Raw genomic sequence first — 140,642 nt, 5'->3', positions numbered from 1 at the left:
CTCTGTCAGTACAATATTTACCAAAGATTGCTGTTGTTCACAAGACTTACAGCTTTGCCCAGGAGCCTCAAACATCTGCATGTAAAGACTTTAAACGGCCCGAGGAATTTCATTTATATTTTAAAACTAGTAAGTCGGTTGGCTGGAAAACAGTTTTATAGAACAAAACCAGCTGTTTGATATGTATGACGGAAATACAGAAATATTTCTTAAGGAAGTTCTTCAGTATTTATGCAGGCAAGTATACCTACCTATGGCTCTTTATAAAACAGTTGTTTATACACTTCTGTGCACTTGCAAAACAGTTAAACATGGATATGATGTGTAAGAAACTGGGCACATCTCATTCAAAATTGATGGTGTAGTTGGGGAGCTAATTATAGTAAAATTGTTTTTTACTTTATGTGTGACGTGTCCACAGTGAGTGATGATTTATAATGGACTGTGGTTGAGGAAGGGTTGGGTTACTACCCGGTCAAGTCACCATATAATTTTCATAATCTGTGTGCCTGTCTTTTTGTTCCCATGCAGCACAATGTTTGCTGAAAAACAATACAATGCACTGAAGGATGTGCAGAAGCATCTATGCTACTGTAGTCATGTGGACTGAGGGCGGTTATGGGAGAGACATTTATACTTTCATGGGTTATGTTGCTGTATTTTTTATTGAATGAGAAATTACATGTGAGGATAAGTGGATGAGCGAGTACACAGTTTAAACAATAGATAGAGCGAAGAGAGAAATAACCTCAGCTCATTCACAGAAAAGTTGTCTGATTCAGCTCAACAGAGCCAGCATTGTTTACAAGAAGGTTCAGTCATCTATAGCCTGAATGTGAACAGAGACTGTAGTTCAAATTTCTGGCCTTTAGCCACAAAACTGCACCGTACCAGATAGACTGACAGGCTATGGTATCTTGATTTTGAAAGCATTAGATCCAAGAAAAATAGCTATGACTGGTGAAGTGGGATGTTTCTATTATACTCAAAGAAGTCATATATTACCATATAAATGGGAATGTGTCTGCCTGGTGCTAGACGTCTCTTTTGCCAACTGATGATGAGGATGCAGCATCTGGATGGAGATCAGCAATGAAGGAAGAAACCTCCTGATATTAGAAATGACCCTGAAGGTCAGGCAGTCGATATGAAGCAGAAACCCGTCCATAATAGAGGAGAAGACGCAGCAAGCTGCCAGTTTGGCTGGTGCTGCAGAATGAATAAGAGATAATCAAGATGGTAAACTCCCAGGTCAAAGAGCACTCAAGAGAGTATTATGGGGAAACTAGCTTTCCCTGGTGGATTCTGTGGTTAAGACAAAAAAACAAACAAAAAAAAAAAAAACACAATAGAAATTTCAGTGAGACGAATGCAGCTGGTCAAAGCTTGAAGGCTTAGCAGATGTTTATCGCTGCTTCACGTTCACCTGTTTTGTCTGAGACCATTTGCACTAACCCTCTCATGTATCTGAGAGATGAGACTTTTCACACCTATGTCAGAGCAGACTTATAGTGCCAACTTTGAGGAACCACTGATGCATTTTAAAAATGCAACTGTCATCACACACATCAGCTGCTAAAATCAGCAATGTTTCAGCCAACTTAGGTGTGAAGACTTTCCTAAACAAACATTCAGCTAATGGTAAAGCAGCTGGTTTGTTTTTAGAATCCTCATTAGCATGAGCTTTATCTGTAGCTATTATAAGTGTCCGTATACTTAAAGGAAACCAATTATGCTCATTTTTAAACCTCATATTTTCATTCCTGGACTCTGTATGCTCCTTATTTATCTTAGCAGCCCCTCAATCCACCCAGAGTAACCAGCGGTTACCATTTGAGGGCTCCGAGTCCACCCACTGTCAGAAATAAACTGTTCTAGCTGCTCCGTTTTTAAGGTCAAACACCCTTCTTCTGCTTGGCTGCACTTTTTAAACAAAAGAAATAAACACAGTGGGTGGGGCTTCCTCTGCTCACCTGGTTCTATTAAATTCAATATAATTTTATTTATACAGCACCAAATCACAACAACAGTCACCTCAAGGCGCTTTATATTGTAAGGTAGACCCTACAATGATACATACAGAGAAAAACCCAACAATCATATGAACCCCTATTAGCAAGCCCTTTGGCGACAGTGGGAAGGAAAAACTCCCTTTTAACAGGAAGAAACCTCCGGCAGAACCAGGCTCAGGGAGGGGCGGCCATCTGCTGCGACCAGTTGGGGTGAGAAAAGGAAGGCAGGATAAAAGATGACTCAATGACATCACACAGAGGGCAGAAAAAGCTGGTCAGAGCAGTGTGACGGTGGAACTGCTGGCTCACATGAATTATCCGTCTTTGAAATTCTGGCCCCCTCTAATATTAACATCCACCACTGCATAATAAAGCCTTTTAAATTCATCGATTATGCCATGCCCTCGAGTTTAATGCCAATTACCTTCAATAAGAGTCAGCCCTTTATTTCAACTACGGCCTACATTTTCACATGAAAGCACTAGCTCGCTCTGTTAGCACAGAATCTGAATAGAAGCAGATCCCTCTGCAGTTTTCAGCACAGAGAGAGAGGGGAGGGGAGACCTCTGTGTGTAAACATGTTTGTGTATATGCTGCTGTATGTTGAGGAGAGGGGGAGATGGCAGCTTGCCACAGTGAACTCTCTGACCAGCCCCCCTCCCCTCCAGCTCCCTCAGCAGCTCTGAGGCCAGCTTCGGGATGAGAGCCATGCGCAGCGAGGCTCAGGCACAGCTCAGCCCAGCCAACTGGAACGCAGTCGCTATGTAGATTTCTGGGATCTTTCACAGTGTGTCAGATTACAGCGAGCCTCGTCCTGCGCTGCCTGGCTGGAGCATCCTCTGCTCACGCTGCCATGCCAAGGCCTTTTTGGGATCCACGTTTAAGTGTCAGCAAACACACATTCACAAATTATAAGAGGATGCCAATTAGACACAAGACACACGTAGACTACAAAGTGGAAGCTTTTAACTACTTCCCCTTGCAACCAAATGGATCCCCGAAGGTGTCGCCGAGCACACGTAAGGGTTTACCGACGAAGAGAAACAAAGAAATCTGGGACACCGCATGGATCTAAATATTTCTAGTTAATCTGCTGCCTTCATGGACAAAGGCGAGGCATGCCAGGACTGTGTGGAGGCTGGGGAACCCAACAGTGTGAGACTGCTGCCATCCAAAGGATAGCTGCTGTATTACAAACCAGTCGATTCAGTAATTGTTACCAAAAATAAAAAAATAAATAAAAAAAAAATTAATGATTTCCTTAATTAGAGAAAGTGCTTCAGTAATTTGAACTTCCACAAACATGTTTGTAAGCTTTTAAAAAAAAAAAAAAAAAAAAAAAAAAAAAAAAAAAGACTTCATCATCTGTATGATTAAATATTCCTGACCCCATGTGGAAACAGCAGGAAATGTAGCACCATTACAATAAAGGGCAACAACAACGGATTCAGAATTTCACAAATAAAGATTTGAAAGAATTTTATTATTGAAACAAAGATCATCTCAGTCCCAGTCCCTTATGGTTTTCAAAAAGCGTGCTTTGGGTTTTAGCGCCAACATTTCATGACTGTCCTCCAAAGCCCTCTTTGCTTATACAGCAGCATGTATATACTGAAGGGAAAAGGAAAAGGGGGAAAAAAAAAAATCAAAACCTATACAAACAGATCATTTTGGCACAATCAACTCGTACATGGTAATCCTGTGCTGGCATATTATTACCAGTTTGCTCTCCATTGGATCAAAATATCTTTCACTGATAAACTCATTCACGATGGATTTTGACCAGAGAGGGAAATACAGTAATCATGTCTGAATCTTTGTAGAAAACAAGGTACAGTAAGAGTGACTGAAAGTCTTTGTTAAAAGGTGTAACGCTCGGTGTTGCAGAGTGTTGATACCAGTAACAAAACATTCCTCCTCACAGACTTCCGAGTCCCAGATCCAGCCTCGGTCTGAACCCGGCAGCATTTCTAAGTTCTGAACTTCATGTAGTGTTTGCATTAGGAGCAAGATGAAAATCTGAAACCTGACAAGTCCAGTGCGAAGCTCTGACCCCTCACAGGGAAACACTGAAGAACTTCCTACTGGATGGTAAATCAGACAAAATTAATGAGAACTGGAAGCGGGGAATTCTGTGATGTTGGCAAAGTTCCTTTGCCAACATTTGGTAGAGCGTTTTGTGTCATCCCACTCAGTAAGCACTTTGGTATACATGCTGGTCAGAGTCACGTCTACTCGATTACATGATAATACAGTCGGACTAGGCCTCAGCGTGGATTTTAATATCCTTGGGCAGTTTTTTTTCTTCAAGTAAAGATACAAAGACTGTTCATTGTAACTCATTCATAAAGCATGCACTCGGATGGACAAAGAAGTGTGTCGATTGGACAAAACCCCAAGGTAACAGCAAGATCAGAAGAAAAAGTGCAGATTCTCCATATTCACGTAAAAAGATCGATATAAGAAACGCACTTGCTGACGGCGCTCAACGTTTCTCGGGCATCTCGACTCGATGCTGACCCGGGAAACTGATTTTTTGGGTCGCTCCCTGTAAATACTTGACATCACACTTGGAAAAAGGCAAAAAGTGGTTCTCCTCTGAGCAGGAGGTCCACCGGGCTCCACTCGGAAGATGAACAAAAATGGCTTCATCTTAACAGTCGTCTCAGATGGACTAGCATGCGGGAAGATTAGCAGACAAAAACAAAAGTAAACGTGATCTGAACACAACTGAAAGTGATAATGGTGCACAAGCCGAAACTTCCAAAACTTCCCGGAGATGAAAAGAAAAAGGGTTTAGGTCTGCATCCCGTCTGCTTCAGCTTACAATTCAAGGATCTTCCGTAGTGCGAAGAAGGGTAACACTGACACCGAGCTCCTCAGAAAACTCGGACACATTCTGTTGCTACAAAAGCCGTAATAAACGGGAAAGACGATTCATTAACAGCAGAGAATAGTTTCTCACTGACGCAATAACTGAACCACAACTTAGGACCACTGCAGGAACAGAGCTCGGGAGTTCGTCCTGAAGGACCGCAAACCCGAGCCCCCCCTCCTTTAATACGCGTGCATATGATTTTAGAAACGAAAAGCTGAACGCACAAACCCGCGTGTGACCGTGCGCACCGGTTTCAAATGAACAGTAATATCTGCATCTCTTTAAAAGAGATAAATAAAGAGAATAAAGTTATCCCAAAAGACTGACAGACGGGCAAGGCAGCTTCTGGATAAAATACAGGCAGACATTCAAAATGTGAGAACAGAAGCTTTAAAGTACTGATACAGAGGAGTGTAAAACAGACTCCTCCCCCATTTTAATATCCAAAATAAATACAAAGAAATAGAGGTTCGACATCTCAACCATTCATTTTTCACTAAGTGGGGAAAACTTTTTCATCATTCGTTTAATTTTTTCTCAACTCAAAAACAAATTCATTGCATTTGGCATTCAATCTGCAGCTTTCATCTCCGTGTCCCTCCTGTTCCCAAAGCAGGAAAAAGAATTTGGAAATCTCCCAAGAACGTGGCAAAGTTTCCATGTTTGACACTTTCACATCTCTGAACTATAAGCAGGGTGTGTAGAAAAACAGACCTGCACAGAGCCACATTTTCTGGATGCACACCAGGCTTCGCCTCATCTCCACAAAAGAAAAAACAAAAGAAAAACAGAGCGTGTCCCGCTTGGTTCCCACTAGAGCCTTTGGCCCCGATGAGAGGAATACTCCCTTCATGGCAATTTTTTTCTTCTTCTTTTCTCCCCACACAAGCAGAATCTGGAGCTTTCCACCATCTGCTCGGCTTCCAGAGATAACAGGGAACACAGTCTAATAACCACTTTTAAAGTTGCTGTTGATCGTACTCCGCAATGAGTTTCTTAATGTGCGCCAGTTTGTTGTGTAGATATTCACAGCGGTTCTTCTCTTGGCTGTAGTTTGGATTAGTCTGCGATGGAAAAAGCACAGCGTCAGAATCTGATAAACCGCTCACACACTTCATCATCAGCGTCAGTCAGAGCTACAACCTACCTTTTTTATTTTACGATACTCTTGAAGTATTTGATTGTGAACCGTCTGTTCAAAGAAGGAAAGAGTTTAAGTCATTTGTCTTCACATTAAAGGTAAAAGCGTTGTGTTTATTATACGGTTACTCGTGGTGCCGTGGAATCTTTCGCGTCTCTCTCGGGGTATTTACCTTGTACTTGTCTGTGCCGTGTTGGAGCTGTTTCAGCTCATTATCAAGCACCGTGAACTGCCGGGTGATGCCCTCTATTCGAGCATGTAGTCCCCGGTACTCGCTGTACTCGGCGTTGAAATCATTTTTATACCTTTGACGCTGCTCCGGAGAGCTGATCACTGTATATTTCCTAAGGAGAAGAATACAGAAAAAAATATTACTGAACAAGAAGAGCCCAAACTACCAAGGACACTCCCTGTCTGGGCAGCATTTACTTTGGATTTTCTTTGTTTTTTTAAAATGTACTTTTACATTGTCTGCAGTAAAAAACAGATGACACAACTCACAGCACAGTTGTAAGAGTCAGAGTTTCTCAGTTACAAGGCTTTTGTCAGTTTTCCACAAATAAATCATCGAGCTGACCTCGAAGACCTCAGTGGATGCGAGCCAAATTTGAGTGCATTGTTAACATGACCCCAACGTTTTATAAGAATTCTTTCAAAACTGTGTTTACAGACAGAAGGACACACAAACTTTACCAGAACCCAGAAATATAACCAACAAAAATAAGTTGTGAGGAGTGAGAAGAATCAATATCGGCTTTTAAGTCTGACGCTGCGGGAAAAGTGCAACTTAAACCGTAACCCAAAATATGTGTCATCACGTCTGCGTTCATGTTTGAGTTGTGGCTGTGAGGAGGAGGAGTATAATTTTTGTGTCTCAGCCACAGCTATGGAGCTTGGTGGCAAAAGGACGAAAAAGTAATGAGCGCTTTCTGAACACCAGCACGCACCCGTCTCCTTTACGTCACGTCTCACCACCAATGGGACGGTGAACTATCTCCTCTCCTCATGTGTGACTCACGGTGGAGGCTGTCTCATTTATTCTGATGAGTTTAACAAGAAGAAATTTGTCAAAACTTGAATACTCACAATAAATAGTCTGCCACTTCAGGTGAAGATGAAGGAATACTGGTACTGTTACACATCCCATTAAGATCTGAAACGAGAACACACATTTGAATAATCTCAATGTGTCATCTGTGCAGGTCTCTAATGCAAAAGCAGAGAAACGTCAGTATGACTGTTATTTGTATTTAACTATCATCTTTTCTGCCAGTGAAATTAACAGGCGTGCATTTGAGGCACAAACTCGAACAGCAGGGGTCTCAGTTTGTTCGATAAGAATAAGACTCGTCACATGATGCATCACCTACTCACAGTGATGACTAACTGGAGAGCATCCAAATATCAAGTATCACTTTTATTCAGAAATCCACATCTAACGCAGTAAAATACTGTGTGTGTGTGTGTGTGTGTGTGTGTGTTGTTCTCACCTGTGCTTCTGTGTGGAATACTGTTGCTTTTGAGGTTTCCTAGGCTCGTCTCACAGGCTCTATTAGGCTCCGACACACACTTGTCACGACTTTTCCTCTCGTTTTCCTGCTCCTTCTCCCTCACCTTCTCTTTATCTTTGCTCTTCTCTTTGTCTTTATGCTTTTTGGACTTCTTTTTAGACTTGGTGTTTAAGGAGGAAGAGCTCTTGTCCTGCGGGGCCTCCAGGATCGTGTGTCTGGGGGAAGATGTTGGAGGGAGCGAAGGCGGCTGACTGAACCTCTCGGGCACCGCAGATTCCTGAGAGTCACAGTCGCGTCCATTGTTGCTGGAGTCATTGCTGACGTCCGACAATGCTTCAAAAGGACGGGGGATGTCGAGCATGGGCAGCTGCTGGGAGCTGGACGGCGTGCCGCCATCTGGCGCTGAACCCACCACTCCCGACGGCGTGCTGCCTGCATCGCCTCTGCCATTGGAAGAGCTGATCTTGCCATTAACCGGGGGTGTTGCAGCCTTGCTAGCGAGGTGCGATATCCTTGGCTTTTTGTTGGCGAGTGGGTCGATGAAGTCGGCAGCGGGCCGTTTCTGGCGAAAACAAAACAGTTTTAGTTTCATACCTTAAAACAGCGTTTGATATGAAATAGTGTTCCAGGTGAAATCAGGCAGGGGAGAGACTAATGAGAGCAGAAAGCAACATAATGAAAACGACAAGACTACAGAGTATTCGAGGAAGAGCACTCTTAGCAGCAAAGACACAATGAGGACTGTGCTTCCTTTTCACAACAGCAGAGATTAGATTACAGACAGCCCTGTTTGACCCAGTCCACTCTGAAGACTTTGGGAGTGGCAGACTCGATGACTTTGTTTGCTCTCCTGACTTGGTGGTGTGAAACAAAGGCAAAGAGCCAGTGAAGAGCTCAGCTTGAACCTCCCAAGCTCTTCTAATCTTCTCCACACAAAGCACCTTTGACACCTGAGATCAAAAGTCTCCTGAGATGACAGCCGGAATGAAAAGACTTCTTTATGATTAGCCATGATGGAGGAGGCTAGACTTTAAGTTTCATGTTCATCAGTGTGGATATGCCTTCCCATTGTTCTGTAGCACTCCCTGATTCAGACCAGACCCAGCTCAGGTTTATGCTGCATTACCTGCTGTGATTCTGTCTTTTTACCAATGCAGCTAAAAATGGAGCCCGGAGGCCTGTGTGTGTGTATTCATATCTTTGTGGGGACCAAAAATTGTAAGTTGACTATGCTTGTGGGGGACTAACAACCCGTTATAGGGACAAAATGCTCGTCCCAACGAGTCTGAAGGCAATTTTCAGACTCAAAATGTGGCTTTAGTGTCAGGGTTACAATTCGGTTATGGGCAGGGTTAGGGTATTAGGGTAAGCGGCTAGGGAAAGCATTATGTCAACGAGATGTCCTCACTAAGATATGGAAACGTGTGTATGTGCGTGTGTTTACAGAGGGAGTGAGCGGAAAGGAAGGGGCAAACAGTAGGTGTCTGAGGCAAGAACAGCTGAGTGGAAGGAGCTATTAATAAAGCAGAGCCTCTTCTCCTCCCTCTGCTTAATGGAAGTGTAAATAATGGTAAATTTAGACGTCTGTACAGACCTAACAGGACAGGCAGTATGAAAATATCAAAAAATTGTTTAGGCAGTAAGGCAGGAAAACACAATTTCACGCAGATATAGTATACCCAAGAAGATATTTTGTATAATAACAAAAGTTAAGTATTCATGGAAACGTGTATATTTATTTAAAGATTCTAGGGGAGCTTCTAATATCCCTTAATGCGTAATTCTGACCAGCAGCAACCACTTAAGAAAACATTTACTCCAAAAGGCACTTTGGAAATTCACAGAGGAGGATACTAAGAGGAAACATTTATACTTTTGCAGACAGCCAGATGATTTAGAAAAACCCTCCTTGGGAAATACCAGACACCACCAGACTACTACAACAACAGTCCGGGGGTCAGGCTGCAGTGTTTGGTAAACTGGTGGAAATGGAAAGAAACGCTCCAGTACACACATTAGGTGGAAATAATCTTACCCCTATTCCTCCTGCCTTTCTACAAGGTTGCTGGAAACATACAAAAGGCTTAAGCATGCTTGGGTTACACATTACGCTTTGTATTTACACTGAATTTTTTTCCTGCCTGGTCTGTATCTCAAACAGGGGTTTTCTATTCTTACATGTAGCTTCCTCCGTCTTAACCAGCCCTTTATCGTGGTCTGATCACAGGAAGAGACTTGTTATTAAATGTTCAGTCAGTAACGAGGAGGAGGCGGCAGAGGGAAACAGCAGATGAGGCTTTAGGAAAATGTGTGGAAGTGAGAGACGGGTTAAAGGAAGAGGAGGCTCACTTGAGATGGAGAGCAGCTGGCCAGCTCTTTCGGTGGGCTCTCTGGTGGAGGTGCAGAGCTGTTCTGGGCTTGTTTCCTAAGAGAGTTCATGCACACAGACAGAGACAGAGCCAAGAAAATTTAATACAGTTTATGCATACCTGCAGTGCATTAAAACTCTTATCTATCCAACTATCCTGGTGAGTTAAAGCAACATATGCACTGGCAGCAATGAGGGGCTTAAAGTGCAGGAAAGTGATCTCTTTCAACCTCAGCGTTTGACCAGACACTTCCACACCACTAACACGCTTCTCAGGTCTGAAGCAATCATGGGCTCATAAAGTGTCTTTGAAATGACTTAAACCCTTACAGCTTAAAATCCCCTTTTCTAAGCATACACGGCAAAAAACAGAAAAAGAAATCTAGCTGAAATTGATTCTGTGACAAGCAAATTGTATGTACAAGGACTTCAAAGACCTGAGACAGTCCCACTGAGACGCTCACAGGGTAGCTATGACAACTGAGTGAAGGAGGAGGTACTTGAGAGCAGCATTTAATTATCTACAGAGAAGGCAAAGTTTCAATAATAAAATCTGTGCACATTTTTAACATTTAATGCTTTTAAATCTCTCAGTCACTGCAGTGTGTTTATTTAACGGCTGAACGGTTTTGGCAGCAGCTCGTGCACGATGAGCGAGAGAGTGCCACGACACTCTGAAGTGACAAAGAAAGTGGTGCCGCTGCTCACTTGGGGATGGACGCTTGTTGTGCCGGGTTACATTTATAAAGAGGTTACTTTTGCATGCTCCGACAATAACAGAACGTCGATTTAAAGGCAAACGAGCAATATTTACACGCCGATCGTAACTGCCTCCATTACCCACGAATCATTGCACGGCCAGGTATGAACAAGGATAAACGGTGCATGCTACGTGCAACAACGTACACTTTCTGAGAAGCATAACTACACGTTAGATTGAAGCATCCCACGGCTACTGCGATTGGCCCGTCGATTCTCCCTGTGCATTTCCAGCTATGTTTAACGTTGAAGTACGATATCAGTGACAGGGCAACAATCAATGCCTCAGTAATCATCACTGTCAATATACAGAGGGGAAAAAAGTCACAGGATTTGTTCCTATCGACTGGCACCGCACGTGTAACAGCAGGACACGACAACAATGTTGACCACTTAGGTAGGATACATCACAGGCTCTACAAGGTATTCCCCACAGATATATGAATCAGTCCTTAAAGTTGCTTTTTTGAAGCGGAACCTCAGTCCGCTGACCTGAGCAGAGTTCCAACGCTGGCTTAAACACTAGCAGTAAAAACAGAATTCACTGGACAAACACCACATGTGGCCATAAAAATAAAGACGCATGCAGAGATGCTCTTGCCACAGCTGAGGACTTTATCAGTAGGGGGCAGTTAGGTACACAAAGTCTCGTCAGTGCCGCACCCTTGTAAAAATCAAGCCGTGTGTGCGTGTGAGTGAGAGAGAGTGAGTGTGCAGCTGACACTCAAAGGCAGGCAGGAGTGAGAGCAGTGAGACAGCGGGCTGAACCTTGGACAGGTGCCACTTCACACATAGATCAGCATGGGCTGGAACACTTGCATCATGTGTGCCCCACTCATGTTGCTGTGCGACTCCTGCGTGACTGACTGCATTAGCTCCAAACACTGGAGGAGCCACGGAGGGGGAGGTGGTATTTAGGTGGGAGGCTGTTTGCTAGTCAGCTGATAAACTCCCCCAAAAAGAGCTCAAAGTACAGTAAAGACACAAATGGGCAGCAAGCATGTACGGATGTTAAAAAGAAAATACAAGAGCACACACACGAAATACTGACTAGACTTTCCGACAAAAAACTGAGAACTGCTGCAGTGCATGAGACTGCGTGTTGCATTATGAACACTCAGTGTTAATATCCTGGCTGCCTTCAGGTGTGGGCACAGTTAAGGTTACTGTGGATAATTGGAGCTATTCTGGAGTCCACTACATAAACACAAACTGAGGACTGAATGTTGCTGGTCTATATATAGCCGGTCGGACGCTCGCTCCCTCGCTGGCTTGCTTTTCCTCGGCGTTCCAGACCATGAGAAACCAGATTTTTCCACCGGGACGGAAGCCAGCAGCTCACGCTGTTAACAAATACAACTCTAAGAGGAAATTCAGTGGAATGCAGAAATCTTCCTGGGGCACAGAGAAAGTCGAGCACATTGATACCTCCCAAAAAAAAAAAAAAAAATCCTTAAAGAAAATAATTTCAATCCAAAAATATCCTTATACATGCAACGATCACGTCTCATAAACGACACAAGGAAAATATTAAAGAAAAATAAGCATGCATAGATATTAAACATTACTTCTATGCGCCGTAAGACTTTAAACTCATAACCATCACGCTGGCGCTTAACTCCCGCCAGAAATACAAACAAGGTGCTTTTCAAGATTTTTAAGCCACAACACGTGAGATGAAAGTTAAATCTACTGATCTACCAGAAATGCTGCTGTACAAATGAACACTGCTACAGTATCAGAGCCTTCTAACTGCTGGCATGCTATCCCACTGAACACACATATTCATTGTAACTGCTGACATACCTGAACAGAATTCTCTTGAGAAGCTGCTGGTCTCCTTCTGTGTAGCCTGGCCAGTCCTTCTGAATTTCCTTATACAAAAAGTCCTTTAATGTGAAAGTGTTTTCTCTCCCATTCAGGTTTGCAACCTATGAAAGGAGCAGAAATCTCAGGTGAGCCCAGCTACTATCAAAGTATCAGGAAATCTACATGATGGCCAAGAGTGTGTGTGGGACCTGTTGCAGGTGGCTATCCAGGGAGTCTTTGTCTAATGGCGAGAGACCATCCTTCTGCAACCTCAGGATCAGCTCGGGCTTCTTGTAAGGCTTGAGAGCCAGCAGGTGGACGAGGCGCTCTCGGAGCGGCCTGTGCTGAGTTGCGCTCTTCTTCAGCGTACTGCTCGAGATGATGACGGGTCGAGACGTCCTCCGTAAGGGGGCGACATCTGAGAGTCCAGGTGCCGGTTTCCGGATCTGAACCTTCTTACCTGAGAAGAGTTAAAACGCACAGACTGATGTTACACATTTTAACGGATCTTTCAAAGAGCAGTCTTAGGAAAACCGTCTGCAGTTTATTTACGAGTTACGACGAGACGCTCGTCTTATGATGATTTTAATTATAAGGGGTGTTTATTTATCACAAATAAACACAGTGTTAGAAAAATGAGTCATCAGGTTGCTTTTTGGTTGGCAGCCAGTGTATTTTATTTTCTTAAGAACAAAAACTGCAATTTCATCACAGCATCTTTGGACACAGTGGCTGTTAAAGGCTGGGAAAGCTTGCAGATGACTCATAGGTGACGCATTGTGAAATGATCTTAAGTTCAAGTCTGTGTGGCAACACTAAACTTCCAGCAAAAAGCAGTGATCGCCATCTCCCAGTGACACCTTGCTTTCGGATCACCTGGTGAGACCAACAGCCCGTTTGCTTCCTAGCACGCGGACCGAGCGTGCTTGACTCAGAGCCTCATGGTGAACAGGCTCACACTAGATTTCTTTTTTTTGTAGGCAGTGAGGCAGAGCCGCTGCGGCTTTCTGCTTCGACTGACACTCAGGGCACTGCGGTGCGGGTCTGATACCAAAACAGAGATTCAGGAAGTGGACGTGTTATGTGTGGATGTGCCTGGGGGCATTTCCTCCTCTGTGTGTTTTTAAATTACATTCAAGGAGAAATGGATCAGTGCGTATGAGCCTTTACAGCAAGCACGCATGCTGTTACCGTGAAAGTACACTGCCGTTCAGACACAGGTCACTTTCTGTTAACGCTTCATTCAGATGACCACAGCGAGGAAGCTCAAACACTGGTACAGTGAGAACCCATTCACCAGCAGAGCACGGGCCAAGTGTGGGTGTTTGCAGGGAAATATCGCTTCACACGAACCAAAAGCTCAACACTGGTAGTCTTACTAGTCTGTGTGAGTAGGAGACTCTGAAAATGACAGACCAACAGTTGGTATTCATGTGTCATAGTATCGCGTTTTCTCACCTACGTATCGTCCCCCAGGCTTGATGACGATGGCACTCCTGCTGCGAGTCTCCTCCTCAACCTGGGCCATGCTTTCCTTGGCCTTCTGGTAGGAGTCGTCTGTGGCACATACTGTAATCTTGTCCTGGATCCCACCCAAACAATCCAGCTGAATGCTCCCTTCACTGCCAAAACAAAAAGGAGGTGGTGAGAGAGGAAGACGGAGAATGGACAGAAGTTTGAACTGGAAAAAATCCCATTAGAATCCCTTTTATTGGAGATGGGGAATAAGACACTTGTGATACATTTAAACGAGTCCTACTTTAAAGTATTGCAACAGTGTATTTATAACATTAAGTATTAAAGACTATTTTCACTACTCCACCCCTTCACCGTGCATTCCTGCCCACATGAGAGCCATTAAACCCCCCGGAGGGCACAACTATTATTTTTTCAATTTCCAGCCAACTGTGGGTTCCCACAGTACGACTCACTGCGGCATCAAATCCTATTCTTTCACAGACTTTCCGGCTCCCTTTGATTAGGATTTGGCAGAAAATGAGATGGTGCTAGCACAGTTGATGGAAGCTGAGCTCTGTCATTTGGGTTTTAGACTGCAACTGGAGGTTGACGAGGATCAAGTCGGAGATTCGAATTAACTCCAGCTGACCCACTTTTTAAAAATACTTTGAGAACAATGGGGTCAGAAACTTGACAAGTACAAGATCCTTGTAGTTCCTCATTCTGTTCCTCCATTTCCTTCCTCATCGACGCACACATCTGCCGGCATTAATTTGATTCAGTCACAGTTTGCGGACGTTATGTGTCGAGTCTTTCCCACCTCTACTTGCTGGGATGGGCCCGACCACCCATGATTGAAGTTTAACTGTACTGGAACACCAGATAGCTTAAGTTCTTACCTCAACATTATTTTGCAAGAATATTTTGTTTAATAACTCAATTTTGGGTTAACTCGACAGAACAATGTCGTCACTCAGCTCGCGGCACCTTTTCATATTTAACTGGAAAAAGATGAAGAACAATTGAACCATTTACCAAAGTTCATAAAAGTCACAGCGTCCCGGAGCCGAAGCCCCGATTGTCTTCATCTATGCTGCCTGTAAGGTGGTGAATTGAGAGACCTGATGATTGGCCTCAGGTCCCGAGTTCAACAGTATTTCCAAGCAACAGTCTGCCTGAAAATACTCATTAGATAATTGAAGTCCAAAGACTGCTGACTATTTACACATGGTTTAAATATGTTGACAGAACATGACATTACATCTTGTGTTTTTATGGAGTGTTCCTAGTGCCAGTCCCAAGCCCGGATATGTGGGAGGGCTGTGTCAGGAAGGGCATCAAATCAAACATGCGGATTCATCTGCTGTTGGAGGACTGACTCCTTGGGTAATACACGAGTGACCGTAGGCACCTTCGTGTATTTACATAAGAGAAATTAATAAGAAAGCACTGCTGGTGTTTGCGCTCTTCACCTGGTGATGTACTGCTGGATGCAGTCGAAGCTGCCCTGCGGGTTATCTCTGCCCACATTCGACAGGTAGAAAGTAAAAGTTTGGAGTTCGCTTGAATTTTCTGAGCGTGGTATTGAAATTTTCTGTTGAAGACAAAAACAAAACAAACGATACATTAACTCAGCATGAAAGTAAAAAATGGATTTCACAAAGGTCTGATGCATATTACAAACACGTTTAACATTCTTTCCAGACACTTTTCCTGTATGTTGTTTGCATTGCTGTAAACAGGATGTCACTGTGGTACATAATATTTAAGAAAAAAAAAAAAAAGCTTATAAAGCTCCAGGGGTTTTCTGCTCATTTAAAAACCACGCAAAATGCATGTAAATCTACCACCTTGTGTTTCTACGGCATTCATTCACAACTACAGAGTGTTTTAATTGTTGTCCAAATGCACCACTAAAATATGTTAGCAGAACAACTATGGTAGGTATTTCTGCAGTCTGTGGCTTTGGATGTAGTTGCAGTGCGCACATACTACTCTGCCCCCACAAAAAACCCTCCTCCAGCACTACAGGTGTTGGTTATAAAAGACTGAGGTGAACGTAGAATTAACCACCGTCATCTGGCTAATAAGCCTCTTATCATAAAGCAAAGCTTCTGGATACTTTGGTTAAGTAGAGGAAATAGTTTTAGAAGAGAGCCGAGATTCAGATGTTGCGTTTTTCCTTTAAAGTAGATAGAGCAAAACTACAATAGTGCCCAGTGTGAATATAGCTGACATTTTAATGCAGTGGAAAGACACAGGCTGGTAATCATCTTAAAGGGCAATGTGTAGAGTGAGCGGAGAAAGCACGGGGCGACACCCAAACCTTGGCTGACACACTTCTGATTCACCTCAAAATGATTTTATTATGCTGTGAATTCAACAGTGAATTGATTCGTCGCGTAAAGAAACTTCTTCACTAAAGGAGCGCGAGCGGAGGCAGAGGTTTGTGTTTTAAGCACATCTGACCAAATTCAAGTGGTGTCACCGCCAAGGACTGTGCATCACACTGAGCCAGTGCGACAAAAGGCTGACGTTACATATTTGGTGGTTTTGGACACCTAGCAGAGGTCCTCTTGATTGGTGAGCAGGTTACTGCTGGTGACCCAGCCTCGATCCGAGGCTCTGCCTGTGACTCACAGGCTCCTTAATCAGTGCTGGAAGTCACATGCAGGCGGCTAAACCGTTTTACCAAAGACAGAAAGTGTGGAGGCTGCAGGTGACACAATCACCTGTATTTTCCTACCTCTAAAAACTGTTCCATAACTCTGAAAACAGCTTTGTTAACAAAAGGGAAAATGATCATTTACAAATTATAGCACACTTTTTTTGTTAGTTATCTGCATTAGCCCAGTTAATTAGCAGCAGTAACACTGACCACCCTACTACACTGTACAGCCTGTATTTACAAAGAGAGAGCAGGGACAAGATCAGGTGTAAGAGGAGGGAAACTCAGAAGTTCCTTTCTTATGGAACAAAGTATGACTCAAGTGCACAACAAGATTTATAAAGAGTGAAGTACACCGCCTGCGCTCAGAAAACATCACAACTGTAAGAAAAACACCCATAAAACCAGCCACACCTATCAGCACCATCTGGTGATTGTGCTCACATCCACGTTTGTCCCGTTTAGGAAATCTGGCCCTATATGTACTCAATGTTCTTGGTCCATTTTGTAATGAGCCCCGACCCCATCGCTCGTCTTTACAGATCAACCGGCAGTGTTGCCATTGCAACAGAGACAAATGGACGCAGCCCCATTATGACTCCAGCACCCACATACTTACTTGTACTTGCAATAAAACTCTGGCCTACAGCAAACAGGAAAAATACAGACTATGCAGATAAAAGCAGCTTACTCTAAGATCAGTAAGGGCATTTCTATTGAGCGTTTCATGCTCGAAAATGCTTGCTAGCTTTGATGGCAACACATCTCCAGGCTTTCAGCACATTATAAAACCCGTTACGGCAGTTTAAGAACACGAAATGCACGTGGGAAGAAGATCAACAATGATACAGTATGTCATGGTGTTGAAAGACACCTACATATCCAGTTTAAACATACTGTACGTGTGTCACGTTTAGTTGAAAGAGCAGCAGATCGATGTGTTGACTGTGAATCCAGATCTAATTAAGAGGCACCGGAGCTGACTGAGAGGCAGGGCACAGGGGAGTGACTCAGTGACTCAGTGACTCACGCTGGAGAGGATGAAAGAGTGAGAAGAGGCTCCTCCACACCAAATGGCTCAGGCTCCACGCTAACAAACTGTCGAAACCAGCACGTGGACGTAGGGCTGCTCGATTATGGCAAAAATGGTAATCACGATTATTTTCACTGAAACTGAGATCTCGATTATTTGACGATATTTATTTAACCCTTTAAGACCTACTATAGAACCAAGTCCGTCAGAGCTTATATTATTTTTTTACATGTTGTAGTGCCATTTGTGGGAGCATTTCAAGTTGCTATACAACTGTTATAGCCCATATTTTAATAATATGTATGCATTAAGTCCATAGTAACTACATTAATTGCAAAAAAGTGCAATAAACTACAAAAAAAATTGAAAATAGTTTTTGTTTTTTTACATATATTTCTACTTGGAGAAATTTAAGAGGTTTATCCCTCAAAACTTTAAATACAAAAAAAGTTGCAAAAAATAGTTTACAACAACAGGAAATTTATTTTGAGTGTCTTCATAGTTTTATTTTGGAGATAAAGCAATTTTTATATACTGCAGGAAAAACAAAAAAAACAATCCTATGATGCAAATTTGCAAAGAAAACAGCAGGTGCATCAAAATAAACTATTTCCAGCACTGCAATTCGAGTTCTAAGCATCCCAGCAACTATTCAGAAAAGTCAAACATGACCAGTATAGGCTTTTAAGGCCTACAAGTAAAAAAAACCTACATTTTCCGCGAAAATGACGTCACTTCCAGTTTCGGGGAGGAAATGGCGGACATGCGATAGTTAGCGGTGACGTCTGTTTCAATGTGCGAAGTGTTATGAACAGCTGATCGGATCGGCAAAGCGTGTTTCTGGAATATTATGTTTTTGTTCCTGCAAGCGCTTTTTATGCAATTTTTGAAAAGCTTTATGTGGAAGGAAACCCTGACCGAGGACAAGCTGATGGCATAAGATGCAAGTACAACTCCTCTGGTTTCATATGCAAAAAAATAATAATTATTGCGCTAGCTTACACGGTACAGGTTCTACAGGGATTTAAAAATAGTTACACAAAACGGAGCGTGCTGCTCTGACCGGCTTTAAAGGGTTAACAATAACAATGTATTGAATAATGACTTTAAAAAATTATATAAAATAGTGTGCAACACCACTGAAGTTTTTTTTTTTTTTTTAACTCTCTTTTCAACCAACAGCAGTCACTCTCCTCTCCAAATAACTTCTGCTTAGCTTTCCGAGCTTCCCTCGGGTCCTCTTAATTAGCGGTCTCCAACCTTTTTTGCGCCACGGACCGGTTTATGCCCGACAATATTTTCACGGACCGGCCTTTAAGGTGTCGCGGATAAATGAGGGAGGGGCTAATAATCGGCTCAGTCATTTTTAATGATCGTTGAAAGCCCAGATCGTAATCGTGATTAAAATTCAATTAATTGAGCAGCCCTACGTGGACACATGAACGAGCACCGCTTCTAAAGAAAGTTATCACTGTTGAGATCAAAACCTGACAAGAAACGCCTCCCACCAAGACCGAGTCTTTGGTAAATCAGATGCACAGGTGACAAAGTGTCTTTGATCACACTGAGCAGGCACGACTAGATATGGATGATTTTTTTTTTTTTAATTTCTTTTTTTTTTTTTTTTTTTAAATATATGCATTAAGTAGAGCCAACATTTTAATAATACATTAAATAAGTTATGAACTTTTAACACTCGAACTGAAAAATGTGACTGCAGATCCGGTTTGGTCAGAGTACCCAGAGCTCCGGTCTGCATCAAGACTAAGAGGCTAACTGGGTTAAGTTTTATTTGCATGGTTAAAACCTTCCAATTATTAAAGCTTTGAGAGCTTTAGCACAAATCAAAGGAATACAAACAAAGAAACATTTTAAAGAGATTACCCATCACCGCCTTGTGGGACCGTCTGATGTTCAACACACAACCAAATTAAGTGCAGTTCTTCGCAGTGTTAAAAAGGATCTGAAAAATTAAATTTAAAAAAAAAAAAAAAAAAAAAAAAAAAAAAAAAAAAAGAAGTTTTACAGAGACAGGGATGCAGCAAATTCACCAGTCCCTTTCATTTTTAATCAAGCCAAAACCCCACAAACTTGATATCCACACCTCTTATCAAGGTGAGAAGAGAAGAAAGTCTGTCAGTGTCAAATCTTTGGCTTAGAAAGTATTAATCTATTTATTTTTCTTAAATTGGAGACACCAAGATTAAATGGATGACACTATTGACTTGTTCAGCTTCAAGCCAGCCAGAGAGCTGTCCAAATCCTCTCCAATTGAGCCGACTATGCTTGACTAGAAATCATGGTGCACGGTGGCCGATATCAGGAGCAGAGCAAGAAAGTCATGAAAAACAGTGAATCATGAGGAGAGACACGATGGATCTGGGGGAGGATAAGAAAACAATAATACCCCCGCCCCTGGATCTAATAATTGACCCTCCAAGTCCCTTGTTAGAGGGACAGCAATCAAACCCTGAATGGAAATGTGAAGGGCGAATTCTGCAAATCCACAGTCAGCCCTTACCCTGGGCACACCCACGAAAGCAATACAACAATGAAATCTGGAAACATGAGCCAGTCCTGCTGCTGATACATGTGCTGATAGTTTACAGTGTGAGGTAGCAGGCTTATCTGTATCCGTTCGACTAAGATATGCATAATGATAATTTTTCCTTGCACTCTGCATCCATAACACAAACAGGCATGGTATTTTTTTACACGTGCTGCGGGGGGAGGAGCCAGAAACGCCGCTCATCGAGCAGTTAATGAATCCGTTATGAGAATTTCTGAGTATGTGGGAGAAGCACAACCTGCAGCAAAACATGTTTTAAAAATAATCTGGGGGCAAAGCTACTGAATGTTTCAGCATTTTCAGATTTAACTGTCCTTCCCTGGCTCTAGAAGATCCTGTGGAGGGGCAACTTTGGACATGAGCAATATTAAGCGATGTGTAGTCTTTTATCTATCTTTGCAGCAGTCTGTAATTTCTGCGCATTTTTAAAATAGACAAAATCAAACAAGAACAAGTGATTAAAATTTTTTTAAGCTCAATCTTGATGACTTTGCTTTGTGGGATGATCAGTGTGCAGGAAAACCTCTGGTACTGTACATCCACCACCTCTTCTGAAGAATTCATAAAAAAGGATGTGTGTGTCACTTTTACCAAAACTGCATTTTAGGACAGAATATTTCTGCAGCCAGAATGAAATATGAGGGAGAGACGTCTCATCATCCAGATCAAAGTTTTCCATGTTTTATGCAGCCAGCGTTTGTGTTTTTTGGCCATTTAAAATATGAAACCTGTCTGGAAAATATGTCTCCCATTTCGTTTCTAGCCTTTTGGATTTTCCCCCACTTTTCTAAAAAGTATGTGTGCAAACTCTGTCAGAGCTGAACCAGATGAATGAATCTGAGTGAATGAATATTGGATCTCTTGACAGCCAGGCCATCTGTTCTGTAATTCAGTCACTTTCACACTTGTGACTTGCATTCTCATCTTAACACCAACAGATTTTTTCCCTGAGCAAGCCTGCTGCATCATAACTGCAGCCTGAAACGACCGGCAACAGACAGCAGGACCTTCTACAGAACATGTGACCAAATGTGTGTTAAGTTAAAGACAGGTGGGTAGGTAACGCCTACCATGACGCTTCTTATAAAAACTGCAGCGTCACATTGAATAATCAGCCTGTAAACTGGAGATAAAGCCATCTTTCCACAGCAGACGTGTTCATACACATAAAATAAATGAGCATTAAATGAAAGAGCGCCTGGCTCCATGGTTCTGCAGTGCACCAAAATACTGACAGCAGGCAGGAAAGCTTGCTACAACTCTAAATACAAGGCTATTGTGCATAATGTTATAGCAAGAACATTAGTTCTAAATTTTAAAAACAATGCAACCTGAAATACTAAATACTTGGCTATACTTGAGCTACAGCAGTGGTCCCATCTGCTGCTTTACAGGCTACATACATAAATGATGAATGGGGAGCTTCTGCAGACTCCGGTCTGTTTGTGTACATCAGGAAACAACTCGTGGATACAGTCAAGAAAAACGTCTTGCCCTGAAAATATTTTTAACATATTTAGAGCATTAAACTTCCATAAGGAGACACATATTGGCAGATGTTTTGTTAGCAAGCAGGTTAATATTAAAAAAAAAAAAAAAGTGTGCTGTTAGAAAGTATACCAGCCACCAATCTATTTAACTTTGTCCATCAGTAGAAATTTAAGTTCTGTAATTCAGTGATGATCGTCTGTTTTATTTTAACCATTTTTCATGTTAAAGTTCAAACATTCATTGTGCCTGCTGAGACCTGCTGATATGGGAACTGTAAAGCTTATGAGGAGGCTGCCTGAGGTTACAACGGAAACAGTAAGACACATTTTAACCACATTTCTCAATACGGTGCCAACCTGTGCCGGAGCTTTTTATATCACGTTCAGTGACCGAAGATAACCTGGTGTCAAAGCCTTTATATAAGCCAACAGCCTGGGGTGCAGACGAGGCAGTGCCAATGAGAGCAAGTGTGTAGGAGGGCAGGATTAAGACAGATGTATGAAGCATCATTATGGATAAAGATGCTAGAAATCTCTGGTTTTGTGGGTATTGTGACCACGCTGGCAGAACAGAAACACCACTTGGGACACAAATGCACTGCTAATAAAACATCTGGGCATGGCAGACACTAAGGTTTCCAAAGTAGAAGAGCAAATAGACAGTATGCATGTCAGACGGGGCAGGCTGACACACGTCAAGCGGGCATGTTGCCTTTAATGGAAGAAGCTGCTTGTGCAGAGTTCATCATTGTCGGACAGTTAGCTGCTGATACAAGGAGCGCTGGCACCACGGTGACATTTTTATATCATGGAAAGGCACAATTAAATTATAGGATTTGAAGGAAAACGTCAGTGCGTTCTGCTTACTTTGTTTACTCCACTGTCCGCTACTCGTTTTGCATTAAGAAAGAAAACTGGGCACTTTGCATGGCACTGCTTGCTGTACCATGCAAACTACACCAATACTCATGCAAAATATTATCAGGATGTCCTAAAAACTCCCTGAAAAGCCTTCAGTTAATCCAAAATGCTGCAGCAAGAGTAGCGACAGGGACTAGAAAGAGAGAGCATACTTCTCCTATATTGGCTTCCATTCATTGGCTCCCTGTTAAATCCAGAATTTAAAATCCTGCTCCTCACATACAAGGTCTTAAATAATCAGGCCCCATCTTATCTTAATGACCTTATAGTACCATATCACCCCATTAGAGCACTTCGCTCTCGCACTGCAGGCTTGTTGTTTCTAGAGTATTTAAAAGTAGAATGGGAAACCAAGCCTTCTGTTTTCAAGTCGTTCTTCTGTGGAACCAGCTTCCAGTTTGGATTCAGGAGACAGACACTAGCTCTACTTTTAAGATTAGGCTTCAAACTTTCCTTTTTGCTACAGCATAGTTAGGGTTGGATCAGGTGAGCCTGAATCTTCCCTTAGTTATGCTGCAATGGGTGTAGGCTGCTGGGGGATTCCAAATTCATTGAGTGATTCTTCTTCAGTCACCTCTCTCACTCACTATGTGTTAGTAGACCTCTCTGCAGTGAATCATACTTTTTATTCATCTCTGTCTCTCTTCCACAGCATGTCTTTTATCCTGTCTTCCTTCTCTCACCTCATCCAGTTGCAGCAGATGGCTGCCCCTCCCTGAGCCTGGTTCTACCAGAGGTTTCTTCCTGTTAAAAAGGAGTTTTTCCTTCCCACTGTTGCCAAGTGCTTGCTCATAATGGGTGACCTGATTGTTGGGGTCTCTGTGTTACTGTAGAGTCTTTACCTTACAACATAAAGCACCTTGAGGCGACTGTTGTTGTGATTTGGTGCTGTGTAAATAAAACTGAATTGAACTATTAAGTAGTTCAATCTGACCATTTTTCAGTTTGGACAAATAAATCTAACAATCTAATAAAATCAAATCAGAAAAGCCTCAACTCTGGTTAAAATAAATACAATTAATTTTTCAAATTTCAAATAAACAAAATTAGATGTGATCACTTTAATAAGTGCACTTTAAACTTTAACTCAGTTACAGTTTGTACTAGAGACAAAATTCAAAAGAGATTTGGAAAGTGGAGATGATCAATCTTAACAGGACATTCGGGGTCCTGTATGATACTTAGATGATAAAACTATCAAACATCATTCGTTAGAATTCCCACTGTGGACAAACACATGACTGACAAAGAGTACACATGAAACACAAGCCTTCCTTTATCTTGCTTTCATAATATGTCTGAATATAGGTATGAAGACAGAGGCAGAGGACATGACGCTGCAAGAGGTTTCTTTTTCTCCCCTACTAATCAGTTTTGTCAGATCACGTTATTTGGAAGGAGAAGCAATAGAAAACAAATTTACGTGACTAACATCACGACAGGGCCAAACGGCTGCCTCAAGTTCTGTGGCAACAGTGCTTTAAGGTCGAGCAGCGCTTACACAGCACATGACACAATGGCAAGGAGTGCATCATTACATTTAACATCTTTTTAACATCTCACACTCACACACAGTGTCATGCTTACAAAGAAACAGCAAACTTGTTGGGTGCGTCACCATTGAAATTATCTTGAAAATCTGAATTGCGTTATACAATCACCTGCCATTCTGTTAAGTACACCTCACCGTCTTCAGAACGAGGTCCTCTGCCATCGATAAAGCATTTATCACCCAGAGAACTGCCTATTACTGAACCTCTCCGTGCCTAAATGAATCAAATTGCTGCCACGTGGCTGATACCCGCATTAACAAGCAGATGGATAGGTGTACCTAACAAAATGACTGATAAATGTGTAATAAAGACATCTTTTGAAAGTGAAAGTGGCAAATACCTGCGATAATTCAACAAGGTCAACTGTAATAAAACTGAGGTGATGATGTAGGTATAGTAGCGTGTTTACGGAGCGGAATACATTCTTACCCCTTGGTTTCCATTAAATCTTATCAATGGCGATGATGACAGGACCTGTGAAAAGAAACAAAAAGATTAATTAACGTCAGCCAAGTTACCACAAACACCTTTTGTTTTTTAATTAACTGCTCATGTATGGATATTAAAACTGTTCAGTGAGGGCAAAAATGTGATTTTGAAACCGTCAGCAGTAGATTAAATGGTAACAAAGTAAAGCCATCATCATTTCCGTCCTTTGTCTTTAGAAAAGATACCAGACACTTTGCTAGCTCCTGTACCTGACCCGGGTGAAATCTGTTTATTCCAGTGTAAATGAACTGTGATAGATGGGGAAGACTGAAAAATCCGCCCAGCGTTGGAGAAGCAGAAGCAGTCACGGGTGTAAATGAGGAAGAACAAGAACAGTAAAAAAAAAACGCTGCCTGCAATCATGTGGTCACCTTATGGCTCAAGTAGACAAAACAGAAGAGAACTTTTAAAAAGGCATGCTATGTGCCGCAGACCACAAACACGTATGGATTAGTTTTTATGCTGAAGAGTTGATGGTCACATCAATGGTACTGAAAGCAGTAACGCACGAACACCAGAAATAAACCAGAACAGACCATTTCACACTTTCTAACAAAAAAGACATGAGCGAGACAACCCATTTAATATCACAAAATTAAAGTGACAAAATTGTGACCTCCCACAAGCAGCAATAAGTTTGTAAACACGGGAAAAGCAGCACAGAACAGAGTTTCCAGAATTATTTCAAGGGAAACTGCATTTCCTCACGAGTCCATTTCTTATAAATTTTAATTCTTTCAGTTTAACGATTCTCAAAAAAGTGGAAAAAAAACCAAACAAACATTCCCGGACTTGGGGGATTTAAAAAATAAAAATTAATAATAATACTACTACATGTGCATTCTTAAAACAAATCTGGTGCTGACGCTAAGACAAAGCAGGGAGCGGCACAGAAAGCCAAACTTAATCAATCAGCAGTTTGCTTCAACCTAAACTGAACCTTTGACAGTGCCGGTAGCTCCAGATGAAGCCTTTTTGGGGCGTCAGCCTCACAATTACAGGTACTGTGGGTACTGTAAGTACCGTTAAACATTTAAACAGCACTTTGGCTTTTCTGATGCTGCTTTAGTGGATTAAATGTGATCAAGTGAGAGTACTAAAAAGTTCAAGAGAGGGTAAGCCTATTAAAGACACAACATGCTTTGTATTCTTGCCTGATCCTGACCCAGAGATCTAGCACTTGCATATAAAGATAGCAGAGTTGCTATTCTGTGTGGCTTCACTTAAATTTCATTTTATTTTTTAATTTCAGGCCTTAATAGTATGGACCACATTTCTAGCATAACGGCCGGTGCAGAACGACTGCACGTCTCTACCCATTATAAGCCTACTGGGAGGAACTCTTGAAGCTTTCTGAACTGAGTGGTTTCTGGCATATTTCTTATGGACAAAGTTGATTGGCTATGCCTCAGACGCTAGTGAGGATGGTCTCTGCCTATCCAACTACCTTTGGAAAAGCCCACAAACTATTCTGATGGTCATCAAACCACATTTTGATATATACCATGGTGACGAACTCATCATGAAGGGTACTGAAAGAGTTCAAATACAAAAAAAACCGGTCTGTATAAAATTGTGGGAAATTTTTTTCCCACCTTAGTAAAAGCTCTCCAATGATTTTATGGTGTTTATGTGTTTATGATGTCACTAGTTTAAAGGTCTTCGTTAATACTGTAAAAATGTTCATTTTGTGGATTTTTTGGTCCTATTTAGAGCTAAACAGCAGACAGATACGTTTTAGCGTATGGTTAACTCTTCTTTGACAAGCCTCTACAGCGAGACCACACAGCTCCATCCTTTACACATCAGATCTAGTTTTAAACTACGACGATTGCGAAATAATCAGCTCGACATTTGAAAATCACCAGTGTGACGTTACTTCAGCTACGAAGATCCTTTATGTGCTACCTGGCTTATATGCCTTTAATGTTAGGCTTGTGACACGCCCATGCATACTCTGACATGTGCCTGAAAAGGTTTACATTACTCCTGCAACGCTCGCTGTCCAATCACAGCACACACACCTGTGCAACGTCCTTAATTCCTTCCAAGAAATGCTGGACCTTTGGAGCAGGTTTAGACAAATGCTACAACCATTAAATTAGTTAATGCACCTTATTAGCTTAACTGTTTTTACACATAAAAATTGGTTGAAAGAACTATTTAAAAATTAATTAATAAATTAATTAAAGGGCATAATCAACTGCAACATTAAACTGTACTGAACCATCCTGAATGACTTAATCGTTCAAATAAAGCCGGGACTTTCTCCATTCATTTCTGTAATCCACTGTAATCCAGATGTCAAACACTATACTCAACTCCCAAGCAACATTTTCAACAGCATAAAGGTCCGCCTCCTCTGAGGAAAAAAAAGCAAAGAAAAAAAAAGCTGCAGTTCAATGGAAACAATTGTGAATTCTGGCAAAGGAATTTTCTCCATTTTATGAAGGAAATCTAGACAAGTTGTGCAAATCCTGCCCAAACTCTTCTGCCAGAACTTTGGAGGCTTCAGCTGGTTTTGCTAACTCTCCTGGTGTGTGCGTTTCTAGCTTGTTTACACACACACACACACACACACACACACACACACACACACACACACACACACACACACACACCTATCCCTGCTAAAACGATCATCAAGTCTGCTGTAAAGCTGATTTATAATTATTGCTTAATAGCTCAGCTGGGAGTGCTGGACTCAAAGAAACTGTTCTGATGATCCAAAATAGAAGTGTGTTAAATACCTTTTGCCACACCCTTTAATTTCCCTTCCCTTAACCGCAGCCTGTAAGATTCAACGGCGTCTGAAAAACAGCCTGGGCACACATTAAGTTGTGATGTGTGGCACCTTCCTGACAGACAGCCATCTGCCATGTTCAGTTCTGCCAAAGAGTTCTTCCTGTTAAAAGGAAGTTTTTCCTTCCCACTGTTGCCAAGTGCTTGCTCATAATGGGTCACCTGATTGTTGGGGTCTCTGCATTACTGTAGGGTCTTTACCTTACAACATAAAGCACCTTGAGGTGACTGTTGTTGTGATTTGATGCTATTTAACTGAACTGTACTGAATGCGGAAAAAGAATGCAGTCTTTCCAGAACTGGTTTCTGGTAACAGCTTTAAAAGCCTAGCTTAACCTCGCTGTGTGTTCACTGTTTACTAATTAAACATAATGCACTGTGAAAAAAAGAAAAAAAGAAAAAGAAAGACTGCTACTTGAAGCAGCAGTGTCTCAGAGACTCTAGTTCTATTATTTGAAGTTAAAGACTTTGTTGCGGAACAAAGGGAATGAAGCGAAGTAATCCTGGCAAAGCAACTCTGCTTAAACTCAAAAGAAATTGCAGGGCAGCAGAAAGGAGATGGAGGAAAAATAAAAATAATATCAACCATCAAATATTTTCCGAGCAACTTAAAATGTACAATAATACATTAAGGAAGTCAAGAAATTCATACTTCGCCAAAATAATCAGTATTAACAAAAATAATCCCAAGGTCCTCTTTTCCACCATAGATCATTTATTTAACCCTGATTTTAAAAGCTCCAAAAGAACCCCCACAGACTCGCTCTGTGAGCAGTTTGCAGACCACTTCAGGGGAAAGATCAGCGCCATCAGATCTGATATTTTATCTAATCGCGATATGATTGTAAACACATCTGAGGGCTCGATTGTACCTGAGGAGACACTGGACAGCTTTGTCCTGGTTAATGCTGAGAACTTTCAGAAGGTTTTCTCCACAGTGAGACCCACCACATGTCTTTTAGATCCAATTCCTTCTTCACGCTTTAAAACACTTTATGGATTTTTTGAGGCTGAGCTTTTATACATGATGAATTGCTCTCTTCAGTTGGGTGTCTTCCCTGCTGCCTTTAAAACGGCGTGTGTGAGGCCCCTTCTGAAGAAGAGCAATTTGGATTGTAATGATTTTAATAACTACAGACCTGTATCCAACTTACCATTTTTAAGTAAAGTCTTAGAAAAACTTGTTTTTACTCAGATTACTGATTTCCTCAATGACAGACAGATCCTGAAGATATTCCAGTCTGGATTTAGGGTGAACCACAGCACAGAGACGGCTCTCCTAAAGGTTTTAAATGATCTTAGATGTAACTGGGACGCCCAAAAGCTCTCAGTCCTGGTGCTACTGGATCTAAGCGCAGCCTTTGATACAGTAGACCACGCTATTCTTTTAAACAGACTAAAACACATGGTGGGCCTCTCTGGTGCTGTACACAACTGGTTCACTTCCTATCTCTCTGACAGATCTTTTATGGTGAGTATGGATACATGCTCCTCTAAGATCCATAAAATGACATGTGGTGTTCCTCAAGGGTCGGTTCTAGGCCCTGTACTTTTTAATTTGTATATGTTGCCTCTCGGCAGTGTCATCAGGAGGCATGGAGTGAACTTCCACAGTTACGCTGATGACACGCAGCTGTACATCTCCGTGTCTCCTGATGACACCAGACCAATGGATGCCCTTTTTAACTGTATCTTGGATATAAGATCTTGGATGGCAGAAAACTTTTTACAGCTTAACCAGGACAAAACTGAAGTTTTAATTGTCGGTCCTGAGGCTCAGAGAGAGAAACTCTTGTCTAAATTAGAGGCATTTTCACTATGTCCTTCGCTACAAGTGAAAAACCTGGGTGTTATTTTTGACTCTGAGCTTGGTTTTATCCCACATGTTAAACATGTAACCAAAATTGGATTTTATCATCTAAAAAATATAGCCAGAGTCCGCCCTATTCTCTCTCGGGCCAACACGGAGATGCTGATGCATGCTTTTATTACCAGTCGCATTGATTACTGTAATGCCCTGCTCTCTGGTCTTCCTAAGAAGAATATTTCAACTTTACAACTGTTGCAAAACTCGGCAGCTCGTGTGCTGACGAAGACCAGAGGGCGGGCCCACATTACACCGGTTTTAGAATCGCTGCACTGGCTCCCCGTGTGTTTCAGGATCGATTTTAAAGTTCTTTTATTGGTTTTTAAATGTCTTAATGGTCTTGGGCCTTCTTATCTCTCAGATCTGCTTTTACCATACGAACCCTCGCGGACCCTGAGGTCCTCTGGTACTGGCCTTTTGATAGTCCCTAAAGTCAGGACACATACTCACGGAGAGGCAGCTTTTCAGTGGTATGGTCCTCGTCTGTGGAACAGCCTGCCGGAGGAGCTCAGGGCCGCAGAGAACGTACATGTTTTTAAGAACAGGCTTGATTTTATTCTTATTCATTTTTTAATCTTCTTACTCTATTTATATTTATATTGTATCCTGTTCTTATTTATTTTATCATTTTACCCTGTATACATCGTATTGCGTCATATCTCCAGTGTTTCCTCGGAGGGCGCTCTCTGCACCGGGGCTGTTATTGACCGTGGCTGCTGGGTCTCTGGGGTCCTCTCAGCCTGGTTGGGGGGCTCCTTTGCCTCCCTCCGGCTGTGTGCCCAGCCCGGCTCCCGGTGCAGACGGCTCTCTGTTATGTTTCCTCACTTGGCTCATGCGAGCCCAGCCCAATTTTTACTCTTTAAGTGTGCGCGTGTGTGTATGTGTGTGTGGGTGGGGGTGGGGGGATATATGTGTATTGAGAGTGTGGGGAGTGAGTTGGAGGGTGGGGTGGGCTGCTTTTAACTATGTAAAGCACTTTGTGCTACATTTTTTCTGTATGAAAAGTGCTTTATAAATAAAGATTGATTGATTATACTGTACTAAACTCGTAATATTAGAAACCAAAAGAAAGGAAGAAGAGAGGGGGGAAAAAAAGAAAATAAAAAAGCACAGCCTATCCGGGGACACCACACCTTTCATGGAGCCAGGCTCCCCGGTCTCCCCCCTGCAATGTTTAACGCAGCACCAGTTTTAGCACCCTATGCCCTCCCCCTCCCAGCAATGCTAACATACTGCTACCCTCAGCCTGTTCGTTTGAATGGGCTGCTGACATGTCACTATTCTCTGGGACCTGAGCCCAGAACGTTCCACAGAGCTAACCTTGGGGACACAGTACAGCTCCTGGCCTCAGACTGAGCATGCGGATGTCCCCACACAGTGCCTACTAGCAAGGAAATGAGGACCAGCAGGGACTTGGTGCCAAAGAGCTAATGAAGAAACTAAAAATCTAAAAATCTGTCAAAATGAAAGCTTAGCTTCTGAGTGCTTATTTTCCCCCTATAGTATTAAAAAAAAAAAAAAAAAAGCTAATGATGATTTAAAACTTGATTTTCAAAAAGAATGTAGAACGAGTCCTTTTCAACTGTAACGTACGATTGATGGCCAGCTTTGAAGCGACATCCACATCCACAACACAAACACAATACATCGCTAACGGAGTGCTACTTCACATTACCGCCGCTTCTGTTTTGGACGTGCAGAGAAGCAGAACACGGACTAACTTTTGCCTGTCTTCACACCTCATCAGTCACTGCAGAAAAGTGTTCAAATCTAACCACATGTGCTCATTTCTAAAGAAAGAGGAGGGGGAGGAGGTCAAACGCTTTTTATGTTATAACCTCAACTGGGGCACACCTGATTTTAGTACAGCTCCGTTTTGCACTGCATCAGAGTATTACTCAGTCAGAATGGAGTCTCTCATACATTATGCAATGTTTACATCCAACAGTTAGGGAGTATCAGACACTATGTGAAAAACAATTCATGAAAAACATCTTTTCAAATCTGATTTCCAAACATTAGATCAAGTAATTGCAAATTAAGAGTTGGGGTAAAGAAGGCTTAGCTCCTTTTATTGACGCCACAGCTTTTGACTGCATTAGACATCCTCAGAAGTTATCCAATTTGTCAATGATCAGTTCAGATATTTATTCAGTGAGAAGTCCTCAGCATGCTTATAATTTGCAATTGTCCTCCTTAAAAGGAAAAACAACAGTAAACCCTGACCTGAGCTTTTAAGATCTTGTTAGTGAGATTTTGGTATTTCCTAATCAAACCTTGCTCAGAGTTACCAAACATTTCATTAAACACATCATTAGCCTGCTTGGCCACAATCTTTTTAAAAGCTTAATAACAAAAATCTAAAGGGGTTCCTGACTATTAATGTGACAGGGTCAAAAACTAGATGGCACACAGGAAATTACCACTCAGATTAACGCAGAAACTATGTGAATTTGATTAGTTACACAAGTGCAACTCTCCAACAATGCAGACTGCAGGGGAAGTAAAGGCATGTCTTTGTTTGGTTGTGAATGTGCACAGGAATAGCCAGGACTAAATCCCCATGGGTAGGACTGCAGTCAGGTGTTTAGTTGCATCACTGTCACACTTTTAAGGTGCTCCACCTGTCTAGGATTTCAGAGGTGGAAAGAGCACTATGTGCCATGTACTCTGCAGGGGTAAACTGGTACTGGGTGTTCCTAGTCATAATACGAAGTGTGCGTGCATTTCTGCAGTGCTTCTTTTGTGTGTCTAAACCCTGAAAATAGACGTGGCAGCACAATAGCACACACGTATAATTGGGCTAACTCTGTGTTCCATTTACTGTAAGATCTTCACCTCTAGAAGGAAACCCTTTGAAGGGTTTTAAGTTTTCCATCTTTTGATTCAGAGCTTCTTTTGATCGCGTGCTTGAATTGAAGCATTACTTTAGCCCTGCAACAAAGAAATGGTGCACACATAATCTGCACATGGCATCTGACAGGTTTTTTTTTTTTTTTTTTTTTTTAAACATACGCTTATGGCACAACAATTTAAAAACAAAACAAAACACAAGACTACGCCTTGTGTCACCCTAAGCTTTTATTCTCTGTTTAATTACTACATGCATGTAAAACTTGAGTATAAAAACAGAAAGCAGTCTCATTACAAAGAGAGACATTTCTCTGAAAACTGAAGTGAGCAAAACAAACTAAACTCATTTAAGATCTTAATAGAAGTTCTTCAAATAGTCTTCTTCTTCTAAGGCCTTGACAAAAGTGATGTGAAAGTGGAGACTCAGCAGGCATTCAGAGGCTCCAGAAGAGCAAAAACAAGCAAATGGGCAAAACAGTAAGTTTACCAATTATGCAGAAAATGTTTCATTTGTCATTATAAACCTTTTACACACTTAAGACCATTAAGCTGGGCTGAATTCCCTGGACTGATAACTAAGATTTGATTTTTTTTATTTATTTTTTATTTTTTTAAATAAACAGGATCATTAGTAGTAGCTGGACTTTTTAATTAGTGCAACAATATGAACACTCAGGTTGTGCTGAAGACTGGTCGCCGCATCTCACACCATGTTGATACAGCCAGCAACAAACCACATGTTAGATTTTTTTAAATACTGAGATTACTAGTGTAGCAATAAGAGAGCTTCCTGCAGTAAGTTAATGAAATCTTATGATAATAGTGTTGCAAATTGAACACTATGAAATATGGAACCAACGGTGATTATAGTACCAGTGTGCAGGGAGTTCAGAGAACAGGTCTACAAAAATTAAAATGGTAAAAACGTGGTAATTCTCACGTTTAAGGTCATCGCCTCTGGCATTTCCTGACAGTTTTCCAGCCTGGGTGATATTTTTAGATCCCTGGAAATCCCTTTATGACCACTTGGGCTGTGACCTCTATTTCACCACGAACTTCAACTTCTCTTTCACACTGACCTGAATTTGTACAATGGATCATTACTGGTGATGAGAGGCGGGCTTCCAGCTTTGTTTGAGAAGTTTTACAATTTCCAAGCAGGAATCCAGGGATTAATGCAGATGCGCAGTTTTGAGGGGATCTCATAGAACTCCAAACAGACAGCTATACAAATCACCATGGTTCCGCAATACTTCACTTAGAAAATGCACAGCTGTACACTCACTGGACACTTTATTTGGTATACCTTGCAAATACTAGCTTGTACCGTGTTTTACGTTGAGACAGGCCTTTGTGGCAGAGATTCAACCATACTCAGACCAGCCCATCTGGCACCAGCAACCATGTTCACAGTCACTTAAATCACATTTCCACCCATTTGGATCCAATCAATTAATCCTTTATTTGTCAAAATTGCCCGTACACGTTGCGTGTTACGCGTAGGACTCAGGTAGTATTATGCTTAACACGTAGTACACCCAGTTTGAACTTCAGCACACTATCTTGACCACATCTGTGTGCAGTACATTCAATACATGTTTTTAATAATGCTGCATCATTGGTGAAGAGTAAAAACAGCTGGACAACCCTCCGTACAGCTTTGTGACAACTTAACCACTGCCATGCAAACCACATTTGCACTGTTCTTCGTTTCCTGGCTTTTAAAAGTAATCTGTCCGTGATCTTACAGTAATATATTGAGTTTGGGAAGTAGCAATGATGGTGGGAGGTAGCTCAGAGCTACTTATTTAAATTAAAAAAAAAAAAAAAAAAAAAAAGTGTAAGAAATGAATGTACCTCATTTGTGCAACCGACCTGTGAACTGTGCAGTAGGGGTGCAACGATACACAAAATTCACGGTTCGGTTCAATATTTTGGTGTCACGGTTCGATATTTTTTCGATACAAAAAAAAAAAATGTTTATGCCTTTTTAATTTGTCATTTATTAAAATTATAAATATATATTTTAACTCAAAAGTACAGTTTCTAAATTTAATGTTGCTGAAACAACAAAATAAAATAAAAAAATAAATCTGACTGAGAAATCACTCATCTTTAGAAAAGAGTTTATTACAGAGAAATGGCTCTTTCCAAAATAAAAGCTATACTATACGCTTCTTCTGGGCTATATACTCAGCAGCATATTAAACATATTAGGTCCCCATAAGGAGAATCATGTGCTTGTTGTTTTTGTCTGCTTCCACTTGTCTTTTGCACTAGGATGATGTCGGCGTAAATGTGCAGTGATATTCGTTGTGTTCCCACTAGTGCTGTCAGCGTTAATCTCGTTAAAATTACATTAACGCCATAACGTGGCAAATCTCCTTTAACGAGTTACCGCGGATTGCCCCGTGCGTGGGGCTGGACGGCGTCAACATGTTAACAAGCTAAGTGCGCTAACGCACTAGTTCCCACCAATTGAGCATTGCGTGGCACATCCGACATACTGTTTTACTTTTGTCCATGACGTGCTTACCATCAGGGTCATGCTTCACATGAAAACCAAGATCGTTCCAAACGCCAGATCTGAATTAGGGTGGGGGAGGTTCAGTTTCAGGTAGCGTTGAGGCAGCTTAGCTTCTGTCTTGCTAGCTTGCGCTCCGCTCAGTGGATCTGCACTCGACAGTGCAGCCTAGGCAGAGTAGTCGAACGCAGATCCACTGAGCGCTCAACACAGACAGCATCGTCAGAAGAAAAGTTGATAAAATAAATAAAAAAATTTGTATTGTTCAATACATATGCGTACCGAACCGAAAGCACTGTATCGAACGGTTCAATATCGATACGAGTATTGTTGCACCCCTACTGTGAAGCCTGTTAATTCTAATCTGTGTGACCTGATCTTTGAGCTAGCACATGCAAAGTGTAATCACTGTCCAGTGTATGTAGTTGAGCTACATTGACACCCTACAGATGGAAAAATTCAGTTTTCTTACTCCAACAGCATCGGAGGTCCAACACGAGAATAATTATTGTATGTGTTCCAACCTGCTTTCTGAGGTAGAAACACACACAAGGATAGACGTGAACATAAAAGAGGAATCTCCTTTCAAACTCAGTCTTTTCAAATGTGGAAAAGCCTGCATTGAATTGGCAGATATTTCTTCAAGGTCCAGCCTAATTCAGGTTTTCTGAATTGATGAAGCAGTCTTTCATGTATTACATCTGGGCATTTATTCTTTATTACTACAACCCACTGAGCGAAGTAACACCTTTAAAAACGAAGGTTATGTGTGAATAAAACTCAAATGTGCATATAATTTGTTCTGGCGCCACAGTCACACTACTCATTTGTGCCTATTTTAAGCATTTATGATGCTCCACGTATGATTAAAAATTAAAAGACCAAACCATGACCCATGCACTGACTGAGCTCTTGGAAAGGACATACCAGGTCATGGAGACATTGTCACTTGTGGTAACCTTGCCACAGGGCACAGGAACACCATGACATTTAGAGTCGTATTTGGCCTTAGTGGTTATGGTCATCTCTTGCAGTGTCCCATGCTCTGCTGAAACTGAGGAGTAAGCATTCCTTAAATAACCGTAGCGCTGGCATTAGCCAACTGGATTCATGCAACAAAATCCCCACCCAGGTTCTGTTACCTCCCCTACCGTTCCCATAAGGTCTGAGACGGGGTTAGGTGGCCAAGCCCCCAGCTTACTTACAACTTCCTTAGATACAAGTGCTTTAATTCAGAATTTGTCACCGTTAAAACTTATGCTCACAGATGAAAAACAACAGAAAGGGTGTCAATTTTTCACCCATGATGGAGAAACTCAAAAGTTCTTTATCTAGAGAAGAAATTTAAGCTCTGGACAACAATTTGAGCAATTCAACAACTTTCTATCCTGACAATTCCGAAGGCAAAACATGCTTTCGGTTACACGTATCAGACAAATGCCACTTTAGGTTATGAAGAACTAGACTTAACGGAGCGCACTCACATCTCATACAACTCTTTATAAAGTTCAGGACTTCAAGCGAATAAAATGTGGAATATACTGCACATAAATCCAGACCATAGATCATCACGGGACTGATGCCAGCACTGATGTTTGTCCTCATGAATACAAAATTCATTCTTTTCCTCTCACTACAACACAAATAACTTGTCAATACCACTGGGACTAGCTACCCCTCACCAGTATTCCTGGTTTAAGTTATTATCATGCCAAATGTTTGTAAAATCTATCATTACCGAACGAAGCTTGGTTCCCTGTGCAGATACTGTGTGAAAGTCTTCAAGTCATTACACCTCATGACAGTGGTGTAAAAGTGAATTAGAAGTGAGTTTGTCTTTAAGACAAAGGTCAATTAGGCATTTCTATTGTCAAAACAGAGGTGTGAGTTGGGTCTGTGTGCATGAGAGAGCACGCACCTGTATGGGGGCTTCTGGACAAAAGGCTGTCTCTTTGATGGATGGACATGTTAAGTTTTAGATCTTTTGAGATAGGAAAAAAACCTAAAACCCCCAAGTACTATTTCAGCACACTAGTCAAGCTGTTTTTTCCTAGTACTGTGCTATAAAAGTCATGCAGACATAATTCAAAACTTATCTGTACTCTCCATAACCTTCAGCTCAGTGATGCCGGGTAGCCTTACTCATTTCCTTGCTTATGTCACAGCTAGTAGGAAGAAAAAAAAAAGCGAGTGAGTCTCTGCTGGCAGTCCCGTAGCAGAAGCTCCAGTTCACCATGTCCTCAGACGTACCAAGAAAAACCCCCAGCTGACAGTCACGTCTCATTCAGCCAGCAGTGCAACAAGACATGCTTTATTAGACTAATACAGCATCTAAATGAACTGAATCAGCTTTCCGTCTGGTCCCGTGTTTTGTATTTTGTTAGCTTACAGAGGAATGTGATCAATAAGCCTTTAAAAATTTCTTGCTCTCCCACAAAGCAAAGCGTGTAGTGACTTCACTATGACACAATTAAGAGTTCACCTCTCTTCCTCTACCAGCTCACCCCAGCAGTTGGGTGCCAGCCAATGTTAGAACAATCAGGAACTCTAAGGGGGGAAAAAGCAACAATGAAGGCAATTTAGGCTCAGGTTTGAGGCAGTGGCATGAGTGATAGGGATGTTTCTGAGAAACAACAGCAGAGATGGACCATACGGACCAAAGGGAGCGTAAACTGCACATAGCTTCAGTCTCAGATGATCCTGTTGATTTCTTTTTATTCAAATGAAGGCAGAGTTCTTATATTTATGACCTAATGAAAACTGATAACAGCCAACCACAGGCAAATAAGAATCCCCAAACTGACGTCAGTCCAACAACTCTCACCACAATTTATGGCATGTGAATGTAGGAAGACAGGGTCTTCAGTTGAGAAGAGCACCGCTCCTGAGCCCCAGTGTTAGCCTTTGTTTGGATTTCATTCCAGTGCTTTTAAATATGTAAAGCTCTCATTTGTGTAATTAACACAGCAGACACCAACATTACTAACATTATAAGACTGATTATCTTCTTTAGAGGACACACGTGCACACCTATGCAGGACTGTTCTGTGTCACATGGGTGGTTTAATAATCTCTCATCATCTGTCCAATGAACCTGTTGAAGTCATAAAAACAGTGCTTAACTGCCTCTGCAGTCCTGTGCTTATTGGCATATAGCAATCCCAAAACTAAGCAAGAGCTCAGAACCTGCCGACCTCAGAGATGCCGCTCAACACAAAAAGTTTGAATGCGAATCGTGAACCGTTGAGCCCGCCAAGAGTCAACATCCCCACAATGAGGCAGCAAAGTTTCTATCACCTTACTACTCCAAAACCATTCACTTCTCTATATCGTCCACACATCTGATTAGTCAGTAGCACAGTCATTCAAACTGTGAGTAAGGGTTAAGTCAAATAACAGGGAAAGAGGTCAGGATAATCTCACAATGAGCTATACGAGTTTAGCAACACGTCTGCACGTCAGTTCAAGGGCCACTTTCAGGAGAACATCTTCTGGATTGTGAAACAAGTTTTCAATTCCTCTGACATCCATGTTATCAAAGGAAACTTCCAGCTGACCAATTTCCTGTGTACTCTGAGTCGTTTAATGCAAATTTGAGCCTTTGCAGATTGAATGAGCACTGGGCAGCAGTTATCCTCAAAGCTCTGCCAGTTCAGTGTTTGGAGCCCATTTCGGGAGGTAGCAACGACCAGCTGCCTCCTAAGGGAATTTCTAGTCCCACAGTTAAGACAGTGTTACCAAATCAGTAAGCAATGGCACTCTGTGACCTCCCACAGCTCATAGAAAACTGCCATAACGTTCATCTGGCCAACGAACGTACTAGAAGGGCAGCGGTTCTCCCCACTGGTGGGTTATAGAGTCATGTTATTGGGAAAAATACATGTGGAAAATTTATCTTGGTTGTCAAACAGAAGAGTTTGACATCCACCGTGGAACAGGCACAGGACACAGACGGAGCTGTGAGGAGAGCATTTTCTTAGATTAATGGTTTAATTTACTCTGACCGATAAAAAGTTAAAAATCAAATAAATTGCCAGATATTTTCTGGCAGGTTCACCCATCGATAACCATAATAATCAGTTAATTTAGCCTTTCTGCCAAATAAATACCAAGTGTTCCACAGTTTTAACAATTTGCTTGACTAATCTAACATATTCATATCTGCAATGAACTCTCACCTTAAAGTTTTGTTTTTCTAACCTGCACCCCTGGGAAATATCAGGAAGGCATGATTAAACGCTAAAGCTTAAGATCTGCGAGATAATAATAAGTTTCTGCCTCCTTCACGAGACTGGAGGCAGATGCCAGATGATGAAAGTTTTCATGGGAAGCAGTCAGGCTGGTAACAGCAGTGGACAATCGGTATGGCACGTTTTCAGCGGGTAACGTAAGAAAGCTCACATGGCATGTGTTTTGATAAAATTGTGGCCAAATGCACTGCTAACAGATCTCTAAATCACAACACCAAAGTCCTAAATGATCATCATTTCCTAATATAACCATCACAGATACCTTCTAATGCTCATTCCTTCCATGTGCCTTGTATTTGATTAGGCAGACCTCTTCCTACAACTAGTGGCCACCCAGTTACCTGTCACAGTTTACTGTTGTGGATTGTCAGCTGCAGTCCTGCTATACACAGCCACTGAAGCTGGAGATAAGGCCCTTTCCTCCTGGCCTGTCAGCTTTTCCCTGTCAAATATTTATAGAAGCTGAAACGTTAGATGGCCACCATCAGACTTAAAGCTGTGGACACAAGAAGCCGAGTAAGAGCAAAAAGCAACCCAGAAACCCACGAGCTGAATCTAGTGTCCAGTAACTTCAGACAATGTCTAAAGCTGTAAACTGAACATGATGAGCATTTACTAGATGTGAGGAGGGGGGTTGGGTAAAAAAAAAAATGCCCATGTTTCGCATGAATACCGAGTGCTTTTTCAAAGTATTCACTGCCGAGCCAAGGCTTTGAGAGAGGTAACAGCTTAAAGTGAGCGGACAGGGCTCAGATAACCGACGGCACCAGACACCCTCATGTGTGGGCAGTTTGATGGCTAGTTTAGCTAGCAAGGTTTGCCCCCACCACCACCCCACTTCCCCCCCCCCAAAAAAAACAAAACAGGAGAGAAATGACAGGGGTACCAAACTTTCTGGAAACATCTGTACACGTGCCATAAATGACTAATTTTCACTGATAATTCTTCTATGTTATAAAAGACGTATTTAAGCAAGACAAGTGGCCGATACCAAGTTTACACAGAGAGGCTGAAACAACGCGATGAAGTAAGCGGGCTGCGGGTCCAGTGGCACCGGGCTGGAGTGAGGGGTGTCTGGGTGTAGCTACAAAAACACGGAAAACCCACCGAGCACCCGGCCACAGCCGGGGCTCGCTAAACTACACGCTCATCAAACCGAACCGGCCGTGGACCTCAGCGTGAAGGCAGGCGGAGCGGGGACCGACCTCCCTCCGCCTGTCACAGCCGCCAGTACGGACTTCGGGAGCCGACCGGGACGGCACGGAACCGAAAAGGCGCCGCTTACCCTGCTGCTCTGGTAGGCTTCGAACGCCTTCAGCGCGCTGTCAGTGAGTTTGACGTGAAACACGGAGACATTGCTGCCGTTGCTCACTCTTCCACAGGACAGTCCGTAACACTGCTCCTCCTTCAGCGCCGCCATCTTGCTCTCGCTCCCACCACCACGCGCACGGACGCGCTCTGCCGTAAACCGAGAAGTCCCGGTGCTTTTCAATGAATATGCAGCAACGAGCCGGGGAGCGAGGAAGCCCCGTGGGCAAAGCCCGAGTGTCTGCTCAGAAATAATAACGACGACGATGATATTGATGATGATGATGATGACACTTTACAGCGTCACACCTGTGTTGCTTTTATAAGTTTGGTAACTGAGCGATGTTAAATTGTTTCAATATTTTGAACACTTAAAACTAATTGATATTTTAGATGACTTTGATTTTTTTTTCCTGGATATTTTGTAATTATGTCATTTTATTAACGACTGAAAAATATACACTGACTATATGAGCCAGCACTGCCCAGCAGAAACGCGTAGGTAGAGGGAAACGATAGGTCATCAGATTACGTCAGCGAAACGTCAATGTCTGAAGGCAAGAACACACACACCATGATGGTTTGGGTATAGTCACAACACCCGAGAATGTCCGCTTGTAAACCAATAAAACATGGACAGTGACTCTATCTCTGATTTAATTCATTTAACTGTCTCTGTGATGTTTTGGCTTCATGCTGAGAACGAGCACTCCAGATGTGTTGATCGAGAAGGAGCTTCACCATGTCTTGGAGAGGAGATGAGTGTCCTCATGCAGTGTGATCCTGCATGAGGAAGTCAGGAGTGACTGTATGTGAGAGAGGTGCAGGACATGTACAAGGAGCAGGTGGAGGTATGTACCGGAGAGAAGCGGAATAAAAGTCAAGAACAAGAGAGAATACCTGTGTGTGATTGGGAGGCGGATCAGCACAAGAGAGGTATAGAAGTGAGTGTAAGCAGGGTGATTTTGGTTTATAAGCTGGTAGAGAGCTGCTGTGATGAAAGAAGTACAGGAAATAAGTCCAACAGAGGGACAGCTCAGAGTCAGAGAGATGAGGTGGTTTGCACATGTGCAAAGGAAGGAGAGTGGATATCCTGGACAGAGGATGATAAAGATGTAGCTGCCAGGCAGGAGGAAAAGATCAGCCCAGAGGAGGATCATGGATGTAGGGAAGGAGAACATGCAGAGGGCTGGTGTGACGAAGTAAGATGCTTGGATAGGAGGAGATGCTAAGGGGAACCTCAGAATGGAGCTGCCCAACTATGACTGACTTAGAAAAGCAGAAGAAAACAGGCAGATGATCTGGAGCATGTTCTCCACGTTCTCTATTAAAAGACATGGATGCAGCAGAGCAGCTGCGGTCCTTTTATGAATCAGTGCAACAGTCGATATCTGTGAAACACAACTGCAGAAAGTGACACAAAGGAAACCGTAGTCTCATGACCGACATGTTTTATTGGGATCAATACAAAATTAACAAATGCATGGAATGGCATAATTACTTTAATCAGCAAGTGTTACGAGTCGATGCGGCTACCAGCTACTCTGATGAAAGCACAGATTTACTGGAGTCGCATTTACTCTAGGTAGGAAAGCAGTAAAATAAATTAACACCAAATGGAACTTAATTTAAGGCAAACTACACAAAAAAATTACAAAGGTGGAAAAAAACAAACCCACGCACGCACTCAACATGGCCTTCAGAGAATCATCCTTCAACATTTGGTCTTAATTGTGATACTGAGGTATAATTTACTGAAAATGAAAAATAAACTCCACTTTCACCCATCTGCTGAGAAATTACCTGTACCGTACTCTGCTGTCACTTTAAAGGGAAAAACTGCATCTCAATTAGGGGAAAATATATATTATATACATCTACATTTCTCTTTTTCTGGCGGTTGAATGATGGTACACATGACAGAGCATGAATAAATCTCCTGGTTTTAAAATGTAATCCCGCAGTCATGTGCTAAATAATGTATGCTGCCTCTGATTGTTGCTTTCCCTCTGCTTTCGGAGAGGTGTCTGCGTTACCTGCGACTCTTCGTGAGGCGTTTCTCACTCGCAGGCTCCTTCGTAGTTCCTAATGACGTGGGCACAATTTTAAGACCATCTCTCTGCACCCCCACAAACTTCAGCGTACACCCACCAACTTAAACATATCCAAAGACTGCAGTACTGCTCTACAGGTGTTTCAATAATAGTGTGTATGTGTGTAGAATCAGTACAAAGGGTCACAGAGGTAGTGCACATTAGAAACGTGTGTGTGTGCGCCATTAGAAAGTGAAATTGTGTCTCTTGCATAATAAATATTACTTCAAATGCACAATCTGACACTGAACTATAGCAACAAATGGTAACATTTCACAGCAGCTGATTTCTTTTTTCTTAAATCTATTTTTACACTTTTCGCTTCAGCGTTCCGATAATCGCTTTGAACTACCAGACTGGAAAAACGATGGCAGCAAAAGAAAAGATTCAAAACGACAGATATTATTAAACCTACACATTTACAAGGTTGGAATTACATCTCCCATATTACATCATTACCGATGACGTCGAATTTGTCACAAAGTTCTCAAACATAGCAGAGAGGAGAGAGTGACGGCGAAGAGGCAACTGACCGACTGACATTTCCACCTCCTTTGACCAAAGGTCAGAAGGCACTGCCAGATGTGCTTTTGTGTTTCGGCTGGCCCGCTGCGTGGGACTGGTCAGGCCGTCGCTACAGGTTCGCATCAATTTCTAGCAGCTATGACAACAGATAAGGCTACGCCGCCGATGGCTACTGCAGTGGCGCCAAAAAGCCACTTCCAGCTGAGACCCTGGGGAAACAGAAGTAGAGTGCATGTTAAGCAAGTCGAATGATTTGTTGACTCACTGAAAAGCTCAAACAAACAAAACTCCACATCCTGTTTTATTGGTAATACTGATTAAGTCTGAACCACAGGTTTAACTCCGTGTTTTAGCGACAGTCTCACCCATGAAGACTTGGCGCGTGGTTTCTGCGTGCTGCTGTTATCAGAGTGGTTACCGAGCATCTTCTTATACATGGCCTGCTCTGCTCCCCGCTGCTCCGAGTGCTTCTTCACCAGCTTGGAGAGCTCAGCGTGGATCGTCTGCACACAACAGGCGAGACAATTAGACGATTCAAAGCTGCTCTTCAGTCTAGCACACCTGCTGACGTGCAGGACACGCAGCTGGAGTGCCGATTTCTGCGTCCCACGTACGTCAGGACGACGATAAGCAGAAAACACAGCTTTGCAAGAGAAATACGACCAATATTTTTCAGTACTGATGAAATACTTAACATAATCGAATCCTGGTGAAACATGAAATTTGATTTGTGTATGCATGTTTTTGTCTTCCAAGAAATCATTTTGCCCACATGGTGACAATTATTCCAGGATATGAGTCTAGTTATTGTTCCAGGATGGTCTGCTACATGAGTCACTTGCTAGTGACTAAGCAAACTAGCTTTTTCAGACACAAAAACTTTTTCTGCTTAGTAAAACAACCTGATCAAAGATTGAGTTTACAGTAATGTTCACTTAACCGTGTATTCTGTCTGTGGAAATGTTTCAACACAAAGGATTTGTCAGTTTCCACCTAAGACGCCGCAATGGCACCATCAACCGCTCACCAAAGACACAAAACTGACAGATGACTAACTTGTCCCTGAGAGAAATGATAAGGGTAAACTAAACATCCTGTTCTAGGAGCACATGTGTCCAAACGCTGTGCTGAGACGTTCGAAGGCCGTCTAAATTGGACCAGTCATATCCACATGTCATTTCAAAAAAAGTAAATAGACAGGAAAATCATCTCTCACGCATCCGAGTTTGAGATGGGGGTGTGAATGGCTGACACCAGTGAAGAAGAAAAAAGCAGACAGTGTGTCTATTAGAGAAGAGGACGACAGTGCGTCATCCTGTCACTTCATACGCCTGCGCCTGTCCAAGACCGCCTCATTTATTATAACGAGAGTGCCGCGGTATTGTTGACGCTTCTTGCTGTTAGAACACGGGTTATTTAAGGAGTCTTTTCAGTTTTTGTGGCATATTTTAGCATTAAAAAGGGAAATATAGCACCAAATTAGAAACATGGTGACACACAATGATGACTCTTATGAAATCTGAATTCTCCCCCCCCAGTTTGATTCAGTTTCTTAATCTACTTTGTTTTTAAATGTAGCTTTGGTACGTTTCATTTTAATACCTCTGGTTTATTCCATTTGCTACACCTCTGTACTTGTTTCAGATTTGCAGATATCAGACATTTAGCTGCATTTCTCCAACTACTCTCAAAGGCCCATTAACTTAGCAATTCACCCGAGCCACAGAAACACTCCATTATACTTGCACTGTGTGTGTTGGCTGAAAAGAGGTTTGCAGGCCATGTGCTGTTTGACAGATTTGTGTAGGACTGAAGTGGGGAGTTCTGGGCACGAGCACCAAGTTGCTGCAGCTTACAGCTGATCCAAGAAGCCCACACGTTTAGACGAGTTTCGTCAAACGGCCTCGCGTTGCCAAAGAACCACGTATACCCGGCTGTATAAGCAGAACAGAAACACTTTATGTGCTGGATGTGAGTAGAACCTATTCAGATCAACAATCTGGAGACGGACCCCTTAAATTGATCAATTGGCTCTAAAAATAGAGATACTTTACCCTATAGCCCCATCTGCTGGCCATAGGAACACAGTTATTTGTCAACACCACAACATGTAGCCATGTTGATTAGCACTGTTGCTCCAGGTACTCTGGATTCCCCTCACAGTCCAAAGTAACTGGTGATGCTGAACTGCCCATAGGTGTGAATGTGGGTGTGAACGCTCGTCTGTCTCCGTGTTAGGCCTGCGACAGACTGGCCACCTGTCTACCCCGCCTCTTTCCCTTCATGTAGCTGAGATAGCGCTCACCCAACCGCCCGCAGGACCCTGATAAAGATAAGAGAAAGAATGGATGGCCAAAAATACCTTGTTGCTTGGTTCCAGTTTAAGTGCCTTCCTTAAAGTCTGGATGGCGTCTGTGAATTCACCTTGCAAGGCCAGCACCTAAAGCAAAGACAGGTACCCGTGAATAAGAGAACCAACGAGTTTACTGACAGAAGGAAACCGAAAGCACGAGAGCTACGCGCACCTTGCCCATGCGGAAAAGTGCCTTTATGTTGTCTGGCTGGTGTTCGAGTGCTGACACGCAGGACTTGAGCGCTGCATCGTAGTGGTCCAGTTTCAGCTGAGAAGCAGCCATGTTGTTTAGACACTTCACTTTCACATCCAAAAGCCCCTCTTCCTCCTCGGGGGTGATGTCAACTACAGCAGGAACAAAAGAAGAAGTTAAAAAAAAAAAAAAAAAAAAAGAACAGTGCAAGTTATTATTCAAATGGTGCGTCATTACATTAGAGGAACACTGGTTAAGCTGATAATGTCTTTTCACTACAACAGCCAAATCCAAATTTACAGGAATGCATCGTCAACGTGAGCATCGGCAGATCTCACCTTTAGAACTAGACTCCGTTATCTGCAGGGCAATGCTATACGAATTGACAGCAAAGGCGTAGTCTCCGCGCTGATAATGGGCATTGCCCCGCTCTCTCTTTTGGCTGGCCAGGGCAATCTTCTCCGCAGGGGGTAGCAGCTCCAGGTCTGGAGCATCAGTAGCTTCCAGCAGTTTCACTTCTAGGGACAGCTCAGCATTTGCAGGAACTGCAGGTTCAAGACTACAAAGGGAAAGACAAACAATCAGAGGCAGGGTTTAAGAGAGTAAAAGTCAACAATCACTGGATTACACAGGAAACAGGACCTGTCACATGTCCCTGCATAGAACGAAAAACCGTTTTTGTCCAGTAAAAAGTAGGTTTAGCTTTTTAAAATGTAGTGCTTGGATGCGTTTTTTTTTTTTAAATCAACATTTAAGTCTGCATTAGAGATTAGCTTAACCTGTGCACAGAGCCGTCCAGGTTTGCTTCAGCGTTTGGAGATGTATTTCTTTAGGCGTCCTGATGATGGATCACTTACATTTCTAAAAAGATGCTTAAAAAATAAAATAAAAAATCTCCACAGAACAGCAGCCTCTGGCAGCAATATTAAAACTGCTGAATGAAGGGTAGTTTGGTCCGAGGAAAGAAACCACTGCACTTTTCTACATAATGAAAAGAGAAAAATCCTGCAGTGCAGAGGAGCACTATGGCTTTCCTTCAATTTTCAGCTCATATGAAAGTTAGGAACTTCATTATGATCACAATATAGCACTGCATCAAAGACGCACATAATCAAATGAAGAAAAAAAACAAAAAACTAAAAAAAAAAACTAAAAATCTTCTGAAATAAAAACATGGACTTCTTTACGAACTGAAGACCAGCAGTGACGGGTACAGCATCACTCTTCTCACTCGCTCCCTCTCTTTTTTATTAACACACACAAGTGTGGAAGAGCATTTTCATTCATCGAGTACTTTTTACATTGTGATATTACTATGTTTTCTTATATAAAAGTATTCTGCAGCTATTGAAAACATTACATTAAAGTTTACAAGCAGTAATTAGATACATCCACAGTCAGACGATTAACCACTGCTGCGTTCGCGAGTCTAAAAATACTCTCAGGTTTAATGAATGCGCAGCATCAATAAAGCGTTTCTTTGAGATGCCACCAGCTACCGGGCAGACAACAACGCCTCTCTGTGTCTCTCTCGAGATGGGCGATATAAACAAAAATCAGAAAGATGAGAGCTGCACAAACCAGTGTGACTCTGCAGCTCTGTGGGGAATGACGGGGTGTGCAGTGCCATGAAAAAAGTATTTCCCCCTTCCCAATGTATTATTTATTTGCATATCTGTCACATTTCAATGCTTCAGATTAAATTAATTGGGGGGGGGGGTATCCAAACCTACCTGCCCTGTGTGAAAAAGTAACTGCTCCCCTTGTGAAATGATAAATGAACTGTGGCCTGATCACTGTCAGAGCTGCTGAATCACTTCAATAGAAGCTGTCTGACAAAGTGACGCAGGCTAAAAGATCTAAAGAAACAGCTGAGAAACAAAGTCACTGACATCCATCAGTCTGGAAAAGATTACAGAGACATTTCTGAGGCTCTGGGACTCCAGTGAACCACAGTGAGATCCATTTTCCGCACATGGAGAAACTGGGAACGGTGCTGAACCTTCACAGGAGTGACCAGCCTACCAAAATACACCCAGGAGGTCACAGAAGAACCAGAACAACAAGGCCAGAGGTCATGACTCAACCATAAGAAAGAGACTGGGCAAAAATGGCCTTCATGGGAGAGTCCAAGGAGAACACCACTGCTGACCAAGAAGATCACAAAGGCTCGTCTCACATCTGCCAACAAACAGCGGGATGATCCCAGAGACTCCTGGGAAAATCTTCTGACTGATGAGACAGAAGCTGAACTTTCTGGAAGGTTTGAGTCCTGTTACATCTGCATCAGACTAACAGCGTTTCATAAAGAGAACATCCCAGCAGCAGGTGGACACAGTGGTGGTAGTGTGATGGTCTGGGGGGCTCTGCTGCTCCAGGACGTCTCGCTGTAACTGAGGAAACCATGAATTCTGCTCCATACCAGAAGGAGGATGTCCGCAAATCACTTCATGTCCCGAAGCTTAAGCGAAATCAAGCAGCAGAGCAATGATCCAAACAGCAGCAAGTCCACCTCTGATTGGCTCAGAAAGACTAAATGAATGTTTTGGAGTGTCCAGGTCAAAGTCTGGACTTAAATCAGACTGTACTGCTTCAGCGGGACCTTAAACAGCCGTTCATGCTGGAAAACCCTCCAATGTGTCTGAATTAAAGCATTTCTGCAAAGAAGAGTGGGCTAAAGTTCCTCTACAGTGACGTGAAAGACTCACTGAAGGCATCACAAATGCCTGGTGGTGGAACAGCCAGTTATCAGGTTTAGGGGGTAATTACTTTTTGATTTTTGTTGTTTGATTGTTGGGTTTTCCCTGTTCCTGTTACAATATTAAATCACTATGAGATTATTATTGTTATGCATTATTGTAGAAGGATTCCTCTGTTTTAATTGGTTAATTTAAAGCTCTTTATAAACCATTTTGTAACCTCTAACTAGAACCACACCAATAGATCGGCTAATATTAGCTATGTGCCGATACGGCCTTATCGGCCACGATAACCCTCACTTAACTCTAAAAACTGTTGTGAGAAACGGTGGTACAAGCCAAGACCTGTGCTCTCCAAAGTGTGATCAGAAAGTCACTAAAGCTTCATTAGATAAGTGGACAAGACAGAGAACTGAAACCCACTTTTAAATGAATTAGCATTGTGAGAAGGCCATTATTAAACTTTGATACAAAAAGTTTAAAAATAACAACATGCAAAAACAGCCTCAAACACTTCCTTACCTTCCTCTGGCACCATATGCATATTTGGCATCAGTCTGGATGAGCGCCTCCTCCCCCAGCGCCATGAGCTGGACTGTCAGATCCAGTGCCTGAAAAGGAGAAAAGCTCTCTTGAGAAAATTAAGGAATCACACATGAAGTGTGCAAATTCCACACACAAACCTCTGCAAAGGGCATTAATAAACTAATCTAACAGGTCTTTACCTGGATTACATCACCATCTCCCAAAGTGAAAGCGAAATCAGGCTTCTCCTCTACTAAAGTCCCGTCCACCAGGCTCGTTTTAAGACGGATTTTCACATTCTGTCCTTTCTGTGGTCGACTGTCTCGCCCTTCGCCTTCCTTCAGGACTTTTTTCTTCAACTGCCCATTACCTGGAATTAGACACGGTCACATGTATTACAACACTGACCACTGTCCATATCAGGCTCAATGCCCATCACTAATCAAGGAAAGTGCAGCACAGCCTACACTGCTGTGGAGCACATCATGGGTCCTACATACCCAAAACATCCAGCCATTCATCGACTTGACCTGTAGGGTCGGGGTCAGCGTTTGCATTTTCTGAATTTGTGGGTTTCACCTTCCCTTCCCCGGCATCTTCCAGAGGAGGCGGCTCGTCGTCGTCAATGTCTTCCTCATCTAAAACCTCGAAGTCTTCTCCGCTGTCCAACAGCGACGTTTTGCTGTTCTTCTTTGCTGATTGCGCATTATCGTGGCTATCCGACTCCATAATCTCCTCTCTGTCAGTCATTAGCAGACCCCTCTGGTAAAAAAAAAAAAAAAAAAAAAGACGGGAGACAACGTCAAAAATGATCCTTTGCCTAACTCTTAATGTGTGTGCCCTCCCAAAACACGGATTCCAATTCAGATTAAAGCCCAAAAACAGTGTTTAAAGATCCCCTGTCAGTCACACACCACTGAGCTTGTTACAGGCTAACAGCACTAAAATAAAACCTGCTTTCGCTCTGAATCGATCGGGATTATTGATCGATTTTAGCGTGACGTGATGCGATTTCACCTCAACATTACATGTTAACTGTTGTTCTACAGCAAGAAAGCCAACCACACGTTTCCAGAAGTTTCTAACAAGTTGCCCTGCTGTCATGTGTTCCCACACGGATGGCAGGCTGCTGCTAGCACACGTTAGCCGAGGATGTACAGCTAGCTAGCTGCTAGTTGTCAGCATTAAATTAGCATTTTTTTTTACTGTCTCTGAGTGTTTATCACTGCTTATACCGATCCCCGATGGAGTGAGTCAGAGTTAGGGATTTTATAATAAAAAGCCTGTATCAAAATAACCGGACACTTACCCTGAAATTGTCTGTGAAGAGCCGTGTTTTGGTTCTGAGCAGTCTCCTTTAGCTCGCAGTGCTGAAGTTAGGTTGCTGTTGGGGAACATGAAGCCAGTGAGACCTGGATGTGTCGCTGCATACCAATATCAACCTGACTTCGCCACGATCTGCTTCCTGTTAACCTTGAGACCCTGCACGTTTATTGGATGTTTCATGCTTATTCATAATTTACCTCAGAGGCAGCGATGTACGCCTGCAGCTGCTATTTGTAATGATAAAATGACTTATTTTTGCTAGTTTAAAACACAGATGAACACACTGAAAGCTAAGAACACTCAAAATGTATTAAATTAAAAACAAAACAGTTTGTATCAGTGATTTAAGGGGTGAATTTACACATGAAGACTTTGTGTGCAGCTCTCTAATGTTTTGATTTATTCTGAATAAGGATTTTAAAACTGTGATTTACATATTCACAATGGCTAGACATGCGTTTCATCCAAACACAAATAAACAATGCTGATGTAAAGTTTTCCAGGAAAAAGATGTTTCCAGTGGAAATATGTTTTTACTGATTAACATCATCACAACCAAGCAAAAGTCTTGAGTCACCCCTCGGGCTTGGTTAATGGGAAATAACTGCAGCACCTTATTCAAACATGTAGAAAACATAGATGGAAATACAGTACAGAAGAGGCTTTAAAGAATTTGGTATGACCACCTATATTCTTCAACACAGCCTGGATTCTCTTGAATGAATCATCTGTAGTCAATGTCAAAAGAAAAACGTAGAAAATTCTTCAGAAAGCCCGCAGGACTATTGCTCAAGCGCAATTTCAAAATATGATAAAAGCCCAGCTCGTTGGAAGCAAAATATGAAGAAACGAGGGATGACTCAAGAGCGATTGCCCGAGACTATATGGAAGATGAGTTAAATGAGCGCTAAGAGGGAGAGAGAGTCAAACAACAAGGAAAAATCAAATGACATTTATTATTGATGCATTGTTTCTTTTTTGATAAGCAAATTATCTGTTTTTCTTTCAGTCTAAAGAAACTTTACAATATAAAGAAACATACAAAGAACATCTTTATTACCTACACAAGACGCCTAAGTCCCTAAGACAAGATTCTGAACTATCCTACCATGAAATACAAAGCAAACCCAAGAGACAGACTGCTTCATATTGAATACTGCCGTGTCATCAGAAAGGACCGTGAACGGTACAGGAGAATCGTTAAACGCCCTTACCCCAATTCCCCACCCCTCCCCGTCTCAATACAACCCCTCCGCCCGACCAGCAAATCTTCCTAATGGTACAGTATTATACATCACAATAGAAGTACAGAGATGGCCGACGATCGATATACACAGAGGACTGAGAGAGGATCAGTGAGAGAGCTTCAAACTATACAACGCTATTACAGGAGCGAATAGCAAAGGACACAGTTTTCCCCATAAGTATTACATTTTGATCTTCTTAATTTAAAATGAGGTTTCCTTAAGTATTTTTTCCTTTTTAAAAGTTTCTTAAATTGATAAAAATCCTTCATATTAAAAACTGCAATATGAGGTCACATGTTTTTTTTTGTGAGAAGATGCCCTTTTTTGTCATTTTTCTGGAAAAACTATTCACACGATTTTTCAAAACCAAAACAGAGGAGTGGAGGGCAGAGCGAGGACGCGGCGGCTCTTTGCTCCTCTCTGTCCCGTCCTCCCCGCCACGCACGCCTTTAGCGTATGGTCTGCATTAAGCGTGTCAATGTATTCTATACATTTAGCCATGTTTACTGTATTCTAGAAATTTAGCCACATGAGCCAAATAGTCAGTGCATCCTTTCACTATGAAAAACATGGACAGATCTATTTATAATTTACTTTCAGCTGTATTCATTGGTAGTGACTGACATATCAAAACATGTCAATGATATCAAAATGCATTATACAGTATTTACAAAAAGGGAAATCAAAGGGTGAGGGGTGTGGAAGGAGGGGGGAGGGGTGCGGGAGGCGTGTGTCACTACATAGGAGGAACACTGGACTGAGTGATTTCCAGGCCACCGACGGCCAGACCCTGGAGATGTCCCTGTTTAACGCTGTGTACAAACTGTTCACATTGATATCAGGAAATTGAGAAGTACATCACCACCACCCATAGAGGCAACGCTGGTTGCTCAGTTGTCGTTGGTTTGAAAACAGCTGCGAAGCAACTGAAAGAAACAGTTCACCCTCTGAACCGGTGACCGCGAGCGTTCATCAGAAACAAATTAAATAGCGTACTGTGTGACATTGACGTTTCTGTGTGCAGATTCTATGGGCTTTATTTTTTTTAATCAATTTCATACATTTGAAATTAAAAACAAAATGGAAACTTATTGATTGCAAGTAATCCTCTTCTTTAGATGGTTTACGATCAACTCCCATCATCAGCGCTCCCACGGGTCCATTATCCCGCACATGTGGGACTCACTGATGGGAACTCCACAGAGGCAGGTATTTAACGCACAGTTAAGAAGGTGGACCCAGCAGGATTTGTGATTTCAACCCAAACGAGTGTCTCCCACATTTGCTTCCAGCCCAAAAGGAGTTGCTGGATGGACCAGAATGAATCCTGGGAGGAGAAAAGGGGCCACTTGGAGTCCATAAAAACAGTGAAATCAAACAAAGCAAGAGGATGAAGGGTAGGGAAACACGTTCCAGGAGTCACAGACGACTTGTAAATAACAAATAATTAAAACAAAAGATAGAAAAGAAAACACAGTACAAGCTAAATATGTTACATTTACAGAAAAGACCCAATCCGTAGAGGAGACGAGTGGATTCACAAAATTTCTGAATTAAAAATGGCAGCTGACAATCACGTCAGGGTGTCATCGGAGCCATTTTCTACCAGCAAAAGAGCAGGAAGCTAGGAGAAGGGTTACTTTTTAAGACAGTACAGTTAGACGTGTGATCGTCAGGTGCATCTACAGACACACTGTACCTGAAAACACAACTCTGTTACCCAGATACTCTTCCCGTGAAGTTTGGGGAACACATTTAGGAGACAAACATTAAAGGAGGTTTGTGACGCGAGGCTGACGGCGGCAGAAACGAGACAAACAACAAATCAAATCACGTAAACAGAAAATCATTGTGCATTTTTCGAGCGTGTGCTTATTCTGTCACCGTCGCTGCTGCTGCTGAGAGAAAATGTGCCCTTTACAGGAAATCATAACTACATTAGTCAAACGATATCAATTATGAAAATTAGAACAATAATATCAGCAACAACAAAAAATACAAACACTGAATGAAAACCGTTCTCGCCCCAAAATGACATCATCAGTTCATCTTTTTTAACCAATCCTGTCACAGGAGCAGAGCTTTTGAAATGAGGGCTCTCGGCCCCGGGTCGGAGGACTGCTGCGCGCCCTCGTCAGTTTTAATCAGCTTGATGTGAGAACAGGGTGACGGCGGGGCGGAGCTGAATGCGAAGGGGCGTCTCGTTTGGGCCTGGATGTCACCCACTAGGGCAGGTTTCGGATGCGAGAAAGACACGCTAGGGGCAGGTTCGCGGTCTCACGGCGCTCGGACCCTCGACGGGGCGAAGACGAGATCCTTCCTGCTACTCGGAGGCCTTTTCATGTTCTTACACCCAGTTTGGAGGTGTTGGTGGGATGGGGGGCCTTGAGGCGAATCCTGCTTTCCAGGGGAATCCCCAGGGGCTGTGTGGCACAGCACACCATCCACGAATAGGAGGAAGAGGAGGAGGGTAATGCAAGACGCATCAGGGTGGACGGGAAAGGGAGGTTGAGATAAAGGGAGATGAAAAAGTAAAATAAAATAAAAGATTAAAAAAAAAAAATCACACACTCATCGTCATGTTGGGTGAATACTGTAAAGAGAGAGAAAAAGAGAGCAAGAGAGAAAAGATAAGCTAATACTATATTTAACTTGTTCCACTATCCAGTTTAATATAAAAGCAGTTCAGCTACTTAAACTAAATGCCATGTCAAATCCACCAGCCTTCAGCAGCAAACAGTACACAAAGCTCCTTTTAGTTTATTCTGTATGTCAGTAAACTCAGCAAGCAGAGCGAAGCCCAGCCCAGAGAGAAAATGTGAGGGAATTTCAGATCACAGTGACGGTACAGTCTGACATTAATCACGCTACGGCAATCGCTCCATGCACCAGAGAAGGCATGATGTGTGTTATTGTCCATGCTTGTGTGTGTGCATGCTGTGTTTCTGCGAGAGAGTCGGACAAAGCTGGGAACATGGGGCGTGACACGAAGGACTGTGCAGGGGGCAGATTTCCAAACCGTGGAGACTTTTGTGTGCAAAACAACACGGTGTTAATTTAGCTCTTATCATCGTAAAGCAAGGCAGCACTACAAGGTTTCCTGACAGCTAACTCATAAGTTCACAGGAGACTGTGATTAACATGCACGGATCAGTAAAAATACAATAAAACTAATAAAACTAACAAACACCAGCAGCAGGATATGGATCATCTGTGGCATCTGAACACAGATTTGAACTGAGCAATGAGGAAATGAAAGGTTTTCATTGCTCTGTCTCTTAATGTTAACAAAAATAAGCCAAATAAGTCCAGTCTAAGCTACGTCTAAGCTTGTAGTAACACTGAGGCCCTCCATATTTAAAAATCACAGCTCTCAGCTCAGCCACATATCTGCACTGAGGTGAGATTTCACGCTGACAGAAGATTTTTGTGCCGTTACACTCTCCACCCTGAGTTTTCATAGTAAAACATCTTCAAAGCTCTCAGTCTGTTAACATAAGAATGTTCTGGAGCAAAAGGAGTAGTTTCACGTGACTGTCATGTCTTAATTTTGAAAAACGTCTCACTTCAGTCTGGTGGTAAATGAGTCCTGCCTGAGACGGCAGGGGACTTGCCAGCTTTCTAAAATGGATCACTTCAGACCTCCATCTATATTTGTCTTTAGAAAACCATCCCCCAGGTTGCCGTGGACAATTGGCAGCTACGATCATCTAACGTGGAGGGCGTGAGTGAGTCTCATGCCGGCGGGAATCTGTGTCAAACACTTTGAGGGTTTTTTTTTTTTTTTTACTCACACTTTCACTTTGGAATGGGTTTAAAAAGTTGCCTGCCATCTCGCCGTCATCCCGCGGAGTGCCGGGAGGATTGTTCATGCCTGCCATATTGTTGGGAGAATTCTACAAACGTGGACGAAACGCACCAATGAGAATAAAGAACTCATACAGACGGACAAAGAGAGATACGCAGGCATGGACAGTCTTACCTTTGGCAACCCATCCATGTCACCAGAGCCTGCATTAGAAAAGGAAAAAGAAAAACAGTGTCAGTGCAGGATATCCAGAGCTAGCAGAAATTGCTTGCACTTAAACAACTAATGGCTTTTAATTAAGCTATTTGTTACACATACAGATGAGCACTAACTCAGCTGGCTTCACCAATCATGTCTCATACATCAACAGGATCAATGGGCCTAACTCACTGCCCCACTAATCAATTTTCCCTTTGCTCAATACTGAGACAACACTTCCTTGATCTGCCATTAGAGGGCAGAGTCCACCTTCTAAAAGCTTTTGAGTGTCATAAGATTCAGTGTATGGGCTCATAGCTTACTGTACCGCATCTTTAGGTACGCACCTAGTGATCCATTCATATGATGCTGATCCATAGCACCCATTCCACCCATGGGCCCATCGGGACCTGGTCCCATTGGGAACTAAAACAAAAAACAGACACGTCGGTTATTTTTATTTCTATAGTCCAATATAATAGATCAAAAATTACCATCAGAGGGTTTTAAGACAAAACAGCTACAGCTAAATAAGGTACTGTCTCTCAGTATTTTTGCAGCTTGGGGAACACGACATGTTAGCTGACTGGTTTATAAAAAGGAAAATAAATAAATATATGAAAACTGAGCCAAACGTCGATACGTACATTAGGTCTATTACCACCAGGGCCGATGGGGTTCATCATTGTGTAGATGTTTTCGCTTGAATTTGTTGAATCTACGAACAGAAGAGCAGGTGGATGTTTAGGCTCTCTGTGCTTCACTCCTCCCAGACTGGGAAGCACTTACAGGTAAACTGCCTCTTTTTATATGCAAAATCCATGAAAAATTATTGAAAGAAGTTTTGGTCCTTGAGGTAAAGAATGGGGAAAACTGAAGACACATAGGCAGCAACAATTTTACCATTGGTGTAATAGTTTCTGCTACAGTACAGGACAAAGACCACCACCGAAGAAGAAATTGAAAAAACATCAGTTCCTCTTTCTGCCAGTCAATGCACTCGCTGCTCTCTGCAACGCACAGTCAAAGAAACCCATCTTATTCCTGTAACAAGAAGATTAGTTGTTATACGGACACCCTGGTAACTTGGCATCAACCAGTACACGCTGTGTCGCTCCTCGCGTGCGAGTCGGTCTGTTCTTAAAAGATTCAGAAGAGTGAGGTGACCTTGATCTGACATTGCAGGTAGAAATTTGTGAGCAGATAACTGAGAAAAGCACGAGAAAGATGAATGACGAGCTGAAAGACGAGGAGCAGAGATGGACAGAGCGCATGCACGGCACATGGGGTAGAGAAATCTTGCCCATTAGCGTTCCTGAATGCGGCTTTTGTTGTCGTGACTGGAGGAAGGGGGCTAATTCCAGAGTGAGGTGAGCACTTTTGTGTGTGTGTGACTGCAGTGGAATATGTTTTCCTTCTCAGTGTAGGTGCGAACAGGACTGCAAAGGGCTGCCGTGCAACATATCACAATAGCGGCGTGCATATAACACAAAAAGAAGCTTTTCACAGGCCATCAGAAACAGAACATCTACAGGACAACCGCCCGCAGCGTTTTGTTTGCAGTCAATCCTCCACAGAGACACCTTATTGATGGGTCAGACCTGAAAGGGATTAGTCAGTTGATTGTATGCCTCTGCTTCCACTCGAGTATTTTTCACTCTATGCCTTAAGTTAAAAAAAAAAAAAAGTGTGACAAAGGATTTTTCATGAACATCACATTTGAGAGTTCCAACAAAAGCACATTCAGTGCAATATATATTTTCTTCCATTTTTCAGTGTTTTACACTTAAAACTCCTCCTAAAGGCTCAATTCTTCACGTATTTAGAGCCCGATCTGTCTCCCAAAGAGAAATGTGTATCTGACGGAGAACACGTTTGATGTTTCTTAGACAAACCCTCCTTCAGTGAGCACTGGATCAAAGCAGAAACCAGAAGGGAAACTGAAATGTATAACTCACCTCCAGGGCTAGGCATGATGGGAGTTCCTGGTGGGCCGCCTCCCCCCGGAGGACCCTGAGGGGTGAGAGCAAGCGAGGGAGAGAAATGAGCACCGAGTGCATCTAGATGGCAGCGCGCCTGTTAGATATCACAGCGTGACAGGTAATTTATGGCCCGTGGTCGAACACGAGTTCGTGACGGGACACTTACCACATAGTTGCCTGGAGATGAAGATGAATAAGCTATCTGTGGGGAGGAGAGACCCGGGGTGAAACACAACATGAAGCACAGTTATTGTAAATGCACTCGGTCACGTGGACGTGAAGATGTGAGAGGGTGTGACTCACTGAGTTGGTGTTGGGGTTCGGCCACGGACCTCTTCCGCCAGGACCCCTGAAATGCAGAGAGGTACGAGGATAAAGGGGAGGTTTTATTATTTGTTATGTACGTGGACTCTAGAGATTATTGCAAAAGTAGAGTTCATCAGCTGACGTGCAGAAATGATCTAGAAACCTGCCTGTTCTGCTTTCTGGGAACTTTATTGAGGGACTTTTTTATTGGCGTGACGGTCAGTCACAGGACAAGCATTGAGACTCTGAAACAGAAGACGACTTGTTGTTTTTTTAGTGCCACGTTTACTCTTTGGGGTTGAAAGTTCATTGACTGTTTCTGTGCAGCCACACTAACGTGGATCACACCTTCCTGGAGAATTATCATCTCCAATCTGCCTTTTGTCGAAAGAAACTCTATGAAAGAAAAGGTGTCTGAGCTACATGTTTCTGCTCCACAAAATAATTCCACTTTTGCAAAGTTTCTATTTGGCATCGGTAAATACCACAGCACAGAGACTGTTCTTTCGAAGGTCACCAGCGATCTCCCAGTGGCTTCTGAGCAGGCATGTGCTCTTTATCTGGCACCGCTGGACTCGAGCGCAGCATTGGACACAATTGATCACAGTACTTTTTACAAACTCTGGTGCCTTGTGGGTGTCTGGCTCAGCTTTATAATGATTTTCACATTATCTCTCAAACAGGCTGCACCTATCAATAACTACTATGTCTCTTTATCCACACTCATAAAGCACGGTGTGGCTCGGGGCTCATTTGTAGCTGCAGTATGATTCTACATACGTCCCCCGTGTCACAGCATTCATGGTTACTGGATTTCTTTCCGTATTTTTACTGATGACACTCTGTTGTACTTCCCTCTTAGGCCCAGTGACTTTGAAGTGCAGAGCTCCTGCAGGACGTCTTAAAACTCACGTGCATGCGCATTATGAGGAAAATGCCCTGTAACCCTATACAGCACTATTTTATTTAATTCTTCTCATTTGAAATTTCTTTGCCGTATGCGTCGGTGCCTAGCCTGAGACCTATTGTGTCAGGGTCAGAGTAAAGCCAGGATACAAGGCCTCTGATGTCGGTGACATCTTTTAAGTCTGTGTTTATCGGAGAGCTTATCCTGACTTTCTACTTTTACCTTAAACCAGTGTAAGTCTTTATATCTCTTTTCAGTGTAAGTCTTTTTTCTGCCTGATGGTTCTGTGGGATGTTTCTTCTTCCCTCATCTGTCACCAAGCTGGTTTGAGAGGAAATTGGGGGGTTCTAATATATTAGTACTATTTTTGCCTGTTATTTAGATGATGTAAACATTATCATATAGAAGTATATACAGAATTTACAGCCATAAAAAGAAAAACAGTCTACTAACATGTTCATGCCGGGCATCCCTGGCCCCATGGAGTTTGGAGGAGGCCTCATCCCTCCGCCATAGTTCTGCACAAAGAGATGAACACACAGTCAGCACAGAGCCTCGCACCTGCTCTGTGTAAAGGTTTGAATCTTAATGAAGGTCAGCGACGATCATGTCTCCCACTAACTAGTGTTTAATTATGTGGATGTATGAGCTGTGTGTGGGCTGCGCGTGAAAGAGGACAGCTGTGTGTGGAAGAGCCTGCGCACTCTGCACATGTTGTGAGTCTCTGTATACAGTAAGTGTCTCTATGTGTGCGCGCCCTCCCGCGTGTTTGCGTGTATGTTTTCATCGCTGCCCAGTGGGCTGCTTTGGCTGGCGCTACACGTGTGTCTTTGGACACGTGTGTGTGTGTGTGTGTGTGTGTATGACTGAGTGAGTGAGTAGGGGGGCAGGCCAGAGAGCAGCTCCACTCAGAGGAAGAGTTTTGTTCAGCAGACGATTACACTTGTCGAGCAGATGCCACACCAGCTGCTGGTACGCTCACTGCCAAAGTCACCGAGCCAGGGTGGCACAGAGAGGGGACGAAGGGCACGGGGAGAGAGTGTGCGTGTGTGTGTGTGCGCGCGGTGGCTGGGTGCAGAATGAAGCAGCTGTCTTATAATGGTAATTCAAAAGGACGCTGCTGTTTAAGCATCTTATGTATTAGAAAAAACAACATTAACACAAATTAAAGTGATAAAAGGAAACCGACAGCACCGTCTTTGGCACCACTTTTAAAAAAATATGTGTTGGTGGTGGCTTGCTCATAGCACTCTAAGCATTCAGTCTCTGTCTCTCTAGGTGGGAGTCAGCAAGTAGGATTTAACATGTAGAACTGGCGTTAGCAGTGGGTGGGCTCTGGTCGCAGCCAAGATCGGCGTCAGAGCGCTTCTGACATTTAAAGGCAAAGTTAAGAGATTGGCGGAACCAAAATTCCTGCTCAGCAAAGGAGAAGGATTATCTGCATGCTGTTTATAGATTGCTGCTTTGACATTATAGCTGTTTTTTATGGAAGCCCCTAATGAAGGGCAACCAAACACAGAGTTTGCTCATAAACTAAAGACCAGGCACCAAACCTGGCTGTGTGGCAGCTGCTGAGTGGGAGTGCAGTGGGCTGGTGGAGCTGAAGGACACTATCCACTGTCGTGACTTGCTTTAGTAACGGGGCCCTTTGTGTTTCACTCTATATGACTAATTTGGTCGTTTGTGTAAAAGAACACTGGTGGTTTACCTGTGGGCCCATGCCTCCCATGCCTCGGGGGGGATTCATTCTCATTGGACCGCCCATGTTTGGATGTCCTGTGATAAAACAGAATGTTGGCATGGCAGCACCACTTGGATCAATAACAAATCAATACAGGAGGAAGAAAGAAGATTCTCATTTAGAAGCCAATATAAAGTTTCTCTTCAAAACAGCACACTATGGCTGTCAGTACCTTGAGGTCGGGTGGGGTCCAGGCTGTTTGGAAGGAGAGGCTGTGACCCGGGGATGCTCCCGGGAGGCTGATTTGGCATACGGAGGGAAGGCCTTGGGCCACCTGGGTACCGTGGAGACATGAATGGCTGCAGAAAGGACAAGCGAAGAAAAAAACAACAACTTTATTCCAGGTGATGGCAAACATAAGGCCTGGGGGCCAGAAGTGGTCAGTCAAAAACTCATATTCGGCCCGCCGGACAGCTTTGGAAAATGTGAAAGATGCCATACGTTTTGGAATTTTAACTGTATTTTCAGATATTTTGCAGCTTTTCCTTCTCCATGGCCACTCATACTAAACCAAAGTAAATAAACAATGAAATGGCAGTTTTTTTGCTTTCTACTATACAAATTCAGGATTCAGGATCTGGCCCAATTCAGAACAAAATGGGCTCTACGTGGCCCACAATATGAAATAATAATGATCAGAAGCCAAAACACTAACACACATGTACATTTCTTGACTGAGAGTCCTTCAAATATGTTTGTGCTAATGACAACACAAAGCTACGGTTATGCCCCAAAACACAAAGAAGCCACAGTGCAGTTAGTGCAGAATGTGGCTTCACTTTAATGAAATCAGCATCGAAAGAAAAGCAATTTAAAGGGACTGGCACGATTAGATATTAACATAATGTATCAAGTAAATAAAACAAACAAGGTAATCATAAGGATATTATGACAATATTTATTTATAGCAGGGCTTGTAAAACGACTGCAGCGGGAGTCATTAAACACACGACGGAAATTAAATTGAGATAAAACGATAGAAAGTGCTGCACATATTAAAAATACACAAAACATCACAGTACACATGTCTCAGCATGCCACCGTCATTACCAGCTTAGCGAACATCAGATTCTGCTTTTAAAACACTGCATCCATAAATCACAGTGTACGCTGCCTTTTGGTGCTTCTGATTGAGAACTAATAAACACAGATCTCTATAAAAAATTTAACTGATGTTATGATAATAATATCATTTCAACCAGCTTCTATTAGTCTCTCAAAATGTGTACAAATGTGCTCTCCGGAAGCAAGAATACTTCCATGTAAAATAGATTAGTCATATGTTTCCCCTCAGGTGAGAGCCAAACTGTTCTTGACAAGTGACACTTTGAAATGACATAAGGCACAAGATGATTAGCAAACCTGACTCTCTATAGCTGACCTTCTCATGTTTGAGGCTTTATCTTTGGATGTCAACAGGGGGAGCTATTGCGCTGAAGAACAATGTGCATGCTGTATTTTTGTTCTGTTTCCAAGTAAGGAGGGGCTTGTTGTTAAGTTTTGGAAAGTAAGACCTCAGGTGATAAATGCCATTAGGATAAAGGTAAAGGGGAAGTTAGGAAGATGGGGAAAAAAACACATGCAGGATAGAGATCTGGACCAGAAGAACAATACAAGGACAATAATGTTGCAGCGGGTGGGGGGGCATTAACATCACACGGCTGGATGAAAGCAGTAGTTCTATACCCCGTCTCTGTTTCTGTGCCATTCGGTGGTGGACATTTTACTACCGACCTCGCATACGCAGGCAGTCTAGCTACAAAGATTCTGCCTGGATTGCGTGATTCATACCAGAAACCTAAGACACGTTCACTATGTTTCAGCAGAGAGGGGACAAGACAAGGCTGGCCGGGACATGCATTACAGAGCCGGCGCACAACTAGTGAATAATGTAAAACACCAGAGACAGATGGTTTTCAGAATTACCTTTGAGAATACGTTGCTACAACTACAAATATCCACGCCCGGTGGACCACATTTCGATGTTAGACGATAAGAATTAATTCAAAAGTCAGTCCAACTATAAAAGTCAGTCCAACTATTTTAGTATCAAGAGGAAACGTGCAGATTTGAATGCTGATTGGGTAAGACTTGGGTGTTTTGGTCACGGAGCATGAGCCGCATGATGTTTGTATCATCATCTTATCACAGAGATAAGCACACACAACACAAATACAGCATGAGACTGCATTTAAATTATAATTATGTACTACATGTTTTGTGTGTCGCCGGGTGTGTGCGGTTGGAGCAAGTGGAAGATGAGTTATATAATAACAATTAGTCCTCGAAGTGAGAACCGACTCACTACCGTTTTCATTTGTACCCTCGTCACCTAAGTCGGCTTTCTCTTCGGCTCCTCTTCTCTCCTCCTTTGACCGTGTTGTGGTGGGTTTGTGCATGAAGAGCTGCACAATGTCAGGCTGTGCTGCAATATTAATGGTCTATTGATGGACTACGGGATGGTGAGTGCTGGGCTGAGGAAGAGAGGAGGCCCTCCAGATGCACCTCCGCTCTTTACAGCTGGGCCAACACAGCTAAATTATTCATCCAATCCACCATTGTGGATGCTGCCCGTCCTGCCTGTTAGCACAAGGGACCTGTGTGCGGTTTGTACACTTTTCACTGTTATTTGAGCGAGTGAGCGAGTGGAATCAAGGGTAGGCTCAAGAAGGAACCTACAAGCAAAGTGACAGACTGGATAAATGTTTGGTTCTTACCTGTCCATGAGGTCCCATCATGGGATTAGTGGGGTTATGTGGAGGAGGCTGCGTGTGAGGTGAAGGTTGAGATCCTGGGGGACCCTGGTGAAGAACAGATTTAAAGTTGTTTAAAAAACGAGCTTCAAGAATGTAATGAATGCAAATCTTTCTGGGGAAACATTATTAGCGCAATCAACCTTCAATAAATCACTTTTAATGTGAGTACTGCAGTTATAGGTTTGGTTTAGTTTTGCTTGGCCAGATTTTAGGAAATCTATCAGCGGCACTCCATCAGGGCAAGCAAGGCAAGCAGTGCTTGAACAGTGAAATCTAAAAGCAGAGATCAATCAAATCCTGAAACCAATCTCTCTTATTTTAAACAACTTTCTGTCTACAGCTTCTCATCTGTTTGCATCCATCTATCTACTTATCCAGGTTCAGGTCAGGAGTCTAAGCAGAGAAACTCACACTTCTGTCACTCTGGCTAACTCTTCCAGCTCATCTGAGGGGACACAGAGGCGTTCGCAGTCCATACGACACATAGACAATCTGCTGCTGACTCTGCTTTCACTGCTCTGAGATCAGTTTCAATCTGCCTGTTTGTTTAGCAACTAAACAAACCCTCTGTGATTTATCATCAGATTTATCATTTTCTCTTACTAACCACCGATACCAACAAGTGTAATTTAGAGGGGTTAGAGTGCAATGTGAAGAAGTTTAACAGGTAAGGCAGATTAGAATCTCTGAGAAATCATTTGTTTATACAGTTTATATAAAAAAAACAATCAACAATGGAGGCAATCACTAAGTGGTGATTACTCATGGCCCTCATTGCTCAAGCGTTTTAATTTAATATACTAAATGCAATATACTTAGCATATAGTATTTACAACATTTAAAATTCACCCAACCTTAAACACCTACAGCAATAACATTCACATCCATCATATGGATGTTATATTAACATCCATATAACATGTTCGGGAATGTTTTTCTGCACACTAAGTACTTTTACTTTTGATACTTTATTTACCATTGCCAATAATAGAGTTTGGTAATTGCTGACATTTTTTTAATAATATTTCTTCTTGCTTTCAATAAAGGAAAATTCCTTAGGAATTCGCGGGAACTCAGCGAATCCCAAAAAGTTTGATGACACTACAGACGTAAGTACAATATTTTAGAATACTTCAGGGTAGGTACAGCACGCAGAGAGGTGAAGATGTCTGGGAAGAGTGCTGCAAGATGCACAGGGCTGTCAGCATGTATATAAGAATAAAGATGGACAGGAGAAAAACTCGAAAAGGCTTTAATGTGGTCCAGTGGAAGAACATTTGTGTTTCTTCTTGAGTTTCTGGTCGCTGGTTGTCTCCCCGCTTGCCTTGCTGTAAAAGTCACTGCACACCACTGCGTTAAATATAACTGGAGCTTTAGTATTTTGGGGGGTGTGCTTGTATATTAAAAGGCTCTAATTTCAATAAACTCTCCTGAGTCTAAAAAATGATCAACTACACAAGCACAATTTATCACTCTACTTCAATGAGATAAGCGTGTTTTATGTAGCTGATGCTAATGCTGAAGTACAGGGAAATACTTTATTTCCCGGTATGTAACATTCAGTTCAAACAGCTCTCCTGGACATTATTACGGGAAATCAGAAACACATCAGTATGGAAAATAAGTAAGGAAAATAAGTATGGCATAATATCTGAAAAACACGATACTGACAGGAGACAAAGTAGTAAATGATCTGAAAGAGATGACCAAAGTTCTACTGGGACTCTAATTCTGCCTCACTTCACTTCATTGTGCACAAAGCAATCCTTTGTTAACATGCTGCTCGTATACAATGGCAAAGGCCCCTTTATCTCTTTCATCAGAGGTCAAAATGAGAAAATTAAAAATTAAAATTCACTGTAAATATGTAGAATGTCTTCACAACCATCATATTTAATCTGTTACACCAACAAAGAATGCTTCTAATAAGATCTGTCACTGACATTTTCAAAGGGCTGCATTGACTTCCATGCACAGGAATTGTTAATTGCCAGGATGGGGTCAGATCAATTCACGAAGTGGCCTGTAATCAGCATTCAATTACAGCACTGCTGCCAAAGGATAATTCAGGGTATTTTCAAACGTGGTATTATTTTTCTAAATTCTGCCGTGATGACACTTGATCCGGTTTGCCAGAGTTAAAACCGTCCAAAACAGAATCAAGGGCCAAAGCAAGCTTAATTCTGGAGCTCACTTCCACTCTCCAAAGAAGTGCCAAATATTTAAACCCAATCAAACATCATTATGGCAATGAAATAGAAGAATAAATCCCCCTCTGAAAATAACTGAAATTATTCTGTCATTTAAATCAACATTGAACTGAAGACTCAATCACTGCTATGTGAATTACAGTTTCAGTTTATATTATTAGAGAAAATGAGCTGAAACCACTCATAAGTTAATCTCTCACAGCAAACACCTCTACGTTAAAGTAACGCCGTATCACGGGACTAACGTCAACTCTGACCTCCGCGTCTCGTACTACAGCAGCATCATCTGACTCTGGCAGCAGTCACACCGCTAGAAACCTGTTACTAGCATCAATGTGGAGAAACGGGACCACCCACCGCCAGACCAGACTTATCTGCTAGTCTGCCAGAGCTTCTGTCAAGCACTTGGCTATCAAATAACATTACAGGTGTGTGTGTGTGTGTGTGTGTGTGTGTGTGTGTGTGTGTGTGTGTGTGAGCATGTGTGCAAGATGAGTGGCGGTGAGTGCAAATATAAGATCTCCCTCTTTCTTCACAGGTGATAGCAGGATCTTGTCTCAGGTGCTAAGTGTGTGCTGGCTTTGATATACCTGCAGGTACAGTATGAGCACTGAAAGCGGGCTGCAGGTACAGTATGAGCACTGAAAGCGGGCTGCCGGGGGGAGGAGGGGGGGTTTACTTTAACAGGTGTGTCTTTAACATCATTTTAAAGGTAAAGGATTATGGGAGTGCCCTTGACACTCGCTGGTTGACAGTATTAGTGCAGTTTACTCAAATAGACACCAACACAGTTATTGGCTACACCACTGTACACTAGATTACACTTCTCCTAATAAAAGGGCCAATTTTAAATATTAAATGTATAAAAATCTAAAATAAACATAACTTTATGCAAATATTCTGCACGCTTGCCTAAAGTGGACCTATTATACTAATATATTTTATAACTACAGTACAGTGGTTGTTAGCGCTTATAGCAAAAAGATTTGAATCCACTGGCAGGGTGGGGCTTTCCTGTTGACATGCTTAGACTATTCCAGCTTCCTCCCATGGTCCAAAGACACACACAATACACTAATTGGTTATTCTAAATTGTAGGTATGAATGTGAGCGTGCTTCAGATTGCTCTAAGTGCTCAGTTTCAGACTGTTCTTTTCTACTCCTGGCTTTGTGTGATGTCCCTGAGCAGGGATATCACAGCTCTGGCTGTATGCACAGAAGCTCCTCCCAGTGCTGTTCAAATAGTTTTGCTTGCAAGAGGCAGCCAATCAGAAAGACATAGAATTTGTAGAATAAGTTTGGCATACATACGTTTGCACGACATTGTGATACTACTGCTCTCTCGCGAATAGCTGCAATTTTTAATTTTAATTATCAGAGCAAAATCATCAATCATCATATCTGCTGATGATGTTTCAGTTGACTGACTTTCAGCTAAACACACACAGCTGTTAGACAAGCGTGCCTCTTCACTCATGTGCATCGCTTTCCATGTAAGAGGCAGCTGCACATGTACCTGCTTCTCTTTTGCATCGGAGCTAGAGAGAAGCAGGTACATCCACCCTCCGGCTCTACCTCACTTTCCCACCCGGCTCACTGCTCCACCCTCCCCGTGTGAGTGCTCTGTCGGCGCTCCGCCATCCAAGCCACAGAGCTCGACACCAGGAACCTGGAACTACAGCGGAAAGATAAACACGCCTGACTGACAGCTCGAAACAAGCGAGTTCCCACGAGCACGGATACAGTACTGCTGCACTGCCAGGTACGCCATACAAGAGCACAGATTTTGGCAGGAGAGATGAGCTCGTACTTACGCATGAAAATAACACTGCTCATGAGCAGAAGCACGTATTCAAGGACTTGTTACCCTTTATAAAAGGCAGAAGCAGCAGCAGGGCTCTTCAGACAGGTGCTTCCTCTCCCTGTGAGATGTGTCAGTTTACCTTTCATTGATTCTATTAATCTCATCATCATCTGAGACGTAGTCAAGTCTCCACAAAAGCCACTTTTTAACCAGCAACGCGACACGCAAACCTGGACGTGTTTATTTAGTTGTACATGCAGCACAGAGATGGCGTGCCGGCACAGTTATGACGTCTGTGCCGGTAACACTGTGGGTTTTTTCTGCCACTCCGTGTGCAGTGTGTATGTTCTGGGTGGTTAACACCAGCTGCACTGGCTCGCTCTGTCTCTCAGCAGGTTCACACTGGGGCTAATGCAGCGCTAGCTCTGTCTGACCTCAGAGGTTACTGTTGTTGCCGAGCCAGAGTGTGTGTGTGTGTTTGTGTGTGTCTAACAAGACACCCCTGCGGGGTCTGACTGCACTGACCCAGCTGCAGCAGTCTGATTCTCATCCCCCCCCCACACACACACAGCCTAGTTTCAGTCGCTCGAGAGGACACCGCATTGACTTGCATTCATCTTTCAGAGCCGTACCCTCGCACATAACCATGAGCGCTTCCTGCCTCACCTGAATCTTTGACATAACCATCACGTAATCCTTAAACTACTTTCACCAGTTTTACCAGCTGGTCACATGGGGACCATCTTCTCGTCCCCATATGGAGGTCTCAACATGATGATTGTGAGAACAAATTTTTGTTCCTGCAGGGTAGATAATACACAATCTCATTCACGCTCTCTCTCGCACACACTCACACACACACACACACGCACACTTGCTCAGAAACTACACACAGAAACACTCACAGTGCTCCTCTCTTGTTCTTCTCTATAATGTACCATAATGGAGCGTAGCTCCTTTGACTGGGCCTCCCCAGGCCTTCCTGCTATTACATCTGAATGGGCCAGCATATGGCCTTTATGGCTCTACTGTTCCCTCTACAGGTCCCCGCAGAGAGAGGGAGCGAGAGAACATTTCAACTGTCGTGGAGGTATATGCAGGGCGAGTTTGAAAAGTAGCTTGCTTGGAGAGTGTGCGAGTGTGCGTGAGCTTGTGTGGCGTTGTTTGTGTATTCGTGTGGGAGAGGGGAAGGAGGAGGGGGGGGGGGGACACGGGGAGCGTTAAATGAAGCAATTAATAAAATCATTTTCTACCCGGCTAAGGAGATAACAGCTTGGCACAGTACCACAAACCCATCAACGCAACCCCCTCGCCTCCTCACCGCTCATTTCAGCTTAAGGAAGACCCACACTGCTGCCCCTGATGGACCACTAACAGAAAGAGTGAGAGCGAGGGAGAGAGGGGTGGAAGAGTAGCAGCCTGCTGAGGGTTTTTCACCTGTTTATAGCTGCCAACACTAGAGGGCAGTGTGTAACTTCTGTCAAACTTCTGGACACACACACACACACACACACACACACACACACACACACACACACACACACACACAAAGAGTGAGAACACAAAGCAGCCTGCATCACTGAACACAACAAACAAAGCCAGGAGTAGCAGCGCACACACACACACACACACACACACACACACGCACACACAGACACACACACACACACACACACACACACACACACACACACACACACACACACACACACACACACACACTGAATGCACACTCATTGTCATTCCTTGCTAACATTCCAGAGAGAGCAGCAGTGGCAGCAGTGGGTCTCCTGCTAGCTCATGCTATACAACATGGCAACATGTCAGCTCAGAGACGGGAGCACGCGATCAGGAGTGTTTTCTCCCGGAGGATAGCCGTTAACCCGCTGGGACGGTGCCAAATTATTTACAGTATCGTGCAAAGGTTTTTGAGGTTTTAAACATTAATAGGCGGCACAGCCAAGAAGCATCTGATCAGCAGCAGGACGAGTCCAGAGTCAGAAAAGAAAAATTAGCAACAAGAACAAGGGGTACTGCTACAGGCGATATGCCCCCCCCCCCCTCCCAGAGGCATGGCCTCAGTAATCATGAGTATCAATGGAAAGTTCCCCAAAATGGAGCCACCTGCTTTTTAATTGATGAAAACTATTCATGCTTACTTCACTGTTGGTGCTTAAGGCTTCTGCCCAACCATTGGTGCACCAGTGTGGATCTGTGAGAAGGATTGTGGGAATTCAACCAATGTAGAGGCCGCAGGGACACGTTTCCAAAAAAGCCAAAAGCATGCAGTACGACAGCCGTGATGCTACGTGCTGGTCGAATGTTGACTGGCTGAAAATTTGTCTTTTCGAAAGGAGCAACAAATGAGTTAAGCACAAAGCAGTACAAAAGCACACCTCAAACAACGGCAGCAGGGACACTTTACGTTGTTTTAACTCTCAGCTTCACGAAACGACAAAGAAGGTCTTTGTCCATTGTGAATTTCCAGACGGAGCAGCGATGTATTGCCAACTTAATTGCCACGTATGGGGAGAGGGGGCTGCTACGCAATATAGCGGAAGTGTGCTCATTGGCAGGACGTGGTGGCGACGCTGCTCGCCACTGCTTCGCCCACATTCTTCTGCTCTCTGCGTGTTGTTCATCGCGAGGTGATGCCGTCCTCCAAAAAGCCAACAGCTCGTTGCCTTCTGGTTGCAGTGCACGGCTACGACATGCAGACACAGTCTACAAAGATACTGAAGCAATACTACACCAGGACCTGAGCTCTTTCACCAACACGCAGAGAAACATGTGATGTTTGCCTCTAAACAGATGAAATCACGTGATGGTGGAGGTGAAGCATGAACAGCAGGAGAAAACGGCTTCATTCATTATTATCATTCATCATTAATGTTCATGAGCCAAGTCTAAAGGAAAGTGCAGGTACACGATGCAGAGAAAAGGTTTTCCCGAGTACTGCTTCTCATTTTAAAGTCTGTCATTCAAGGGGAATTGTTGGGTATGATCTTTGTGGCTGTCCTCTCAAGGATAAGCAGAGTCCCTCTTCTCAGTGGAAAGTTTTGACTCGTCTGGGTCCTTTGACATCTGTGTCTTCCACTCACGCTGCTTTTTCACATGTGTTAGAAAAGCAGATTAAACATTTTTGCATAACTTTTTAAATATGTCGGTGGTTTTTGTTGAGAGGTTGAACACTGTTACACCTCACTTTGTTAACTTTGGGCAACTTTGTGATTATCCCTCTGTAAAGTCCGCAATCTCCACTAAAGGACCGGCGCCGGCCCTAACAGAAGAAATAATATTTCAGATGCTATTCCTCAATCACTTCTGTACGGTTTGCAGTCTGTCATTCACTTTCCGAAGCACTTCACCTTATTTATCTGCATCTTTGTAATACGACTGACCGGACTGAACCCCGAGCCCAGTCTTACCTTTGATAAATAAATTACCGAGCGCAGATGTCTCCCTAATTCGCCATGTGCGTGCCATGTGTCAGCTTTGAACAGGTTCTTAAATTTGCCTTTGATACCTGGGTTGCTTGTTCTTAAATGTGTAATCAAACCTAATCCTCTTGTTGTGCTTTTTCGTGTTGTCCCTGAAGAGCTGCAATTACCTGCCGTAAATTGCACAGCCTTTGACTCTCGATCCTCTTTTTTATTTATTTTTTTGGCAAGAGGAACAATTCCAGTTTAGTAGAGAGAGGATGCCCCACCCCGGCTGGTTTACACCCCTACGAGAGTGCGCTCTGTGTTTTTGACTGCGTTACGTGTCGTGTGTAGATCACAGAAGCAGCTCGAGAGCGAGGCGCTTCAGATCATTTAATGTTCATTTTCTCATTTGAAAAAAAAAAAGATTTTGGAAAGACTCCCCTGACATCTCACTGTCCTCTTCTTTTTCCCCTCCTCCACCCTCCTCTATCTCTCCTTGTTGCCTCTCGTCCCTAATTTTCCCTCCCCCCCTCCTCCCCCGTGTCATCTCCCCTTTTGCTTGCCCTCCCCAGAGGGCTATGATGCAGCAGCGATGGACTTCTGCTGAGAGACGAAGGACTACACACCAAACGTGTAGACACTTATTCTATTCTCTTTCTTCTTCTGTCTTTCTGCCTAAATGATGCCCCCCCCCCCCCCGCACCCACCCCCGAATGCCAGGCTCACCCTGTGAGCTACACATTAGGATAACATGAACGAAGACCCTCCTCCTCCCATCTCTATTTTCCTCCAGTGTCCTGTCTTTGCCCCTCATCCCTCTCTCCCAGGACTGGAGCCAATAACAGTGTTGGGGTCACCTATGTTAATTGCTATGCTAGAGCAACTGGGAAAAAACACACACACAGCACACACGAGCAGTTCACACACAGTCGGTGAGTAAGCATGTGTCACTGAAGCGGCGTGTGAGAAATAATAGTTTCAAAAACAAGGGAAATGGAGAGAGTGAAGAAATGTCATGAAGAAGGATACCTGGCGTGTGAAGGAGAAGGTGAGGGAGGGAGAAGGTGGGAAAGGAAGCCGACCCAGAGTTCAGATGAGAAATGACCGAAACGCCGAGGAAATTTCGCTTAGCTCGATGTAATCCATTCACAATTCTACGGCAAGACTGTGGTCCACTCGACTAACCGTATCTCAGGAGTGACTGAGGACACGAGCACAATTTCAACAATGTGTGCGAAGGGGGGGGGGGGGGGGGTGAAACAGCTTCCCCTTCATTTGAATGAACAAATGCAATGCAGAATTCTCAGCAGCCTGCACTTTCAGCGTGGACCGCAGCCATTAGTTCAATGGGGAATTAATGTCAGCTACCTACAGAAAGCAATGAGCGGGGCTTCGGCTCTGGCTCATGTTGAAGGATGCTGTTGTACCACTAACAGTGTGAGCTTGATTTAGGGAAATCTTTGCAGTGGCACTGGAAGCATTTTGTCTCGGTGCACTGTGCAGGCTCTGTGCTCGCACCTTTGTTTTCTTGTTTTCTTCACCTTTTCCTGCTTTGCTCAGCTAATCTGAGCTGAAGAGGGGAGGAGAAAGAGAAGAAGGATGGATGAAAAGAGAAGAAAAGATGAAAGTGAATACAGCATCCATCCCTCCTTGTTCTCCTCCTCTCTGCCCATCCTGTCTGTCTGTCTGTCTGCCCTGCACACAGGGTCTATTTATGGAAAGCAATGTCACTCACGCAACACCATCAGATAGCTCTCTCCCTGGCCTGCTCACTGCTCATACATCATTAACATTCTCTACCACCCCAGCATGTACATGCATGCGCGCACACACACACACACACACACACAGAACATGACACGCTGCCAATCAAACAAGAAAAAACAGGCTGTACTCAAACTGTACGTATGGAAACATCAGGTATGCTATAGACAGAGAGTGAGAGGAAATTTGTGCAGCATGCTTACAGCACTGAGCATGTTTAATTATACTCACAAAGGATTAATAAAGTAAAGTATTATTCTTAAAGACGTATTGTAATTTTATTGCATTGCCTGGTCAGCCGAATCCTGTTTGATGTTTAACTCAGGAGAAAGTCTTTAAATGGCTGAGACGCTAGCAAGACTCTTACACATCACAGGGATTTACAAACAAAAATCTCAAAAATAAAACTTTAAAAATAAAATAACAATAAATGCATTAATAAACATCTTTGTTTATTAATTTAAGGAAAATTAATTAAATTTAAAAGAATATATATATATATATATATCAACCAATGTGAGCACGAGGCTGGGATCTGGTGACTGAATATTATATATTCAATATTCTGCTGACAGTTATTGATCTTACATGGTTAGCAGGACAACCCTTCTAGCTAGCATTAGCGATTGAAGGAGCTTTGTTATCTTTGGACAGAGAGGACTTTTTCCAAACTCTAACCAATAAAATTCAGCAGCCGGTCGGCAACTCCTTGGCAACCAATGGTCGCTAGGGAAAAACGCTCGGTTACAGACCAGAGGGAAAGGGTTGCTCTCGGCTGCTGCGTTGAAAGCCACCAAAAACAACCTTGTGATTGCTTTGGTGTCTTTGCAGACAGCTCCTTTACGTGACCTACAGACTGCGTGGAAACTGTCAGTAAATGGAGCTGAGTTGGCTGAATGTTGTACTACTCCTTTAAAGGCTCCACTCCACAAGAAGATGTCCAGGGTTTCGCTAAATGACATCAAACTTTTGCAGGGGATGAATGCCCTCTTCCTTCCGTAGGCGTTTCACCTGAATTGCTCATGGTATAATGTGAAAAATCTCATATTTGCTGGTGACTTCTTTCTTACTCAAACTGTCTGCTGTAGAAAAGCTGCTTTAAGCCAATTCAGATTTCCTGTTCTCACCCTCAGCAATTCACAGCATATCTTTGGGGGTACAGTTACTTTAAAACCTCAATTTTGTAAATGTTACGAGTTTAATGTGTGTCACAGTGTCAAATAAGGCTCCTATATGTCCTCATTTGAATATGTGAGAGTGACAGAAACAGAGAAAAGAGTGCGAGTGACCTCGTCAGCCTTTGAGACAGCCCTCAGAGAACAGTGATGACAGGAGGAATTAGTGAAGCAACACAGACCAGAGAAAATAGCCTCCTCTTCACTCTGCTTTTTCCTCCCCTCCCAGCAAACCCAACACCTCCTTCACTTGCAAAGGCATTTCATATTCTGGAAAGCACACGGTAACACAGAAAACTCTACGGGTAGAGTCTAGAGCAGCAGACAGAGCACCAGGAGTTAACATCCCGGGCATATGGACATATGGGATGGACGCAGAGAGACAGAGAAGGGAACACATCTGGACAGGGATTAGGACAGCTAAAGAGGCTAAAAAAAGGAGGAGGAGACAGAGGGATAGGTTTAGCCATGGCTAAGGGAGGGGTGATGGTTGGAGGTGATTGTGGGGGTGGGTGAGGGATGAAGTCAGACGGAAGGTCATTTTTCTTACTTGAAAGAAGCCCGGGGGCATGGGTCCTCCTGGCATGCCATCATTGGGTGGCATGTTGCCCATCACTGGACTGGGAGCAGCGGCCGCGCTCTGAAAGAACAACCACAACAAAACCAAAATAAAAGCCTCTGCATTTCCCTTCAGCGGATTAACACACAGTCACGGGACAATCAACGATCGGCAAGGTGTTAAAACAATCCTGTGTCTGCCGAAATTAATAGAAAGAGATACGCGCTGTTCGGAAATGATTTGCCATCAAACTTTTTTCCTTTTTTTCACCCTGATTGCGCTCTTTCTGGAGCAAATGGAGCAATTACAGATATCTCACGATATCTGACGGAGATATGATTGTCTGGGTGCTGTGATAAACCAATCGATGGACACAAAAACAAAATGCAAATATGGTAATTTAGTGGGAACATTAAGGAAGGAATTCTGTGGGTTTGGAGTAAACTAGTTTCCCCGTTGCGCTATGAATGGACAGCACTTTTTTTCCAATAACTGCTAAAGTAAAAAAAAACAAAAAACAAAAACAGGGCATAAATGTGTCACTTGAATGCATCTATGACTTGTATTGATTTTGGACTGTATTTAATCTTTTCTCTCACAGTAATAATGATGCTAAACATCAGGGAGAAGAGACAGATGTGGCGCTGCCTCAGTCGTGCCGACCATCAGCACATCGTTGGCATGGCCAGGGCAATGCAAGGAGCAATTAAAAAAAGTTGCAATGATTCCTGTGGAAGAAGAACTGAAAAGCTAAGACCGCACAGATACCCCGACATCTAACAAGCAACCCGTCTTAATGTCTTCCAGACACGACCTAGATGCTGTTACTCCAAAGGCTGTGGAGGATGGACGGGTGTACCAAAATAGTCACTGTTGCTTTCTCTTAAAGATGAACACAATCTAACGGCCTTAACTATAACCATGGGTCTTTTGATTAAGCATAACCAATTAAAAGCCTCAATATCTGCTATTGAACATAGATGCAAATCCACATAATTTACAAATGCACATACACAGCGCTCTCCTCCAGCCCTTCCCCCACTGTAACCGGAGCTCCGCTCACTTCCCTCCGTGCCTCGCCTGACCTGCACAGCCCAGACACTAACTAGCACGCCCCGGGGCCACGAGGCAGGGCGCGCACAATCGCGCATGCAAAAACTGCAGCGGCAAAAGGGTGTGAATCTGTGGGGCTCTGAAAACAACCGTGACAGAGCACGGATGTGGCATCGACAGAAGTAAGGCAAGAGCCAAAACTGGAAAGAGAAAGGCATAAAGGAGAGAGGGGAGACATTTAAACAGAAAAGGCTGGCAAACAATAGGAAGCGGGCCAAGAGAGGAAGAGCTGGAGAGCTCTCTCAGAGGGTGAGGAGAGGTCAGACAGTGAAGAAGAGCTTAGTACAGATGCTTCTATATTACTCTCAGGTCTATGTGTGAACTGTCAGTTCTTTCCAGCCTCAACAGTAGACAAGCAAGAAGAGGAAGAGGTCAAGAGGATCTTCCAAACCTTAAAATAAAGAATACAGCACACAGATAAAAAATGGACACTCACCCCTCTTATAATAAGTGCTAAGCATCATTTTTCTTCCTTCCACTGTGACCTGGTGGCCTGGGAAGCATGTGAACTCTCCCAATGTTTCTTTTAACGCATAAATGCCAAATAACTCAGGTCTTAAATGAGACTCAGTCTCACAGACATCTGCGACAGGGGGACAAAGTCTTTGGCCCCAAAGAGTCTGTTTAGCCTTCATGTGACAGGACAGAGAAAAGAAGACAAGAAAGCTGGGAGAAAGACCGGGGTAGATATGCAGTTAGCTTTAGTATTAGCTTTAACCCGGTGAACCACACCGATGTCCCGCAGAAACAATCTCAAAATCATTGGCTACAGTCTGTAAACAGTTAATCAGTTTTTTAAAGTACATCTGTAGTTGTAAACAGTGATTAGCAGATGGAACAGGAAGTCTTGTGTAGTTGTCCATTGTCCCCAGAGGCTACCACGATGTCCACACAGGAAGCAACGAGCAGCAACTCGGCAACCAGAGACCAGAGCCATTCAGCAGCGACACAAACAGGTGCAAGTAAGGGGAAAACTATTAAACATAAAAACGTGAAATTCTAACTAGTCTTTTTGACCATCAGAGCAAATCAGGATGTGTTGTTTAGGAAGATGCATAAAAAAATGACAGAGTATTGAGTAGTTAAAATATGGAAAGAAAAAGTCCTGTATATGAGCACACACTATTGGTATGTAGCCGAATTTCATAATATTACTTTTTACCGTGAAGGACATGAGAGCCTCGAAGGTCCCCGACCATCACGTGTGGGCGGGGCTTTAGTCAGCAATCGCTTCCCAGGTTGAAAAGGGTCCGACAGGTCAGGTCAGGTCAGGTAATGGGGTTGGCCTAAGCAACAGATTGGGTCCCATAGAAGCATGATTGTGGCAGATGATTTGTGTTGTTTCAGATCTCGAGCCTGTGTGTGTTTGCGTATGAGAGGGTTTGAATGGATCCATTATTAGGTCTGATTATGCTAATAATCACTGCAGGATTAAAACAAAAAAAAAAAAGTGTTTTCTGAATCAAGATGGAGTGTGTGAACTGCGAAAAGAAGTCGCTGCTTGTTACTTGGTTTTGGTGAGGGACTCCTTTGTGCATAATTTGGGCTTCTGTACTTCTAGGAGCCATATTGATGGAGCAACTGAAAAATAAAAATAAGGGCGCGAGACTGTAAAGTGTGCAGTGGTGCGCTTTTTTCTCCTGTTGAACAATGGGCAGCAAAAACAATGGGCTGAATACTGTACATATTGACATACATGCGTCCACACCAACACAAACACACGTGCGCACGGTTAACCAACTGCGGTTTGTCTCAGCGCTTTAACGGCCGTGCGGAGGGAAGGAGGGAGAAAATAGGAAGATGAAATAAGAATGAGAAAAAGGAAAAGAGAAGATAGCTCAATAGACAGCAGGACATCTTAGAGGGAGGAGGAAGAGTGAATGGAAGTGGTGCTGGCATGTAAGTACGTGTGACGAGTGTGTGTGTGTGTGTGTGTGTGTGTGTGTGTGTGTGTGTGTGTGTGTGTGTGTGGCGAGTGAATGTGTGCGTACGCGCGAGCCTGCCTGCCTCAGCCAGCCAACGAGGCTCCACAGTACTCAGGTGAAGCAGCAGCAAAAGGCCCCTTCTCCTAGTTGCCATGACAACCCCGACCTCAGCTCCTGCTCTCCAGTGCCCATTAAAACCCTCAGGCCGTCAATCATCAGCATGGCCAGGGAGCAGAGAGAGGGAGAGAGGGAGAAAGCGATAGGTGGAGGGAGAGAAAAGCAAAAAGAAAGAGAGAGAAGAGAAAGAGGAGGAAAAGATAGAAAAAGAAACAGACGTGGAGTTTAAAGCAGCCTGTGGCTTTTGATAGCTGCTGCCCTTTTTGCCACAGCTATCTCTCTCCTTTTCTTCCCTCCGCACAAACAAACCCGATACACAAAACCTCCACAGTGCTAACTCCTCACCACCGTCGCTCTCCTTCAGCTCTCTCTCCATCCCCACCGAGCCAGCCAATAATCAGCGCCGCATTTCTACGACACGTATTAGGCCCATTGTAGGCTGAAAAAAATTACAAAGCCGCGAGAGGGTAATATTCAGAGAGAATACAGTCATGAAAAAGCTCAGCTGTTCTCTGAGATTAAAGTGGAGCATCTAGGCGAAACAAAGACTCGCAAAGTTACAAGACAAAATATTTTCGGAGATTATAAAACGATAACTTCATCACAAATACCCGCCGATGTCATAAGCAGAAGAGCGATGCTGATGTAAGCGGCGATGCTGTTGCATTAGTCCATTGTGTTGAAGCTGCTGATCCACAAAAGCCATCACCTCGTCCAAATCAGCACACGCTTCTTCATGAATAGGCCAAATTCACTGCAATCGTTCTTCCAAGCTACAATCAAAAAATTTGACTGCGAATTTGGTCATTATTTCAAAAAATGAGCCAAGAATCTAGCTCTTCCACTGAAACAGCGACTCTCAGCAGAAACGTTTACGACCAGTGACGCCTGCAATACGCCACTTTTATAACATTACTTCGTGATCCCGTCTTTCCCAAACACAAGGTTTTCTCTTGGTTCACTTGTAACTAATGAACTTACACGATTGATATGCGACATCTTCATTTCTTAACCCTGCATCCATCCATGCCGCCTCCATGTTTTGCAAATGAGCTAAATGAGTTAAGGATATTCTCTCGTCTCTGCTGATGCGTGACGAGATTCACAGCATCTGAAGTCTTTTTGTGTCTGTGAGGTGCATCTGTTTAACGCTGTAGTTTCACTTGTTGGAAAGACTCTTTCCAAAAGTTAGACGAATAGATTGATATCACTGTCATATCTTTTCTGGTAAATAAGCTAAAGCCAGAAGCCAGTAAGTTCAGCAAACACGGGAGAACAGCACACGAGGCTCAGCTGGAAGAGGAGCATAAATCTTTCCGTGTAACTCTTCAAGCAAGAAAACAAAGGAGCGCATTTCTCAAACTGTAATCCATTCTATAATAACACAGACCGCACTGTGCTTGAGACAAAGGCTAAATAACGAAAATAAACTTCATATTTCAGTTTGTTCTCTTAGCGTTTATAATTGAGACGACTTGAATCTCTCCAACGAGTGATAAGATGATCAGCAGCTGCCATTTTGAGGTGTCCCATGATGTGACATAACCACGGCAATCTTTACCATCGCCGGCTTGCACGAGATGCGAGAGAGGCATTATCGGAGGACGTGCATTTGACAATTTCCTCTAACAGAAGGGGGTCTGCCCTCCTTTGGCCCCTTGTTGTGATCCTCTTTAGTGCCACGGTGGAGGCTGGCTAACCGGCTAGGTCCACAGACAGTGAGTGAGCGGCTCTATCTGCCCAGTGATCAGACCTCAGCTTCCAGGGGGTAATGGATCTGCCGTTATCTGGGTCCAGACAAGCAGGCCAACACACTGCTACCTGCTGGTCACAACAACACTGATACTGACCTGTTAGTATCTGTGTGAGTGTGTCTGAATATCTGTGTGGAAGCCTGTGTTTATTTCCGTTTCCAAGGGTTTAGCCTGACCTGACTGTACTCACGCAGAAACACATGAAACCGCCCAAACCGAGATCCTCTGACCACAAAGTTCACGCATGCAGCCACACACAGAGTAACAGAGTCCAGTCCAAGCTCGTGTTTCCCAAAACAGGGCATCGCTTTATTTTTCATTCTTTGTCTGCTGAACAAAAAAGCATAAACTGCTGAAGAGCAGGTGAGATGAAGTTGTTAATGTAAACAACGAAGACAGAGCGAAGCCTTGTGATTCGGTTATGGCTGACGTTCACGTAAAGTTACACAGAGATGTGTTTGCACACGCGTGTCTCACGCCAGACTGAGCGCTCTGTTATGTGTCTATGTATTTAGTTCCTGTTGGTTTCATGTGGCCCGTGTGCAAACCAAACCAGGAATTACTTTTCACAACCCTGCTGACTGTCACTGCGATCGCCGTCTCCTCCCATCTCTCCCATTTGTCCTTCTGTCACGGCCCTCCTTCTCCTCCCCTTAGCTTCAAGTGCTCCAATAACTGTCAGTGAAGTCAACTCTATAAAGATTAGCAGCGAGGCAGCTCGGTGTGAGCGGTGCTGCCGGCGGACAGACGGCTCCGATCGATGGAAGACAGAGAACTGCCGGGTCGCTCTGCCAGGAACCCTGCTCCAAACCCTGCCACATGGAAATCCCCTCAATGGCTGGGTCTGCTCTGTGTGCAGACACACACACACACACACACACACACACACACACACACACACACACACACACACACACACACACACACCAGGTATGCAGAAAAATCTGCATGGTAAGTATGCACAGGGGTGTTCTTGCACACAAACACACACATATGCTGTTGCCTTCCCATAGCTCTGGCAGCTGTTATGTCAATCAGGTGAATTAATTACCGGTAAACAAATCTGCTTGGGATCCCCCCGCAGTACACACACACACACAAACAAACACACACACACATCCCTCCTCCTCGCACTGTTCCTGTCTCTGAACCATCTCCTCCCAATATTAGGGCCCCAGACGCCCGGAGCAGCCTCCCAGCTACCCAGTTATTGCTCTGAGCTGGAAGCCCAGAGGGAAAGCTCTGTGAGAGGGGACGCCGCCCGGATCTCCCCACGCAGCCCCGGAGCACACACCTAAACTCCCACTACACCTCTCAGGATAACCAATCAACCCATGGCAATCCACACACTACCTGTCAGGGAAGAAAACAAATTACTGTGGACACACACACGCAGACACAGTGAGATGAAACAAACAAATGCAGAAACACAAACTATTCTCCTCGTCAACTGCTGCCTCTTGTAAACATCATATTGATGCGGTGGCTCTCTGTGGATGGCAGCCGACAGAGTGAAGAGGAGGGAACACCACGTGACCGACAAACAGCCTGAAATAAGGAAAGCCAAGCAAACAAAAACAGAAATTTTGTTTGATGTTTATACGTAAATCGGGAGGAATTAGCATTTTCTGGATCAATGTATTACTAAAGTTTTACTTTAGCTTTGGTCCTTGACAGTCTTAATAATAAAAACAAAGAGAACAAGGTGCCATCACCAAAAACACAAGAAGTCGGACAATCGGGGAGGATTTAAGAGGATTTAGTCTCATCTGCATTAAGGAACAAAGGCGCACAGCAACAGCCTGGTTCAACCTTCGCCAGATGACCTTTACTGTGTGGATACACGTTTTTTGTGGACGATCACTTTTATGGCTTTATGTCCAAAATAAGTGGTTCTGTTGAGGATCCGGTTAACCTAATATTTGCCTCCAGTCTGACCATCTGACCAATCAAATCAGGTTGACGGACGTCACCGCTGTCAGTGTGAAGGAAGAGGATTTTGCCGACCTCAAAAGGAGGAGGAAGAAGAAGCTGCCATCTTGTATCTTATTTTTAAAAAAAGAAGGAAAAGTAAATGTATCTCTTTGATATATCACAATGTTAATATTTTTTAAAGGGGTAACGTAACAACCAACCGTGACCAAATGTATCTTTTTCTCTCTTTGTGATTAAGACTGTAGTTAGTACAAAACAAGCGATCTAAAAATGCTGCACTGGGCTCGCAGAAATCTCATGAAAACAACAATAAAAGTAATATAATAAACAAAACATGTTGAAAATGACTCGCAGCATACTTTATGAAGTCTTTAACTCAACGCTAAAGCTAAACTCTGAGTGAAATGTGACACAAACACGGGTAAACTAAGTAAAACACATATTTACGGAGACTAATTTAGTTCCTGGCCTCCTGACATACACTTGTGTACCTTCACACGCCTTTACCGGCGCTCGGCAGTTAATGACCAAAGCTTGGCGATGGCCCGCTGCTCTCTTGGTGACCCTTTCTGACACCGGTCCCCCCTGCTGGCACTTCTCTTTAATTACACACACAAACATGTGTGCAGACACACAAACACACACTGATATTCAGCTCCTGCCTCCCACTCCGCCCGTGGCCTTTCACTCCCTCATTAGACAGTTGGTGTTGGGTGGAAAGCCACGACAGAACCAGAGGACAGGGTGCCGCGATGACGCTTGTCGGCGAGCACGCGCATACACACTTTAAGCAAAGGATGAGGAGTTACACGTGCACAAAGCTAAATGCCTAATTGAAGATTATTAATGCTGCTAATTAGGGAATAATAGAACGCTCGGAGCTCAGAAACAAAACCTAATAGACAGAGAAAGAAAGGTGTGTGAGTATTTGTCAGAGATAGGAGAAAAGGTTTTATCATGCATCCTTCCACCCTCTGAAGTATGTCTGGATATTTCCTGAGGTGAGATGCTCAGGTGTGCAGGTCAGACAGGGCTGCAGATCATCCCCGGAAAGAGCCAGACCCGAAGATATGTGTCGCATTTATGGCTCTCTCTCAGTGTTTGCAAAAAATGTAAATAAATGTTTGTCATTTATTTACATTTTACAGCTCAGTTCCACATCTACAGCGTGTCAGGCGCCGCGCGTCCTTGTCTTTCATCAGCTGACCTTTAACACCAAGATTCAACAGTTACACGGCGAGCAATCCCTCATAAAGGAGGCGCAGACATCTCATCCTCTCTACACCAAGAATGCAATGCAGCCAAAGCCATGTTGCTTTTTTGCCAAGCAGGCGAGGTGCTCCCTATTTTCAGCTACAAAACCTCAACCTCTGCCATGGCTTTCATTATCACTTTTTCCTCTGCCATCTCCAAGCAAAAAAACAAAAAACAAAAACCAGAACACCACAGCAGAAAATCAACAGGTTCACAGCCGCTGTCTGGGCTGTGCAGAATGTAATTCTGGGAAATGCTGAGATGAAGCTGGTAACACAAAAAATTACAGAATATAAATTATAAAGGAAGGAATGACCCAAACTTCTGTTGGGCAGATGAATAAAAGCATCAGTGGATTTTACCTTCATGCACTAAAACACAGGCTAAATGTGCACACGCATGCAGACACATGTAGGGTATTCATATCTTGTGGGGACATCTAATTGACATTATGCTTTCCATAGCCCCTAACCCTGAAAAATTAAATACCTAACCATAACCAATTGTAACCCTGACACTAAAGCCACATTTTGAGTCTCAAAAAATGCCTTCAAACATGTGGCATAAGGCCTGATCTTTAAAAATAAAAAAAGATGAAATGAAACTAGACTGGGCACAGAAGAAGACAATACGTGAGATTATTGTTCTCGCTGATGTTAGCGCCTAAGGAAGCAGAAGCATCCTACTCAGAAACACTGGAAAAAGCTGCTGGACCACAGTGCCACCATTTGTCCCAGTCCACCAAAACAATCATATTTTAATAGGACAGACTCCGTGTTTGGCTGTATGGGAATCAAATCTGCAGGGATTTTTTTTTTTTTTTTAAGTGCAAAAGAGGCGATAGAAGCTGCTAAAATCTACTGGAACGAGGCGACAACCGGCAATCCCTTACTTGAAAATTGAAAATAAAATATCAGATGCTTTTATTAAAGAATTACTTACCTGTAAAAAGTAAAAAAAAAAAGAAAAAAAAAGAAGAAGACATGTGGGACACGTGTTGTTTAAAGGTTTAAAGATCCCGTCCATTCATTTTGGTGAATTTTATCAAACCCACAGACTCGCTTTCACAATTGCCACTGTTGGAATCTGTTGCAGCTCCAACTTTGCCAGGATTTAATAATATAACATAACACTTTATCAGCCAGACCTCCTACGGGACTATTAAAAATGAAAAGAGTCTCTGGCAACCTTGTTAGCAATATCTACCTCCTCCTTATTCTTTGGCATTCTTTCATATTCTCATGCTCACTTCTTCCTTTCTCTCTCGCTCTGCTTTTTTCCTCATGTTGTGCTCACACAACTGGATTTTATTTCTGCAGAGCCGAGAAGGTGCAAGATGAAAAGGAGAAGGAAGTGGTGGTACCGTATACCGTCAACATAAAAAATATATGGAGAGAGGGAGAGCAGCCAAGGAGTTCCAGTTGGGCTGTACACATTCCAGAGCGCCTAAAGCAATGTGGCGAACCTCAAAGCTGAAGTCAGACGTCTGCACATCGCAGTAGTTAAACAATTACCATTGCTATAATGCGTAATGTGCTGCTGATAGAGAAAATTCGATGAATTACACCAAAGTTTTTACTGTCTTCTACTGTAACAGCCTGCAGATTTGTCTCACAGCCCAAATGCGATCCCGTCTGCTGAGCTGAGGTTGTGTCTGACGATTATGTTTAGCAACCAAAAGAAACACACCACACATTTAAAAAGATCTCACACCAGCCTAATCCACTCACCCCGTTTCTATTTTAATGTGTGTGTGTGTGTGTGTGTGTGTGTGTGTGTGTGTGTGTGTGTGCGTAGGCCCTGGCAGGAAGACACGCTCGCGAAGGAGCAGTCCTCCTGAGTGCCAGACGCTGGGATGGGGGGTTGGGTATGCGAGACACACACAGTCAGAAACACACACACACACACACACACACACACACACACACACACACACACACACACACACACACACACACACACACACAGGATTTTGGTGCCCACAAGTATAGTAAACTTCCACTTCTTGGTCCCCACAAAGATATGAATATACGCTCACAGAAACACACACACACAGTGAGAAACACACACACGGCACGCGCTACCAATTTCCATTTTGTATCCCAGAGGCACCACCACATAGGGAGCATCCACCTCATAAGTCACAACTAATGATTCAAGTATTTTGATAAATTTAGAAATTCACAAGAAGCCTGATAAGAAATTGGAGGCATGTCATCTCTTCCCTCACACTAAGGATGGATTTTAAGAATGACTTAAACCAAACACACAGACGGGTTAAGCGGTCGGGAAAGCCATCACTGACACGTGTTTTTATTTTCTTGTTTTCAGATCTTTAAGATCTGATCATTCGCTGTATTCCCTTCACACGTTATTCATGCAGTGGTAAATCTGCTGATCCCAGAATCTCGACACAGTTACATTCATCCTCTCTCCTCTTTTAAAAGAGCCTATATTCAACTTTAGCCTGATCAGCTGACTTGGTCCAGGTGCGGGGAGTTAATCAGGTTAGCGTCTTGTAACCCAGTGGCCTTGTGGACCCAGAAGCTGAACACCACCTAACCTTGTCTCCAGCCAGACAGGAGGAGGAGGAGGTGAGGGGAGAGAGCAAAGCACATTCCCAAGACAATGGACAGTCTGTGGAACTCCTGAAACTCTTGAGGACCCCGAGGCATGTGGAGGAGAGGCAGAGAGGGAAAATGAAGGAAGAAAGGCAGAAAGAAAAGAAGGAAAGTTGTTAGAGAAAAGAATAAACAGGTAGAAAAATAAGAGCGAAGGTAAAAGAGAAGAACTGCTGCCACAGGGAAGCGATAAGGAGAAAATTGGATGGGGTGGTGGGTGTTTCAGTAACAGGAGAAAAAGAGCTTGACAGCTGCTTTAGCTGACCCATGAGCAGTTTCAGTTCAGTACATGTGTTTCAACTGTAAACTTGTGCTTGTTCATCACGTAGCATCACACAAACCAGCAGCTCCACTGGAAAAAAAAAATCCCTGATGAAAAATCCAGAATTTTACCTGGAAACGGTTAAGCCCCGAGATCCCGACGCATGTCACTTCATAATCGAATTGCTACTCTTAAACACACCATGTTTGCCGTTTCAGACAGTAACTTGGTTACTTCTGGCTGTGTCCCTTTCAGGAGAGGTCGTCTAAAGCATTAGAGAATCTCTTTAGCTGTTATTAGGACTACAAGAAATGGAGATTTGCTGACAGCAACGATATTTCCTGTTTGCGAAAAGCCAGTCAAACTGACTGCAAAGTCATGTGCAAAAATCCAAAACTAACACTATAACTGCTTTCGCAAATTAACGATATTGCAACAATTGTATCCAGAAACTGTCGCCTGTCGTGTGCAGACGTTTCAGATGCGAAATGCTTTGCGAGGTATCAGCTTGGAGTCTCACCTGGGTAGAAGACACTGGAGGAAGGACACGAGACGAGATCCTCCAAACACTTATGTGCTCGAACGGACAGACTTTATACTCGGGAGCTGTCGTTGTAAAGACTGTTTAGACTCCAGTCTGACTGCTTTGACCTTTTTTTTCTTAAGTGTAGCTCTACTGGGTAACGTTCGGGGCATCAGTGTGCTATGATGAGCTTATCAGCACTCGTATATCTGGTTATGTTTGCACCACGCTTGTAAACCATAGGGTTAAATTAGAGCTGTACATTAAGGTGTTATTCTGTTACCCACTGATGCTGATGTGCACCAACAGCACCACCTGTGAGCTGCTGTGGATTTGGTTGATTTGGTGATTGTAAAAACAACATAAATGATGTCAAAGAAAGATTCAGTGGTCTACGCATCGGAAACAAAGCCGGCACAAACCTGCACTGCTGCGTCGGTGAATGAAGAATTAAATCAGTAAGGACTGACCAAGCAACACTATACGTCCAGTACTCGCTGGTGCTGTCAGCTGATGAAATCGGGCACAACTTGCTTTAGTTTAAAGCCAGCTTTACCCTTATCTGAACCCCTCTCTGACCAAGGAATGCACACAGAGCAAGAGCATAAGCACATTCACGATGGATGCTGCTAACAAACCTGCCCGTTTCTTCCCTGCCTGCCATCACACCTTCAAATGCCCGGCTCCCTGCCTGTCCCTCAGAGATATACTGGAAGATAAACAGCCTTGGTAGGACCTCCTGACCTCTGGACCACCAGTCGACAGGTTCCCAAGAGTTCAGCGGGGTCTGACATACAATGAGGACTGACATTAATGTCCTCTATTTGCATTCTTGCTTCCAGGAACTATTTCGGTAGCCAGGCAGCGTGGCTCAGAGACAGCGGTGTCAGGGAGGTGCTCATTCGGGGATGATTTAAGCCTCCGTTTCAGTGACACCAGCCTTTCATCCTCCACAAGAGACAAGCCAGAGAGCGCAGAGCTGCTGGTTCCCATCCAGCTATTCAGAGGTCAAAGAGCCAGCACATCCCGGGTCGGCCTTGCAGTGTCATTAGGATGGAGGCCGACAAATATTTACTGCGAAGGAGTCACGGAGAGGACCGGATGAAGAAGAAGAAGAGGAGGTAAAGATTTCCAGAGAGCGCCACACTTTCTCTTGACACAAGCACACATGTAGGCAGGCGAACTCTCACCAGCATCACCATCAATAAATAAACAGAGGCTGACAGAAATATCCCCAGCATAGTCTCAGCACAGCACAGAGAGAGGACAACAGGCACGCACACACGCACGCACGCACGCACGCACGCACGCACGCACGCACACACACACACACACACAAACACACACACACACACACACACACAGAGTGAGACGTGAAGATAAAGGCTGGAAGAGATGGCAACAGAGAGACGATAACAAGAAGGGGGAAACAGAGCGAATAAAAGGGAAGCAAAGAGAGGAGAAGAAAATTGAGAGATTTAAAGAACGAGAAAGAAGTTCTTTGTGTTTGCTTCAGGTCTCCAGTCAGTACAAAGGATTAATGGCCGAGGTGAAACATGCTTACTGTTTCATTCCTGTTTGCAGGAAGGGTGGGGGTGGTGGGGATTTTTTTCCTTTTACCCCCTAAACACCCAGCATCCCTCTCTGCCCCCCCGCCCCATCTAACTCAGACTATTTCTTCCCCACCCTTCACCTTCACCTCTACATCCCAGACAGAGAGACTACACCAGTCTGTGTAGCCCATACTACAACACACGTGCGCACGCACACACACACACACACACGCCACCCCCCATCTGAGCCCCTCCGTCACTCCGCCTCAACTTCTGGTTCTGATTTAGCAACAACCTCCTCTACTTCTCTTCAGTACAGCTTAATGTGTGTGAGCGTGCCTATGCGTGTGTGTGCGAGTGTGAGAGAGAGAGTAAATTCTGTCTCCTGCGATGGATACACCAACACATGTGCAAACACAGCCTGAGACATTTATGCCCCCTTGTGTGTATGGTTTTAAAATCACACACGCACACGCACACACACGCACACCATGCAGCAGCCGAGATCATATGCATGGAGACACATGCTCCCCCTCTTCAATGATTAGTCTAAATATGCCAGTGATCACAGAACGACAGGAAGACCCAGTACACAGAGAGCCACACACACACACACACACACACACACACACACACACACACACACACACACACACACACACACACACACTTTTTCCGTTGCCGTTTCCCCTCCGAGCAGTGCCAGCAGGCTGCCAAGCTGCACATAAACACGGTGCATTGCATTCACCACCTTTCTGCAGGTAAAGCACACATCAGCAGCTCTCTCTCAGGCGGAACCTTCGGCTTTGTAGCGTTAATGCTTTTACCATCAAACTGCAGAAACATCAGCGACAATGACTGCACAAATTACAAGAATATTTCATATTCTAAGTGCTTGGAAAGGGGGAAAAATGTGTTTTCACGTTGAGGTTAGCTTGTTAGCATTGCCTACATAATTCTGCAGCCTCTCAGACGTAACATCTGTGACGTGTTTGGCTGTGTCCATCTCACTGAAAGGTCAGAAAACTTCCTTCTCCTTCCTGTTTTCTGTCCACCTCTCGCCTCTTCTCTCTGGTAATCTCTAAAGTTTGCTCTGTCACTGCTGACCGGCCATCCACAGAGATGCAGTCTGCAGTTCATCTTCTAAATATAGCCAAACATTTTCAGTATATCCTGGAAGAGCTCCCACCACAAGGACCATTTATAATATTTGGATTTTCAACCCACATGCGAACATGTTCATCAGTCAATCAGCGTCCTTCATCATTTCTCGAAATAAAAAACACCAAAAAACAAAGTTAATGATTAAACAGTTGTGTGCATATGGCAAACAAACTGTTGAGCAATAAATGGAAACGATGTTTGGTACAGTGGTGACATCAGACAGCCAGTCAGAGCAGAGTATGTAAATTATGTGGCTGACACAACATACCCACAGAGCTACAAGCTTCACGAGAGGCGAGAAGCAACCAGCTCCTGCGTATCTGCGTCTCCAGTTTTCATGTGTAAACACGTTTTTTACGTTCAATAAAAGCAAATCTAGAGAAAAAAAAGCATTTTTTGCTCCCTGTAGTCTCACAGTAAAACATTAAGAAATTCCACGAAGCCTTGAGGGTCTGCAAGGGTCTCACACACACACACACACACACACACACACACACACACACACACACCCTCCTGCGCCTCCTCCCCTCTCCCCTCTCCCCGCCCTCTGCTCCCCTTTCTCCCTCTTTGCAAACCAGCACATGAACCTGAACAGGGGCACGCACGGCCCCACGAGGAGTAATGGGGTCGTTCGCCTTCCTTATCTCCTCACCCCCATAATACCCCTCCCGCCTTCTCCTTCTACCCCTCGCTTAACTTACTCCTGCTTCTCTTTCTCGCGCTCTCTCCTTCCTCCCCCCCCCCCCCCCCCAACAGCCCTCAGCCAATGGCGTCTGGGTGTCAGGCAGCTCGGAGAAGCTGTTGTCATGGTGACGGGGCTCCTGTCTGTGCTCTGTCCCTCAGGCATCCCAGATCCAGAAAGCAGCATCGTGTTTACGTGAGGAGAGGAGAGGATGAGGATGAGGAGTCGATGGAGGAGGGAAAGAAAAATGCTCCACTTTGACCAGATTTTGTTCTGATGTGTCTTTGGGTTTGGAGGCCTCGGCTTGATGTGTGTGCGTGCGTGCGTGTATGTGTTATAGCCCTGCAGACACCCAGGCATCTCACACCCCTATTCCTGGCACCTCCACCCAATCTCTGACCTTTCCTGGACTCAAGCATTTGGCCACACACACACACACACACGCACACACACACACACACACAGACACACACAATTGCAGCTTTATATATGCACATGCTAACCAACAACACGCACACACACATTCATGCAAGATCATGTAACCAGCCCAAAACACTTGCACCTGGTGTGGCCAAAAATAAGATCCCCCAGGCCGCCATGTCGCAGGGTGCCGTATCGTTGACTGCAGCTCAGAGGGTCTGTCTTAACCACTGTGCCAAACACACACACACACACACACACACACACACACACACACACACACACACACACACACACACACACGAATCATAGTCTAGATCATTTACCTCCAGGGGGCATCTGTTGCTGATTGGTCAGTGCCATCGTCTGTGCCCTCGCCATGACACTCGCAGTATGGGGTGGCTCGGTTTTTCTATATTTTAAAGCTGAGCAGTGCTTGTGTGGACGCAGAGCTATTCCAATAGAGCAGGTGTCGAGCAGCACTTCAGGCCCTCCCTGCTGTATCTGTATCTACGGTGGCCTATTGCTCCGTCCTCTACACACTTGACTTTCTTCTTTTTCTGCACAGAACAATCCAGCATGTTAATTGCAAGGTAAACAACCGAAGAGGAGCGTCACCCCCACAGGAACGCTTTTCCTCTCCTCCCTCCCTCCTGTTCCTTCCTCTCGTCTTTTCTGAGGCAAGTTTGGTTAAGCCCCCCTTCAAAATCAGAATCTGGACAAGCACCAGTTGGAAGCTAATCCGGCTCGCCAACCGGACCCCTCCTCCGAAACACCGCAGCGGGGGAGGACTGATGAAAGGAACGCTGATATGAGGGACATGAAAGGCATTGTAGAGGCAAACAGAGCCACAGACACAGCTTGCCTCAGACCCCTGCGCTGCGTTCAGCTCTGTACAACAAGCTATTTAGGACATTAAAACAGCTCAGCATTGTCAGTCCTTTCCATGTTCCAAGGCTGCGTCTAGCGTTCTTTTAGGTGGACGCCATCCAATGCCGAGGTTATGACACAAAATGTCAAAACAATGTTTGCTCTGTGCTCCAGCAACTATTAACAAAAAATGTTGCTTTTCTCTGAACTGGAACATTAGATTTCACTTAAAGTTAGTGCACTTCTATTTGTTTCAACTGGAGGAAAAAGTCCAAATGAAGAAAAGTCTCGAGGATACGAAATAAGTGGAAGTAGAGAAAGGTGAGAAACTAAAGTGAAGGTGTTGGGCCAAAACATGCTTCAATCCACCTTGGCATCGACTCTACACGTCTATGAAATGCTATTGGGGAGCTCCACCGTCATTCTTCAGTGTTTTGATACGAGCGCTTCCCAGCTCGCTGGTCCAACGTCTCCTGTATAGCCGCGGTGATGATTCGGATAGTTTTTATCCTCATTAAATCGTTCTGTGACCACTCGTGCTCTATAAATTGGGGCACTGTTATCCTGGAAGAGTTCAATGGCTCGTCATAGGATAATGGCGATCACTCAGAACAACTCTGTTCTGATGTGCAGTGACCTCTGAGGGACACGGGGACCCAAATCATCATGTCCGTAGGGTTATTCAGCGTAATCTCTTCATAAACTGAACTACAGCCTTTACCTGCAGCTGCTGGAAGCACCTGCATACCCATCTGAATCATTTTTAAATTCACAAACAAGAACCAAGAAAGATGCTCGATTTGGCCTTTGAATGAACAAAAAATAGGACAGGACTAGGGATGGGTACCGGTATCCGGTGCCATGATGGCACCGGTTCTGACATAAACGGTAGTAACCAGACCGAAAAGCAGCGCACATTTCGGTGCTTTATTTCGGTGCTTTTTTTTCCTGAGCTGTGATACACTTTAGATTCTAGCCAATCATTTTATGTTTCCGAGGATAGTAGGCGGGTCCAGGTACATACGTTCTTTTAGAGCAGAGCTACAGATTAAAAATGCCCTAGGCAAAGCGGTCAAAAGTCTGGCTGTACTTCACAGCAAAAGATGCAAACTCAGCAGCCTGCAACAAGTGCTTTAAGCTGATACTGTGATACTGTCAAAGGAAGTAACACCTCAAATCCGATGAAACACCTGGCGACGCATAGCGTTCTTTTTAAAGCCGAGAAATGCGCCGTATTTGATAGCTTGCTGCGAGACCTCACACCGAGCACATCTACTGCGGGTGGGTTGCCTGTTATCGGACCCGGAGTTAGCAACATCCCCCAAAAACCCGAAGAATAGAGTCCTGGCCCCTAGCCCTGCCAGTGTAGCAGAAATGATGACGGATGATGATGGCAGCAGCAGCCGTTCTTCTCTGCGTGAGTAGCTTAATGTTGTTCCAGTGTAATTTACGTTGAGTAGGTTAACCACGTTATTACATTAATGCATGTAAGGTGAACTAGCAAACATCATCATAGCTACATGCGGCTGTCTTCTTGTTTGATGGCAGATACTCGCTTCACCCTGGCCAAAAAGGCTAAAATGACCAAAGAAAAAGTGGAAAACAGTTAAACATGAGAGGTTTTTGGACAAAGTTTGTGTTTTTTCCATTGTTTAAGCACTGCTTCCAGCCAAGAGTGATACCATATATGCCCCATAGCTGCAGAAAAGGCTAACATTGTTATCTTTTTACAAAAAAAAAACAGCTGAACATGAGAGGTTTTTGGACCAATTTTGTGTTCTCCATTCTTTAAGCACCGGTTTGAGCACCATTTAAGCACCGGCACCATTTCAAAAGTACCGGTTTGGCACCGGTATCGGATAAAACCGAAACGATACCCATCCCTAGACAGGACAATAGGGAACAGTGAGATGATGATAAAATCCAAGCAATACCAGCGCTGGGTTAGAACAAGGCTCAGGTTCTGGTAAAGTTAACCCAATAAAGCAGAAAGTACCAGAAAGTTTAAGGTCTCCATTAACAAAAACTAAAAGTGTTTCAAGCACTATTAGTGCATTAATGATATAATATTTTATTAGACTGCCATTAATATGAAAAGCCTGATAAGCAATTTCCTTAAAGTTTTTTTTAATTGAACCACCTCTGACTTCATGTGCCCATCCTCCTCCCTCTCCCATCGAAGTGAGCACCCCTGCCGTTAATTGCCATATTATCCTGGCTCTTCATGTCCAAATTTCAAGAGTTAGTTAAAAATAGCGATAGGAAACAAACATGTGAGGCTGTCGGTCGACAAAGACAGAATCTGGCGCAGTACTTGGTGAACCGATAAATTTGGCGTTAACTGGGGATGAAAGCCACATGAGTCTGAATGACTTTGACGAGATGGAGTAAAACGAGATTTGATGTTTTCAGAATAAAGGACAAAAAAAACCACACCAAGGACACGTTTGGATTTTGTCTTTGAAACACAGAACAGACTAATTGTCTGTTAATATCTGAGGAGTATCTATTCATAGACAAGACACACACACACACACACACACACACACACACACACACACACACACACACACACACACACACACACACACACACACACACAACCACTTGATGACAGATGGAAAGAAATTAGAGGCAAAGTAGCATTAATATTCCATCTCTTAATAACAACCAAAGCCCTTCCCCCACCTCTGGCACCAAACACACACACACACACACACACACACACACACACACACACACACACACACACACACACACACACTAACCAACAGCGCCATCCTGGAGAGCATTTTATCTCAAACTGGATAAAGTCTCTGAGTTTACCAGCTCTCATCCTCCACCTTCTTCCTCATTTTATTCCCTCCCTGTTGCCCCGGTACCCCAACCCCCTCCCCCGTCTACTACCTGGTCTCCACCCTCTCTGCTGGACCCCTGAGTCTGAATACCCCCACCCACCACCCAGCCCCGTTGCCCTCTAGCCCTGGAGCCTCACAGAAAAGTAGAGAGCAATCCCTTGGTGGGTCAGCCAGATTAAACTGCTACTGTAATCCGCTTGGCTTTCACCTCCTTGTCCTGAGCTGAAGAGTGCGATGGATGGGTGGATGGATGGATGGATGGATGGATGAAAGAAAAATGTGGAGGGGAAATCTAAGACGTAAAAGAAGGGGAGGGCTGGGTTGGGCTGGGGGGGAAGCAGCTAAATGACAACAAGGGCACGGAGAGGGAAAAACAAGGAGCAGAAGAAAGAGAGAAAATGGGAAAAAGAGAGGAAGGCAGAGAGAGGGGCTGTGCAAGGCTGAATTAAAGGACTATGAAAAGGAAGAAGCGAATAATGAATCTCATAAAGGAAAGATATTAAGGACGAATGAGAGTCAAATAAACTGTGCTGTGAGAGGGGCCGATGAAGGACAGTGGGGTAATCCTTGTGGCGGAGCAAATAAAACGAAGCAAACGGGAAACCGCGCCGAAGTACGCCCTCGTGATGGTGTAATGATGAAATTTGTTTTGTGTAAAATTTGTAGGAAATGACACAGTTCCCCTCGTGGCCAATTAAGACCAAATCCTTCCCGTCGTTTTTTCTCTCTGACCCGGAGTGGTTGCGCCCCCGCGTTCCAGCCAAACACTGTAATAATGAAAATGTGGGAGTCGTGTGGTAAAACGTGCCATCGCTTCACGTTCGGTTCAGATCTCATCACAAGTCAAACAAGCAGGACAAAATGAGCCTGTGAGGTTGGGAGGGTTGCGTTGGTGACTTGTAAAAGATTCATCAATGACGCCAATTCATCAGTCGGCATATCGACAAAACACCGTGGCTCCTTATGTTAACTCCTTCTTCTAGATGCACGAGATGCAGCAGCCATTTTTTAAAAATGCATTTGGATTTCAACCCTGCAACACAAATATTAAAATATAATAGAATATTCTCAGCCAGTCAGGAGCAAAGAAAACACTGATTTATAATTACCGTACACACCGATGAATATGAATAACTTAGTAAGTTAAAAGCTGTATACGTTTGGATGTTGGGTCCAAAAACAAAGCATTCAGCCATCTTTTTCTCTTTCAAACCACTGAGGGCAGAGTTAAAGGAGGACCAGAAAATACAAGAACAACTGCAATGAGTAATCTGAAACACTGATGATCATCTCAATGAGCATCTCAGCCCTGTTAATCAAGTTAAACCACAATTATAACTCCGATGCAAATAAGATAAACAAGTCAATTTGTGTACATGACAGTTTCAATAATGAGCGCAGTGCCAGCCTCCAGCTAGAGTCCAATTCCACGTAAATGCAGTTGATTTCAAGACGCAAGGGTAAAGCTTGAATGCAAACGCAGTCCGGACTTCAGCCTGAATGTACAAAAAAAAAAAAAAAAAAAAAAAAGATTAGAAGGACTTGATTCTTACACTTTATATTTTATAGTACTGTGCTTTTTGGGGAAATGCACGGCCACAACACTAAAAACTCAGTGGGGTGAGTAACGTGGACGATCTCTGTACAATAAAACATCCGTCTGGATGTCACTTCTGTATGTACCACCACAAAAACACCGAAAGAAACATCAGAAAAACATCACAGATCTTCAAAACCAACAACTCCCCGACTGGTTATCGACCCATTCAACCTACCAAAATGATTCACTGGCAGATAACCAGGTAACCCAAGACACACCCACAGATCCTGATGAATCCCTTGAAGGGCTGAGAGGGATGTACAGAATATTTGTCAGGAGGTTTTTACCAAGCAGTTTAACAAAATCAGTCACTCTGACATTTGCTCACATCCCAGAAATCAAGACAAGCTCTGTACTCTTCAGGTGACTGAATTTATGTTTAAATTCCGTCACCTGCTACCAGGTACCCTACCACCTGGCTCTGAATCGCGCCACACCGAGCTCCTCCGAGGAGACATTCACCGTTACTGTCCTGTGTGTGTGGGATTGTGTCCGCTGAGTATACGGTTAAAGTGTAGAAAAGAAATAGAGTTAACAGGTATTCCTGTCCCACGCACCCCAACTGACCCCCCAGTTAATGACCCCAGAGAGGGAGGGAACAAGGGAGACGGGGAGAAAGAGAGGGAGAGGCAGGAAGAGGGAGGATATCCTGCGAGGAAAGGCTGTGATATATGAGCAGGCCACTTCAAACAAGCAGGGGGGAGGGGGACACTCCTTCTCCAATAAAACCAGGGGAGGTAGAAGGAGAAGAAAAGAGGCAGACAGAAAGACAAGAGATTTAAAGAGAGGGGTACAGTAGTAAAGAGTTGGAGGGAAGTCGTGCCAGATGAGCCTGAGTGGAAAGACGTGAATGAGGGTGGGGATGCCCCAGCAATAAAAGCACAATTAAACCCTAAAAAGGAGCCATAAAGCTAAAGATTCTTTAATGTTGGAATGAGGCCTGGGAGAATGACAAAGCAGCCTCCTGGCTAGTGATTTACATGCATTAGGATTAGTTTAGTTACTGCAGGTCAGTGTAGTATTAATGTATATTAGGTACTATTCAAAAATCCAGCAAACATGGGGGATTTAAACCGCCGTAGCTGGGAAAATGTTTGAGAAAGGCTTTTAGAATGACATAGTATGTTACCAAAAAGTTTACTTTGAAGGTTTTTCTACTTATTCTAAAAGAAATTACACAAGTCACACACATGTAAATAAACTTGGACACACACACACACACACATACAACATGTCATACAGCAGGTGATTAATGAATTCAGGAAGGGGCTCTCGGGAAGAGGAAGTCCAGTCTGGGTCAGGCTTCATCTACACATCCATCCATGGGCACCATCTGCATGCACTCAGAGATCACACTCTCTGAAGCCCCTCATAACCCTCCCCCCAAACACACACACGGTCTCATACTCATTTCAACATGTGAAAGTGCTCCTCTCGTGCCGTTTACCGCCTAATGTCTTTCCCGTGACGTCGGAAAGCAGCGGCGTGAGAAAGAGAGGCGGAGGGGGAGGGGCAGCGTCAAGGTGAGCCGAGCGAGTCGGGCACGCTGGCAAGGAGAGCTCGCCACAGTTTGAGGCTCGGCGTGCCATTGTGGGCCAGCGTGAGGCTGTTTTTGACAGCAGCCATTATGGCAAATAATTGAACCGCAAATGAAGACAAATTATATGATTGCGGAGCACGTCCCAGCAGTCAATCCACTATCTAGGTGGTTCCCATTCAAAGCCATTGATCAGCTTTATAACCTAAGTAGCTGGCCAGGAAACTAAATGGTGGCGATCAATGCTATTTAACAGATTATTGACTGCTGACTGGTTGCCTGGGATCAAAACAGAGAGGAGGGGGTGAAAAAATAAGTAAATAGAGGAACGGAATGAAAACACATGAAATTGGAATCGGTTCCTTTGCTTCAGTGATGATAAATGGGAAAGAAAAATACTGAGACAGCAGAGAGAGGGGAGCAGGAGCGAGGTCGCTCTTTTGGTGTGTGTGGCTGAATGTGCATGATCATGTGCATTTAATGAAGAAAGCAAGTAAAGAAGCCAGAAAAAAAGGAAATAAGAAAGAACACCCAGTCTGCATACTGTCGCTCTTTAAAGGTGGTCTCAAGCATCATTTGTGGTTGGAGGTGGCCCGCGTTCACGAGTCTGGCATTTCCCATGACGGCTGCAAACCCGAAAACTCGTGCTCGAGGAGAAACCGGCTACGAAAGGAGAAACCTGCCCGAAAATCAGCCGGCACTTTCTACTCGTCTTTGTTCAGCTGATCCTTGATGGAGCTTTCAAGTGGCGCAGACGTACCGCAATTACATCCTTTTGACCGCGCGCTCCTTCACGTGTTTCCACTGTCTCCGTTTACGGTACGTGAGCCAGACTCGAGCCGGCGCTCGGCTTATCGGGCCTCTGGCTGGTGAGACAGCTTCACGTCTCTGTCGGCGTAAAGTGGCTTCAGCCAAAGCCGAGAGAGAAGCTGAGCAGGGGAAACCTGCACCTACATCTATGTGTGGGGGTAAGGACGTCCGACAGCCCCAAATCACTGTACTGTTTAATACACACAGCAGTGTGTTACCATGGTGACTGGGCCCAGCTCTGGGGCCTGACTCATATTTGTGTGTATGTGTGTGTCGTGTGCACTGTACTGCCTGCACTGGAGGATATACAGGCATGTAAATCTGACTGAACCTCAGGTTTGGCTCGGCTTTATTTGTGATTGTCGTCCAACACTTTCATCTTTGCAACATTTCCTGCAATTTACTTGAAAATAAAAAACAGACTTGAGCTGCGAAGGGAGGAAAATAATTTTTTTTTTTTTTTAAAGAAGCCAAAAAGTGTCCGAGCCTCAGTGAATCACTGTCTGCGTGCGAGTGTGGATGCAGACTTAAATATGGCTTCAGCAGTGGATATAGTGTGTGTGTGTGTGTGTGTGTCTCCCAGCTTGCTTCTGCTTGTGCATGTGTGTGTGCCTTTGTGCGTACTCACTCCCCTTGCCTTTTCTCAGTTCAGCAGAACCTCATTAATTCAGCAGGAATGGAAATCATTTCTGCATGGAGTGCACAGGAGACAGAAAGAGATGGAGAGGAAGACGCATGGAAGGGTGGGGTGGTGGGGTGGCGGGCCACAATGAACACTCACATTTCTTCATTTTTCTTTGCTGAAAATCATCCAGTTTCGGGAAATCATTTCCAGATTAATAGCATAATAAATTAATGGTATTACTCATGACGAGAATCCAACATTTACAGTATTTTAATACTATCTAATCGCAATTAAATGACGCTCTGATTTACTCATTTGTTCATAACAACTCCTGGGAAATAACACTTATGTCTAATCTCTGCCTTTATGTATTTAGATTTAAATCTCATAAGATTTATACAGTGTGTCAGACTGGACAAACAACCAAATATAGCAAATGTCCAGATGGATACATTAATAAAAAGGTAATCTTCCTTATGTAGCAACAGATCAGAGCAGAGCCTCCTCCATCCCTCCCTCTCTCCATCCTGCAGCCCGCCACCAGACAATATGGAACAGACAGTAATCTGACCATGCACTGAGGAGATTACAGCATCCACAGAGCAGTTCAGCACAGAAGAGAGCAACTCTGGCGACGGTCCACGCCGTGAGGACACGAAGCAGGAATCCACAGTATAGTTTATCCAAGCAAACTGAAGTGGCCCAGCTATTCAAAGAAACTCCTCTCTCTTTCTCCCTCACGCTCACAAGGCAGTGGCTGGTCCCACACACTCCTTCAATGAAAGCTGACCTTTTCAGTGTGCAACAGAGTGCAGTGCAGTGGATCTCTGGCCCAAATGTCACTTTTTACACTAAAGATCTGATGTGGTGTAAAGAAAAAGAAACGAGAAAGAGCAGAGAGGACGCACACGAGGAGTAACACGTGTGCGCTTCCCTGTGCAACTCTTGGTCTTTTCACAAGCACGTGTGGCTCCGTGAGCACGAGCTAAAGCTCGAACAGGTCCGAGCATCCAGTCAATAGTGAAACAGATGTGCTGCTCTATTTATCCACTGAACTTAATCATGGGAGATATAAATAACTGATCTGAAGGCTTAGATCCAGACAGCTCAACGGAGGTTGGAAGTTCACACGTCGCTGTTGTTGCTAAGTACACGATGTGGATTTTTGGATTTTCCGGCTCTCTCGGAAGAATTAACCCCAAACGGCAGCAGGGGCAGGGTTTGCTCTGATTTCAGGGGAACAACATCAAACATATGCCCAAACAGACACACTAATAATAATGGTCTATGTTTACTATAAAAATTGCAGACATTTTCTAATAACAAACTCCTTATGTTTTCCTGCTGGAGACAGTCAGTTCTTTCTGAAAGGGACTCTATGCCACAAATAAGCACTTTTAGGTCCTCTTTTTTTAAGGCTACCTTTAAACCAGCTCTCGTCTGATTGGCTGCCCCTCGTAAAACAGGGAACTGAACAGCAGGTGAGTGTCTGCAGTGACATCCAGAGCCATGCGGCTGAGATGATTACCAAGGGAACTCTGCTCTTTCTGACATCACACAGAGCCAAGCCTGTATAGGCTCTGTACGATAACTGTAGATATATTTCAGGAAATATGGAAAAAAACAAAAAAAACAAAACGCATAACAGATTATTTAAACTAACAAACAGTTAACAGATAAATACGTCACAAAAAAAACAGCCTCACAGTGCAGCAAAGACGGCCTCTGTCCTTAAACCCAAACGCCGCTGAGCTTCTTCAGTGTGTCGCTGTTAAGCAGCCAAAGCTGTTTTTAGAAGTGGAATCGCAGTGACATCGCTACGTAAAAGAGTGAGGTGGAGCAAGTACTACAACATTCGACTCAAGGTTTTATCTTTTTTTCCACCTTTGTTTGCAGTTATGAATGAAAAGAAATCGCGGGAGTATTTCAAGATCTGCCCACCACCCAAAAAAGGACTCTGAAATAGTCCCCGTGAATATTAACTCATTACAACTAATTTAGAGGTTTCCATTAGCCATGACAGGTTATTATTAGATGCATAACTCATAGGTACATGGATACAAATCAAACTTTCTACCTGTATTTAATGAAGGAGGCCAATCTTAAAATAGTATTGTTCGATAGCTAACGCTGTAGTTGCTTGGGAAAGCTACTTTTCTCTTCTTTAAACGAAGTAAGAGTGGCTGATGAAGGAACTGAAGAGAAGAAGCAGACAGAAAGCAAGAGCTCTGAGCTCAAATGAGAACCAGAAAAGGAAGACGCCGAATTAAAAGAAAAGACTTGACCTTATAAAATGGCCACAAACGGAAAACATGCTGACTTCAAACTGTGTAATCTGAACAAGGTGTCGCTCTCTCTGCACATGCATGCTGTTCTTAAAGCGACTTACCGCCCTATAATAATGATAAATATATCATATTTCCTTCGGAAAAAAGGAAAAGTTTAGTTGTTGAGTGTAGCTGAAATTAAACTGACTGTAACTGATGCACAAAGTCTTGCAGGAACAAGAAAAAAGCACATTGGATGTATTTAGAGTTGTGCATATTTTGAGACATTTTCACACGTGCAGCGCCGAATTTTGAGACTTTACCCAGCAGAGTGGACATTAAGTGTTTGGTTGTTTGTTTTTTTAAATTTGCCAGCTCTCTGCTAGAAAGTCTTGCTAACGTCCAGGCGAGCCGATGTGAGAATATTCCCGGTAATTGTGAATTCACAGCGAACGACTCGATTTCCCAGACATTGTCCAAAGTTCATGTGTGAAAACAGCGACAGAAATGCAAAAGTGTTTGAGACCTAAGAATGAACAGCAAACATGCACGGGCTGAAATCGACACATTTTTAATTTTAATAATTAGGAGGGCTATTATTTATCTGGCATCTAATAAAACTGCTGCGGTGCAGTTTATCCGAAGACCGGGACGTCCCCATCCACTGTTTTTAACCTAACATATTTACGTACTTTAAGGTTAAAACAGGTAAACAAATATATATATGCATATCTATGAAATAGGCAGATTGATTTATAGCACTAAATCTGAAAAGTTACAAGAGAAGAGGAGTTGTATCATAAAAGCAGACTAATAAAAAGAAGGAGCAGCTTACTGTTGCATTAGTAAAGGTGTACTGAGACAGAGAGCGGGAGGAGGGAACAGATGAAGGTGTAGTAATAAAAAGGGGGAGGGCTGAGGTTATAATGGTGGAGCGAGTGGAGAGCTGAAGGAGCCAGGTGTGGCAGCAGCCACAGAGGTAATCAGTGGGCCAATGGGGAGTCATTCCACTCAGAGCGAACTGGCTGCCGAAGTACCTGGAATAAAAATAATCATTACACCGCATTAAAGTCACTGTCTGTAAATATACCCCGTGCAGCAGTAAAGCATGCCTGCCACGGCTCCTGCTATCAGGACACCTTAACGTGCGCACACGTGAATTTCTAAACGCAAACAACATAAATGCAAATACTTCAGAGGATGTGAAGTCGTCTCTCTGCACAAATGGCGTAAAAAAGAAAAAAAAAATCAGCCCCCCTGCTGATTCTGCAACATTCATCCCGTCATTACCAAGACGAGCTTTTAACAGAAGCAAACTGTTCTCCAAACATAACTCAACCAACTCAAAGCACATTCATTATCCCCCCCCTATAACTTATAAGTGTTATTTTAGCAACAGAAACCCCAACAGAGGCTTGAATTGGATCTCTCTCACACATTTATTCCGCCTCTCAGTATTGCTGCCTTTGGAAAATGGGGATTAAGTCTGCATTTGGGAGAATTTAAATTGCAAATAAGGCTTTGTAATTGTTTTAGTCTTTAATCCTAGCAGGGAGGGCCTCACTGTAATGCAAAGTTGAGACAGGCGAACATCTCAGGCATTCATCTGAGGAAGGTCTGTGTTTGTGTCACCCCTCGCTTCAATGAGACTTAATAAGAAGGGCGTCCAATCGGCATCACGCGCTCGCACACACACAGCCATGAACACGTGCATGCACTCACCAGAACGCGCGCACAAACACATGCACACATACACATGCACACATACACACCAACCAATGGGCTTAGGGCCGCCAGTTTATTTTGGTTGTGAGTTTGGGTGCCCAGCTGGTACTTGAGACTGGTGGACTGGCAGAGCAGTAGGAGACAGCAGACACACACACACACACAGTTCCAGGGACGCACTGTGCCAAGCTGCAATGTCTGCCAGTTACAAGCCTGCCCACTGCTACAAAGAGAGGCAGAGGAGAAAGGGCAGGATAGACTGTGTCTGTGTGTGCATGTGTGAGAGTGTGCATGCACGAGAGAGAAGAGCGATGTGAGAGTGGACAAAGATATGAAAAAGAAAACAAAAAGCCGAGGAGCATCTTTTAGAGAAATTACGGTGTTTGAAAGGATAAGGCTCAAAGTGTCTGAGAGGAAAAAAGACTAACATGAGGGAGGAAGTGAAAAGACTTCCTCTGAAAGTTGCCACAAACTGTTAGTTTCTCAAAGCAATTTAAAGCTGCCGCTCCAAATTTGCAATGTTTGAATTAACCAGATCATATCATGGATGAACAGGTGAGTGCTAGTCACTGAGAAAAACTCAGGTTATGTAAAAGTTAAGCTGGTTTCTAACTTAGTTTTCATGGGATGCAGTTGGCTGTCAGTGGGAACAACCATAAATAATCATGGGAGGAAGCTCAGTATTCCATAGAAACCACGTGTGGCAGGAACGACGTGCCCACTTCCAGGTTCAGGAAGGTTTTTGTGCTAAACACAGACTGTCTGGCCACCACAATTCAGGTGAGTGATGATCTCAAATGTTTTTACTCAAAGCGATTTCAGTTTTCTTTTTTTTTTACACTTTTTGTCATTTCTAGTCTGAATGAAAAGTTCTACTTGTTTTCTATTCACCCAAAAGGCCAAAAGGCATAAACTGAACATGATTCAGGACAGCACGCTTTAAAGAAAAGACGCAAGGCTATGAGAGGAAGAGAAACTGACTTCTGAAAGCAGACCTGCCCTTGATACCGCTTCATTCAATCTCCATATCTTATGAAAGATATCTCTATTGATCCCTTGCATAACCTGGGTTGCTTTCTTTATGTGCAATTGCTGTTATGCACACACCGCATGCGGTCTATCTTGACCTGAAATATTTAATGCTGCTCATTAGAGCAGGGCGATATGGCCAAAAATATTTATCACGATATATATTTGAAAATTTGCGATAACGATATAACCGACGATATAATTGATGCGAGACAAAATACAACTCCACAACATTACTAGCGCAAAAAGACAACCTTCCATTTATTTTCACTTAAACAAGAAGCTGGTTTTTATGTACATTAAAGCTTTATAAAAATGTAACAGTGCAAATGCAAATTCCTTGCTGAAAGTTTAACCAAAAGGCATTTCCAGTAGAAATGGGCTGACATATCCTGAGCATACCATGTATAATATCCACTGAAGTTAAAAAGAGGTGCTTTGCAACATTAAACTGCAGTGTGCAGTATGTATTTTTCGGACCATAAGGTGCACGGGATTATAAGGCACATTAAGCGAAACAAAGCAGTCAGATAAATCAAACTTTATTAAACTCATTCTTCTTGCTTCCTCCACTTCTGTACCATTGATTCATTAATGTTGAATTCTCTGGCAGCTGCTCTATTCCCATGTTGTTGCAGTCTATTAATGACTAACCTCATATTGTGGATGGATTATCTCAGTTGTTCTCCTGACTGAAGTTTGGTCCGTTTACAACATCCTGCCATGTGATTGCATTTGTCTCTAACCATGAAGAACCTTCACGTTAACTTTTATAAGTGGAAAAGTGTTAGTGTTTGTCCTCCAGCTTCACTGTTTATGTTATGCTAACATAGCTGTGTCGCTAGCGATCACGTAGCACATCATTATATACCAGCTAGCCCAACTTCAGTAACCCTACAAACATCACTGCTGTTTAGTTTCCTGTCTTCATTTATGTTGGAAGTGATAGCAGAACTGTACGTTTGATTTTTTTCAGAAATCTCTCAGTCAGAACATGCTATATCATGCTTAGGTAACTAGCGAAACTAGCGAGCTAACTTCCGCTAGCTTCCTGCTAACGTCTAACTCCGTTAAATGTAATAACTTTAGTTTTCATGGATGCCTGGAAGTTAAACTTCATAGTTACACCTGGTAAAGCAGCAATGCTGATCGTTTTATTAAAGATGAAAGAATTTAGACAGTTTTTAACTCTAAGTGATGCTGCAGTGTTGTTTGACCTGAAGGATTCGGAGTTTAGGACCCAGATTACTCCCAGATTTAAGAGCATCTTAGTCCGACAAATATGACAACAACAACGGCCGCTTGCATGTTCTGCAAAAAAATGTGCTTTGTCGTGTATCTGACGGACAAACACCAAACCAGTTCCACATCACGGAAGTTGCACCATTTTTACAAACCAATTCTGGTTCATCTGTTTCACTCAACAATCGGCCATGTGCGTATGAAAACAAAGGCACTGCGCATGCGCGTTTTACTCCCATTCTATCGCGATATTTCATTTTCCTATCGTTGCCTAACATTATACCGGTATTACCGTGAACGGTATAATATGGCCCAGCCCTACTGCTCATTTAATCTATTATCTTACTGATTTTTGTGTCCTCACACACTTAAACACAACCTCCCAGTTCAGTGCGTCTCTGATTTGCACAGTTTGACAAACTTGTGACGACGTCATCAGAAGCGATCGTCTCAGGAAGCCCTGACCTGCATGGGAGGTTCTCCCGTGCCTTCCAGGTTATAAACGCTGGCCCGTCCTCCGTCAACCTATTTGAAATGTTTGTCAAAACCTTTGAGTCAGTTCATGACACGCTAAATTTCTCAAAGGATAGCAAATGTGTACTTGTGGACCTGAACAGAAGGAAACAATGACGGTCGACTTTAAAATCAGACTCTTGTCACTGATGAAAGCTGACTTAATTATGAATCTTGGTTAAAAGAAGGAAACGGCTTCTCGATTCGCAGTTAAACCAACGGGACCGTATGCTTAAACATAGCTTTCACTCGTATCTGCCTGACAATCCTTGCAACCGCCGTCAACGTTTTAGACCTAATGAGGAGCGGCAGTAATGGAGCGCTCCGAGCTTTTCTCTGGGAGGAGAGAACGGGGGAGCGCCACAGCTGGGAAAGCTGACTGGAGACCAGCAGAGTCATTTCACTTTGAAGAAATTTACTCAGTGAAACAGTAAAATCGACAGTAACCACACACTCGTCTAAGCTTCTACCAGGTTGTTCTGCCCTCTCCTCTGAGACTTGGGACACAAAGTTATAAAAACACAGAGTCAGAGCAGCCTGCCAAAGGAAAGTTCAAAGTAAGCTGAAACAAAGACAGCAGAAGCATCATAATTGCAGTAATTTATGCCGTTCCGAGCCGGACAGTGTGTTTTTACACAATGGATAAATGGATAAATGGATGTGGTTTGGAAGTCGCCGGTGTCAGGGAGCTTCAAAGATGGTGAGAAAGAGGGGAGGGAGTGAATGTGTGCTTGTGTGCGTGCGGGCAGGCTTGCGTGATGCAGGCTTGCCAAGAGAAGCATCGCAGGCACCCCCAGCACGGAAGGTCGCCCTCAAACTTCCAGCCCCCTGACAAATTGCTCACTTCAATTCTCCACAGTAAACTGGTTACAGGCGAGGGCAAACAAGTGATGAATGCTGCTTTTTTTAATTATTGAGCCATAATTTGTTTCCTGAAAATGACTAAACTGAAAGAGAATTGGCAGCGTTCACCCGCTAGTTTCATTGGGAGAGATAAACAAATGCCCCAAGGAGTTTTCACTATTCCCCTGAATGTAGTATTCATTTAAAGCATTCGTTTAAATTTTATGGATGATGATGTTGCAACTAAGAGGGTATTCATGGGTAACTGGGTTAGGGAAATTAAATGGGACTGGGTTGGAAATCTGCATGCAAGGAGGGAAAGTATACGCTGCAGGGCCTGGCTTCTACAATAACTTTGCGCGGGCAGATTGATGGCATTTACGCTGCTCTGGCTAGTGGGACGCAAAGCATAGCTAGTACCAAAACTCAGATAAACTGCAAAACATGCAGACTTCAAAAAGAGTCCCTAGTGCCTTCGCACACCTCATTCTCCCTGCACAGAAACATCCCCTCCCCGTCTCTGTCCCCGGATGGTCGTCTGCATCCGTCCATGTCCCGGTCTGTCCCTGTCAAACACAGATCCAGCGGCTCGTGCTTACATAGCTGAGATCAAATGCTAAACTGCAGCTCGGTTTAAGCTTGCCCAGAATGAACCTGCAAGGAAGGGAATCATAAGCAACATTTGATCTTCTGCTTCTGTCACTTGCAGACCTCCAGCCGAACACGCACGCAGCTTGAGGGCAGCACTTTCAGGCTTTGCTGCCTTCCTCAGATAGCGAAAGGTATACACAGACAGAGGAGCCGACCGGCCTTTTTCATTTAGACTGTAACAACGGTAAACAACGGCACACAAAGACGGCGTCCTCTCGCTCAGCGCCCGTCTGCCTGCAGCCTGCACTCCACGCACTGTTTGATATTAAAAGACGACACGGGCGTGAACAGCGGTGGCGGTGGCAGAAAGGTAGAGAAGACGGGAGACGGACAGGAATGGAGACACAATGCTGTGGCACACCATGGTGTGTAGGCTATATTTAAAGTGAAAACAGCCAGCAGAATCTGTGAGAGGATGATATCGCCGTGCCAACGCAGACTCCAGTCCTCTGCGTTCTCTCTCGCTTTCTGTCCTCATGCCTCCATCCATACCTACTCTGCCTATATTATGGATGTTATTATTATTCCTGCATGTCGTCATGTCGCCCCTGCTTCTCTCCTTCCCCCGAGCAAGGAAGCGGGCACTGCTGGCACCCAGCCAGATTACCCAATCAATCTCCTGTGAGAGGGAGGGAGGGCGGCGAAGGAGAGAGGGGGAGGAATAAGAAAGAGAGCGTGGAACAGAGAGGAAGGCAAAGAAAGCACGGCGGGAGGGGGTTGGAGGATGGCGAAAAAGACCTGAGAGGAACTGAAGCAGGAAAAAAACGGTGCAGGATGAGTAAATTTCATGAAAAAAAAAAAAGGACGGGGACAAAGAGCGCTTTGACAGGGAAGGAAGGTTTCATGCAGACGTGTGGCATAAAAAAAATGGCAAGTGAGCACCTGGTAACGTAGTGAGTAGCAGTGATGAAAAAAACCACACAAAATCCCACACAGAGTCCAGACAAAGGCTTGGCTATCAACGCTTGTTTACAGAGCGCAGCTCCTCCCATCGTGCCACCTGTTACTGTGGTCGAGCCTAACAAATGTTTAACCCACTCAAAGAATAGCCAGGCAACAGCCAACATTGCATCTCCATCTATCTACGGTCTGCAAACGGCATGCTGGGAAGAGATCAGATTAGGGCTGCGGCACTCGTTTTCCTGGTTGAAGTGACTCAGTGTAGAGCAGAAGCAAGAAGTTAATTACTCAATCAACCGGTCAACCAACAGAAAATATACTGACAACTGTTTGACTGTCATTAATCTGTTAGTCTTTTAATAAAAGCAAATATGATTTCAGAATGGTGAAACAAGACTGTAAGTAATGTCTCCTTGGTCTCTGAAAAACACTGGCGGGGAATATTTTCTGACTTTTTTGACATCAATCAAGAACGTAATCAGGAAAGAAAAACTGAAAATTAAAAAAAAAATTTAAATGGAAGTTTTGCTGATGTAAAGACAGAACGTCAGACTGCATTTTCAAAATGTTAAAATTTTCTGTCGATCAAACAATCAAATATGCAGCTAATGCTCGAGCGCCTTATCATGTTCACGAGGGCTTTCATGACGGTTTTCTTAATGCGCTCTATTTCGGGAAGAGGTGAAACGTTCAAAGCTGAATCCCTGTTTTTGACTCCTCCATCTCAGCCATTATCGTGACAGTTTGCATCAGTAAGCCGAGAGCTGAGAGGAGTCAGTGAAGCACTGCGACGTGAGTGACGCACTTGTGGCACTAAATCTGTGATGCTCTGCAGGCGGTGAACCCGGATTGGCGTGAATCGCAGATGTTTGGGGTTGCGACCTCTGGCTGGGGCAAAGCAAAATGTCTGCAGCAGCGAGGCGAGCGGATCGCTTCCTGAAAGACTGTTTGTTTGAGACTGCAAGTGCATGCACGCGTGTCTGAGATGGAGAAGACAGCGACTCGTTCTCTGTGTGTGTGCGTCCGTCAATATGTATGCTTTCTTCATCACAAAGCTCGCGTGCTTTAATCATTCATATTGAGTTACTAAAGACGTGCCATGTTCTTATAATCAAACACATTTCCTCAACAAAGTGCTCTTTTGAGGAACATCCAAATTCTAGCAGAAAAGAGGACCATGAGATGCGCGGATCTCTTTTAGGAAATAAACGTGATTAAAGGGCGACGTGAAGAGGAAGGACAGAAACACAATTCCGACAATTAAGACGACAAGAGCGAACACTCAAATTACTTTACAGAGGTACAAGACTTCAGGCTGTTCCAGCTCTTTATGATACGGCATCATCTCGCTTACTTTGAGTGCGTGTATTCATTTGCATGAGAGCGCGTGGGAGTGGGATATGCACACAAGCGCTGTTGCAAGTGGGAGTGTTTACGTGAGAGTGTCTACGATAGCAGATTCGCCATTCAAGGGTGAAAGCAACTAGCTACCCTTCTAGTCAGAGGCCTCCAGTTCTGGGAGGGAGGCCAGGGCTCCAATCCCACCACATTCCCCTGGATTAGCTGTCAACCAGTCCCCAGATCTGGGGATTAGCACATTATATTCCATTATCTTTCCCAAACTGGAGAGTCCACAAAGTCTACATCATTGCTCTCAGAGGGGGCCAGCAGGACAGGGCTGAGTAAGAGGTGCCTTCAAATCGGGCCAAATTGAGCCAAACTGAGCTGAGCCAAACCAAATCTGTAACTAAGACTGTACTCCGGCTCAGCGTTGCCTGGCAACCAAATTAGTTTGCGGAAACAAATAAGCAGATATATAGATATCAATTTTATGGCTCTTTGCTGATATTTTCTCATTGTTATCCGCAGCAAAATGACAGCGTACACCTCTATAGAGGCCAGGCAGACCATAAATTACATGTAAGAAGAAGCATTAATAAAAACAAAAGCAATCCTGGTTTATCTCACACACGTTCCCCTTCCACCGCTCCTGCTGAGCTGCACACAGAGTGGAGTGCGCGGCTCCCGGGAGCCGTGTTGTTTTTCACTCCGTGATCCGGGCGGACTCGGGGGAGCGAGGGAGCCGTTATCAGCAAGGGGCCTTGATAGAGACTCGATCGGGCCGTCAGTCTGCGGGGACCGAGGAGCCAGAGTTAATCAGAGGCAGACAGACCCCTCGTCACCCTGGGGATTCACGCGCTTCGACCCCGATGCTCTGGCTCTCGCCGTCACGCAGACGCACAAAGACACGTGCGGGAATGGTCACAATAGCACATGTGCTTTCTCGCACCTTGTCGTGCACTGTCAGAGCCTCTGCCACACCCTCTACGCTTTATTAGGACTCCTAATCCAAAACAACTCTGGAACTTTACTTAGCAAAGCATGAATTCAAAGCAGTATAATTTATAGTTTTCTTTTATAATAAGGTAGCACGAGGTCCACGATTACCGACTCAAACTTTCTTTCTTTTTTTTTTTTTTTTCCAATTACCGACTCAAACTGACGACACACGTTTTTCTTTCCTTTTGACCTTTGGCCTGAATTTTCAAGCACATTCAAGACGATATTTTAACCCAGGTGCAGTCTTTTTGTCCTAAACATCACTAACTAGTTTTGTGGCTATACCAAACCAGTGAGTGAAAGCAAAGGTGAAAAGTGAAAGTATGTAAACATAAGATAAAACGGACAGCTGCTTCTCATAAATATAGTTGTTTCTGCCTCTCAAACACGCCTACCTATGTTGATATAGAGAATTTGCTCTTCATAGCATACACTAAATTAATTGCGGGAGCTATAAATAGCCGCCTGCTTTCCTTGTGTGAACTGATGCCTTTTTGTCTCTTATTTGTATTACAGCCTTTCCTTTTCCTCTCTGCTGTGGTCCTCGCCAAGGCGATAACCTGCGTGACATTTTTGCACTTTTTGCCATTCACGATTACAGATTTGAGACCGTTTCTTTTCCCCACTTCTCAGGTGAGCGTCTGAGTTTTAAATTCTGTGAAATTTGTGCTTCTTTCTTGTGTTTCTTTTAATTGCTGTGTCCAATAACTTGAGGTGCAAACACTGATTTTATATGCCATTGATTAAATATGGAAGTAAGAGGGTACAATCATTTATAAAAGAGGACCCTGCGTAAAATGCAGTTTTTCTACACTTTCTTTTTCGTTGGATTTGTATTCAGATTTCTGCATTTGTGTGCAAACAGTATCCTGCACCTTGTGTCTATCTCAAATCGGAAGGCTGCACTAGTTTTTTTTGAAAGTTGAAAGTGAAACACCTGCACATCGCATGTGAAACCATAAAATGACAAATATTTCTATCTTTAAACTCCTAATCGCAGCAAATCAGCAGTCGCGAGCTGAGAGTTCGCACAGGCTGACCTTGTGAACTTGAGTGAGGTCGAAGATCAAAAACAGAGCGTCTCAGCAGTTTTAAATGCTCATCAAGTTCCCCTTTAGGATGCGTTTATCACTTTACCACAACACCAACAGAGCACCTGCCTCCTCTCTCTACCTATCTTTACTGTATTTTAGTAAAAACAAGCTCAATATACTTCTGAACCTCTGATTCACATCAGCACTTTAACCCCTAAACTGCAGCTTGACTCTATGTTTTGTCTATGCAGTCCAATGCCAAGGAGCAGCAGCAGCGATTCGGATTCTCAGCTAACCAGTTTACGCAAACAAAGACTGAAACACGTTTAAAATATGTCGGCAGGTTGGCAGAATTTCAAGCCAGAGGTTCAGACATATATTGACCAGGGCTGTCAAACCAGAGCCGTTAAATAGCTGACATGCAGGTATCCAGCTGGCCTACCTCTGGAGAAAGGTGTAGGAAATTATATGGCATTTAGATTAATTAGACACAGTTGTCAGATTTAATTAACTACTAGGTTTAATTAACCATGTAATTAATCTTATGGTGGTCCAACACATGCACACACACAGAGACGAGGCGAGGAGACGCACACATCAACTAGTGCCCGCGCAGACATGCATGGTACATGCGCGACAGATGTAATCTGTTCAGCTGACAAGCGCTCGCACTTTTGCCGTCAAACCTCATAAGAGAGTTCAACTGGACGGGTGACAGGCTACGAGTTAAAACGGCCTGAATGAAACGCGGATGGCGAGAACCGTGCCTCTAATCCATTTCAGGTTTAACTTCTGCCCGGGTGGAACGATAATCTCACAGCTGAAGCAGTCTGTCCAGTCAACATTCGCACACCGTGTAATCCTTACTCAAATATACACCACGCGGCATGATGCAAATATTTATCATAGTGTGGACAAGCCAAAAGAGAAAACCCTTGCAGCTAAAGAACAAAAAACCAATTTGAAAAAAGATGACAAAGTGAGGAGGTTAAGCCTGCGTGGTCCGCAGTCACGAGAAAACAGACGCTCGCTTTGTGCTGGCCTGCAGAAAACGTGCACGTTTGATCTACTGGTCTGATCAACTGTGCAGAAGACAGGGGTCACGGGGGGCTCAGGCCCTGACCTTGCAGCACCCGGGCCATCCTCTGCCACAACTATCATAAGCAGCTATTGTGTGCAAATGTGTGTGTAGATGTAATGGTGCGATCAACCAGCTGCTTCATGTGATTTGACCTTTACTGAAGCCACGAGTGGAACGATAAATAGTCAGGCAGTACAGTGACCTTTAACCTCGGCGACAGATTCACTAGAACAGGACGTGTGGCCACCAGCTGAGCTGCACCGCTGAAGCAGCTGATAGGAAAAATATATGTAATCAGTCAGATCGAGTTAAATATTGAACGTTGCCACAAACACCCAATTGGATTTTAAAAATTCAAAGATGGAAGTCTAAGGGCTTTCCCATAAAATATACAAGTGGTGTTCACGGGTGTTGCATTTTTTAAAAGCACGCCATTTCAGACGTCTGGCTCGCAGCGAGCCCCGTCCACAAACGGAGGCTGCAACCAGGAAGAGCAGACGCGCAGACGGTAAGAAACAAACGTGTCAAAACAAGAACCAGCAGCATTATCTCAAACAGGATAGTCCCTTCTTTCTGATGCACGGTCTGTGTGATCATGGGTGTTCACGAGCATGTGGATGTGTGTGTACTTGTACACGGCGGGAGGGTTGGTTAAGTTCACTCACATAGTCATGGAAAGCCTTGGCCTCGCTGGAATGTTCGCACGTCTCCCTCCGGTCCGGGGCAGCGCAGTACAGATCCCAGAATACACTGTGCACACAGGACAGTAACAGCAGTTAGACACTTTCATCTGTAGGCTACAGACACACCAGGTTCATGGCAAAAAGTGGTTAAAACAGAAGTGTTAACAGAAGCAGAAGAATATCATGTAGATGTTTAAAAAGCAGAGCAGGTATAAAATGATTTCTTGATAGCTCAGTTTGAGACAAACTTTTCAAAAATAGACCAAGAAGCCGTCAACGTCAGTGTGAGTCACGAGCTCCGGTGACAGCACTTTTCAATGTTGTCTCAACAGAACCATCCAAAGAACATAAAACGGCACCGATGAACCGAAACATCAGTGTGATTGCCTGATTCTTGGCCCTGACTGCAAAAGTTTCTAGGAACATGTGTTTTAAAATTAACAACATTATGATATGAACGAGATATTATGGGATCAAAACGCGTCCAACAGAAACGGCAGAGCTGACCTGACAACGTGGTTGACGATGACAACTGTTAGCTGTGACTAACAATTATTTTCAGTATTGATAAATCTGCTGATCAATGTCTCTACTGTCATCAGAATTTTAAAGGCTGACACCTTTAATTTGTTTGTTTTGTTTGACTAGCCGCAGAAAAATAATATTTTGTAGTGAGCGCATCAGATTTGATCATTTTTGCTTTAAAAACCATTTAAAATCTCAGCACTTTTCCAGCTACACACACACACACAAACACACACATACACCACGGCAGTCTTCTCTTTAGCCTCCACACTATCGCGCAGTCCAGCCAGCAGCTCGGGTCCAAATTACCAGGAAGGACCTCCAAATGTTCCCCTCGGCCCGTCCCGGTGACCTGCAGGTTATTGACCAATCAGCTGTGATTATGTTACTTACTGCCCAATCAGCAGTGTTCATATTAGTTAATTAGACCAATCCAACTCCTTCAGGGCATCGGAGGCCACCAGGTCCCGCTCTAAATGGGCCCTTAATTACTGCACTGAAATAAAGGAGTGCTGCTTCTCCTCGGTGCTGACTTCACGGACAGAATATTAAAAACAAGAAATGCTGAAGTCACGAGAGGATTTTTTTTTTTTGCCACTTAAAGGTGCAAATAAACTCCAACATGCATTCTTTGTGCTGATGTTAGGAACAGCCGTGACACTTGATGTGACAGACTGCGAAATGGAGCAGAAAATATTAGCTGATCGCCCGTAACTGTCAGAGAGTGGCTCGGCAGCACCCTGTCACATACTGGTCATTTTTCATTGCGCAGGATGCGTGATTTTCATGCTTCTGTGTTATTATCTCTTGAATATAGTTATTACAGAACATTGTTGATCAGCAATCTACACATTCCTTCATTGTCCTTTGATTTTTTTTTTTAATTTTCTTTGCTATTTGAGGGCATCAAGGAAACCAGAGTGCAACAATGGGTGTCCTAAAAATAAAAACGAACAATAAACAATAAATTTGAACCCCGCAGCACGAGGTACCAACCTTTCAAAGCATCTGAACTAAAATAGAAATGTGTTATTAGAGTATTTAAAGATTAAAAGGCAGAGTCGGTGCCCTGAGGCGTTCAGTGCGCGCTGGGGTCCCTTCTAGACGAGGAGGGCACCGAGGAACAGGGCGGGACTGTGCAAAGCTGGTGGTGAACACATTGTGCGTGAGTGCGCGTGCCTGTGTGTTGTGCCGCCCTTCTGTCACTCGGCAATAAAGCCAGTGTACATTATCATATCTATCGGTTGGTGTTAAAGAGATTGCTGCTCTGTCAGAGACGAGGTGCGGTGTGAAGGCGCGACCATCGCAAATCCAATCAGCTCTCGGGGAAATGAAATGGGACGCGGGTTGCAGTTTGTTACAGAAAAGACACAACCAGGTGCAGTCGCAGGGGTAGGGGAAGGTGATCTAACATCTCCTGGCCTGTGAAGTCTGAAATATATTACGATTTGAACAGCTGACCTGCGTCTGTCTGAGCCGGCGCAGGCAAATCTCATTCCGTCTCTCTGCATAATCTGAAGGAGGATCACTGCCGGAGAGGACTAAACGCGGAAACAAATACTTTCATTTTTCTGATATTATTTCTGAGGTTTTACACTTTTTCTGCATAGAGAGAGGCAGAAAGTGTGAGGAAGTGTTAGATTAACGAGCAAAATCTTTTTAATATTCACCCAATTTAGACCCCATAGGGCAGCTTCAGTGCATCGGTAGGACCGAATCCAGGTATATGTAGGATGGGACCATTGTCGGTGCCTTTTTTTTTCCTTTTCAATATAGGGCCACCCACATTTAGAAGAATAACACGCAGTTGTTGTCCCATCCTTTTCAGAAAAGCTAATCTGTAGAAATGATCTAGGGAGTCAACATTTGCAGTTAATTAGCAACAGCAATCTGCGAGAAATCTTGCACACCCTTGTTATAGTAAAATTTCTATCCAATTATCTAATCATTTCAATCTAATCATCTCATCATGGGAAGCTCTTTATAGTATTATGGGATGTAACTGGTGGTTTAAGCCACACGACTCTGTACAAAGGATGCAAAGTTTAACAGCTCTTACTTTGAAGAGTCACAGGAGAGATTTAAATTACAGCTTGGGGGTCATATAAACTCTTTTATTTATTCAAATCAGAAACGAGACTAAAATATACGAGCCAGCGTGGCCGGCGCACACAAACACGCGCTCTTTGTATCCTGAACAGAGGAGGAGGAAAGGATTAGCGTCCAGCCGTCCAGAAGATGACAATTACTAAAATTAAATGCCATCACGATAATTATTTGCAATTAACTGTGGCCTCACAGAGCCAGTGGTTACAATGTGCTTTTCCAGTACAATAAAGAGGGTAAACAAAGACACTGAAAGACAGCCACGCAGGCTGCTAGTAGCTGGTTTAATCCTGTGTGCGTCACTCAGTCCGTCGGTCAGTCAGCAGGGAGACGGAAATAAAAATTAAGACAGAGATGGAGATCAGGATGCGGCACGAGTATAAAAGAAAAAAACTCAGCGCATTTATCATTTATCATCATCGTGCCTTATAAACCAGAAATGCTCCATGTGCTCATTCAACAGTCTGTTTTCTCAACCTTAGGTAGCAGAGAGCGGCCGGAGTCTATCCCGGGGCACGAGGCTAGTTACACCCTGAACAGGTTCCCTGTCCGTCACAGGACCTGCCTTTGGAAATGGTGTAATAATACAGTAACTGTGACTGAAGAAAGTCCTGCAAAACAAACCTGACCCACGAGAAAAATTAAGCTGTCAAACTTGAGACCCAAAGACAAAGAGCCCGCTCACACAGAACAACAGTCACAGAGGCAGTGACTGAGGCTTAGTGATCAAGCTTAATGATGCCCAGAATAATTACGCAGTAACAGCAAAGACATTCAGGCCTCCTCTCCTTGCAGGGGGGATAACTGTGCATGACATGGCTAATAGGAAACATTTTGTCTGTCTAGGAATCCCAAAACAGTATTCTTTCAACTTTCACCGATTTCACAAACATTTGCACTTGGTCGACAGAGTAGTATCTGAAAGTCAGACACCACCACACAGGCCTGGAAACCAGTTGGCAAGAAGTTATATTCACCTACAGTTGGCGAAGTTGCTGGCAGCCACTGTGTCAAACCAACGCACTGAAATCAACCTCTTTGTGACTAATAGCACCTAGTGAGTGCCAGCAACCACTCGCCAATCAATCGGGGAATACACACGGTTGGTTGCCAAGAAGTCTCTAAGCCTGTGTGACGGGAACTAATTCTTCTGGACTGAACCAATTTAAGTTCAGTAAGCGACCTTTTGATAACTTTAGTAAAGTAAGACACCAAATCACCAAATTTCTTTTATAGTGTATTCGCACCATGACATAACTGACAGAATAAGGAAACCTTTGATTTCAGTTCATCCAACTCTCACACACTGTGCAAAGTTAAATTCGGCTCACTGCAGTAAACTGTATGCTTTTCAGATTTTCCAGGTTTCCACTGATTTGACTGTATTAAGTGTGAGTTATAGTAAAGTGCTACCTCCTAGTGTTGCATATGCATTGCTTGGCCATCACCACTGAAACTAAGACAGTGTTATTAAACTTGGAGCTCATAACTTTTTACTAAAAAGTATGAAGAAGAGACTTCAAACTTTAAGTCTACACAGACTTCTTAAACTGAGAAAGGCTGCAGATGCCTGTGACACAAAGCTAGCTAGCATGTTAGCAAGCAAGCAAGGCGCATCTTGTTTAATCGTCCTTGTTCTGTGCTTACACTTCATGTTACCGCCAAACAACTATCACAGCTGTTGAGGTCTCTGTCACTGTAGAGGATTTCACTGCTGGTGACGCTAGCATTAATAATGGATTATGTTTACATGTATTTACCACCACTATTCAGCCAAGAATCAAAAAATCCCCTGTTTGTGTCTCTTCCTTGTTACTGGAAGGAGACACAGATCCCGTGGGGGTTGAAACAGGAAATTCTGACAAATCAAAATGTGCTGAGCAACCCGCTGTGGTGACCCCTTATGAGTAAGGGAGCAGTCTAAAAGTAGCCTATATTTACATGTAGTGTATCTCCCCCTTGGAATATAAACCAACAAAATTACAGTTTAATCACCATCACTTAAAAACAAAAGAAAAAAAGCAATCAAGAGTGAGAATAAATGATTATTTAGGCAAAAATAAAGGGGACTAAACAGGATGAAATACAGAAGGATGTCAAAGAACAGTCCAGACATTTGGGAGCATCGGATGGCTACTCTCACTTTGTTTGCTCTGCCCCCACAAACAAGAATTTCAGCTAGAGGCTATCACAGAGAAGATCCCTCTACAGTACATACTGTTGTTGTGCCTGTGTGTGTGTGCACTGGGATGAAGGAGAATTCAGTGGCCATCCAGTGAAAACTGGTTAAAGCAATCGATTTTGGGATAAGGAGGAGACAACTAGCGGCGGCCAATAGAGAGCGAGCTAATGACACAATCAACACCTGCAGCCCTCACTGAGCCTTTTCTTTATCCGTCCACCCATAACAACAGACGTGGATGAGTGACCCCCGCTACCAGCCTCCCTCCCCTTCCCCCTTCTTAGAGCCACGCTCTTATTCTGAAGCCCCCCCCCCCCCCCCCCACCTACCAACCATCGGTGCCCTACAGGAAACAGCCACAGAGGCAAAGACAGAGGGAAGAAAGCCCCAATGAGACACTAAAAGGGGGGGAGGGGGCCGGGGTGGCTGTGGGGTCGGGGTCTTAGATTTGGCTTTTTAACACAAAAGAGGCTGGAATGTAAAGAGTTAATCCATTCGGGGGTCTCTCTTCCGCAAACAAAGGGACAGGCCTCCAGACAAAGGTTGAGGGAGGGGTGGGGGGAGAAGGGTGAGGGATGAGGGAGGCTGGTGGCTTTCCTACCATCTGGAGCTTTTGTTTTGGGGGAGGCTGGAGGTTGGAGGGGGGGGGGGGGGTGCCGGCTGGTTTAGGGATGGACAGGGGGCTCCGCCCTCTTTCTCCTCCCACAGCCAACCCCCCAGACCCCACTCCCACTGAGTATCCGTGTCCACGTGCTGCGTGGCCCAGACAGACGCCCCTTAGCTAGGTCATACTACACTTCAGCCTGCCCTGCCCTGCATGGCTAATCAGCAGCCTACTCTCCAACTGCTCTCTGACACACACACACACACACACACACAGTATCATATCCTGCACTACTGAAATATATCAGTACAGTGAAAATACACTAAAAGTGCTCAGTTTCCATTTGCCTCATACACACACGCACCCGTGCGTGCACACACACGGCTCCCTGAGCGCTCTTATTGGTTCAGGCAAGAGCAAACTTGGGCTGCACTGTATGTTTGTGTATGTCATTCTGTCAGTATTACTGGTAGTGATCCAATTGAGAGCTGTCAGGTTGAGAGAAGCCAGGTTCTTTAAGGGCCATTATGAACCGTGTCAACAGGCTACACAATCACAACACACACTGGGGCCTGGAGGATGAATGAACGAAGCTGCATGTCCGGGTTTATTACACAGGGCCAGCCAGGGGCTTTGGGGATGAGCAGGATAGCATGAATGACAAACAAAGCGGGCCCTGTCAAACCTCTTATCCCTTCTCTTTGCCCCTCCTGCTGCCTTGCTGAGGATTCAGCCTCTCAACCTCCTTGATGCTCTGCCTGCTCGATTCTTTGTCTGCGTCCGTTCCAGCTACCCAGCTTCTTCTGTCCTGCCTGTTTTCTCTCCCTCTTCGCATTAGAGTTGGATTTTCTATTAGCTGGCTGACAAGCGGAAAGGGGAAATCCTACTTTTGGGTGTTCTTATTCCTTTTAATTCAGACATGGAGGAAAAACATGGTACGTGCCAGGCTGTAATTCCACTGACCCTGTTCTTCCAGCCAGATAAAAAAAAAACCAGTGTCTTCTATTTACCCAGCATTAAGAGATCTGACAGATTTGTTTAAAGGAGCTGAAAGAAAAGAGGCACGGCCCACGTCAGAGCCTTGTTCCATTAAATGAAGCATCAGGCCAAACAAGCTTGAGGACAGAGCAGATGTTTTCCAACCGGGAGGCTCACTTCCCCAGAGGGGAGCAGGACAGCTGGGACGGACACGCAGAAGGAGGTGAAGGGTCAAGTGCATGCCAGGGTTCTTTAAAAAAAAGAGCGTTGTTTATTTTAGTTCAACCCGCTGATATTGCCACGCAGCAGGCGAGGTCGTGGCATGCTGTGACAAAAACCGCACTCCTTATCTTATAGTCATACCTGAGTCATCCTAAAAACACCAAAAGAATAAACACATTTCAAGGATCTTTTTACCAATTCACTGCAGCCATAACGTTTCTGTACAATATCCAACAGAGGTGCAGGTGAGATAGGAAGTCAGTCAGAACTATACTTCAAAATTCATCCTGCTACCTCTATCAGCAGTCACGTCATCAGTAACCACTAGTGACGCGGTTCCATTAGCAGCCATACATTCCCAAGACATGACTGCCTCCACTGTGTTTGACAGGTAATGAGCTCTTCCTTTCCTTTTCCGAATGTTTCTCTTCCCATCAGGCTGGTAAAAGTTAACCTGGGTTTCATCTGTCCAAACAATCTTTTTCCACAAGTAGGCACACTCTTAGATGTTTTCTGGCCAAGTCAAGTCTTATCTTGGCTGTAACCAGCGGTTTGCACTTTGATTGATCCCAGATGTGGACAGTGGTACTCCTGCCTCCTAAGAACGTTCTCTCCACATGTCCTTAACCAAGTAAAGAACACTAACATCATTTGGTTGTCTTCTGTGGTGTTTCAGGCCTTTGGTACTGCTGAGCTGGCCAATAAAAAGTAACTCTTGATTTGGCCACTGCTGAAGTTTTTGCTGTCCCTCTTATAGGTGTGTTTTTGGCTCAGTGATAGCTTACTCCACGTGTATCAACACTTCTTTGGACCTCACAGTCGACGTTCCAGAGAACGGATATCAAATTCAAGCTTAACACTTGGAATCAGCAGCAGATCGCTTATCTGCTCAATTTGTCATGAAAAAAAAGAAGAGGGAACAGGACTCACCTGGCTATGAGACTGCTCGTCAGTCTACGGTCTGATTACGTATGAGCCTCTGAAAAATGGAGGCCATTGTACAAAAACGCGTTAGGGTTAAAACTACTTGGATTAAAGCTGAACGTCTGCATTTCATGCACATCGTGATTATTTGATTTAGGATCTACCGCGGAAGATCACAGATGCGAAATTATAAAAATTATTTCTACGTTTCTAAAACCCCTGACTGGTGGTGGTCAGAGGGCCCAGTGGCACCAGTGTCCGGCAGCCTCGCCTCTGTCAGTGCGCCCCAGGGCAGCTATGGCTACAATGTAGCTTGCCATCGCCAGTGTGTGAATGTGTGTGTGAATGGGTGGATGACTGAATGTAGTGTGAAGCGCTTTGGGGTCCTTAGGGGACTAGAAAAGCGCTATACAAATGCAGGCCATTTACCATTGGACAGAGGGTGCTTACGTTCTCGCTGAATATTTTGAAAACCAAACATCTGGTACTCACAGCCACTGAGCTGTCTTTCCAACTTCCAACTGTCTTTGTTAATTTCATTTTTTACCCAATTTTTCACCCTTCGCATGTGTACAGCCCATTACAACACTATCAACATCTCCTCGGGCAGACTGTCTGAAAATATGTGCTGTTACCCTCATTTCGGAGGATAACAGATACACACTGCATCTCCCTACAGCTAGCTTTTTACTCAGTTTGGACTTACTATAAACACTGTCACAGGACAGAGGATCTGTCTCCGAATTTGACTCTAATTGAGCAGTGCACACACTTCAATGAGAGGTATAAAAAAGCAGTTTAAATAACAGACCAGGGGACGTTAACTCACTTGTCAGTCAGAGGGATGCCAGGAGTGCAGCATTTAAACATGTGTGAGATGATGCACTTAGCATTCCCTGCAATTACCGTCCTTCTCCACCTCTGCACTTCCTTTTATTCCATTAAGGGTACCTTTACAGTATACATGTGAACTGCTGGAAAAAACAAAAGCGTATGTAGCCAAGAAAAATAGAAAAGTACAGATCAGTGTATACATACCACCACCATGAGTGTAAAAATCCAGGAGGTTCTCCAAGCGTGATGTTCTTCTCCCATCGGATCTGTTAGAAAGAAGCAGGACGGAGAAAGAGGGTTGAAGGAGACAGAGGAGAAAAATGAAAAATTGGACACTGCAGCATATTTAATGCATAATGTAATCATTTTGCTCAGCTGTCCTCCCAACTTTAGACTGACAGAGCGACAGTCGCATAGGAAAGTAGGCCGATCAGATGCATGGCGCTCTGCAGAGCAGCGCGGTGCCGAGTTTGTGGATAAGAAACTGCGACTGTCTTGAAGCGGCGGTCCTCTCTGCTGCCCTCACAAACCAGCAGAGCTCCTGTCTGTATCTGGACACCGAGATAAGATCCGGTGACAGATAGCAGACCAACTGCCTGCTTCACACACTCCTGCTAACACGACTCTACACACACAGACTCGTATATACAACCCGAGAGATCCTTCACCACAGTCAATGAGGACAGCATGACAGCTGGAAGATCTCCATTTCTTTCCTATATGTGCTCTGTCTTGTGCGCTAACACACACACACATATACATATATATATATATATATATATATATATATATATATATATATATATATATAGTGGGGCAAAAAAGTATTTAGTCAGCCACCGATTATGCAAGTTCCCCCACCTAAAATGATGACAGAGGTCAGTAATTTGCACCAGAGGTACACTTCAACTGTGAGAGACAGAATGTGAAAAAAAAATCCATGAATCCACATGGTAGGATTTGTAAAGAATTTATTCGTAAATCAGGGTGGAAAATAAATATTTTGTCACCTCAAACAAGGAAAATCTCTGGCTCTCACAGACCTGTAACGTCTTCTGTAAGAAGCTTTTCTGTCCCCCACTCGTTACCTGTATGAATGGCACCTGTTTGAACTCATCATCTGTATAAAAGACACCTGTCCACAGCCTCAAACAGTCAGACTCCAAACTCCGCCATGGCCAAGACCAAAGAGCTTTCGAAGGACACCAGGAAAAGTATTGTAGACCTGCACCAGACTGGCAAGAGTGAATCTACAATAGGCAAGCAGCTTGGTGTGAAAAAATCAACTGTGGGAGCAATCATCAGAAAATGGAAGCCATACAAGACCACTGATAATCTCCCTCGATCTGGGGCTCCACGCAAGATCTCATCCCATGGGGTCAAAATGATCATGAGAACGGTGAGCAAAGATCCCAGAACCACACGGGGGGACCTGGTGAATGACCTGCAGAGAGCTGGGACCAAAGTAACAAAGGTCACCATCAGTAACACACTACAACGGCAGGGAATCAAATCCCGCAGTGCCAGACGTGTTCCGCTGCTGAAGCCAGTGCATGTCCAGGCCCGTCTGAAGTTTGCCAGAGAGCACATGGATGATACAGCAGAGGATTGGGAGAATGTCATGTGGTCAGATGAAACCAAAGTAGAACTTTTTGGTATAAACTCAACTCGTCGTGTTTGGAGGAAGAAGAATACTGAGTTGCATCCCAAGAACACCATACCTACTGTGAAGCATGGGGGTGGAAACATCATGCTATGGGGCTGTTTTTCTGCCAAGGGGACAGGACGACTGATCCGTGTTAAGGACAGAATGAATGGGGCCATGTCTCGTGAGATTTTGAGCCAGAACCTCCTTCCATCAGTGAGAACTTTGAAGATGAAACGAGGCTGGATCTTCCAACATGACAATGATCCAAAACACACCGCCCGGGCAACAAAGGAGTGGCTCCGTAAGAAGCATTTGAAAGTCCTGGAGTGGCCTAGCCAGTCTCCAGACCTCAACCCCATAGAAAATCTGTGGCGGGAGTTGAAAGTCCGTGTTGCTCGGCGACAGCCCCAAAACATCACTGCTCTCGAGAAGATCTGCATGGAGGAATGGGCCAAAATACCAGCTACTGTGTGTGCAAACCTGGTAAAGACCTATAGTAAACGTTTGACCTCTGTTATTGCCAACAAAGGTTATGTTACAAAGTATTGAGTTGTATTTTTGTTATTGACCAAATACTTATTTTCCACCCTAATTTACGAATAAATTCTTTACAAATCCTACCATGTGGATTCATGGATTTATTTTTCACATTCTGTCTCTCACAGTTGAAGTGTACCTCTGGTGCAAATTACTGACCTCTGTCATCATTTTAGGTGGGGGAACTTGCACAATCGGTGGCTGACTAAATACTTTTTTGCCCCACTGTGTATATATATATATATATATATATATATATATATAAAATAAAATAAAAGTCTTCAGGTTTTCCATTCTCCACATTTCCCCAGTGCCGCCTATAATGATGTGATGTGCCGTATGTTGGTGTGGGCCTGTTGATTTAATGCTGCTAAAGAGCTGAGTGCTGCACTGTGCAGGAGAGCATAGAATGGCAAAGTCCTCTTGGGGACAGAAGTGTATTGTGTGTATACTATAAACCTGAGTGACTCTGTTTTTCTGTGTGTGTGTGTGTGTGTGTGTGTGTGTGTGTTTCTCGCTGAAGGAGGAACAGAGGCTAATTGAGGCAGGAGAGTCCAGGTGATGGTGCTCTCATTAGATGAGCAGGTGTGCGTGCGCCTTCAGTCTACCTGTGACGATAGAAGTCCCTTATCTACTGAAACATGCATGTGTGTTTTTCTGTGCACGAGGCTGGGAGATGCAGAGGCCAATAGATCACACATTTCTATCTCTGAAGGAACAATAAAATATAAAACTGCACAACATACAAGAAGCATTAAAGACGCGCTACAAATGCAGAGCACAGGACCAAATTCAGGCATGCTGTGTATCTTTGACAGCGCACTCTACAGCACAACAGATTAGCTCTTTTTTTTTTCTTTCGTCGTAACATATTTGATTTTTCTTTTGTTTTATTTACTTCTGGCATTTGTTAAATTTCATTATTGACACAGATATTTTCTTCGTTTGTGCTTCGTTTGCTTTCAGAGAATCCAGTGCACTTCCCACAATGCCACCAAGGCAAAATGAGAACTTTTAAAAGCCAGACACGAGTATTTTTCACAATGCACCGCAGCCCTGAAATTTTCTCAACGTTACCCGGCAGAGAATGCAAATGTCAATTGTGTTGGCTACTTACAGTCTTTCACCGAGCCAGCTCGCTCGCACAAATTCTGCGTGATGTTCGTCTGAGAGCGGATTGACCACAGAATTCACGGCAAGTGAGAGAAAGTCACGTGTCCCTCTCCTGACTGATAATAGTTTGAGCTCTGAGAACAGACTCACCGTTAGAGCTAGTCTACTAATAGAACGAAGGCTAAAGGTGGCTAGATTTTTATTAAGGCACGAGAAAGTGGAAGGCCAACCTGCTGCGTTTGCTCACATACATCATTATTACTGTTACTGTCATTACGTGTCCGATTTAAGTGGAAACCTCAGAGGCTGAAAAAAGGAGTGCCAAAAACCGACCCCAAAAGCGAGCGAGTCTCCACAGACTCCTATATTAATGTAGCCAGCTTCCCAGCATCAGGGTTCACAGGTTTGTCTCTGTGAATAGTTTCACCTGCATGGTGTGACTTTAGTTTTTAAACAACTCAGACATTTTAGACACTGTTAAGGCTCAAAGTTAGGAAGGTAGACAGCAGCAGCTGATTTTAGCATTTAAAAGTGTGGCTATGCTTCACTAGACTTGTGTTGATAATGATGATGCAAACATTGTGCACGTGCCGTGGCTCTCTCCGTCACTTCTGTGGGTAAAGGAAGCTGGATGGAAACGCCTGACTAAATGACAGGATGTCATCACTCTAACAGACTGATGTTACGCAGGTCATGTGACTGACTCTCAGCATATATAGAGACTAAATAAACCTGAAGACGGGCTTGAAATACTCAAAATCTTTAAGCAGCACACCGATGCAGGCGCTACATTTAAGACAACTGGCATCAAACTGACTTGGCAGTCTTAGCGTGCGTGCCTCGTGGATATGTGGACTCTTCTGCGTGTCTGCCGTTTTAATCCCTGTCTGGGTAGATGTTTTAATTCCTGTTTGAGGCCGTTTAAACGTGTGTACGGATCCGTGTTTGTGTGCCTCGGGTTGCACGCGACCCAGAACTTCACCCCTTTCCAGCGGCTCACCAATAACACTCGATCTCTGGGAGAGGATTCACCCACAAGGGCTCTGAAATCAGCGAGGCTCGCTGCAGCTCAGCTACTTAATCTCTCTGTGCCGCTCCACCATCTCTACTTCATATTTCAGACTCCTGGTTGTTGGCAGCCGGGCCGACCTCCAGCAGCCCCGTCCACCCTGCTGCCTGCCTGCCTGCACGCTGGTGGAAGCAAAGGCAAAAAAGACCGATTATATCTGACCGATGCATCCGTGTTCCAGGAAAGGCGATGTGAGGTGGGTACGTGTGTGTTTTTTCATTGAAAAGCTCATCATTTTCAGCAGAGCTGGGAGTGATAAAACTTTTTTATTGATTTAAATGAGGGATTTTGATATTTTATATTGACTGTGACGGTTCTTTTACAGCTTATTTTTTCACCCTGGTCAAGTCAGACATTTTTCCTCCAAAAAACTGATGTTTGCTATTTTGAAAACTGATTTTGCGGTTTGTTTATTTTTGTATTCACTGTTCAGTGTTATAAATACGCTAAACATGCTATGTTTAGCGTAAAGTACCTAAACAAAGCTAATATTACCGACTGATACCTGCAGTCGGTCACATTTGATTTTCTAAGAACTACAGTTGACAGCATATACAAACAAAATAATAAAAAAAAACTTTTTAACTCTATAACACTTTTATAACAAAAGAAACTGGAAACAGGTACAAATAATTATCTGATTTGGTCAGGTGCTTAAATCCGTTTCTAGTGCGTACAACAACATGTTAGCAGGGCTGCGAGTGTGCACGTGGCTTTTCTCCTGCACCGCTCTGCGCTTGTTGCTCATTCGCAAAACAGACCAGCTCGCATTCAGTTGGCTGTCACCAGTCAGCTGGAAATCGGCTGATTTCGGATGCTTAAGCCTCCTCGGAGACCATAAACCTCTGTTAGTGGATGTCTTCATTGAATTTCTCTTTTGGGCTGGGACTAATGTGCAGGAAGCCTGCTCTGAGGGTCAGTATCACAGATATGCAGCACACATGTGCACCAGCATCTCTACACGACTCCACCCTGACTTCATCTGATTAAACGACACATAAATCACGTCGGTATTAAAGTTGGATGATACAGGCCCGCCTTTGTTTGCCATTAAAGCCCTCTCTGCGTTGTGGACTGTATTAAGCGGAGATGAATAAAGCCAATGAGCAGCAGAGGTGTTCTCCTGAAGGAGGCCTGGACATGGGACCATTAGCAGGAAGGATGTACATTAAGGAAGAGGATGCAACACATTTCAAGGGCATAATATAAGGCTAATAAGTCTAGCAGACCTGAAACAAATGGTTAAGTTTGCAATTGTTTCCAATACTAAAGGTACGATTGGTTTAACTTGTTAAATGTCAGAATAGGACAGGAGCAACAGCACCAGCTTACAACATGTCAAACTGCTCCAATTTAACAGCTGATTAAACTGAAACTAATAATGAAGGGATGCTAATCACATTAAGAAGCCCAACTGACAGCATGTTTACATTGTCCCACATTAACAAACACTACAAAGTAGGGCTGCACGATTAATCGTTAGAAAATCGCGATCTCGATTCATACTTATGTGCGATCTCATTTCCAAATGACAACGATTTAAAAAAAAAAAAAAAAAAAAAAGACGATTGTACCGCATTTTGATCCGGGACGTAATCTGCATGAAAACAAGCGCTCACTCTTCCTGCTCAACAAATGACAAGGGCGGAGCCTTATACCACGTGATACAGAAGCTGTGCCGTGTGATGCTAAAATTAGCAGGGAAAAAACAACGGAGAGCACGTCAGGGATGACGAGAAAGTGACAGGAGAAAATCCGTCCCGGTCAACCACCCAAACATCAATAACGGGAACCTTTTACAGCGCTTCCCTATGCACGTCGAACTCCCGCAGGCACAAAGAAATTACGGAGGCTATCACTTATCACCTGACCAAAGATATGGCTCCCATCAACACTGTGCAAAACGAGGGATTTAGGAAAATGATCAACACCCTAGACAAACGCTACACAGTGCCGTCCCGCTACTATTTTTCTATTGTTGCACTACCTGCTCTATACACATGGAGACGGAATTTCAAGCAGTACAACATTTTGCGGCAACAACAAAACGTGAGACATTTGTTGTTTTTATGTTTATTTATTGTTTTTATGTTCAGTCTCAACTGTTACGAAGTTGATGTGCAGTTAATAAGTGCAATAAATATTTATACTGGAAAAGAAAATCGTGAGAGAATCGTGATCTCAATTCTAAGCCAAAAAATCGTGATTCTCATTTTATGCAAAATCGTGCAGCCCTACTACAAAGTACTGCTGTTATTCAGCAACTATAAAACAGACACACACACACACACAGGACTAGGCTCACTAACATGTTCATGTTTTTACACTTTCTTAAAGTCGGGACCTCAGCTGCCTGCTCGAACACATAACAGCTCATAATGTGAATTCCATTCCTAGTCATACAATAGAGGGGGAATCACACTCATCCTCGCTGAACAGGAAGTCAAACTAAAAGAGCTTCTTACCTCTGACAGGAAGGTCTGTGCTGATTTCTGGGCACCAACATGCAGCAAATACTCGTACACATATAAAGCTAACCTGAAAAACAAGAGCAGAGACGAGAGGAGGAGTGAGCGCTGAGGATCACAGTGAGCGTTCATTCAGGAGGATTTCAAAAGTGAAGGAAAAGTCAAACGTTTGTGCACAACTGGCGGAAAATCATCTGAGATGGCGCTCGGATAAACGTGATTTTACAGTACAGATATCATATACACAGCGACGGGGTGATGAATGTTTGATGCGCAGGTTTCAGGATGACTGCTGCTGAGGCACAGAGAAAAACATGGATGAAGAATATCCTCAGACAGGACTCCCAGACGCGAACACACCCTTGTGGATTCTACGTGTTAGAAATGATAACACAAATCACTCTTTAAGAGACAAAAATGATTCATTAATATAAACAGCAATTAGTTTAAGACGGAAGCACAGCTGATAATTATTAGCAGCTTTTCAATCACCTGTGAGACAAATCTTAAATCAAATATTGCTGTCTAAGCTCGGTCCATTAAAAGAAAATCTTTTAGGATCATCCAGCTAAAAGAGTAGAAACACAGCTGCTGGAAATGGCTGAGGAGGCTCTGCAAACAAGCCTTTAATATTACACTTCTGCTGATATCAAAAATATAGTGTATTCTTCTCACACTAAACAATAGACTTTATGTCCTCATATTTACACTTTGCAGCTCAGCCTGTATTCATCACCAAAGCTTTACTCACATGTCCTTTAGAGGGTTTCAGTGAGCAGGAGCCAATCACCGGGTAAAGAGGTGGGCTACACCTGCCAGTCAATCGTGTACGAAAAGACAGACAAGCTGTTCAAGCTCACACTCACACCTGCATGTGACATTTACCAATTAACACAGTCTGCATGTCTTTGTACTGATGGAGGCAACCAGAGCATCAGCACAGGGATAAAGACCCCAGTCAGCCGGCTGCTCCCAACCCAGAGCCTGCTATCTATGAGGCCTGATCACAAAGGATCAAACTACTGAGTTAAACTATTTATTCATGCACAGGAAAAAAAGAATAACGTTCGATTCTACTATTAATCTTTTTTTTAAAAATGCTGGTTCATGACTTTAAACAAGTCGTGCACATTTTGACTGCACAGTTTCCCACCAGTCACCAATAAAAACACACATTTTTTAACTTTTGCTGTAGAAAATGAATTCGACTCGTGTGATGTGTCGATCCGAGAACCAGTAAAAGTCCGGTTGCCTAGCAACAAGATGGTGGGACTTCATAAAGTCATCGCTTCCCGCCAAGAAACTGTACGACACATTCTTCTTCTCCTTCCTCTCTTGGCTGCTCCCTTTAGGGGTCACCACAGCGGATCATCTGCCTCCACCTCCTCCCATCCCAGCATCCTCCTCTGTCACACTAATGCTCTGCCTGTCCTCCTTCACTACATCCACCCTCAGAATCCACCTTTTCTCCTCCACACACGTCCAAAGCGCCTCCGCCTCGCCTCTCTGACTTTGCCGTGTCTGGCCACCATCCTAGAAACCTTTGATTTCGGTCTTGCTGCTGTCCTTCTTTCACAAATCACCCCTGATACTCGTCTCCACCTGCTCCACCCTCCCCGCACTCTCCTCTTCACCTCCCTTGTGCTTTGGATAGCTAACCCCAGGTTCACTACCTCTGCTAGCATCCTCCCTGCTGCACACATGTACCATGCCTTGTTTCTGCTACTTTTTATTCCTCTTCTCTCCAGAGCATACCTCCACCTCTCCAGGCTCTTCTCCACCTGTTCCCTACTCTCATTACAGACCACAACCCATTTCCATATCTTCATGGTATGGCTCCTCAGCTTTATTCCACTGTAGTTACTACAGATCTGCTCTTGAAAATCGGCACCGGCACAGGTCTCCCTTCCTCGGCCATCCTCGCACTCTCACAGCTTGTGTCCTGAGTCTGTACGACACATTATCCTACTACAAACCACCATGTCCTCTTTTTACGTTAGCTTGTGGAACATTAGATTAAAACCATGTGATTTTTATTTGAGTTTTAGAGGTACTGACAGGCAAATGTTGCATTCTGTGGACAGAGCCAGGTGATCTACCTGCGCCTGCTTCCTGTCTTTATACAGGATAGTTATTCGTAGTAACTTTAAACCCATTATGAACATTTCCAGCTCTTAGATTTCAGTCAAGTGAATTATCACGATTCATAGTTCAAAAAAATATTTATCTGATACGGAGCGCCGACGCAGCCGCTCGGTTCATCCTCCGTGTGAAACAAGCCGGTTTTCCTGCTCACCCTTTAAGCCGACTCCTGATTGGCTTCCCGTGGTGCTGCTGTGCATGCCTGAGATGACCACATTAAAGATATCCACTTTCACTGACATCACACAGAGGCGAGAGTAAAAAAAGCTCACGGTAACCTGAGCTTTTAGCTCACAGGGATCACTTGCACAACCTTAAATGAAACTCTGTCTGTGATTAATATGAGAATGTGCTGTGGTAACAGAATTAAACTGACAGAAAGTAAAGAAAAGCGTCTTAGCCCCGCTTCGATGCACAGATTTGAAAGTGGTATTGATCTTCTCAACTAGTTACAGCAGAGAAGGAAACAAACATATTTCTCAGTGGCTGCAAAGGACTTATTACAAACATAAATGTACTTTATATCATAAATAGCATCAGTTTTTAGAGACCAGCCAATTACTTTCTTTCTCTTCCCTTATTAACACTCATCCTACTGCCACTTGGCCAGACTCGCAAAACTCAGGTAAACAGTATTTACCAACATTATTATCACAAAGAACTCAAATACTGGCACCCACTCCCGGTTAGACAACAAATTCATCTGCATAAATCTGCATGGACGCACATGCTTCCCTCAGGTTCACCATTTCAGGACAAAAGCAAACTGCACTACTAAATATTTTTACTACGATGAAGAAGCGCGGACAGACGCCACACCATGCAGTCATCTATATTCAGCTCTCCCTGCTTCTACAGCACTGTGCGGGGAGGTGCTGCGCTTTTGTGTACGGTGGGGGCGATAGATTTTATGCTGATCACATGCATCAAGCCCAGACCAGACAGAGAGTTATGATGTTTGGGTTGTTGCTGGGTGATACTGAATGAATCAATAATGAGCCAGAACAGAGTTGAACAAGCTGACTCTTTATGTCTTTAAAGATGTCACTGCAGCGTCTTGAGAACTATCTGCTAAAGTGTTGCAGCTGGTCCAGACTAGTTTCAGCCAGACACGCGATGCCATCACCTGCGGTATTTCTAACATCTGAAACCATCCTATTTATGCCCACATCAGCGCCTAATGTAAACACACAGTTTAAGGAAAACATATATGTCGTGTGTATGTGTGTGTGGCTGTGTTTACATATCTTTGTAGGGACCAAGAATCAGAAGTTTGCTATGCTTGTGGGGACCAACAGCCCTTATAGGGACCAAAATCCCAGTCCCCATGAGTTTGAAGGCATTTTTGAGACTCAAATGTGGTTTTAGCATCAGGGTTACAATTAGGTTATGGTTAGGCTTAGGGTTAGGCATTAATTTTTGATAGTCAGGGTCAGGGTAAGCGGCTATGTGAATTAGCATTATGTCAATTAGATGTCCCCACAAAGATACGAAAACACGGTGTGTGTTTGTTTGTAAAGAGTCACATGTAGGAGCAAATTGTTTGTTGTTAATGTTTAATATTGATATCAGATGCAGCGACTGTTCTGCTGAAGTGCAAGTGATCAGCTCGGTGTTCAGGAAAATGCCCATCGCCTGTAACTAAGAGTCATCTGCGAAAATGTGCAGCAAAATCATTTTTATTTTTTAACAATTCAGAGGATTGTTGGCTCTAACATGACCCAGATTATGACTTTACCTTAAGCCGTGTTTCATTAGAACAGGATACGAAGGAAACGGCACTACTATGGTACTTATTTTAGTTTCATGTGAAATTTTTGTGCTTTTTAGCAAAAAATGTAAACTTCTAATGAGAAAGAGAAATACTATTTTCATCCAATAATAATAATAATAATATCTGGACGCTCCCTCTCTATCACACAGATATATTGTAATATAAAGGGTAAAGCATGTTTGGGCAGTGGAGCTGAATCAGTGTGTGGAGAAGGAGCTCCCCTGCCTGTTGTGTTTCGGAGGGTGGCGGGGTTATCTGTGATGGATCACAGTTTGTTCAGTGGCCTCCTCTCCACCACAGCTTCAACAGTGTCCAGTTTGCAGCCAATCACAGAGCACAACAGGCCTTGCTGCAAACCTCCATCATTTTGCTGCCCACACTGAAGGATCTCAGGAATCAGAGCCTGCTCGTCCTCTCTTCATATACAGCCTTCCGGTTCACTTTATTGCACGGTAATAATCACAGCAATCAATTTTTTAAACACAGAAAGCTTTGAAAGCTTCTTGTTTTTAGCCAAGAGTAACGACTGCAGCTTTGGCACGTGGAGCTAATCACGAAAATATGCAATAATGTGAAAACGAGCTGCTACAGAAACACTGATCACTTTAGTTGGAGCATCAAACACCAAAATGACTCCTTTGGCACGGGCGTCAATAACGTATGTAAAGCTCGAAAGAGTTATGTTGTTAATTATTTGAGCATTTAAACCAGCAGTGGCCGACGCGCTCCTCCAGTCAAAGTCTCAGTCGTGTGGGAAAGGACTCACGTGGAAGCAGCTAACCAAAGCCAACTCATGTCGCCTGTCCTTTTTCTCACATCTGCATTTTGGCAGCTGCACATTTAGAGGATGCCATTTGAATTCAATTCAATTTAATTTGATTTATACAGTGCCAAATCACAACAGCAGTCGCCTCAAGGTGCTTTATATTGTAAGGTAGACCCTACAATAATACATACAGAGAAAAACCCAACAATTATATGATCCCCTATGAGCAAGCACTTTGGTGACAGTGGGAAGGAAAAACTCCCTTTTAACAGGAAGAAACCTCCGGCAGAACCAGGCTCAGGGAGGCGGGGCCATCTACCGTGACTGGTTAGAGTGAGAGAAGGTATGCTAAATAATGAATCGCAATGAAACTGTACTTGCAGTTTAGCAAGGTTCAACAAGCGACCCTGTGTTAGATTTGTATTGTTGATTGTCATTTATGCTTAGAAATATTTACTTATATATGCTTAGAGTTTTGTAATTAGTTGTAGATTGGTAGAGGTTTTGATCCTTGATAGTCTGCAAACTTTGTGTGTATTAGACAGCACTTTGGGAGCATGAGAGGTCATACCGTGTCTTATTGTTTTATGGTAGGATTAACGTAGTTGCGTCTGTTCTAGTCTAAGTGCTCTTTGTTTAGATGAACTGCAGGACTTCCTCACCGTGTTATCTAGGATGAACCATATAGGGTGAGGGGGAGGCTACCCTCTTCCTGACCAAGGATGTTTGACCCTTTGATCAGCAGTCCACACACACACACACACACACACACACACACACACACACACACACACACACACACACACACACACAGGCAAGGTACTCTTTGTGTGTATGTAGACGTCATATGTTAATGAACTTATGCATATTCATGTAACCTCAATAAAAGAACAGTGGTACGGGAGAACGGACGAGAGCAACTGGGGTCAAGCGAAGGAACGGTGCCTGTCCGGTTCTCACCCGTGCACGAGAAACATGAAGAAGCTTGCCTACTTGTGTCTTGCTTTGCAGTGTAATTATATTGTCTTCAACGTTCCAGCGGATGGGTTCAAGCTACAAACTAGGGCTGGGCGATATGACCCAAAATTCATATCTCGATATTTTTTAGCTGGATGGCGATATAAGATATATATCTCGATTTTTTTTTAAGCCATAAAGTAAGAACAAAAAGAGAGTTCTTAGTCAAAGCTGTGTCCCAGATGTCACACAGGCACTTTTATTAACATACAGCACAGATGTACATGAAAAATTACTCAAAATTAAATTATGAGCATTCATTAAATAATAATGCTCCATAAATAAAAGAAAACAAGGTTGTTTTTGTGCTAAACAAAGAGCTCACAATTGTGCAGTCAAAATGTAAACTAAAAGACGCTGAGCGTAATAACAAAGACAGACAGATTTCACAGCTGCTCTGTTCCCAAGTTTTACTGCGTGACTGACAGCCTGGAGTTTGAAATCCACTTCATAACCACGTCTCTTACAGGTGCCATTTATGGTCCTTATACACACACAATACGGTAATATTACGTTGATGCACAGTACGTATCACTCCGCGAAGCTCCTCGGTAGCCGTAATGCGCCGACAATCTATCAAGCGGTGCAGCTCCGTAGCTTACCAAAGTCGTACTAAAACATTTTTTGACAGATTGCTGAGCGCCGTGTACCACATAAAATCGGTTCGCGGCCATCAAGCACAACCAGAATTCATACATAAGGCGCGCTATCAACTTTTGAGAGAATGAAAGGATTTTAGGGTTAGCGCTGTTAGCTCGTTAGCGCGGTTAGCTCGTTAGCATGTTTAGCTCGTTAGCACGTTGACGCCGTCCAGCCCCACGCATGGGGCGATGCGCAGTAACTCGTTAACGGAGATTTGCCGTGTCCGTCTTGTCGCTGCCTGCACGTGAAGCGATGGGGTAGGAGGGGGAGTTGTCTTCAGTGAAGGCGAGGCGGAGTAACGTTGCGTAGAGACAAAAGTGGACGAAAGAGAGGCAAACTTGCGGCTCCACAACTATAATTATAACGTAACATAGACTATATCGATATAAAGGATATTGTCACATCTTATATCTCGTATAAAAATATATCGATATGTTTTAAAAACTCGATATATCGCCCAGCTCTACTACAAACCTATCACCCTGTCTCCTAAAAATGACGTTCACACGACATTAAACTACATTCTCAGTGATGTTTCTGTGGGACAGCTAATACTGCTCCCACCTAAAAGTTTAAAAGTGCATAAACAACAGGACTTTCATACAAAAGAAAAGGGTTCGACTCCTGTATCCTACCGATGTTCTGGCACGTTTGTATTTTCTGTTTTTAAACTTGAAATTGTGCCTTCATTGCTCTTTAGTTTTATTTTCGCTCACTGTTTGTTTAGAGTTGGGACACAGCAAAAGATCATAGGTCAAAATAGACCCTTTCACAACCTCCTAAGAAGCTGCTCCATTTTACGTCAGCAGCAGAGCAAGAAAACAAAAATAGGTCTTCCTCAAAACAAGAAGACGGGACTGCCACATGTTGTAACGTTCAAAATCAACCCTGCCTTTGCAGTGCGAACACCCAGCAGCAGGCGCCAGGTCCTATATGCTGCACCTACGCTGTACAGGATCGAACAGATTCCCATGAGCACTGCGCCGATGAAATTTTCATGGCAGAGTCTGGTGTGATCTGAGGGGCTCCGTGCCCCAGCGATGGGCACCTGCCCTGGCTGCAATGCATTATTTAAAAACACTCATTCAATCCAGGCTTCAGGGGACACCTTTTGTTACCCTGTCAGAACCAGTAAGTGTAACCCGGCTGAGGAGGAGACATTTTTGCAAGCCGGTGGAGCAGAGCTTGAGGAAGAACAGGTAGATAAAGTAGGCGTGAGGGGGGTTAGCTGTGGCAGAGGGAAACTGAAGGTCAGGGCCTCGGCTCTTTGCTCTACGGACAGCACCGGTGAGAACGCTTCCCCGTGACCCCTGCTCCGGTTACACGTGTCAGTCAGGAATAAAAGGTGAGATGCTTACGAGACAAAGCACGAGCACAAACAGCCCTCTCCTCAGCTTATGCGCCCTCTGAAGAGGTTCACAAAGGAAATTTAACAGAAAAAACAAATTGCTGATGCAAATTAGTCGATGAGACATGGGAGATCAGTCTGAGTGGGAGGAAGAACATCTGACCTGTGCTTTGACTGCCGACTAAATATCAAGGCCCGTCACGTAAAGTGTGTCAGGCTGTATTAAAAGAGCCACAAAGCCAACTGGCAGAGCATCTGTCTCGTCCTCATCTTCTTTATCTTAAGACGCAAAATGATTCATAACAATTTTTAAACCATAAGCAGCTCCAAAGGAGAAGAATGAAAACCCTCTACAACATCGCTTCTGATCTTCCCTCCTTTCTCGTCGCCAACGTCACGCAAGCAAACTAAGACTTCGCTCCATGTCCACACATCAAGGAGATCTCTCCCACTGTCACGTCCCCGGGAAACACACACCTGACATTTAGCCCCAGGCTGTCCCAGCTCGCCTCAGGAGACAAGGGCATCTCGGCTGAGTTTAGCGAGCTAAAACACAGACAGTTAGCAAATTAACTCTCATGTCTTTGTTTCAATAATTCAGCAGCGAGAGCGGCGGCAGGCCAAGGAAGGAAGCGATGGAGGATGAGGCAGGGCCTCTAACTGCATCTGCTTTCACATACATGCCTTTTAGAAACAATAAATACTGATTTTAAAGCGCGACGGGATAAATATGAAACATTTACACCCAGCATATAAACACAGTACGGCTGTGCCCGGTGTGGATGCAGTGATGTATCACTTAAAGGTGAATGAGAGGGTGGATGCCCGTTTGAGACATCCATGATAGAGTGAAGCTGTTTCACTAAAGCTTATTCCCGCTGCGCAGCGGCTGTGTATATTTTTTGGGCTCAGTTATGGCATTTCCTTTGTCAAAACAAATCAGCGTCACCGAGCATGTAAACAGCAGTGGCTTTAGCCATGGGTTAATCCACACATTGTTAGACAAACACAAGCACACATGAAGCCTCCGCTCTCCCTCTCGGCTCTGTGATGTTACCTGCTGACAGAATCACGTGGAACTTTTCTCAGAGTTTAATAGTAAAACTGGATTTTTAACCCACAAAAGCCGTTTTTAGGTGAAAGAGGCAGACGAGAGCGATTGACTACCATCCTCAGCAGGTAATGAGGACGATAACATGATGCAACTTCAAAAAGGAGCTTTTGTTTTGTAACCGACGTATGTTTAGGAACACACAGAGCCTCGTTTGCTCGATCGAGGCTTTTTCCCGTGTGCTAATAAAAGGCGCGCACTTCTCATCTGTGTGCTCTGTTGCCAAACTGATTAACAACTTCAGGCACGTAGCTTCAATATTTATACTCTCTTCTTTATTTCAAGTGAGAAAACTAGCAAATTTGTGCGGATGCACCAGAAGCAGCTGACGAAAGGCGGCATTAATTGACTGTTGACATATCTGAATGAAAGCACAGTCAGCCAAAGGGTGCTGAGGGTAAATCGAGGGCTTCTTTACTTTTAGAGCAGTGTTTCTGCTTGTGTTAGCGCACAGCTCTTTATGCTTCCTTCAAAAGGCTAAAATGCAGATGGCAGAGCCATCTGTGTAGAATCAAAACCATGCATTCAGACCTGAAGATCCCCATTAAAGTGCATGTAAATACATGGGAGGAGTCGGGGGAGGAGCAGAGGATGTAAAGAAACCCATGTTCAAAACAAACTGATTAACTTTACTCTTGAAGCTCTTTCCCCGCATAAATCCAACAGCACTCGAAACCACACGGACAAACCGAGGATTAGAAAACAAACGCGAGGAGCAAGTTCTTTTAGAAACCAAACACGAGTTTACAAAAGAAGAAAATCAATAAAAATAAGGTGTGGCGTCGATCTGTGAAACATTTTTGTGAATGGCGCCTTTAATTAATGTGCTGGCTCCATCAGCGCACAATTCAAAGAGGTTCCAGTTACATAGGAGACATTAATACGGAAGCTTCTGTGTCACTCCCGTCCAAATTAAATTAAATAAAACACTGAAAAGTGCAGAGAATAATTAATTTCTCTGGCTGTGAGGGCACCGGTTCCTCCTCCACCTTTATTAGTATTAGTAGCTTGTTTTCGCTTTACAAGACGCCTCATCACAACAACGTTTCTCAAGGATCTGCAAAGAAAACACTCTCCCCCCCTCATTTCCTGCTACCTGTGATCTCAAGACAGCTGTATGGTGAGGCCTTGGTCGTGCAGCGGAATCCACAAAAGTGAGAAACGCTCGTGTGACTGTTTCATGTTGCATTTCTGAGCAAACGGGCTGGATTCGAGCCTTGGCTTCAAGGCTGTGACGGAAATAAAAAGCACACTGTACATATGTCACAACACAATTAACAGCAAAACTAAGAGTGCATGCTGGAACATTTTGTGTAGTGACCCTGAGAGCTACTGTACATACCTGCAGCGTTCAGTACTGTAAATACAGAGCAGCTTTATTAAACACTTCATCAAGAACAAAACCTCACAAGTCCTTCGGTAAATGAAGCACTGCTTTCTAAGTTAGGCTGCCACCTCGGTATTGAAGCGTGCTCCCAGTTACAGGCCCTTTTTAGGCTCCCTAAACAGAGCGGTGTAAAAAATTTGTGATTGTTTTGGTTCCATTATTTCCAGTGTGAGGTTAATCCCTGAAAAGCTCCAGCAGCTGGCCATCACCACATTTGTGACACCCCACAGGAAGAAAACATGCTGTCGATTTTAAATTATGCACGTGCACATACGTGAAACGTTTTAGGCACAAGACAAGGAAGCAGTTTAATAAAACACAATATAAACTTATGAGTAAATAGTCCCTCTATAACTTCTTCCCCTGGTGTAACTTGCGTGGCCTGCCCACAGTCATGAATCGTCCAATTGCTCTCAGCTACACAAGGAAAACATGCTTTGAACTAATTACATTTTTCTCTGGCCTTAAATATGTGATCTGATGTTCCTCTGCAGATTTGTGTGTCAAATCTAAGAGCCGTGCAGCTCCTTTAAAATCAAAAGGACACAAAAATAAAAGTGGGGAAACGTTCACACTTTATTATGATTAGAGCTGTTGTACAAAACCAAGAGCGTAAAGTCATATTATTCCTTTATAGATTACCTAACTGAGCACATCACACCATAATCTTCTACGCAAGAGCTGGAGCTGTGACGCCACACTGCACGCCTGCTTTAATAAGATACGAGCCCATCCGGGATGCCCTCTGTTTAATATCTGAATATGTAAAGAGTCGTATGAATATGTAAATATGAATATGAGGCAATTCAGTGATGCATTGAGGCAGCTGTTGCGAGCTCTACACTTACAAGGAAACATGTGTTGGCCCTGCAGGGCAGGTTAGGGTGACAAGACAGGTGAGCAGAGAGGGCAGGCGTCATCTGTGATGTGTGGACAACACCTGTAAGCCTGTGACATGCCGAAAGGACGCGAATATACACAGAGACGTAAAGAAAAGGTGGGAATAAATGCAGAAAAACAAACTCAGAAATGCGGTTATTCACAAGCAGCCTTAACGCAGCAGCATTCATCATTTCCAGCTCTCCAAAGACTTGTATTTCTTATGAGTTCAATTATTAATCTCCTCCTACACTATCATTTGAAATACATGCTGCCTCTGCACTGATTTCACTCCCAATAACACACGGAGCATAATCCACAGTCCCCGAACAAGCAACGGGAACACAGAACTCAAATGATAGATGGCTTTCAGCGTATTGTAAATAAACTAATGAAGCTGAGCCACACAAACAGGTGTAAACGCAGCCTCGGCGTCTGCTGGCGGTTCATGTGCAATATTAAAGCATCATATGCTGGTTCAAAGGTCACCCTGCCTGCTGTTCATGAAAACCACATGGGACTGTTTTCATTTAGGATTCACTCCTCAGCACACACACACACACACACACACACACACACACACACACACACACACACACACACACACACACAGAACTGCTCAATTTTCCAATAAACTGATGGGAATTCAGAGTGAAATCAAAGGCTTGTGGCACAAGGCATGCACAAAGTCGTATTCGAGGAAGCTTCCACTAAGCACATAAGCGAGCCACATCTCTAGGAGGCTTAATCAATTGAATATGACACGGCAATGCATCAAAAAATACAAGAGAGTCTCTAAAGAAATTTGGCTTCTATTACAGATGCATGAGGTGCAGCGGAACAGCACAGCCTCCCAGGACCTGACAGTGTTTTTAGATTACAATTGCATCCCAGCAGGGATCCCTACACTCTTCTAACCTCAGACTGTTTAGTGCTTAAAAATAGCTAATGATGATAAAACATAGCTCTGATCTAAAGTGCTGTGATGCAAAGAGGGTCCAACTCTTTGAAAGACATGCTCCAGCTTAGCAGGGACATAAAGGAGAGAGGGCGGCAGCCTCCCATCCACCAGAGACAGGGGCATTTAAAAGTTACACTGGCTTTGTGTAGTGAGCTCAAATCCTGGAAGGATGCACAGGCAAGGAGGACGATGTGGACAAATAATAAGGCACAGCAGAAATAAGCAATAAACAAAATTCTAATCATTTGTCCAATATTATGTGTTCACACAATAACAGCGCAGACTTCAGCCTAACGTTCCTCGGCGTCCTGCAAGAAGCAGCAGTTCAACATTCAGGCTCTGTTCCCCGTGACTGCAAAACTTTGGCCCCGCTCACTGAACTTTCCCTGCGTGGACCCGGCTTCACGCCTCGGGACCCCGCAGAGCAGGCAGCCCATCCCGCCCCTTGCTCCTGCCCCCTCCAGAGGAGCAGGAGCAGGCTCCTCTCCACGCGCGTGGAAGTTCTGATGCCGAGAGCCGCAACAAAGTATCAGGACGGAAAGGAAACGGCAACAGTGTCGCTCCCCACGAGTGACAGAAGTGTGCGCACGGCAGCCGTGTTTCAGACACAAACACGCAAACTGGAGCCACAAGCAAAGGAAAAAGTTTATCGCGCACCTCCGAGGGGGTCACGGGGAGGAGGGAGGAAAGAGTAGAGCGGCTCCTGTGAATTACCCTCGCTACTTTACAAAGTTGTGCCGCTCGCTCCTCCGCGCGCTCACACACACACACACACACACACACACGGCGGCTCGGTCACTTACTTTTCTCGCGCCTGGCTGTCGGAAGGGACGACGGCTCCTTTACCTTTGGCGTACATGCTGCTTCTGTTTTAAGACTTTTGCCCCACTCAACACCTGTCAAAGAAAGCAGCCAGCAAAACGCTCCATCTCCATAGCTACCCCTTTAGTGTTTTTACTCCCCCCTTCTCCTCCCCCTCCTCCTCCCTCCTCCTTCTCTCTCCTCTCCCTCCCTCTCTCTCTCTCTCTCTCTCTCTCTCTCTCTTTTTTTTTACATCTCCAACATTGGCCACAAATCAGGCACAGTTTCTACTGGGGGGGACTTGAAACCGTCCTCCGTTGGATTTTTTTCCCCTCCTCAGCCGCTGTTCCGCAGGCCTGCTCTTCCTCCCTCTGTTAAGCAAACGGTGGGGGCTCCTTAAAGGGAAACACACACTTCTTGTTTGCGGACCGCAGGAGGAGAGAGGAGGGGGAGATGGGAAATGCACGCTGGCGAGGACTTTGCTCTGTGGAGCAAGGTTTTTTTTTTCTCCTTTCTTCATCCCGTGAATTTAAATGTCAGTGCCCACTTCTAGCGCTTTCGCACCTTTACCTGTCGGTTATTTGTTTTAAACGTGGATTGTGTTAAAGATGGATGGAGGTGTTCTGAAAGGTGAACCCAAAGAGGAGCCAGCAGGGGGCGTCACCTCTAGTTATTTAAACACTGCTCGCTTTATAGAAGTCTATGGAGGGAAAGGTCGTCCATTACGTCCAAAGTAAACACTTTTTCATAGAGCTTTTGGGCTTAGTCCACAGTTTCGGGTCATATTGAATTAAGCATGATGTTCATTTTTTAA

The 140,642-nt window shown here is 43.8% G+C and overlaps 3 protein-coding genes across 4 annotated transcripts; all 3 read right to left on the bottom strand.

The window, feature by feature from the left end:
• Positions 1–3,458: 3,458 nt before the first annotated feature.
• Positions 3,459–40,879, bottom strand: ell (elongation factor RNA polymerase II). Its single transcript, XM_026157608.1, has 12 exons — positions 40,241–40,879; positions 24,600–24,644; positions 15,409–15,530; positions 13,937–14,100; positions 12,688–12,938; positions 12,476–12,600; positions 9,892–9,967; positions 7,522–8,104; positions 7,118–7,184; positions 6,204–6,375; positions 6,038–6,082; positions 3,459–5,954 (listed from the first exon to the last, which is right to left on the bottom strand). The coding sequence occupies exons 1-12, from the start codon at positions 40,373–40,375 to the stop codon at positions 5,850–5,852; spliced, it is 1,890 nt and encodes a 629-aa protein (XP_026013393.1). The 5' UTR covers positions 40,376–40,879; the 3' UTR covers positions 3,459–5,849.
• Positions 40,880–41,697: 818 nt separating this feature from the next.
• On the bottom strand, positions 41,698–50,134 carry fkbp8 (FKBP prolyl isomerase 8). Its single transcript, XM_026157609.1, has 9 exons — positions 49,961–50,134; positions 49,152–49,413; positions 48,852–49,021; positions 48,649–48,737; positions 45,766–45,986; positions 45,407–45,579; positions 45,244–45,321; positions 43,247–43,384; positions 41,698–43,090 (listed from the first exon to the last, which is right to left on the bottom strand). The coding sequence occupies exons 2-9, from the start codon at positions 49,399–49,401 to the stop codon at positions 43,004–43,006; spliced, it is 1,206 nt and encodes a 401-aa protein (XP_026013394.1). The 5' UTR covers positions 49,402–49,413; positions 49,961–50,134; the 3' UTR covers positions 41,698–43,003.
• A 779-nt stretch (positions 50,135–50,913) lies between these two features.
• Positions 50,914–139,984, bottom strand: ssbp4 (single stranded DNA binding protein 4). Of its 2 annotated transcripts, none has more exons than XM_026160143.1 (17): positions 139,831–139,984; positions 126,998–127,070; positions 120,370–120,431; positions 111,773–111,857; positions 73,851–73,940; positions 62,884–62,967; positions 60,339–60,465; positions 60,134–60,201; positions 58,879–58,943; positions 57,516–57,561; positions 57,379–57,414; positions 57,189–57,243; positions 55,878–55,948; positions 55,578–55,656; positions 55,207–55,235; positions 55,019–55,120; positions 50,914–53,647 (listed from the first exon to the last, which is right to left on the bottom strand). In XM_026160143.1, exons 1-17 carry the CDS (start codon positions 139,884–139,886, stop codon positions 53,564–53,566), a joined length of 1,212 nt encoding a protein of 403 aa, XP_026015928.1. In that variant the 5' UTR covers positions 139,887–139,984; the 3' UTR covers positions 50,914–53,563. The 2 variants fall into 2 exon arrangements, with proteins under 2 accessions (XP_026015928.1, XP_026015929.1); XM_026160144.1 differs by having other exon boundaries at positions 53,581–53,817.
• Positions 139,985–140,642: the final 658 nt, after the last annotated feature.

Source organism: Astatotilapia calliptera, chromosome 23, assembly GCF_900246225.1.
Source record: "Astatotilapia calliptera chromosome 23, fAstCal1.2, whole genome shotgun sequence".
NCBI classification, from domain to species: domain Eukaryota; kingdom Metazoa; phylum Chordata; class Actinopteri; order Cichliformes; family Cichlidae; genus Astatotilapia; species Astatotilapia calliptera.
The sequence above is the reverse complement of the archived record's forward strand: the minus strand, read 5'-3'. Positions and strand labels throughout refer to the sequence as shown.

Bases quoted from the DNA above. Each gene is read 5' to 3' on its own strand.
- ell (XM_026157608.1), bottom strand. From the start codon at position 40,375: ATGGCGGCGCTGAAGGAGGAGCAGTGTTACGGACTGTCCTGTGGAAGA. The intron at 14,101-15,408 runs GTGAAGAGCGCA...TTGTTTTGGCAG, and splicing joins ATCCAGCAGTACATCACCAG to TGAAGGGAGCATTCAGCTGG. The intron at 7,185-7,521 runs GTGAGAACAACA...TTCTCGTTTCAG, and splicing joins TATTCCACACAGAAGCACAG to ATCTTAATGGGATGTGTAAC.
- fkbp8 (XM_026157609.1), bottom strand. From the start codon at position 49,401: ATGACTGACAGAGAGGAGATTATGGAGTCGGATAGCCACGATAATGCG. The intron at 48,738-48,851 runs GTAAAGACCTGT...TCTCCTTTTCAG, and splicing joins GAGATGGTGATGTAATCCAG to GCACTGGATCTGACAGTCCA. The intron at 43,091-43,246 runs GTGAGACTGTCG...CTGTTTCCCCAG, and splicing joins CACGCGCCAAGTCTTCATGG to GGTCTCAGCTGGAAGTGGCT.
- ssbp4 (XM_026160143.1), bottom strand. From the start codon at position 139,886: ATGTACGCCAAAGGTAAAGGAGCCGTCGTCCCTTCCGACAGCCAGGCG. The intron at 120,432-126,997 runs GTAAGAAGCTCT...TCTTTCTAACAG, and splicing joins CACAGACCTTCCTGTCAGAG to ATCCGATGGGAGAAGAACAT. The intron at 60,202-60,338 runs GTACTGACAGCC...GTTTTATCACAG, and splicing joins GGACCCCACCCGACCTCAAG to GACATCCAAACATGGGCGGT.